At 42.7% G+C, this 144179-nt stretch overlaps 1 protein-coding gene across 1 annotated transcript; it reads left to right on the top strand.

Annotated features, from left to right (window-relative positions):
- The first annotated feature begins 73122 nt into the window (after nucleotides 1-73122).
- LOC126328307 (protein takeout-like) lies at nucleotides 73123-139707 on the top strand. Its single transcript, XM_049996015.1, has 6 exons — nucleotides 73123-73261; nucleotides 95512-95604; nucleotides 107301-107439; nucleotides 116680-116813; nucleotides 116910-117062; nucleotides 139475-139707. The coding sequence occupies exons 1-6, from the start codon at nucleotides 73168-73170 to the stop codon at nucleotides 139627-139629; spliced, it is 768 nt and encodes a 255-aa protein (XP_049851972.1). The 5' UTR covers nucleotides 73123-73167; the 3' UTR covers nucleotides 139630-139707.
- Nucleotides 139708-144179: the final 4472 nt, after the last annotated feature.

Raw genomic sequence — 144179 nt, 5'->3', positions numbered from 1 at the left:
AATGATTGTGATGACCAGTCTGTTAAGAAATTTGACATAGCAGTATCAAAGTTTTATGATGCTTCAGTAGACTATTTATCCTCATGGTTACAGGGAATAACGGAGTTTTCTGTATTCTCATGGATGATGCTCACAGAACCACCAGAATGGTCAGTAGTTGAAAATACTTTAATGTGGCTAAATGAAAAGGGCATTCTAGTAAATCACAGCCTCTTATTTGGTGCAATAGTTCATATACAGTGATTTGTAAAACAACAAGTGGAAACAGACAGTGAACATTGGAATCAGTTGATGTCACATGAAAAATGGTGTAGGTTTTTCAGATCTTGCCAGTGTGATGAACAGTTCAGAGAATCGCTTAATGTAGCGCAGTACTTCTTTTCACTCCCTGCCCGCAATGCAAATGTTGAAAGAGTTTTCGGCTTACTATCGTCACAGTGGACAGATGAGAAGAATAGATTTACGATGAGGAGTGTTAAGTGTATTTTACTGACCTGTTTAAACTTCAGTAAATACAGTTGCATTGACTTCTATTCATACCTATTAGGCAAACCTGAGTTGCTGAATGAGATTTCATCTTCGAAGAAATATGACAGCAGTGTGGAATCCACAAAACCATAAATTCCTTGTGTTTCACTAAGAACTTTTTTTGTAGTGATTGTTACTGTATGTCTTTCTGCATTCTGTGTTATAAATGTTGCATTTCTTAATAAGTAAATTTCTGAAAACTTGAAAAGTACTTCCTTCCAGTCTTTCCGTTCTTTGTTTGGTTTTGCACACACACACACACACACACACACACACACACACACACACACACACACACACACAAATATCAGTGAAGGCTGTATTTGCAGGGGAAGAAGAAATATTAGCATTAAAAATGATATTTAACGAGAAATAAAAATTGTCCCAATTTTTGCCCAATAAAATGTATGAAAGTCCCACTTTTGTCCGAAGAAAATGTGGTCACCCTACGTGGAAGGGACGGTTCTAAATGATATGTCTTGCAAATGGTAAAACGGTAACTAACGATTACTGCCCCAGTCTTCTGGACCTGCTACATCAAAAATTACTTGCCCGGTCAAAAAGGAACACTGCAAGGAATTTTACCAGTTGGAAAACTGGGATATCTTTAATACGAATTGTTGGAATAAGGATATTATTCGTCAAATTTGGAACCTTCCAACTGCCATCTACAGATGCTTCTAAATAAATCTGTGATTAGAAAACGTTTTACGGTTACATTATACGTGCGAGGCCGGAGCCTCTTGCTGATAAGTGTCTGAGACCTCGCCGGCTGTAGCGCTGGCCTCCGGGATAAGACAGCGGGCAAGTCATTAGCGCACAGCGAGCGCCAGTTAACGGATAAACACAGCACGCGGCCGGCGAGTGATTCTTAACGCGCGTTGATGACTCTGCGAGTCTACAGCTGGCGTCGAAGCAGATCTGTGACGGTGTTTCCATGAAGCGTTTGTTTTGTAAATGCTGCTGCGTTAACATAATAGCTGTACGAGTGCAGCTGTCTTATACACAGTAAAACACGATTTCTTATCGTCGTGATGTCAGTGCTCGGCAGTGATTCCAGTACAACAAAACCCTTTATTTATAATCGCAGAACTCATATTATAATGAGTTTGCAACAAGTTAGATCACACACATCAACATTACGTCAAGTAAAAGATACAAGCGTCTTTGTCTATATCAATCATGGAGGTATTATAAGGGGAGGTGGCGCTAGGAACTTCGGCTGTATTTGCTTTGAAGCCGGCGCCGCCGTGTTAGTAGCCGCTACACATGAAGTGGCTACTGTTCACAGTTGCTTCTTGTTCTTAATATCTGTTGTGTCCACGCAACAGTTGTTTAACTAGTAAATATTACAGTGCTTTGTGAATAACATGGCGTGAGGAAGGCATTTTTAGACGTTTTAAAGGCATATTTGATCCATTAATAAGATGAAATTGGCCTCGTTAATGTAACTTTCATTCTGTTACACGTTTCGAATTACGAGAAAGTGAAATATGTGATGTGCACTCATAATCCAGCAGTTTCCTTAGTATGAATGACTAAACTGATGTTCTATCACCTCTTTGCAAAAATACTGAGAACATATTTTGCTATGTCTGGACGGTTTGCAATATTTCCTTCTCATAGCGTTCAACCCGAGCGCTCTTCGGGCTGTACTGACGGCAAATCTAAAGTCAAATTACAGAAATAAAATCACTACAGTAAAAGTAATTAGCACAACTAAAATTTATGTATAGAAAAGAAAATATCGCTTGAACGAGTCTACCTAGGAATGAAATGTGGTTCCTCCATACTTTAGACTACAATCAGAACGCCTAGTACACCTGTTAATAAAGCAAGCTGGCAATTTTTATCAAAACACTTCCACTGGAAGCTAATATTTGGAGCTACTAACATAGCGGACGTCGGCTTCAATTTTGTGACGTCGTGACAATTCCCCATATTATACCTCCATGGTATTAATTCCCAAGACTTATTGTCTTTTCACACGTAAGTGTCTAGATACTAACCAAAATCAAAAAGTGAGAACTCTCATCCTGATCAAAACTTTGGGAGTTTTGCGAAACCGGAAAAAGCTAAACCACAAGACAATTCTTCCCTCTTACGGTCACCACTACTACATACACTGACGAGCCAAAACATTACGGCCACCTGAATAATAATTTGTTGGTCCATCTTTAGAACGCAATACGTCGCCGATTCTGCTTATCACGGGTTCGAAGTTTGTTGGTAGGTTTGTGGAGGTATGTCGCACCAGACGTCCACTCACAACTCGTGTAATTTCCCTAAACAGTTGGCAGCTGATTTTTGTACGCGGTGATGGTGCTTGACAGCGACCCCAACGAGTTCCATTGGATTCACATCAAGCGAATTCCGTGGCCAAGACATCAACGTGAGCACGCTATCATGCTCCTCAAACCACTGTAGCACGGTTCTTGCTTTGAGACACAGACAATTATCCAACTGGAAGATGACATCGCCGGAGGGGAAGACATCAAGCGTAAATGGGTGCAGATGGTTCACAGCTGTCAGCGTATCTTCGATTGCTACCACAGGTCTCATGATGCGAGCGCAGCGGAATGTCTCCCATAGCATAATACTGCCCCAACCAGCCTACGTCCTTGGCGCGGTGCACGTTTCGCACCGCGGTGTACATGGATGACAGCATTTGTGGAGACAGCCGTAGACCTGATGTAGCATAACGTGATTTGTCCGACGAGACGACACGTATCCATTGATCCACGGTCCAATTTTTAAGATCCCAGAGCCAGTCGTAATTGACGATGTCGTTGGGTCAACACGTGAGCACGTATGTGACATCTGCTGCGGAGGCCCACGTTCAACAATGTACCATGAAATGTGTGCCCCGAAACATTTATACGTACACCAGCTTTGTGCTCTTTTGGCAGAGATGCCACAGATTGCCACTTATCCTGCTTTACAGAGCAGACAAGCCTCCAAATCCCACTTTCCGTGAAGAGTCGTGGACGTCCAACCACTTGTCGTCCAGTGGTACTTTCACTGTCATTCTACCACTTTCCATAAATGCTCACTACAGAAGTGCGTGAGCATTCGACCAACAACCCCGTATTCGAGATGTCCGTTCACAGGCTCTGAGTAATAATAATCTGCCCTATGTCAAAGTCGTTTGTGTCAGTAAATTTCCCCATTTGCGGCCCACGTTGTCGCTAGAATCAATCTATCTTTAATCCACTTATAAACTTTCCTTACCGTGTCACGTTCCCGCAAGCGCCACAAGGGCCACAGCGGCCACTATGTTTTGGCTTATCAGTGTTAGGTAACTAATGATTCGGTGCAGTTAACTATTGGGTCTAGTACTGGCTTCGGAGATAAATATAATTTTTTAAAAATCTGAAACGATGCAGAGTAGATTAGTTGGCTCCTGCGCAGGATGAGACGTAGAACCGTAAAGGATCCCCTTCAAAGAAAAAAACGTTTTTTTATATATAAAAAAAAAGAAAAATACGTCAAATCCACAGGTCTGTGTTTCAATCCTTCTTCGGTCCTATGTTTATGACTTCCTTCACCTCTGAGAGTCATTTGGTAGTGAGACTGTAGATGCCCTTGCAACTGACTCTCTAAGACATATCTATGACATGGAAACTCACCTCCAATACGAGTATGCCTTGTAAAGCACTGCTGTGCTCAAACCAGCCTTCTCGTAGCCAATAGTCTTACCTCTTTTTAGTTGCAATCACGTGGATAATTTACAACTAATAAGGAATTTCATTTACAATTTAACTGTTCCACTATAATAATTACGCTTATAAGAGGCACCCCTTGATAGGAGAATACAGGAGTATACTACCGAAATCTACCAGTGCCATTGCGGGAGCTTGTCAAGACGAAGCGTAGTGGAAAACTGTCCAAGGTAGTGTTTATGCTCCATGACAACGCCCCAGTGTTCTCCTGCTATGACACTTCCTTCACTTTCCTCATATGCATAAATAATCGTGCGGCAGGCACTTCCAGAATGACGACGAGGTGATTTCTGAGGTCGTCCGTTTCCTGAACAGCGAAAGTAAGGACTTCTACTACTGCTGCCTGCACTAAGTCCTCCATTGTAGGAGAAAAAGTAACGCGTTGAAAGATGAATATGTAGAGAAGCACCCACACCATCACCACGTTTCATGGTTGGGGCCTCACTTTTTCGGTGTGATAATTAAAACTTTATGACTACTCTTCGTATTTAACGAGAGTTATGCCGCCCGGAAAAATACGGTAACGACAGACTGAATAATAGAGACCGAGCCCTCGACCAAATCCATTTCTTAAGTGACGTAATTTTAAAAAACCTCGCTACAGAACCTCTGGCTTTAGTTCAAACATATCACTTCCAATCTACCCAGGTGCTGTAGATCTACACTACTGGCCATTAAAATTGCTACACTACGAAGACGACGTCCTACAGACGCGAAATTTAACCGACAGGAAGAGATACTGTGATATGCAAATGATTAGCTTTTCAGAGCATTGGCATACGGTTGGCGCCGCCGGTGGTGACACCTACAACGTGCTGACATGAGGAAAGTTTCCAACCGATTTCTCATACACAAACAGCAGTTGACCGGCGTTGCCTGGTGAAACGTTGTTGTGATGCCTCGTGTAAGGAGGAGAAAAGCGTACCATCACGTTTCCGACTTCGATTGTAGCCTATCGCGATTGCGGTTCATCGTATCGCGACATTGCTGCTCGCGTTGGTCGAGATCAAATGACTGTTAGGAGAATATGGAATCGGTGGGTTCAGGAGGGTAATACGGAACGCCGTGCTGGATCCCAACGGCCTCGTATCGCTAGCAGTCGAGATGACAGGCATCTTATACACATGGCTGTAACGGATCGTTCAGCCACGTCTCGATCCCTGAGTCAACAGATGGGGACGTTTTCAAGACAATAACCATCTGCACGAACAGTTCGACGACGTTTGCAGCAGCATGGACTATCAGCTCGGATACCATGGCTGCGGTTACTGTTGATGATGCATCACAGACAGGAGCGCCTGCGATGGTGTACTCAATGACGAACCTGTGTGCACGAATGGCAAAACGTCATTTTTTCGGATGAATCCAGGTTCTGTGTACACCATCATGATGGTCGCATCCGTGTTTGGCGACATCGCGGTGAACGCACATTGGAAGCGTGTATTCGTCATCGCCATACTGGCGTATCACCTGGCGTGACGGTATGGGGTGCCATTGGTCACCTCTTGTTCGCACTGACGGCACTTTGAAAAGTGAACGTTACATTTCAGATGTGTTACGACCCGGGGCTCTACCCTTCATTCGATCCCTGCGAAACCCTACATTTCAGCAGGATAATGCACGACCGCACGTTGCAGTTCCTCTACGGGGCTTTCTGGAAACAGAAAATGTTCGACTGCTGCCCTGGCCAGCATATTCTCCGGATCTCTCACCACTTGAAAACGTCTGGTCAATGGTGGCTCGTCACAATACGCCAGTCACTACTCTTGATGAACTGTGATATCGTGATGAAGCTGCATGGGGCAGCTGTACCTGTACACGCCATCCAAGCTCTGTTTGACTCAATGCCCCGGCGTATCAAGGGCGTTATTACGGCTAAAGGTGGCTGTTCTGGGTACTGATTTCTCAGGATCTATGCACCCAAATTGCGTGAAAATGTAATCACATGTCAGTTCTAGTATAATATATTTGTCCAACGAATACCCGTTTATCATCTGCATTTCTTCTTGGTGTAGCAATTTTAATGGCCAGTAGTGATAATAATCATTCGACCACGCCAGGACTAACACTTCATTTTCTTGGGAAGGTGTCATTTCCAAGAGCAACATACCACTGTGAAGATTCTACACACTCAAATTCTATACTGAATTTTAATGCCCTAATCATTTGTAGATAGCACCACCATTTGCCCATTCATTATCACCTATATTCTACATTCTGCTTTCTTCTCTTTTTACTTTTCAAAATTCTCAACCTTCGTATCAGCAGTCCCCTAATTAATTGCGCAGGCTGGAGCACCCAATGTCGGGTCGCGCTGTGGAGGTCCGGTCAGACCACTGTGCTGCGCGTGTGTACTCCTTCTGGGACCTGTCGCCTCCGTGGGTGATGGACCAGGGTGCAGATACAGGGGACGACGTCGGCCGGACGGAGCCTGCGCCCGAGGGACACTTCTACAAGGAGGCAAGTGGAACATTGTTCGTAACACATATGCGAAAACAGCACCTAGTGAAATTTGTACCCGTACGAAAATCTGTGAAATTTACACCCTGTACTCCTGGAGACTACCTGCTCATTAAAGGTCGCCATACACCGGTCCGCCGACCAGCACGCCAGTGGGTGCACGATGGGCACATGTTTGAATTCGCGGTTCACGTTTGTCGTTTCTACCAGTGAGCCCCCTTCTTGTACTGTGACTGCTTTCTGCCAGACCACACTACGTCAGTACGGCCACGTATCGCACGCCAAGTGGTCGGCGACTTCTACACCCACGATGTCGAATGGCTTGCGTCTATGACTGGCAAGGGGTTCACCCGACCTGTCGGGCTATAAATGTGTACTTTTCGTCTCGACCTACCTGCTCTCAGCCCTCGTCCTGTACTTTTCGTAATTTTCAGCTTGTGCGCCTTGTGTATTTTTATGCTTATAGGTTCAATATAAAAGTGTCAAGAACCATCTGTAATAAGCCATGTTGCCACTGTAAAAGTTGTTCGCATATCATGAACAGAACCAAAATAGACGGGACTGGAATGATTCCACCTCGTATGCACATGGAGTGCACATTGGCTTTCTTCCCCTCCCTGGCAGCCATGTCCCTAAGGGGCCCCATAACAGGCCTAACAGTGGAACTCCCAAATACCAATAACCCCATCTTCTGCAACTTCAGATCTTGCACGCTGAAAGGTTTCCTCTGAAACAGGACAAACGACAGCATCTGGCTGAGGGACAGTGTCAGCCATAGAAAGCAACTGGAACCTGTTTGTCGGACTAACTGGTTACGCCTTAAGTTCAGCCCCCTGGGAAGTCTCCACCACCTGCGATGCCCTGAGACGACCTGCCACTCTACCACGGGTGATGTGTCAGCCTCAGTACGTTGGCCACTGATGTGGACCAATCAGCGAACTCTTGGGTCGTGCTGGACATCCATTGAATCCCTGTGGTCAGCACAGAGCAGTAATGCCCATCCACTGTGTCCTCAACCCGTGTAACCGAAGCCATCACAGCCTGGAGCTGAGAGCGAAGTGTAACGAACTAAGCTTGCATCTGTGCACAGCAATCACAGACACTATCCATACTAAAGACCATGGGGAATTACACTACACAGACAAACAAAGGACTATCGACAGGTACTGTGGAAATCTGCTATACTCACTGACAAAAAGACAAGAACTGTGCCTAATAAATTACATTAACATGCAGAGATCTAAAACTTAACTACAAAAGCACTCAGGCAAGACTAAATAATTCGCTTCTGATTAAGAACCTGTAATATGTCATAAAATCGGTTTACTTTCCGATAGAAACGAAAACATCAGAAATGTGAGTATTAAATATTAATTTAACTTGCAGAAATTCAAGAAACTACACTACAAAGCACACGCATGAAATTATATTGGTCAGGAACTTGTAAAATGTCACAAAATCGATTATTTCCGTCTTGCTGCTTGTGTTTTGGCCACCTGCTGCTGCTGCCTGACTGATGTCAACATGCAATAATTACTCACAGACGGCAGGTGGCAGCACTGGCAGTGGATGGTATATAAAACACTTCGGGGGGAGCTATTTACCTGACATCCAAAAGAGTAATATCAATGGCTTTCAAGCCAAGGGTTACGTACTTAAACCGTTTGTATGCAGCAGTGGTTAAGGTATATCACGCATAGCAAAATGGCGATATCCAAAATACGGCCCCAAGACAACTACGGTCCTCTACAGACGATAGATGACAGGACGAACGATGGCTGTGAAGATGTGTATGAGCCAATAGACGTGCAATGATTGAGAAACCGAATGCCCAGATGAACCAAGGAGTTACCAAAAGTGTCTCTTCAATGACTGTTGAATGAACAATGCTGCACTTCGACTTCCACAGCTGGCAACTTGTTCAAGCAGCCATGTCGACGGCTGTTCATGGGCGACACTGCAATTGGACATCCACTGCTTGGCAGCTGGTGGGCTTTTCAGATAAACCACGTTTTATGCTCCATCAGACAGATGACTGTTGGCGTGGAACAGGCCAAAGAAAACATGTCAAAGAAAACATCCTGCAACAGTGGTCGAAATGGTCCTGGCTGGAGGAGGGAGCGTTATCGTCTGCGGGATGTTTTTCTGACGTTCCCCGGGTGGCCTCGCCATGCTGGGAGGCACAATGGATGAACAGAAGTATGCATCTATCCTTGGGGACTATGTGCAACCAGCCTGGAGCTTCAGTCTGGAACCGCGCAACTGCTACGGTCACATGTTAGAATCCTGATTCGGGCATAGATCAGTAGTTCTAAGTTCTAGAGGACTGATGACCTCCGAAGTTAAGTCCCATAGTTCTCAGAGCCATTTGAACAATATGTGCAACCCTGCATGCAGCTTGTTTTTCCTCGGCACGAAGGCATCAGGACAATGCAACGTGTCACACATCTTACAGTGTGTGTGAGTGGTTAGAAGAGCACCAGGATGAGTTTACCATACTCCATGGCCACGAAACTTCCCGGATTTAAACCCAATCGGGAACACGTGGATCCACCTCGATCGGGCTGTTCACACCATGGATCCTCAACCGTGAAACCTAGCACAGTTGGCCACGACAATGGACTCGAAATGGCTCCACATCCCTGTCAGTACATTCTAAAACCTTTGCATGTCTCACGCTGCAAAAGGTGGTTATTCAGGCTTCTGACAGGTGGTCGTATTAATGTGAGTGGACAGAGAATTGGGAATGAGTAGCAACAGTGGAGCAATTTGTCTTGTTACTTATCCTGTATGCGTTACCCTGAAAGTTACCTAAATAAATAAAAATTATACTGAAATTATGTTTCTGATTGTAAGAACTGAGTTGTAATAATAAATGAACTGTCGTAATGAAACTTGTACTGTCGTAATGTGTAGGCAGAGCTGCACTGTAATAATAATTAATTGTCGTAATGTAAAGGAAAGTCTTTCATATTGTAAAAGTTAGCAGTCTGACTGAAATAATTTTGAACAGTATAAACTGCCTGAATAATGAACTTTGGCATAAAAGCTACGACAATCACTCTTGCAATACTCATCACAGATCCCAGAACTAAAACTGATGCACAACACAGAAAAGTCTAACTGTCTCCGAATGACATAAGTTGGCCCTGATTGAATAAAATATACATCAAAATATGTGGTCCTTACCTCTATTCTGCGCATATCTGGTCAACGCGTTGCAGTACTGCTTTGTCTTGTGCGCCGTTATGCTAAAGCTGCAAATTACTACATCTACACAGAGACACTTGTGAGGTGCAATGATTTCTCTGTTACTTGCAAATCGAAATATTTTCGGAACACACTTGGTTCCTTTTCTGCTTTTGAAAAAACCATGATCAATTAAAATTTGTGAGAGAAACGTTGGTAAAGAATGGCGCTGCAATAATAACAGAGTGACTTCAAAAAATTTCATTATAATTCCTCTTCACGTAAATAAGAGATTCCATTACACTTCCTCCTTCTCAGATCAGTTATGATTACATAATCATGTTAATTAAACACACATCGATAAACTGAGATTTCACATTTGAAACATAACAACTGCTTCCTCACTTAAACACCGCTAACCACTATCTTCCACTACCCTTCGCGCACACCAAAGACAGTAACCTAACTTCTGCGATACAGCTTTACAACATCGCTGCTCGCTCACAATCGATTCAGATACCATAATTATACAGGACAACTATCATTACCCCGCGGTCCAAATTTCACAGGCGAGGTGATGTCAGTGACATTGCTGAGACTGGGAAATTGTTTCTTTACAAAGACAGTATTCTGATAAAAAATATGTAGAAATGTATAAATGTTTAAAGATACAATACGAGTACACAGGTAATAATAAAAATATGCGTGACAGGAAATAAGTACAAATTATTGTTGGACATAAACAGTTGCACAAGTGAAATAACCACAAATCATTGCTGGACATAAACATACTGTAACAAGTATAGTATCCGTTAAATATTAGGGTACACTCACAGTCGTGCACACTGCATTACATGAGTAGACTGTTAGTACAGAGAGAAAAATAGAAGCGATACAATACAAATATGTACTGCACATAGTAGTGTCCTAAGTACGAAGAAAATGTTTATCACCAAGATAGGTTGCAACAAACACTTGAACTAAATACACTCCTGGAAATTGAAATAAGAACACCGTGAATTCATTGTCCCAGGAAGGGGAAACTTTATTGACACATTACTGGGGTCAGATACATCACATGATCACACTGACAGAACCACAGGCACATAGACACAGGCAACAGAGCATGCACAATGTCGGCACTAGTACAGTGTATATCCACCTTTCGCAGCAATGCAGGCTGCTATTCTCCCATGGAGACGATCGTAGAGATGCTGGATGTAGTCCTGTGGAACGGCTTGCCATGCCATTTCCACCTGGCGCCTCAGTTGGACCAGCGTTCGTGCTGGACGTGCAGACCGCGTGAGGCGACGCTTCATCCAGTCCCAAACATGCTCAATGGGGGACAGATCCGGAGATCTTGCTGGCCAGGGTAGTTGACTTACACCTTCTAGAGCACGTTGATTGGCACGGGATACATGCGGACGTGCATTGTCCTGTTGGAACAGCAAGTTCCCTTGCCGGTCTAGGAATGGTAGAACGATGGGTTCGATGACGGTTTGGACGTACCGTGCACTATTCAGTGTCCCCTCGACGATCACCAGAGGTGTACGGCCAGTGTAGGAAATCGCTCCCCACACCATGATGCCGGGTGTTGGCCCTGTGTGCCTCGGTCGTATGCAGTCCTGATTGTGGAGCTCACCTGCACGGCGCCAAACACGCATACGACCATCATTGGCACCAAGGCAGAAGCGACTCTCATCGCTGAAGACGACACGTCTCCATTCGTCCCTCCATTCACGCCTGTCGTGACACCACTGGAGGCGGGCTGCACGATGTTGGGGCGTGAGCGGAAGACGGCCTAACGGTGTGCGGGACCGTAGCCCAGCTTCATGGAGACGGTTGCGAATGGTCCTCACCGATACCCCAGGAGCAACAGTGTCCCTAATTTTCTGGGAAGTGGCGGTGCGGTCCCCTACGGCACTGCGTAGGATCCTACGGTCTTGGCGTGCATCCGTGCGTCGCTGCGGTCCGGTCCCAGGTCGACGGGCACGTGCACCTTCCGCCGACCACTGGCGAAAACATCGATGTACTGTGGAGACCTCTCGCCCCACGTGTTGAGCAATTCGGCGGTACGTCCACCCGGCCTCCCGCATGCCCACTATACGCCCTCGCTCAAAGTCCGTCAACTGCACATACGGTTCACGTCCACGCTGTCGCGGCATGCTACCAGTGTTAAAGACTGCGATGGAGCTCCGTATGCCACGGCAAACTGGCTGACACTGACGGCGGCGGTGCACAAATGCTGCGCAGCTAGCGCCATTCGACGGCCAACACCGCGGTTCCTGGTGTGTCCGCTGTGCCGTGCGTGTGATCATTGCTTGTACAGCCCTCTCGCAGTGTCCTGAGCAAGTATGGTGGGTCTGACACACCGGTGTCAATGTGTTCTTTTTTCCATTTCCAGGAGTGTAGCACAAAGTGTCCTCAGAGCAGTAAAACTTCTAATTAACTGCCAACCATAAGTGCGTAGACAAAGTATATGACACATCGAGGGAAAATCGTGCAGTCCTACAGATAATGACAGTGTAAATATTATTAGAAAAGCACAGTGAGACAATCTTGCAGACCCACTGGAACTGTCATCAGAAATATTTTGTATAACTGACCAGTGCAGAACAATCTTGCAGTCCTACCGGCACCGCCATCAAAAAAATTTGGTGGTGTCAGTAATGAGGAAGTTGCTCAGAATAAACTAAAAAAAAAAAAGTAGTCCATCCATACCGTAGCAAGAACCTTACCACTCATTACAAACATGGCTCCACGAGAACATCACAGTATGTATACCCTTACTCTACGTCTACATGGATACTCTGCAAATCACATTTGAGTGCCTGGCAGAGGGTTCATCGAACCACCTTCACAATTCTCTGTTATTCCAATCTCGTACAGCGCGCGGAAAAAATGAATACCTATATCTTTCCGCAAGAGCTCTGATTTCCCTTATTTTATCGTGGTGATCATTCCTCCCTATGTAGGTTGGTGAAACAAAATATTTTCACTATCGGAGGAGAAAGTTAGTGGTTGGAATTTCGCGAGATGATTCTGTCGCAACGAAAAACTCCTTTCTTTTAATGATGTCCAGCCCAAATCCTGTATCATTTCTATGACACTCCCTCCCATATTTCGCAATAATACAAAATGTGCTGCCCTTCTTTGAACTTTTTCGATGTACTCCGCCAGTCTTATATGTTAAAGATCCCATGCTGCGCAGCAGTATTCTAAAAGAGGACGGACAAGCGTACTGTAGGCGGTCTCCTTAGTAGGTCTGTTACATTTTCTAAGTGTCCCGCCAATAAAACGCAGTCTTTGGTTAGCCTTCCCCACAACATTTTCTTCGTATTCCTTCCAATTTAAGTTCTTCGTAATTGTAATTGCTAGGTATTTAATTGAATTTACGGCCTTTATGTTGACTCTTTTATCGTGTAACCGAAGTTTAACAGATTCGTTTTAGCACTCATGTAGATGATTTCACACTTTTCGTTATTCAGGGTCAACTGCCACTTTACGCACCATTCAGATATCTATTCTAAAGTGTTTTGCAGTTTGTTTTGATCTTCTGATGACTTTATTAGTAGATAAACGACAACGTCATCTGCAAAAACTGAAGACGGTTGCTCGGATTGTCTCCAAAATCGTTTAAATAGATAAGAAACAGCAAAGGGCCTATAACACTACCTTGGGGAACGCCAGAAATCACTTCTGTTTAATCCGATGACTTTTCGTCAATTACTACGAACTATGACCTCTGTGACAGGAAATCACAAATCCAGTCACATAACTGAGACGATATTCCATAAGCACGCTATTTCACTACGAGCCGCTTGTGTGGTACAGTGTCAAAAGCCTTCCGGCAATCCGGAAATACGGAATCGATCTGAAATCCCTTGTCACTAGCACTCAGCACTTCATGTGAATAAAGAGTTAGTTGTGTTTCAAAGGAACGACGTTTTCTAAACCCATGTTGACTGTGCGTCAATAGACCGTTTTCTTCGAGGTAATTCATAATGTTCGAACGCAATATATGTTGCTATCGCGCAGAGAAGGCATTAATTGTTTCTTGCCGCTAACATACTTCATATACGACTAGAATCTCTTTGGATTTTCCGAAAGGTTTCGAGACAAAGTTATAAGCATCTCGCATTGAAGTCTGTTTACATTTGGCATGTTTGTTTCGTTGTTTCTGCGATAGTGTTCTAACCCGTTTTGTGTAACAAGGAGGATAAGCTCCGTTGTTTGTTAACATATTTGGTATAAATCTGTCAATTGTTGCCGATACCATTTCTTTGAATTTAAGCCACATCTGGTCTATACTTATATTATTAATTTGGAATGAGTGGAGATTGTCTCTCAGGAAGGCGGCAAGTGAACTTTTGTTTGCTTTTTTGAATAGGTATGTTTTTCGTTTATTTTTCGAGGACGCTTCGACAACCCTGTGTTCACTAATCCCTGAGTCGGTTTTGATGCTCATTACTAACTCAGGACTATTTGTTGCTAAGAAGTCAAGTGCAGTACAGGTTAATCACAAGCCAGGGTATAAGAGTCTACAGTCTCTGATAAAGTAAAATATGAGAGCTAACAGCTGCTCCCAATGAAAATATTTCAGTATCTATGTAGAGTGCAAGTAAAGTAGAAAACTTTGTATAAAACAAGAGGGTACATCCAGGCAGTGAAATACAAAGGTGAAACAAGCATACATGTTATATCGGGAAACAAAATGAGAAAGACATTACCTTAAGGCACAAAAAGTACCAGAATACAGTACATCTCAACACTAATGAAATGGCTTAAAAATAATCAGTTTTGCGAAGTCTAACATGTCATGGTACATACAAATGATATGGGAACATTCCATTTCATTCAGTGTAATATCAAGGGCAAAGTATGACCAATTCCGCAACATGACAAACACAGATCTTCAAAATAGTATATATGTTTGCGAGGACATCTCTACGTTAACATAAGAAATATTTATGTTAATATCTAGGCTAACTACCACAGCAGAGTGAACGCAGAAGGGAAAAATAGGAGATCCAGTAACTGCGGGAACAAATAGGACACGAGGAGTAAAAGGAAAGTTTATATAGTGCCTTATGCCTAAAACACGTGAAAAGAAATAATTTAAAGTCATTCGTCGTGCACCAGTCAATCCCGCAACAAGGAAAGTTTGGCCACAAGAATGAGTAAACTTACACAAGAAGTAAATCGAAAATGTGAATCTGTGGGGAAGAAAACACGTACAACATACAATAAACATCATACACTTTGTTGACGAAGGCAGTGCCTGACCTGGGAGAACATGTTAAAAATCGATTAGTACAAACTTTGAAAATTCGTCATGTGCAAAACCACGATTCGTGGTTTGCCAAGGTGTCAGCCACATTACCATTATCTGAACCCTTCCCATTTACTTCTGTATTTACCAAGCTGACTGTACTAAGCTGCTAAAGTATGTAGGTCTGCCACTCCTTAACAAAATTATGGTAAGACGATGGCAAAAAAGGAAACATTTACAAGCAGGAGGTGGGTCTGTAACAGTTAAGTAAATGGGATAGGCTTAAAATGTGCTAATGGTAAAAAAAAATGCAAGGTTAAGGTTCACCATAAACATCAAAGAAAAATAAGCCTTACTCTATAATACTCTACAATCTATCCCTAAATATAAGACAAACAAAGTGTAGTATGATACAACAAGACAGAGCATTAGTATGAAAAATGATAAGACACAAAAATAAAAGATTGCATTACAGTAACATCAGAAATTGAGTCCGCCTGATACAAGACACCTTGTTATTCGTTTATATCTTTATTTTTCCAAATTATTCCAAACTAGTTACGGCGACTAAAATCAGCATCATCAGTGTTTTTTTTTAGTCTAATACATGTAGAAAATAGCATGATTAGACAAACACAGTAAAACATTATTACATTTATACTATTCTTCTTTTGAAATATATAATTCTATGGATACTTTCATACTACCTTATTTATTGTATGTTACAGCATGTTTTAAGCAATTATTGGCACTGTTTGCGACATATTTTCTGTGCTCTTTTCTTCTGTTGCCGTTTTTTACTTAGCGATCATCATGTCATCTGAAACCATATGAGCGGCTGTTAGTAAACAAAATGTTAAAAGGTGAACTTCGTATGTCAGCAATATATACTTGGGGTTGTGGTAGTGTTGTGGAAACCAGTTATTTGGTGTGCACTGTGCTGTTACATAGCTATTTGTGTACTCACGTTCGTCGGATGGTATGTGGCTGCTTTTATACACAGAAAAACAAAACTTTTGCGCTTTGTTTCTGATCCAGAATATTACGTCACCTTACTGTTTGCGTGTGTCGCGAGAGGTATATCGCATGTGGCGAGAAAGGCTTTGAAAACTGTAGCGCGAATTACGACGACTTCTGTTCATTATTTATGTCTATGTGTGTGATGGGGAAGAGGTTCTTTTGCATGTGAATGCTTTCTGTTCTGTGTCCTTGGTCAGTTCTCTCAAAACGGTAAAGAGTGTGTTGTTGCAAAGTGTTGTGTTTTTATTTATTACATTTTTCCCTTCGAGTATAGCCATTGTATGTAGTAATTTTCTTCTATTGTTAGTTGTCGGTATAGACTGTTGCTGTTTCTCGGAATGTGTAGATCGTTTGCGATATTAGTGGGGTTATGGTTTTGTTAGTTAGATGTTCTGCAAAAGTTGAATGTGTGCTGTCATTTTTTAGAGCTCTCATGTGCTCCGTGTATCTCGTTCGGAAATTTCTGCTTGTTTGTCCTATGTATTGGGCGTGACAGAAGTTGCAAGTGAGTTGATATATTCCAGCGTTGCTGAATTTGTCTGAGGTTTTTCTGACTGGTCTTAGCCTTTTCTGAAGTGTATTGTTTGTTCTGAATGTTATTGAGATCCCTTGCTTTTTCAAGATGTTTCCTATTCTGTGTGATATTTTGTTATTGTAGGTTAGTGTGTATCATCTCTCTCTTTTTTCTGAAGTGGTGTTGTCTGCTGTGTTGTCTGTATGTACTTCATGTTTCCATTTTACCTTGTTGTTGAGTTTGTTTATGATGTCTGTTTTGTAGTCGTTTTCAACAGCAATTTATTTGATTATATTTAGTTCCTGTGTGTAGTTTTCTGGTTTAGGAGGTGTTCTGTTCATCCTGAGGAGCATGTGTGTGAAACTGGCATATTTATGCACTGTTTGGTGGTTGTATGAGCTGTGGATAACAGTGCTTGTGGATGTGGATTTTCTGTAGATGGAGAATTCATGTTGGTGATTGTTTCTTGTGATAGTAAGATCGAAGAAATTTAGTTTCTTGTTGTTTTCTATTTCCATTATGAATAAATAAAGGAATAACAAGGTGTCTTGCATCAAAGTGGACTCAATTTCTGATATTACTGTTTTTCTATGCAAACACGGACCATATGGAAGAATTCCAAGATAAAATCATTGTTTCTACGCCATGCCAGGCATTTACAGTAAAGCTCTTCGACAAACTTAAAAAAACCACAGCACGCTGTGCTGCAGGTGAGATGTCGTTTACATTAATTTTAATATAATTAGGAATGATGTTGTTGGCTGAACCGATTTTGTTGTACTTAAGGTTGAAGTTTGATTGATGTAGTTTCACTGTCGTTTCACTACACACAGGAACTAAATATAACCAAATAAATTGCTGTTGAAAACGACTACAAAACAGACATCATAAACAAACTCAACAACATGCAGTACATACAGACAACACAGCAGGCCACACCACTTCAGAAAAAAAGAGAGAGATGGCACACGCTAACTTACAATAACAAAATATCACATAGAATAGGAAACATCTTGAAAAATCAAAAGCAGTAACAAGGTGTCCTCCATCAAGGTGGACTCAATTTCTGATGTTACTGTTTTTCTATGCAAGCACGCACCAAATGGAAGAGTTCGAAGATAAAATCACAGATTGCATTACACTTCCTCCTTCTCAGATCAGTTAAGCTTACATAATCATCTTAATTAAACACATCGATAAATTGGGCCTTTACATTTGAAACATAACATTACAACTGCTTCCCTACTTTAACACCGCTAACCACTATCTTCTACTGCCCTTCGCGCACATCAAAGACAGTAACCTAACTTCTGCGCTACACCTTTACAACATCGCTGCTCGGTCACCATCGATTCAGATACCAAAATTATGCATGACATCTATCAACCATCTCGCCGTGTTGTTCACACAGCGGCCGACGGTTTCTTCCGGTCGCGTGAATCGCATGGATCATCGTAAACAGTAAACTTCAAACTCTGTTACCAAAGTCTCTCACTACTTCTATAAGTGTATGAGACCTTATACCCAGACTTACGCCAGCATGATGCCTATCACGAGATCCTCTGTAATGAGCACTGCCTATGCGGTCTCTATATGTTGACTGCTGCAGAACATCGACAAAAGCAAGGCTGAATCACCTTCCTGAATCCTATTTAAAAACTCGATTCCAGCAAGAAAAAAAAAGACTGTCAGGGTTGGCACTGTTTTCTATTGTCACCCTAAACGGTTGTTTCTATAAATAGTTATGTTCGTTTCACAAGCAAACTCTGAGGAGAGCCGCCAGATCTGTTAGGCTGCAGTTACACGGCTGGTGCTAACCGCCAGCTACCCCCCAGTAAGGTATCCCAGCACTTCTGGCATCTTGATTCGAACCAAGGAGCCTCTCTAGAGATCGCCGCCAACTTGATGACCACCAGTAATTACAGTCAATACTCGTTTCGATTGTTACCTCTCCCACCAGATTCACATATACGTTACATTCATCTTCGTCTCAAAATACACTAGCCGCAGCGACAGCTGCTGCTAGGAAAGCAGACATCTTTATCACTGGAATAGCCTGACTGGTTCTATCTCGATGTGAATGGAATTACACATGCGCAGATGTCGAGAAAGATACCTGGACCTAGACGCATGATTCTTCTTGCGTTTGGGGCAGAGAAGGCGCACGGCGTCTAGACACAAGGCGCACAGGTCTGAACTCACCTCCAATATTATTATTATTATTATTATTATTATTATTGTTATTCTCTCAAGTATTTGGATACGTTAACCTACGTGCAGGTGCGCCTTTTTTCCTTTTCTTCCTCTTTTTTTGCACGAGTAGGTGCATCGGGTATTCAGCACACCACTTTCTATGATAGGTTATAATTTCTTCAGGTGTCAGTGAAATACTTACATTTATACAACGCATTACAAGTAGAAATCTTTTATAGCTTATTGGTGTCCTCGGGATATCGATACCTGCACCGTCTGACTTGCAAACTTCTTTTCCATTTACATAGCGACCTTTCTTTAAACCTATCGAAAACAAAACGCCGAATAGTTCCATAATTTCACATCTACCTGTAAGTTTACAATCCCTTGTATGTTTGTAGGTTGTTACATGGTTGTCAGTATATTTTTTAGTATGAGATACTACCATATCTATCATATAAGGTCGAAAAATGCATTAATTTTATTAGAATAATTGTTTGAATAGCTTGTGAGCCCACGCAAAACTTTTATAATGCTTTTTTGCTCAGTTTTTTTTTAATTTTAGAGGTCGGTACTTACTACATTTTAAAAGTTTGCCTTTTCCTAAAAAAAGTCAATCTCTGAACTTCTGTTTTCCTCACTTCCACTTTCATTTTCCTGTTCGATGTTAGTAGATAAAGTGAAAATGGCACACGCGTTCAAAAGTGTTGGAAAGAAACAAGTGTAGCACGAATGGGTGCGCGGTGTACGAAGTGCCCTACTATCATTTTCCAACGAAACAACGCAAAACTTAGGGACCTGAGACGAGGAGTGAGGCCAGAGGGATGGAGACCAGGGGTGGGGGTCAGGGGTAAATTGACAGCTTCCACGTCGCAGGGCTATGCGTTATGCTACGGCACTACGAAATTCCGCGGTGGGGTACTCATGTCCCAGCGCGCCCGCTCGAAGGTTAAAGTAGGATGACAATAAGGGAGGGAGCAGGATGGGAACACAGTACCTGAGGGTATCGTGAATCATACTAACAATAAGAAAAAGTAGAGGGAATACAGCTCTCATGCTCACTACCTTCCCTCGAATAGCGACGTCGATGATTAAATATGTTTTGCAAAATTAAATGAAATTATCGTGTGACATTGTTGGACGAGAGACCCCACCCAGGGAAATTCGGCGTCCGCATTGCAAGCCTTATTTCAGATGACGCGTCAGTGATGATGAGATGATGATGAGGACAACACAACATGCAGTCCCGGCGGAGGTTAGAGTCCTCCCTCGGGCATGGGTGTGTGTATTTGTCCTTAGGATAATTTAGGTTAACTAGTGTGTCAGCTTAGGGAGTGTTGACCTTAGCAGTTAAGTCCCATAAGATTTCACACACATTTTTTGAACACAACATGGAATCCACGGGCGCAGAAAATCTCCAACCCGGTCGGGAATCGAACACGGGCCCGTTGCATGGTAGGAAACGCCTTACCACTCTGCTACGCAGGCGGACTATGTTTCGCAAATCTCCCTAAATCACGAACAAACAGTAAATCACCCCACAACCGAATCCTAGGTCGGCACCTGTATGTGACCATCGCATTTGTAGATGTGCTGAGTTCAACCGGTTCTTCATCTACGTCTAGTCCGTAAGCCACCCTTTAGTGTCTGGCGGAGATTGCAGCACTGCATTGACACCAGTGGTCATCACTTCGATCACCTTCTGTAAATGGAAGTTCATGGCGCCTTTGAGACCTTCGATGACGTTCAAAGACATTACTGTTACACATCATTGGATTCGTCTCGATAGCTTCTATCAGAAAATAAGTACCAAACAATAGCACCCCATTAAAAAAAAAAAAAACAAAGTCGACCTTCATATCTCTGAAGCGACCCCAACTAGCAACAAAAAGCCAATGTCACATTATAGCCGCCGCTGTATCATGCGACGTATGTCCCATAAACTTTTCAGGTCCTATCATACTTTTGAAGTTATTCTAGGTGGCAATAGTTAGTGACTCACCCTGTATAGATCACGCGAAAGGAATTTATGTAGTAGTACACACTGTCCGTCCTATCTGGTGTTAATCGTATTTATAAAATCTGAATTTCTATGACAATCAAAGGAATCTTGGATATCGGACTTGTATAAAAGATGCTGGTTGTAACTAGTGTTGCTAAGCAATCAGAGAATTAAAAACGCCAGATAAGATTGCAATGCATGACATACATTACCGACGATAACTAGTTTGGACAAGAAGAGAATAGAAGCTTTCGAAATGTGGTGCTACAGAAGAATACTGAAGATAAGGTGGATAGATCACGTAACTAATGAGGAGGTATTGAATAGGATTGGGGAGAAGAGAAGTTTGTGGCACAACTTGACTAGAAGAAGGGATCGGTTGGTAGGACATGTTTTGAGGCATCAAGGGATCACAAATTTAGCATTGGAGGGCAGCGTGGAGGGTAAAAATCGTAGAGGGAGACCGAGAGATGAGTACACTAAGCAGATTCAGAAGGATGTAGGTTGCAGTAGGTACTGGGAGATGAAGCAGCTTGCACAGGATAGAGAAGCATGGAGAGCTGCATCAAACCAGTCTCAGGACTGAAGACAACAACAACAACAACAAATAGCATAGCGCAAAGAATAAGAAATGTAAGCCTACGTATTTCTGATCATCTTTTAATAGATCATTTGGGGATAGTTTGATTATGATCTTCAACTTTTGGTCTCACGTTTTCTTCTGAATTTTACTTTTTATTACAAGTTAAATAAAGCGTGTTAATTATTATGTACAGCATGTGTACACATATCTCGAAATAAAAGCAATGTAGAAGCATGATTTTTTCTAAAAGTTCTTTACACTATTATGTTTAAAGCAGACTATCGTAAATTACGGCTCAAAATTTTTTTAGTGATGATTATCAAAATTTTCAGTAATTAATTGTTTTTCTTTAAAAAAGTCTTTAATTTTCTAATTTAAGTCATAAGAATAGTCTACTTTTTAGTTAACTATGTCTGAAGACATTATGCAAAATTTCAGTCCTCTGTCTTCATTAGTTTTTAACCAATGTGCACCGGAACTGGGAAATTCAGGTTAAAGTTAAAGCTCGTTTCTCTACCTACCCTGCTTAGCGCATACGTATCCCAGGTCCATATTCATTTTGTTTCTAATATTATTCTCCCTCCCTTTTCTTTTTCCGACTTCTTCTTCTTGTTCCTGCTTCTTGGTAGCTTCCAACACTGATTTCTCTACATTGAAGAGTCTCCTACTAGCAATGGCAATAAAGCTCTTAGAATATCTAATGCACCAGGCACTCCCATCAGTTCCATTACCTTGTACCTTGACGCCGTACCATCATTGAAACGTAGCATAGCATACAGCGCACCTATTTTCAAAATATTTAGACCTACCAGAACAGTTTCTCTTATCCGTTTCCATACACCGTTTTTTAAACCTCTCATTTGGGATTTGAGTCCTACCATGTAACTACTTCTCTAATAATTTTGCGTCTCTACGGCATTACAGATTAAAAAGTGACAAAGAAAACAAACAAAGTGAGTGTTCTGTTTTTAACAGAGCTGTCCGCGTGGCATCGGGGCGTCTTCATGTGTACAGACACTTTTAAATTCCTTCAATTTTGGGTCTTTCTTCGGTTCCATTTATAGAAGTAAAATTTTCCTTGTTCAGAATACTACAAAGAATTTTTAAGACAAAAATTTTAAAAAAATCGATTTGTGACACTTACTCACGTAGTAATCCCCTTAAGTAACTTTGTACATTACTTAACGTACTATATTTTTCATAATATTATAGATCAAGGTTTTACTGTAATATGTTTAAAGATGATAACTGCATTAAACGACTGCTTTTGTTAAATCGTAATTAATATGCAGCGTAGCTGTTATTCTATCTACTTCCGTACAACATCTTCGACAGAAATTGGTTTAGAACAGTAGGCTTTATTAGGTTTTATTTTGTTAATCAGCGATTGGAGGTAATCAGCAGCAAGGAACCCCTACAATGACAGTATAATAAAGCTTCTGTGGATGGCTGAGTGTTCATGCAGAGATATAACTGCCGCCCTCAGCTTAGCACTGACAACAGGAATCTGTAGCATATGAGGAGCTGCTCGAACACTGTACCTCGTTTTTAGTTCCCTATACACATTCATGCTGTTAGGTGGACTGCTGGTAGCACTCTGGAACTCAAGTGACTCCTTTCCCTGATTTCATGCAGTTTTTTACTATCATCCTCCGCAATGCTTGACGGTTCATGTCTATCAGTACATGAGGTCTGCCGGATCTCTGTGGTTGTTGAAATATAAGATGTTGAAGTTTCGACTTGTGTAACTTTATAAGAATTGAAATATCGCTGAAATATTTGTTGCTTATGTGGCATCCAACGACTGGTCCTGGTTAGAAGTCACCAATCTCTCCTGACTCACCCATTCAGCTGTTATTGCTTCTCCACTGAAAATATAATACTCCCGCCTGCTGTGAACTGTCAGCTCCGCCTATGGCATCCAGAGCTCAGTTCCGCCTTGTATGGGGGTGTCCGGATATTTTTGATCGGTTAGTTTATATTACAGACTAAACTATGTAAACTATGTAAACTGGTCCAATTCAATTAAAAGTTTTGCTGGTTATGGAGACTCCAACGTAATTACATTACGTGGTACACTCACTACCTGTAGAGGCCATAGTTTCTTTGCATTAAGACCGATATCGTTATAAGTTTGTACTCGTATCTTGCATCTTGGAGAACTCTTGTGGCTGATCGGTATCACAATACGATCTCGATATATTATTAACGAACTGTACTTATTATCAACTTGCCTTTCTCCACAGCTTCGCTCGCGTACATCTTCGTCATATAGAACTGCATACGTCTCCTCCTCCTCCTTCTCCCTCTCTGTATTCACCGCTTCCTCTCTCTCATATCTCTGCCTTGCTAATCCTCCTAGCTCTATGTGTCTATCTCCTCCTATTACATCTCCTTGGCCCTCCCTCTACAGATATCCTCCTGTCGTCCCTTTGCCCATGTCATCCTGCCCCTCTTCCTTTTCCCCCTGCCCACTACCCCTCCACACCTTCCACCTATCTCCTGCCTCTCACCCCTCTCAATGTATATCTGCTCTTCGTCGGCCCTCTGTCTGTCCCCACATCACCCAACTCTCTGTCCACCTCCTTTCCCGCTCTCTCTGTCCATCTCCACCTCTCCCATTTTTCTGTCCACCTCATTCTCCCCCTCTTTCACTGATCAGCAGTGCCCAATTGCATGTGTAGCCCCTGCAAAGGAGGTCGATAAAGCTGGTTTATAGTACTCCCATATGACACATCAGTCGTGCAAGGCAACCAAAATGTTGAGGGTTGGAAAATCGTTTCTTGACTGTGATGTGTAGGTTTCACTGCAAGGCAGGGTGGTAAGGTAGACCGATACTATCCCCACACAATCCTCCTGTTGCGCAGAGCAGCCTATATGGCAGAGACTGGAAAAAACATGCTTTTGCCAATATCTCTGCTCCTATTGGAGCTAGGAGGTTACAAGCCCCATGAAGCCTGCTATTTCTGTGCTATATATTGGTTGAAATCGATCCAGGGGTTTGAGAGGAGATCCAAGATATTCATACATATAGTCTGCTTTATATGAAAGAAGCTTTCTACATCACTGTGGAGTCTTTCTTATGATTGCTGAGGCTTTCCCTGAGTTTCGTGTTTCTAAATTGTGAACGTTTCTGAACATGATTACATTCATGCCATTAGCTGTTTGGAGGATGAATTTTTTGCGCATATTATAATAAGCACTTGCTTCTCACAACATACATTCCCATGTGGCCCATCTGTTATGCCAGCCACTGCTGTCTACTGCTCAACTAGCATCAGTAGCTCACCCCATGCATGGCTTTCAAATGACAGCCTTCTGAAGGCGACCTGACCTTTACCAGTAGACCACTATTTCTGACACCTGACCCAGTGCCTTAACTTTCGAGATGTTACAATGAGAGTTATGTTTGGAAAGATAATTTTTGTGGTGGGTGGAGGAGGACACAGCTGCTTCCTATGCCGCCTCATCCTCCACCTTCCATCCTCAGCCCTCACCCTTCACTATGCTGGATACACAGTTTTTGGCAGGTCCTCATGTGAGTTCGAATCTTCCTAACCTCAACTTCATCATGTATCCCATCCCGTTTTGCGAGCAGAATCGGGCGTCGGCGGACGAGCTGTTCCCGGACTACGTGGACTTGTATGCGGGTGCAGAGGAGGAGGAGGAGGAGGAGGAGGAGGAGGAGGAGGGCGCGGGCGACGCGGCCGAGGCCGGAGAACAGCCGGAGTGCCTGGAGGAGGGTGAACGACCGCCGACCCAGAAGTCTGACGTCAGCTGCCACGTCAGCGCCACCACGCTGCCCGGCCTGGCTGGCAAGGGTGGCAGTTCCTACTACAAGAACGGCGCCATCATGATCACGCCCCAGGGGTACCCCAACGCCGTCAACAAGGTTGCTAACACACTGCCTTTTTCTATTCTTAAGCTATTATTATTATGTTCGTATCCAGGAGAGTGAAGTTTTAACAGATTCTGAGTGTGCCATCACAGATGATCAGGCGTACCCTGGGCAACGCTAGGAGCTATCGTAGCGGCAAAACTTTCCACCACCAGGACAACAACAATAGAGGGTCTAAAAGACTTTCGTCAGTGCCATCTCTGATAGGAATTTCAATTAATACTGAAGGGGTTCTGATGCTAAGCAAGTGAGACAAAAGAATTCGTCTCTGTCTCCTCCACAAATGAAACTTCTTGGTAAGCGATTCACAAGGGGACGTTATGGACTAACCCTTTTCGAATTACTTCATACTTGCAGAGGTTAAAGGTCATTTCACGGACGTGAATTTCCTAAAGCAGTGCGACGTGCTTCTCAAGGAAACCTGAAAAAAGCCTTTGATTACAAGCGCTCTTAGGTATAAAAATCTTGCAGCATACTAAATGAATCGGTAGCTGCTGAACGGGTAACGTTCATGAGGTCCTTACTTCGATTTTACAAAGTAGCATTTTTCTACTTCTACTTACTTCATCCAGCACAAGGAAAAAGATAGTTGCAGATCAAACTTATCCCTGGCGAACTCCTAACGTAACTAGGAGGGAACTCTGTAACTTTACCCTCGTAGACGATTTGGTATGTGTAATTATTGTAAGTCTCCCTGACGACCTTTACTATCTTCTCTGGTATCGCGTACTTTTCAAAAGATTTCCATTAACAACTTCTCTAAATGGAGTCGATGGCCTTTCCAAAGCCTACAAAAAGTATGCAAGGCTAGTGATGAATTCATTTGATTGTTCAATAATGACTCTAAGCGTGTTTATTTGAACTGTACAATAACAGTTACTTCTAAACCCAGCTTTCTCCTTTCTTATCGGCAGTGTAACTTGCCCCTAGATTCTATTAAGGGTTATCCACGCCACCGCTTTGTTTGTAATCGTCAGTTAGGTGATTCCCCTCCAATCATGGCAATTGGTGATGTCTCCTTTTTTGGGAAATTCGACGAGAAGTCCTTGCCTCCAATCATATAGCAATTTTTCCATTTCCAGAGAAGATCAGTGCCTGTCAGTGGTCAGAAGCTCTGTTGCAACGTTATCTGCCCTTGGGGTCTTTCCATTCTTTAGCTGCTTCGTTCGTCTCTTGATCTATTCCTTTGAAGGTGACGCCAAACTAGTCGTATTTTCTGCCATTTCAGTGTCACCATCCTCTTCGGGTTTCTTGTTCAGAATCTCCTTCATCATCTCTATTCAGCACCTCCATAAAGCGCTCAAGTCGCCTTGATACTTGACATTGTCGTTGGCGAGAAGATTTCCTTGTTTGCACCTTATAGGTGGACTGTTGTTGACTTTAGTTTTAGCGAGAATCCGTGTGACATCACAGAGCTCCTTCATGTTGCCAACACCTACTGCCGTCTCTGCCTTCTCAGCCAAGTCTGAGGTCCACTTCCCCGATCACGTTTAGCACAGTTTTCCATCTCCATGTCTTTAGCTTTATATTCGTCCTGTAGTTTAGTCTTCCAGAGCCGTGTCTAGCTACTGTTCAGTTTTAGTTATACTTCTCTTCGTTATTCGATACAATTCCAGGATGTTTTTGACATCCGTTCCTTTCTTCTTAGATTCCTGAAGCCAATACCTTTTCCACCTGTGCCTGGAAAGGCTATTTCCACCTTTTCCTAGCGTTCATCGGTGCCCTTTTCTTCATCCGAACAAAAGCCTCAGGCCAGTTTCTCAGTACTAGTTTGAACTCTTGGTTGCTACTTTCATTTTTCAAATTTTCACATCAAATCTCTTCTTTTGAGTGCGGAAACATTTTCTCGTAGCAACTATCGTGGCGTGAAGGTATGCAGTCAGTTTCTTCCGTCTACGAAGGACTTCCTCCTTTTTCTGCTGAAAGCTAGATGGTCAGCTTCATTCTGAGTGTGAGATTTGGAGATACCCACGATATTTTATAACACTCTTTATGAGGTAAAATTGTATCACCAGTAATTAGATCATTATTGGCATAAAAATTCACAAAAAACCTCTGCATATTATTCATGTTGCCAGCTCCATGTCGTCCCATTACTTGCGCCAATCAAGATTGTCTGCACCCACTTTTGCATTAACATATCCAATGTCATTAGAACATCTTTCCTGCTGGTGCTCTGAACTACTTTCCGGAGATCCCCACAGAAGTTGGCCTTAAACTCTTAACTAGCTTTTTCAGTTGCTGCATAACATTGCATACAGAGATGTTTCTCACTCTTCCTCTAGAAGTAACAGCTTCCGTCGTTTCTGTTTCCTAAGGAACGAATTTGGCTTCAAGGGAGGGGGTGGGAGGTGGGGAAGGGCGGTGGAATTAAAATGGCTGTTTGACTTCCGATTCCCAGTTAACAGATTTATTTGACCTTACCTGCTAATCTTCTGTTGCCTTGACCGCGGTCAGCATCGAACCTCATCTCTTCTAGCAGAGGTTTCTGATTATTAATTAAACGGTTGTAGGAGGCAATAGGGGAGTTCTAAAGACTACAAGTCGGACAGATCTGGTAAAAACCTGTATCTATTTCCAACAACACACACACACATTGAAATGCGAGACAGCCTGTTTCAATTAAAGTATCGGATACTACACACATAGGAATAGCACAAACCTCACATAGTAAGCTTCTTGCTGCAAAACAAGACAAAGGGGACTATTTGCAATACAAACGAGCGCTCTGTTAACTGGTCCAGCCCTTGATCTGAGAGAGAGATGATCAGAGTGAGAGAGTGTGTACACTGGGAGATAAATTATATTGATTATTATTATTCATGCGAAAGAATATACTGAAGCCCAAGTTGCAGTACATAGTACTATCGAGCAAGCGTGGTTAGCTTTGTCGCGCCTACCAATTTGTATGCATTTGTGATAGTTCACGACCGAAATAATTGCGGTTGCGTTGTCTTTAGTGCGAACCAGTTGGAACCGTAGTTGTAAGGTTTATCGCTGCTACTGAGAACAACAGGTAAACACAAAGACATACAAGTGGCAGCAACTTTCATGCTACAGTACTCCACGCACCTGCTCCAACTAACCACGGCAACCAAATGAGGAGAGAGGTCCTCTCCCTTCAGTTTTGTAACGGAGGCCGGCAGAAAGAGGAGCTCGTAGCCAACCCAACCAGAGTGACGGTTATGTTTTGTTCTGGCGTGCAAGGCCAGGTCTCACGATTCCGAAGTTCGGTTCTCTGGAGTGGCAGCAACTCGTCGAAACAGGAGGAACAGACTGGGGTTCCTCTACCATGAAAAGCCGTGGTCTGGAATTCAAAATAGCAGCTCGTACAGCATTTGTGGTTGTTCTCCATATTGCAAATTATTCGGAGTATTTACATCAAGGGACGGAAAATTAGGCAAAAGTCCTCTGGTTAGGCAAGCCAACAGTGATATCTGATTGCCGCAGAGAATTAGTATGATATGGTTTAACTGAAGATCAATTCAATCGTCTTTCTGAATATTAATCGGCTCGACCTTCTTGCTATATCAAATGATTCGTAAATTTGCGTGTAGTTTGCATCTATTGTGAGAAAAGTAAAATGTACTTCGTTATGACACACTCTCTTTGTCAGATAGGATGGACAGGGTGGCAGCTGTATACCTTGTGGTATGTTAGAGAAAAATCTCTGCTCTACATTCCCTTGAATCTTTTGAAGAAAATTCTTAAAGACATGGAATTCCAATTCATGAAGCTGTTCTCCATTGCTTAGTTAGGAGCAATCCCACTCCCTCCACGTGTGAATCATCACCATTTGCCTTTCCAGTATACAGTAATGTATGCCCACTCAAGGTCTTTATCTCTCTATCACTTCACTTGCTCTTAGTATCTCGAGCCTATATATCTCTGCTATTGCTCTGAGTTTCAGATAACGGCCTTCCGGCAGTTGTAACGGCGGCTCCCGTCAGATCACCGGAGTTAAGCGCTGTCGGGCTGGGCTAGCACTTGGATGGGTGACCATCCGGTGTGCCGAGCGCTATTGGCAAGCGGGGTACATCCAGCACTTGTGAGGCAAACTGAGGAGCTACTTGATTGAGAAGTAGCGGCTCCGGTCTCCTAAACTGACATACTACCGGGAGAGCGGTGTGCTGATCTCATGCCCTTCCATATCCGCATTCAGTGACGCCTGTGGGCTGAGGATGACACGGTGGCCGGTCGGTACTATTGAGCCTTCATAGCCTGTTCGGGTGGAATTTAGTTTTAGTTTTTTTACTGTTCTAAGTTTGATAGTTTCCTAGTTTGGAGTGAGGTTCAAACATTCCAGAGTCCGATAATCGTATCCTTCTTCATGCGAAATGTCATTGTTGGTCCATCTGGCAGCTCCACTTGGTTTCTTCAATACATTGATTTTAAGCATTTGCGGGTTTTAGCCTACAACAGCCGATTGCCATGGTGGGGTTGCCACCTCTGAGCCTTGGCACTTGCTCTCAACCAAGGTGTTACAGGTGGGGAAGGAATGTCACTTCGTACAATTTCCCTTGCCTGATTTGGTTATACCATAATTAGTCGGTCGTCATAGAATGGTATGTGGGAACGGGATGCATCACTGGAATGTGAGGTTGAAATTTACACAGGAGATGCGATCTGAGCTGCGTCACTGTATCTTACATCTGCCGCTTCTTATCAAGGTCGGAGAGATGGGTAGGCACGAGGTACTCTCAGTATCAAGGGCAGCTGCATCGCTCCATCCTCGGCCGACGGGAGACTCCCATGGCGACACACTAGCTCAGCGGGCTGGGTCGATAGCGTCCTCGCTATGGGCACATCAGCACCCTCTAACATCACCTTCTCCATTGGTTGGCCCACTGGCGAATGTGTGTGTTTATTTACGAGTCTACCAGGGGCAGTCTAATAGTGATATCTCACACTAAAAACATAGGGCACCTATATTTTGTTGTGTTGTAGAATATAGTTTAATGGTGTATTTTGTTGAAATACCTCTCTGTGCTAGTTGTTAAGCCTTACATTCACTTATATCAGGCTGTGCTATTTGTTTAAGAGAAGGTTTGTTTTTAAGTAATGTTCTGTGCTAGTTGTTTAATAATCATATATTCACGTACACCATAGAATCGAAGTTTGCATATTTTGGGAACATCATAGCACTGAGTGACATTTGTGCTTACAGTAAATGTCGTGACGACTTTATTTTATAATAAGTCAGCAACACACTGTAATGTCAACATGTCTTACATCGCAAATTATATCACCTTCTGCAGAATAAGGCATGGCGTCATTTCATTACAGTAATTCTGCCACCTGCCGTACTGCCGTACTGACCAAGTGCCCCCCCCCCCCCTCTCGCTCGATCTCTCTCTCTCTCTTTCTCTCTCTCTCTCTGTCTCTGTCTCTCAACAGCGATCCGTGGCTACATAAGACGTTTTAATGACAGATTGTCGAGATATTATAACAATTTTGTAGGTGTCATTATCATTTTTTGTACTTTATCACATATTTAGAATCATTCTGAACATTACATGTCTTTCATTGTTCAACAAGTTCCATTCCACTCATTGCCATCATACGGGAAATTTCGCACGTGGAATTTACGGCGTCCGCAGCTCGTGGTCGTGCGGTAGCGTTCTCGCTTCCCGCGACCGGGTTCCCGTGTTCGATTCTCAGCGGGATCAGGGATTTTCTCTGCCTCGTGATGACTGGGTGCTGTGCTGTCCTTAGGCTAGTTAGGTTTAAGTAGTTCTAAGTTCTAGGGGACTGATGACCATAGATGTTGAGTCCCATAGTGCTCAGAGCCATTTGAACCATTTTTTGAATTTACGCCACCATTGTCCCAACACTGTCACATTCAACTCTCCAGTCGCTGCTTTTTGTTTGATGCCGTGTAGTTTCGGTCGCAATGCAGGAAGAGAGAGACACCCCGTGTCCTCCGTATTTGCAGTTCATATTCCGGCAAGAAGTCTTTCATCCACTTGTCTACCTCAAACCCCTTCACATACATAAAGGACTCCGGTGAAATAACTGCATGTATACCATTCAGTCCAGTCTCCAATGGCACTCTGTCTGAGCCCATGCTGTGATAGTGGTGGTTTTTCATTAACAATTATGTAAAAGTTACATACAATTCGTAGTAGGACATTGTGCACTGAAGACTGAAATTACCAGACACAACAATACGAATTCGACTACAACCGTACATCCGAAATGTGGGCTCCTTCGGAACACATCGGTTGTTTATGGTTTGGAATCTTTGACAGTCAAGGCGGACATCGTACATGCTTCTCGAAAACACAGCAATAAACATTCTTACACAATATCAAACTCTCTTCCTGTTCATGAGAGATGTGTTTTACCCTGTACCTTGAGTAAGATGTCTGCCTCCTGTACACTCAAACACAGACTGATTAGCTACTTCAAGATACGTCCAGAACAGTCTTCTTCTATTTTTGGCCAATGTCTGTAGCTGTTGGCACTTACAAGGGTGTGATGACGCACGTACAATTGTATTTATATTAACAAGGGGGAGGGGAGGGGAACTTGAATTCTGTTAACCCAGGATGGCATGTGGTTGTCGGTTCCATTACTCTCACTGAGGCGTGGGGACTTTGCCACGTGCCCAGTGAGGGGGTGGGAGCAGGGTAGAAGCGGGGCTGCCTTTGTCCCAGTATTGGTACTGGGTACGTGAGGGGGGGGGGGGGAGAAGTGGGTTTTATTTATGACCCTGAGATACGGCGAACAATTAGAGGCATCAAGGTTACACTGCTGTTGAAGTAATGGGAAATAACATTTTTTCGTTTTGTGAAGTGCACAGTTTCACAAGTTGTCAATCTTTAAGCCACTTTGAAATCTTACTAAGATCTGAATAAATATTTGGATAGCTTTCTCAGATAGCAAAAAGTCTGAGATTCCTATTAATACTGCCTGTCAGATCATTAACATACAACGTGAACGGCAAGGGTCCCGATACACTTCCTAAGGCATACCCTCTACGATTGTACTTTCAGTAATAAATGTAGGTACAGTGCTGCGCCAAATGCTTTTCAGAAGTCAAGAAAGACATTATCCAGCTGCCTAGAAGTGCTTATGTCATCTGCTCCCATTCTCTGAGCGCAATCCAGAGCCTCAGTGATCCGTATCCGGTTCACCCTTTCGTGCACCGGATCCAACGCTCTCTTCAGCAGCTGGTGGACGACGGGTCTCCAATTAGCTTTATGTGGGTTCCTGGCCATGTCGGTATCCCTGGGAACGAAGCTGCAGATGCCGCGGCCAAGGCTGCGGTCCTCCAGCCTCGGACGGCTTCTTGTTGTGTCCCTTCATCAGATTGTAGCAGGGTCATTTGTCGGTGCATTTTATCGCTGTGGCATGCCGATTGGGCTGCACTTGCGGACAACAAGCTTCGTGCCTTGAAACCTCTTCCCGCGGCTTGGACGTCCTCCTCACGTCCTTCTTGGCGGGAGGAGGTCGTTTTGGCCCGGCTACGAATTGGACACTGCCGGTTCAGCCATCGCCATCTGCTGACGGCTGCGCCGGCGCCGTTCGGTCCATGTGGGCAATTGCTGACGGTCCGCCACATTTTAACGTCCTGTCCGGATTTTACTACACTGTGTCTTGATCTTGGCCTGCCATGTACTCTGGATGCCATTTTAGCGGATGACCCAGAAGCTGCTGCTCGCGTTCTTCGTTTTATCAACTTGACACACTTGTCTAAGGACGTTTGATTATGATGTTGTTTTTTTTTAATCCTATGCCTGTTAATACGTCTTTTATAGTGTTGTACCTTTTAGTTGCTGTTTTGACCTTGTGCCTCGCGGTGCATTCCTAACTTAGTCAGGGCGCTAATGACCATTGTAGTTGTGCGCCATAAAACCACAACAAAAAAAAATGATTTTCAGGATGTCATGTGAGACATTGGGTTCCACATGACAGATGTTCATGCTGGTTGGCACGGAGGAGGTTATTCTGTTCGAGGTACGTCCGTAAATTTGAGCTTAGATTATTTTCTGAGGGACTAGAATCGACTGTCATCAATGATATTAGACTGTAGTTTTGTAGATCACTTCTGCTGTCGTTCTTGTAGGCGGGTTTGATGAGTGCTCTCTTGCAAGCACTAGGCACAACGTTTGGATCGATGGATCTTTTTATGTTCTGGTTATAAGACGGGTTAAATCAGCAGGAAATTAGGTATAGAAACTTAATCGAGCCTTGGAGCTTTGTTTGATTTTAGCGATTTCAACTGTTCCTTAGAACTTCTGTCGCTAATATCTATGTCATTCATCTTTGAAATGGTGTGAGAATAAAACTGAGCAACATTCCTGAATTTTCCTTTCGGAGGAACATTTCGAAACGGAGTTTGGCATTTCTGCTTTTTCTACTTTGCCCTCAATTTCAGTTTCTGTGTCATCTGTGAGTGTCTGGACATAAACCTTGATACCACTAACAGCCATTACATACGACCAGAATTTCTCTTAGCTTTTTGAAAGATATTTCTATAATATTTTGCTACAGAAGTCGTTGAGAGCGTTACGCATTGCCCCCTTGACAGCCAAACGTGTTTCATTTACCGTCTATCTATAACCCCATTCTTTGTTTTACAACTGTTATCCAATAATCTCGGTTTCTTCAGAAGTTTCTTTACAGTTAATCAATGGAGGGTCCTTCCCATCAAGACCTGTTCTGCTAGGTACATCTGTCTATCCAATGCATTGTCAACTAGTCTTTTAAACTTGAGACACCATTCTTCTACATGTTCCTGTCCATAGCTAAACGTTTCGAATTCCTAACAGAGATACGACACTACTACCTCTTTATCTATCTTGTTGAACTTATAAATCTTTCCAGTTGTTTCAGTTGCCACTTGCAAACGTTGTTGCTACAATTGACTGATACTCATTGATACGAGTTTCAAGTTGACAACCTAATACAAGTCTGTCTGTTGACAGCAGATCTAATACATCTCCATCGCTCACAGCTGCAATCGGCGCTGACTTCGGTCGCGCAGCTTGAGGCTGTTGCCAATGGGCACCACTATGGGGAGCCGGACTCGGGTATCACGGGGATGTCAACCTCGTCCCGTCTGTCCCCAGATCGGTCTGCCACTGTGGTTGCCCCGGTTGCTGCCCGCAGTGGGACTGAGCCCTCGCCTGTGGTTGATTGGGAGGTCGTTCCAAGGCGTGGCAGGCAGCGAAAGGCGTCCCCGGAGGCTGATCAGAAAGCCTCCCCGATGCGTCTGACAAACCGGTTTCAGGCACTGTCTCTGGCTGAGCCAGATGCAGTTGCCTGCCCTGTTTCGGAGGATCATTCTCAGCCTTCAAGGTCCGCGCAATCGCAGAGGGTGGGCTTACTGGTAGTTGGGAGCTCCAATGTTAGGCGCGTAATGGGGCCCCTTAGGCATACGGCGGCTAAGGAGGGGAAGAAATCCAGTGTGCACTCCGTGTGCATTCCGGGAGGAGTCATTCCTGATGTGGAAAGGGTCCTTCCGGATGCCATGAAGAGCACAGGGTGCAGCCAGCTGCAGGTGGTGGCACATGTCGGCACTAATGACGTGTGTCGCTTTGGATCTGAGGAAATTCTCTCTGGATTCCAGCGGCTATCTGATTTGGTGAAGGCTGCCGGTCTTGCTTACGAGATGAAGGCAGAGCTCACCATCTGCAGCATCGTTGACAGAACCGACTGCGGACCTTTGGTGCAGAGCCGGGTGGAGGGTCTGAATCAGAGGCTCAGACGGTTTTGCGACCGTATTGGCTGCAGATTCCTTGACTTGCGCCATAGGGTGGTGGGTTTTCGGGTTCCGCTGAATAGGTCAGGAGTTCACTACACTCAGCTGGCGGCTACACGGGTAGCGGAGGCTGTGTGGCGTGGACTGGGCCGTTTTTTAGGTTAGAAGGCCTCGGGAAAGTGCGGGATGGGCTGCAATGTCAAAGGGTGCTTGGCAATTACAGGACGTGCTTGGATCAAGGAACAGTCGGAATTATAGTTGTAAATTGTTGTAGTTGCGCTGGAAAAGTCCCTGAGCTTCAAGCGCTAATAGAAAGCACAGAAGCTGACATCGTTATAGGTACAGAAAGCTGTCTAAAGCCTGAAATAAGTTCTGCAGAAATTTTTACGAAGTCTCAGACGGTGTTCAGGAAAGATAGATTAGGCAGAATTGGTGGTGGAGTGTTAGTGTCTGTCAGTAGTGGTTTATCTTGTAGTGAAGTCGAAGTAGATACTCCGTGCGAATTGGTGTGGGTGGAGGTTATACTTAACAGCCGAATTAAGTTAATAATTGGCTCCTTCTACCGACCCCCAGACTCCGATGATACAGTTGCGGAACAGTTCAGAGAAAGTTTGAGTCTCGTAACAAATAAATACCCCACTCATACGGTTATAGTTGGTGGGGACTTCAACCTACCCTCGGTATGTTGGCAAAAATACTTGTTCAAAACCGGTGGTAGGCAGAAAACGTCTTCCGAGATTGTCCTAAATGCATTCTCCGAAAATTATTTAGAGCAGTTAGTCCACGAACCCACGCGAATTGTACATGGTTGCGAAAACACACTTGACCTCTTGGCCACAAACAATCCAGAGCTGATAGAGAGCATCATGACTGATACAGGGATTAGTGATCACAAGGTCATTGTAGCTAGGCTCAATACCATTTCTTCCAAATCCACCAGAAACAAACGCAAAATAATTTTATTTAAAAAAGCGGATAAAGTGCCACTAGAAGCCTTCCTAAAAGACAATTTCCATTCCTTCCGAACTGACTATGCGAATGTAGACGAGATGTGGCTCAAATTCAAAGATATAGTAGCAACAGCAATTGAGATATTCATACCTCATAAATGGGTAAGAGATGGAACAGATCCCCGTGGTACACAAAAAAGGTCCGAACGCTGTTGCAGAGGCAACGGAAAAAGCATGCGAAGTTCAGAAGAACGCGAAATCCTGAAGATGGGCTAAAATTTACAGACGCGCGAAATTTGGCACGTACTTCGATGCGAGATGCCTTTAATAGGTTCCACAACGAAGCATTGTCTCGAAACTTGGTAGAAAATCCGAAGAAATTCTGGTCGTATGTAAAGTACACAAGCTGCAAGACGCAGTCAATACCTTCGCTGCGCAGTGCCGATGGTACTGTTATCGACGACTGTGCCGCTAAAGCGGAGTTATTGAACGCAGTTTTCCGAAATTCCTTCACCAGGGAAGACGAATGGAATATTCCAGAATTTGAAACACGAACATCTGCTAGCATGCGTTTCTTAGAAGTAGATACCTTAGGGGTTGCGAAGCAACTCAAATCGCTTGATACGGGCAAGTCTTCAGGTCCAGATTGTATACCGATTAGGTTCCTTTCAGATTACGCTGATACTATAGCTCCCTGCATAGCACTCATATACAACCGCTCGCTCACCGATAGATCTGTACCTACAGATTGGAAAATTGCGCAGGTCGCACCAGTGTTCAAGAATGGTAGTAGGAGTAATCCATTTAACTACAGACCTATATCATTGACGTCGGTTTGCAGTAGGGTTTTGGAGCATATACTGTATTCAAACATTATGAATCACCTCGAAGGGAACGATCTATTGACACGTAATCAGCATGGCTTCAGAAAACATCGCTCTTGTGCAACGCAGCTAGCTCTTTATTCGCACGAAGTAATGGCCGCTATCGACAGGGGATCTCAAGTTGATTCCGTATTTCTAGATTTCCGGAAAGCTTTTGACACCGTTCCTCACAAGCGACTTCTAATCAAGCTGCGGACCTATGGGGTATCGTCTCAGTTGTGCGACTGGATTCGTGATTTCCTGTCAGGAAGGTCGCAGTTCGTAGTAATAGACGGCAAATCATCGAGTAAAACTGAAGTGATATCAGGTGTTCCCCAGGGAAGCGTCCTGGGACCTCTACTGTTCCTGATCTATATAAATGACCTGGGTGACAATCTGAGCAGTTCTCTTAGACTGTTCGCAGATGATGCTGTAACTTACCGTCTAGTAAGGTCATCCGAAGACCAGTATCAGCTGCAAAGCGATTTAGAAAAGATTGCTGTATGGTGTGTCAGGTGGCAGTTGACGCTAAATAACGAAAAGTGTGAGATGATCCACATGAGTTCCAAAAGAAATCCGTTGGAATTCGATTACTCGATAAATAGTACAATTCTCAAGACTGTCAATTCAACTAAGTACCTGGGTGTTAAAATTACGAACAACTTCAGTTGGAAGGACCACATAGATAATATTGTCGGGAAGGCGAGCCAAAGGTTGCGTTTCATTGGCAGGACACTTAGAAGATGCAACAAGTCCACTAAAGAGAGAGCTTACACTACACTCGTTCGTCCTCTGTTAGAATATTGCTGCGCGGTGTGGGATCCTTACCAGGTGGGATTGACGGAGGACATCGAAAGGGTGCAAAAAAGGGCAGCTCGTTTTGTATTATCGCGTTATAGGGGAGAGAGTGTGGCAGATATGATACGCGAGTTGGGATGGAAGTCATTACAGCATAGACGTTTTTCGTCGCGGCGAGACCTTTTTACGAAATTTCAGTCACCAACTTTCTCTTCCGAATGCGAAAATATTTTGTTGAGCCCAACCTACATAGGTAGGAATGATCATCAAAATAAAATAAGAGAAATCAGAACTCGAACAGAAAGGTTTAGGTGTTCGTTTTTCCCGCTCGCTGTTCGGGAGTGGAATAGTAGAGAGATGGTATGATTGTGGTTCGATGAACCCTCTGCCAAGCACTTAAATGTGAATTGCAGAGTAGTCATGTAGATGTAGAAGTAGATGTAGATCACTATTTGACATTCTGCTCCAGGCAGTTTTCAGTGAACATATTTGGGATTGTTACACAGGTTGTCTTGTCACATCTATTATTTGCGACACTGTCATTTCCCAACTGATTTTCGGACTATTAATGCCTCTACAATGATGACAGTATGATTGGGGAAGACACATACTAGGGAACTGAGGTATTCCCCAAATTATTAGTCTATATCTGGGGGTAAGTTTGGTAGCTGGAAGAAGGATCTAATTATACATTTCTGTTCTTCTTCGGTACTGAATATTTGCCCAAACAGTCTCATATGGTGCTTCAATCACTATCTCGTTTGATTTGAGTTCTTTGCCTATTAATATAATTACACTACTGGCCATTGACGTTGCTACACCAAGAAGAAATGCAGATGATAAACGGGTATTCGTTGGACAAATATATTATACTAGAACTGACACGTGATTACATTTTCACGCATTTTGCGTGCATAGATCCTGAGAAATCAGTACCCAGAATAACCACCTCTGGCCGTAATAACGGCCTTGATACGACTGGGCATTGAGTCAAACAGAGCTTGGATTGCGTGTACAGGCACAGTTGCCCATGCAGCTTCAACACGATACCACAGTACATCAAGAGTAGTGACTGGCGTATTGTGACGAGCCAGTTGCTTGGCCACCATTGACCAGACGTTTTCAATTGGTGAGAGGTCTGGAGAATGTGCTGGCCAGGGCAGCAGTCGAACATTTTCTGTATCCAGAAAGGCCCGTACAGGGCGTTCAACATGCGCTCGTGCATTATCCTGCTCAAATGTAGGGTTTCACAGGGATCGAATGAAGGGTACATCCACGGGTCGGAACATATCTGAAATGTAACGTCCACTGTTCAAAGTGCCGTCAATGCGAACAAGAGGTGACCGAGACGTGTAACCAGTGGCACCCCATACCGTGACGCCAGGTGATACGCCAGTATGGCGATGACGAATACAATCTTCCAATGTGCGTTCACCGCGATGTTGCCAAACACGGGTGCGACGATCATGATGATGTAAACAGGACCTGGATTCATCCGAAAAAATGACGTTTTGCCATTCGTGCACTCATGTTCGTCGTTGAATACACCATCGCATGCGCTCCTGTCTGTGATGCAGCGTCAAGGGTAACCGCAGCCATTGTCTCCGAACAGATAGTCTATGCTGGTGCAAACGTCGTCGAACTGTTCGTGCAGATGGTTGTTGTCTTGTAAACGTCCCCATCTGTTGACTCAGGGATCGAGACGTGGCTGCACGATCCTTGACAGCCTTGCGGATAAGATGCCTGTCATCTCGACTGCTAGTGATACGAGGCCGTTGGGATCCAGCACGGCGTTCTGTATTACTCTCCTGAACCCATCGATTCCATACATTGCTAACGGTCATTGGATCTCGACGAACGCGAGCAGCAATGTCGCGATGAGATGAACCGCAATCGCAATAGGCTACAATCCGACCTTTATCAAAGTCGGAAACGTGATGGTGCGCATTTCTCCTCCTTACACGAGGCAACGTTTCACCAGGCGACACCCGTCAACTGCTGTTTGTGTGACGAGGAGAGACAGAGTGAAAAATGAAGATGTTAGGAAGGAAATTGGAGTGGAGAAGTTGACTGAGAAAATTGACAAGAATAGATTAAAATGGTTTGGGCATGGGATGAGGATGGGAGAGGGAAGAATACCAAGAAGAATCATGGAGTTCAAGAGTGAGGGCAAGAGGGCAAGAGGAAGACCGAGAACAAGATGGATTGATACAATAAAGATGAGTTGAAGGAGGAGAAACCTGTTATGGAACCAAATTGTGGAAGAAGAATGGTGGAAAGACGGAGTAAAGTGGTGAAGTACCATTGATACCGACCAGATCGTCGGTAAAGCAGATGCCAGACTGAGATTCATTGGAAGAATCTTAAGGAAATGCAATCCGACAACAAAGGAAGTAGGTTACAGTACGCTTGTTCGTCCAATGCTTGAATACTGCTCAGCAGTGTGGGATCCGCACCAGGTAGGGTTGATAGAAGAGATAGAGAAGATCCAACGGAGAGCAGCGCGCTTCGTTACAGGATCATTTAGTAATTGCGAAAGCGTTACGGAGATGATAGATAAACTCCAGTGGAAGACTCTGCAGGAGAGACGCTCAGTAGCTCGGTACGGGCTTTTGTTAAAGTTTCGAGAACATACCTTCACCGAAGAGTCAAGCAGTATATTGCTCCCTCCTACGTATATCTCGCGAAGAGACCATGAGGATAAAATCAGAGAGATTAGAGCCCACACAGAAGCATACCGACAATCCTTCTTTCCACGTACAATACGAGACTGGAATAGAAGGGAGAACCGATAGAGGTACTCAGGGTACCCTCCGCCACACACCGTCAGGTGGCTTGCGGAGTATGGATGTAGATGTAGATGTAGATGTAGATGTAGAGGGGAAACGAAGATGATGAGTGTAGTTATGGCGATTTCCAGCTGCTTATAAACAGCAAGCAACTCGTCCCAGGCCCGAGATCAGCATTAACAGTGAGGTTGCATTTTGGCTGGTACTGTGTTTTGCTGAACAGTAAAAATAACTCTAAAACAGGTTCTCTGAATCTCTTTTAATTTCTGCGTCTATTATTGTACAAGAATTTCAATCTGTCCCTTTCGAACTGACGCCATTTACACTCAGCAAAACTATCTATATTATGAAAACAGAAAAACTAGGCATATAAGTTATTTGGAGCTCTTTTTTATTTCTGCGCCACTATAAAATGCACATTATAAATCTCGAAAATAGCGGAAATTTGTGATAAATACTGATAGTGTACACTCATGTTGAAAAGAAAAAGTAAATGTGCGCCGATATGGCACATACGACTGTACAGTAACCGTAACTCACAAATGTCCATTTATTACGCATTTCGTTACACACGACACTCGTGATTTCTGTAGCTCATAGAAAAGGGGTACACTTATTCAGGTACATATACACCAAAAATAGGATTGAATGATTTTTCAACATAGAGACTGGCTGTCAAAATTCCATAAAAATGAAAGCAGATTTGCTTTTGGATGTTAATGGGCTACCGGTGTTCAGCCACCATAAATTATGTGAGACACTGCCGGCACCAGTTTGTCTTTGAATTTTTTCCTCGACACAGCTGTTTAAGCACACTGAGTGCATACTTGTATCTCACAGCTGGTTTCAGAGAAAAGCATATTCAGTACCACGGCGGCAAACATTGCAACTTATGTACACGGACGGTTAACGCTGGTTGTGGATGACGCTGAAGTTGTCCGACGGTGACCCATATGAGCTTGATAGGAGATAGAGTTGGAGATCGAGCACGCCGACCCAACATGTCGACACTCTGTAGAGCATATTGGGTGACAACAGCAGCATGTGGGAGGGAGCTATCCTGCCCCCTAAACTCCTGTTCGTGAATGGCAGCACAACAGGTCGAGTTATCAGACTGTCGCACAAATTTGCAGTCGGCGTGCGTGGGGTAACAAGTAGAGTGCTCCTGCTGTCGTACGTAATCGCACTCCAGACGTAGTTCCAGTGTGTCCAGCACATAAACAGGCCCACAGCTGCCCTCCTAGCGACATACGCCCGTCAGTGCCACCGAAGCTGAACCAGCTTTCAACAGGCCTCCACCCTCTCAGTGACCTCTCGCACGACATACCTGAAGTCCCAAATGGCAGTGGTTTGGTGTCAGTGCAATGCACGCAGCAGGACGTCTGGCTCTGAGCTGTCCTTGAAGTAACTGATTTGTGTAGTTCGTTGTTTACTGTGGCGCCAACTGCTGCTCAAATTGATGCTGCAGATGCGGTACGATACCCCAGATCCATACTCAGAGCACGATGGTCTTCCCTCTCGGTAGTGACACTTGCTCGTCCGGACCCCGGCCCTCTTGCGACCGTACATTCTCGTGACCACCGCTGCCAGAAGCCATGTGCAGTGCTACATTCCTGCCAAGTCTTTCTGCGTTACCGCAGAACAAACATCCAGCTTCTCGTAGCTCTGTTACACTAGTAGCGCCGCTCTTATGCGACTGGCGAGAAATTTGAATAGATTGATATAGAACCACGTCTACTAACTTTCGTTCATGTCGAAGTAACAGCCGTAAATGAAAATCAATTGTTAAACGACTTTTGGGTAACAAAAATAAATGTCATATACTTTTTGAGCTGTGTACCGAGCTCTATTAAAAAATCCGATAATCGCATTAGAGATGCAGTACTTGCTCGAGTGACACTATTGATACTTGACATCTGGTGATTACGTGTCATCTCTCGAATATTTATACCACATTCTCAAAACTACAATTCCATTGTTCTTGTGCAACGTCTTGGATCCTATTAAAAACATTCTAAAGATTCAGCTGAAAGCTAATATTTTTTACGTATGCCCTACGGCAATTAAATACGACAAAATATTAAAGCTGTTCAATAAAAGTGAAGGTACAGTTCCGCTTTCCGGCGTTAGACAGACTATTCAGGCCTGATGGACCACTGTGTCGTCGTCCACCAATGACATCATGCCGTATGTAGTGACATGTAGTCAACAGACCGCCCTCCCGGTCGTTGTCGGGTTTCTTGATTTTGTAACCCCTACTATTTCGACAAGTAGCTCTTCAGTTGTCCTCACGAGGTTGAGTGCACCTTGTTCTAGTCCTACAACCCCTGAAAAATTCCTGGCACTATCGGGAAACGAATCTGGGTCTTCCACATGGCAGTCAGCCATGCTGAACCCTCAGGTACATAAGCGAAAAAAGTTATTCTATATTTTTACTGAATTCTAGTATTACCCTTTGTACAAGTGTACTAGAAGGCCCTGTAATATAGTTGATTTGTTTTACTGAAATCCTAACTCAGAGTCAAATTATACCAGAAACTTTTGTACTTTTCTCAAATCCACTGGGAAAGTGTGTAAGAGCATTGAAGTTACCAGTACCTATATTAGAATCTGAATATGCTGCCAGTATTGCATCCATTTTCACCATTTGCTGACTTAAGTGAAATGCTGTGAAACTGTAAATCGTCTTTCCCTTATTACTCAGTAATGATTCCTCACACCCAACTCTTATCCATACATCATAAAACAGGAACAGCATATTCTTTCACCCTCCAAATTAACCATTACGTTCTCATAAAGCTTTTATATACCGAAGTCGCACTTCCTGTCACTTTAAAACAACAAACTGCAATAAAAACGATGCATTTATGAGAGATCATTAATGTAATCTTTGTTTGAAACTTCTATTTTCTAATACGCAGTTATACGCACATCAAAAAAAGTGTTGCATCTCCTCGGTTCCGAGAGTTACGGAACCTATATAGAAAATTGGAATAGAGATCAACATAAACACCATTTCCGCCGTTTTTATTGCTCATGAAAATCACACTTTGCATGTTGTTCCACCATACAGCGAGACCAGAGGTGGTGGTCCAGATTGCTGTACACACCGGTACCTCTAATACCCAGTTGCACGTCCTCTTGCATTGATGCATGCCTGTATTCGTCGTGGCATACTATCAACAAGTTCATCAAGGCACTATTGGTCCAGATTGTCCCACTCCTCAACGGCAATTCGGCGTAGATCCCTCAGAGTGGTTGGTGGGTCACGTCGTACATAAACAGCCCTTTGGAATCAATCCCAGGCATGTTCGATAGGGTTCATATCTAGAGAACATGCTAGCCACTCTAGTCGAGCCATGTCGTTATTCTGAAGGAAGTCATTCACGAGATGTGCACGATGGGGGCACGAATTATCGTCCATGAATACGAACGTCTGGCCAATATGCTGTCGATATGGTTGCACTATCGGTCGGAGGATGGCATTCACGTTCGTGCAACCGTTACGGCGCCTTCCATGGCCACCAGCGGCGTACATCGGCCTCACATAATTCCACCTCAAAACAGCAAGGAACGTCCACGTTGCTGCACTTGCTGAACAGCGTGTCTAAGGCGTTCGGCGTGACCGGGTTGCCACCAAACACGTCTCCGACGATTGTCTGGTTGAAGGCATATGCGACACATCGGTGAAGAGAACGTGATCCCTGTCCTGAGCGATCGAACAGCGGTATTGACCGTCTAGACATGGTTGAACTACAGACAAGACGGGCCGTTTACCTCCTTCCTGGTGGAGTGACTGGGACTGGTCGGCTGTCGGACCCCCTCCTTGTAACAGGGGCTGCTCATGCACGGTTGCTTACATCTTTGGGCGGGTTTAGCCATAGGAACTGTGTCTCCGATACAGTATCCACAGTCAACATCTATCTTCAGAAGTTCTCGAAACCGGGGTGATGCAAAGCTTTTTTTGATGTGTGTAAATACGAAAACTACCAAATACACATGTTACCTACAGAAAACTGAAATTAAGATGGTTGCTGCTAATTGACGCTAATTGGTGGTGGGTGTAGGAAGCTGATTGATGGTGGGGTAGGAAAGCTGCTTTATAAAGTCGTCTTTAACTTTCGTGGCATGGCGGGGCGTCAGTCGAGTGGCGCCACAGGAATTTGGGCGTTTCCACGCGCAGCTTCGGTGATGCCACTCGAGTCACCGCCAAATAACCTCACTTTTGCTGCATATGGAAACCCAGCTCTGCGCTTTCCTGAGGCCACGATGATTACATTAACCCTAGGAAAGCACTTCTAATCAACTATCTTTTTGTTAGCCATTTACTGATTTTCTTCTTTTGCAGAAAAATTTTCCGAGTTGCATCCTGATGCCTGGAGAAACATATCGGCGAACAATTACCTACAGATTCTTCACTGGTGCAGAGGGAAGGTGCACGTGTCCAGAATTATATTAATTGGCAAAAATAAAAGTAAAAAAAACATTTCAAAACAAAATTTTAAAAAATACGTATGTGGTCATGTGAAATGAGTAACATATTTAGAATCAGACAAAGAAAATATTTTCAGTTCATATGACTCATATAACATTAGCGACATTACTGATCTACTGAACTCTCTTGTCTGACTTCCCATTATTTCCGACAGCAAAAATAATACCTCCAAATTGTAAACAATCATACAGCTGACTACTTAGACATCGGGTGTAACTTACTCTTAGAAAGTGTTCGAGATCAAATAGACCAGAACGATACCCAACAGTAACTAAAGACACACAAAGACAAATGGGGAGTCTATGCACACACACACTGCCGATTCATGAAAGATCGAAGAGCCAAAACGCGTCGTCCGGTAGGACGACCGACCGACGATCCACCAAGACCGTGGCCCGGCTCAAGTGATGCGTGGCGGTAGTGGTCGGGCGAGCCATGTCGACGCAGACCCCACTGCTGCTGGCCAGAGTGGCCGAGCGGTTCTAGGCGCTACAGTCTGGAACCGAGCGACCGCTACGGTCGCAGATTCGAATCCTACTTCGGGCATGGATGTGTGTGATGTCCTTAGATTAGCTTGGTTTAAGTAGTTCTAAGTTCTAGGGGACTGATGACCTCAGATGTTAACACCCATAGTGCTCAGAGCCATTTGAACCATTTTGAAGCTCACTGCTGCTTCAACCCGACTGCACTAGTGCCGCATTGCAACTCCCGACTGGCAGGTGCGGACGGCTCTACAGACACGTTCCAACTGGCTGCCAGACGAGCTCCTGACCCGAACTGGTTTAAGACAGACAACGGCCGGGAAGTAACAGCAGTTGAGCAAAGATACTACGAGAGGGGAAATGTCGACACGCGCTGCTAGCGCTGCTCGTGGTCAGGTAAAGCAGCACCTCAGTCACAGTAGTAATTTAAAGCAACGTAGTGAGGTGGAAGTACGTTAGAAACAGGGTGTAAAATACATGATGGCGGGTACACGAGCCATGCACGGCTCACTACCTGCATCTATTGCTACAGTAGAAAGTTTTTCAACAAAGATATGGATGGAGGAGGATCGACTTATTGGCTTGGCTCTGTTGAACACTCGCCCTCACATTGATTGTCCTATTGACGATGCAATTAACCAATTTGCAGGAAGAATAGGTGCATGGAATTCATCATTTAAGGAAGAGAACCACAACTGTAAATTTTTATATCATAAGATGGCGTTGTCTTGTATATGTGTACAATCAGTTTGAATAAAACTTTCTTATACTTTGCATGTGATTTGATTATTTTTTATTATGGTAAAAGTAAAGATAGCTCAAGATATCTTTAGCGCCCCTTCTTGAGGTTTTTCTGTATCCGCCTCTGATTTGTATAGATAGTAAATGAAGCTGGAATTCCGAAATCAGTGCTTGTTTGCTTACTGATACTACTTCTTGTTAGTCACATTTACAGCTTTCAACTCGTATGCAAAACGTTTTTAATGTTCATGTTTGCAAAAAACTTTGTTAGCCTATAAATGCGCGCAATGAGGAAAGAAGCAAGGCATGCTGTTGTATCTTGTGTCTGTCAACAACGTGAACGATTATTGAAATGGCAAACAAACAGAACTGCATAGAAGTATACCTCCGCGCCTAAGAGAGATCTTGTTTTATTAGATTGCCAGTGCATTAGTCTCATTGCAGTTTACACATCTTCTTACCTTGAATGTGTCGTTCAGTGTGTGGCCAATAATTGAAATTTAAACGAAATAATTTTTTAAACATCTTCTGGTATTATGAAATGCTATACACGTGACTAAGGGAATGGTCTCAGAAACTTAAGACTTCAAAACTGGATAATTTGCTTTAAGATGTATGTATTGTATTGTATGTTAACCGGGGGCCTAAAAACGACGGAGAGGCTCCGTCCCCGCCGCAGACGTAGTGGTCCATAACCACATGACGATTACCGCAGGCCACTTCACCCCTCTGCCGCCCCACATCGAACCACTCTTTCAGGGTTATTGTGCGGCGCGGCCCCCCGGTGGAACACCCCCCCCCCCATTCCCCCTCCCCCTGCCGAACCCTCCCCACCAGGGAACGTCTCACACCAGACAAGTGTAACCCCTATGTATGCGTGGTAGAGTAATGGTGGTGTATGCGTGCATAGAGAACTTGTTTGCACAGCAAACACCTACATAGTGTAGCTGAGGCGGAATAAGGGGAATCGTCCCGCATTCGCCGAGGCAGATGGAAAACCGCCTAAAAACCATCCACAGACTGGGCTCACCGGACCTCGACACAAGCCCGCCGGGCGGATTCGTGCCGGCGACCAGGTGCTCCCTCCCAATCCGGAAAGCCGTGCATTAGACCGCATGGTTAACCAGGCGGGCTTAACATGTACCTAAGGAATTTTTTTGGGTAATGATTGTCATCCTATGTAAGAAGTAGGACTGCCTTCCCGACAGTAGCCTATTTGCTTCTTTTCCCCGAATATTTCTCGCCAGTAACACTGTCAGTTTTCAGGAATAACCAAACATGACATAATTGGAATGTATATCTACTATGACCATCTGCTTAGTTTTACTTTTAAGATTAACTCTAAGGTTTCAAAGTATATAAAACTATACCAAGCTTTGTGATGTACCAATAGTTAGTTAGTTACTTAATTAGTTAGTTTTATGTTCCATGTATCATTTGCTCGACAAATCGTAATGATGTGTACCAAGTCATTATATATTGACATCAACTGTTTTTGGTAATATCTATCTGTGTTGGTCAACTATTAGTTTTCTTCGGTTTTTAACTAAAGGCAGACTGATTTTAGTAATTCCTACCCATCACCAGTTATACATTACAGTAATAGATAATCCTGTTTGGAATAGGAGGAGCCGTCAAAGAGAAAAGTTTTCAGTTTAGCTTCAAATTTCACTTCACTGTCTGTCAGACATTTTATATCAATAGGTAATTGATCATGTTGTTGTTGTTGTCTTCTGTGCTGAGACTGGTTTGATGCAGCTCTCCATGCTACTCTATCCTGTGCAAGCTTCGTCATCTCCCAGTACCTACTGCAACCTACATCCTTCTGAATCTGCTTAGTGTACTCATTTCTCGGTCTCCCTCTACGATTTTTACCCTCCACGCTGCCCTCCAATGCTAAATTTGTGATCCCTTGATGCCTCAAAACATGTCCTACCAACCGATCCCTTCTTCTAGTCAAGTTGTGCCACAAACTTCTCTTCTCCCCAATCCTATTCAATACCTCCTCATTAGTTACGTGATCTATCCACCTTATCTTCAGTATTCTTCTGTAGCACCACATTTCGAAAGCTTCTATTCTCTTCTTGTCCAAACTAGTTATCGTCCATGTTTCACTTCCATACATGGCTACACTGTAAACAAATACTTTCAGAAACGACTTCCTGATACATAAATCTATATTCGATGTTAACATTTTTCTCTTCTCCAGAAACGCTTTCCTTGCCATTGCCAGTCTACATTTTATATCCTCTCTACTTCGACCATCATCAGTTATTTTACTTCCTAAATAGCAAAACTCCTTTACTATTATAAGTGTCTCATTTCCTAATCTAATTCCCTCAGCATCACCCGATTTAATTTGACTACATTCCATTATCCTCGTTTTGCTTTTGTTGATGTTCATCTGATATCCTCCTTTCAAGACACTGTCCATTCCGTTCAACTGCTCTTCCAAGTCCTTTGCCGTCTCTGACAGAATTACAATGTCATCGGCGAACCTCAAAGTTTTTACTTCTTCTCCATGAATTTTAATACCTACTCCAAATTTTTCTTTTGTTTCCTTTACTGCTTGCTCAATATACAGATTGAATAACATCGGGGACAGGCTACAACCCTGTCTCACTCCTTTCCCAACCACTGCTTCCCTTTCATGCCCCTCGACTCATATGACCGCCATCTGGTTTCTGTACAAATTGTAAATAGCCTTTCGCTCCCTGTAGTTTACCCCTGCCACCTTTAGAATTTGAAGAAGTGTATTCCAGTTGAAATTGTCAAAAGCTTTCTCTAAGTCTACAAAGGCTAGAAACGTAGATTTGCCTTTTCTTAATCTTTCTTCTAAGATAAGTCGTAAGGTCAGTATTGCCTCACGTGTTCCAACATTTCTACGGAATCCAAACTGATCCTCCCCGAGCTCCGCTTCTACCAGTTTTTCCATTCGTCCGCAAAGAATTCACGTCAGTATTTTGCAGCTGTGACTTATTAAACTGATAGTACGGTAATTTTCACATCTGTCAGCACCTGCTTTCCTTGGGATTTGAATTATTATATTCTTCTTGAAGTCTGAGGGTATTTCACCTGTCTCATACATCTTGCTCACCAGCTGGTAGAGTTTTGTCATGACTGGCTCTCCCAAGGTTATCAGTAGTTCTAATAGAATGTTGTCTACTCCGGGGGCCTTGTTTCGACTCAGGTCTTTCAGTGCTCTGTCAAACTCTTCACGCAGTATCGTATCTCTCATTTCGTCTTCATCTACATCCTCTTCCATTTCCATAATATTGTCCTCAAGTACATCGCCCTTGTATAAACCTTCTATATACTCCTTCCACCTTTCTTCCTTCCCTTCTTTGCTTAGAACTGGATTGCCATCTGAGCTCTTGATATTCATACACGTGGTTCTCTTCCCTCCAAAGGTCTCTTTAATTTTCCTGTAGGCAGTATCTATCTTACCCCTAGTGAGATAAGCTTCTACATCCTTACATTTGTCCTCTAGCCATCCCTGCTTATCCATTTTACACTTCTTGTCGATCTCATTTTTGAGACGTTTGTATTCCTTTTTGCCTGCTTCATTTACTGCATTTTTATATTTTCTCCTTTCGTCAATTAAATTCAATATTTCTTCTGTTACCCAAGGATTTCTAGCAGCCCTCGTCTTTTTACCTACTTTATCCTCTGCTGCCTTCACTACTTCATCCCTCAGAGCTACCCATTCTTCTTCTACTGTATTTCTTTCCCCTATTCCTGTCAATTGTTCCCTTATGCTCTCCCTGAAACTCTGTACAACCTCTGGTTCTTTCAGTTTATCCAGGTCCCATCTCCTTAATTTCCCACATTTTTGCAGTTTCTTCAGTTTTAATCTACAGGTCATAACCAATAGATTGTGGTCAGAGTCCACATCTGCCCCTGGAAATGTCTTGCAACTTAAAACCTGGTTCCTAAATCTCTGTCTTACCATTATATAATCTATCTGATACCTTTTAGTATCTCCAGGGTTCTTCCATGTATACAACCTTCTTTCATGATTCTTAAACCAAGTGTTAGCTATGATTAAGTTGTGCTCTGTGCAAAATTCTACTAGGCGGGTTCCTCTTTCATTTCTTAGCCTCAATCCATATTCACCTAATATGTTTCCTTCTCTCCCTTTTCCTACACTCGAATTCCAGTCACCCATGACTTAAATTTTCGTCTCCCTTCACTATCTGAATAATTTCTTTTAGTTCATCGTACATTTCTTCAATTTCTTCGTCATCTGCAGAGCTAGTTGGCATATAAACTTGTACTACTGTAGTAGGTGTGGGCTTCGTATCTATCTTGGCCACAATAATGCGTTCACTATGCTGTTTGTAGTAGCTTACCCGCATTCCTATTTTTTTATTAATTATCAAACCTACTCCTGCATTACCCCTATTTGATTTTGTGTTTATAACCCTGTAGTCACCTGACCAGAAGTCTTGTTCCTCCTGCCACCGAACTTAACTAATTCCCACTATATCTAACTTTAACCTATCCATTTCCTTTTTTTAAATTTTCTAGCCTACCTGCCCGATTAAGGGATCTGACATTCCACTCTCCGATCCGTAGAACGTCAGTTTTCTTTCTCCTGATAACGACATCCTCTTGAGTAATCCCCGCCCGGAGATCCGAATGGGGGACTATTTTACCTCCGGAATATTTTACCCAAGAGGACGCCATCATCATTTAATCATACAGTAAAGCTGCATGTACTCGGGAAAAATTATGGCTGTAGTCTCCCCTTGCTTTCAGCCGTTCGCAGTACCAGCACAGCAAGGCCGTTTTGGTTAATGTTGCAAGGCCAGATCAGTCAATCATCCAGACTGTTGCCCTTGCAACTACTGAAAAGGCTGCTGCCCCTCTTCAGGAACCACATGTTTGTCTGGCCTCTCAACAGATACCCCTCCGTTGTGGTTGCAACCTACGGTACGGCCATCTGTATCGCTGAAGCACGCAAGCCTCCCCACCAACGGCAGGGTCCATGGTTCATGGGGCGTCTTTGCTGTAGGCAAGTCTAATTAAAACGCGAGGCCCACAGTCCATTCCGGATGTTCTAATTTCGTTCCCTCACTCCTTTTTCCTTCCTAAATTCAACAATAGAGTTTTAAATAGAAAAGTTGTTCCAGGCATGCCCCTTGACTTAACGAACATACTTCTCAGTAATACGTATATAAAGTCTCCATACTCCTCGTTCAGTTCAATCGAAAATTGTTGCAACGGACAGTGGAATAATCCGTGAGACTTCAGAAATTTTACTATTCGTACCACCAATTTCTTCATGTGCCCCATGCCTACAAATTTAGTACAAAGTGCTTCTTGACGTTTAGAACAATGACTACCGTCTGTCGATCGTTGTAATTTTTTGTTCCTTCGCCGTCAACTAAATCTTTTAATTCTTTCTGTCGTGTTGTAAGTAGGCTGTTTAGGTTTTCTTATTGGTAACGCCACGTAGCGCTCCGTATGAAAATCACTGGCTGTGCTGTGTGCAGTCAGTGGCTGGTTGGCATTGTTGTAATACTCGCCATTGTAGTGTTGGGCAGCTGGACGTTAACAGCGCGTAGCGTTGCGCAGTTAGAGGTGAGCCGCCAGCAGTGGTGGACGTGGGGAGAGAAATGGCGGAGTTTTGAAATTTGTAAGACCGGATGTCATGAACTGATATATATATTATGACTATTAAGGTAAATACATTGTTTGTTCTCTATTAAAATCTTTCATTTGCTAACTATCCCTATCAGTAGTTAGTGCCTTCCTAGTTTGAATCTTTTATTTAGCTGGCAGTAGTGGCGCTCGCTGTATTGCAGTAGTTCGAGTAACCAAGATTTTTGGGAAGTAAGTGATTTGTGAAACGTGTAGGTTAATGTTAGTCAGGGCCATTCTTTCGTAGGGATTTTTAAAAGTCAGATTGAGTTGCGCTAAAAATATTGTGGGTCAGTTTAAGCACAGTCATGTATAATTGTTCAAAGGGGACGTTTCATATGTCGACCCTTACCCGAGGATACCTCACTGGAATCTTCTGATTTTTTCTTGTAGTTTGTGTAGTTAGTGTAGCCTTTGTTTATTGCTAGCGCGTAATTGTAGAGAGAATCTCCTTTGTAGTTGCAGTCTTTCATTGTTGTACAGTAAAACAGTTGTGGCATGCATGTAGTTTTGCACCAAGTATTTCGCAGCTGCGCTTGCAATTAACTAGATATTATTTTCAGTGCAATGTTAATGTGTTCTCTTATTTTTGCTCTTCAAATTGTGGTTTTCTGTGTTATCGTGTGAAATATTGTGACAATAATGACGTGTGAAAAACGTAACACTAGGCTCCAAAGTAAACTGAGAAATAATAGTGACGACGAGCGTAGCTTACCAGCACCACTGTGTAATGAATTAACAGACAAACAAAGTAGTAATTTGGTAACTATGCATAGGGAAATGTAGCGGGCGTCAAATAATGGTGTAGACAGTGAAACGAGTAGTGAACAGGGAAGCATTATCGATCGATCGGTTGGTAACAGCTCGCCTCAGGAATCCGAAATAACAGATCACAATATTGCAAATACTGTAGACTTAGGTTTTGGGTCCTCACCGTTTTCTCAAATGAGTCAAGACACATTTTCTGCCTGTCAAAATGTGAATGTTGCCGGTGAAAATGCACTGCCAAAAAGCATAGAGAAACAGATTCCAGACACTAATACATTATTAATGCAATTAATGCAACAAATGGAACAGAATCAGAAACAAATGGGACAAAATCTTCAAAAGTTAGACACAATGGAACAAAATCAGAGACAAACACAGCAAAAGTTAGACGCAATGGAACAAAAGCTTCAAAAGTTAGACTCAGTGGAACATATGCTTGAACCAACACGTGAAGATTTAACTACTGAGTTGCATAAAATCGAATCGAAATGTCAAAAATCTGTAATGACGTAAAAACACAAATTTGTGAGCATTTTCAACCTATTTTTTTCGCGGCATGAAAATGCATTACAGAATCACGAATCGGCCATAAAAGAACTGCAAACTACTGTTCATGAAAATCATGAGACCTTGCAAGCCAAAATTGACTCAATTGCATCTACCGATTCGGTTACACATCTTGCAGAAACTCAAAAAAACTTGAAGGACACAGTAGATACTCTGAAAATTGGTTCAGAAAGACACATGGAGGAAATCAGTTCATTATCAGAGAAAGTAGTTGAACTTTCGGATCAGCTAAATAATTTATCTACGAAGGTAGATGATAATCTGAATGACACAAAACCGGTAGTCTTTAATGACACAGAAGAGTGCGAACAAATTAGGAAATTCAAACAAAATCAGAATCAAATTAATACGCAACACCAAAGAGAAATCCGAGAAGTACAAGATCAGCTGACACAGGTAATACAAGAATTACGTATTTCAGAGGACACTCGCGCTCCAATACGGGAAGAGGGACATAGAAATATGGAACAGCCACAAAATAATAACACAGGGCACTTCGGAAATTATGAAAGAAATTGGCAAGGTACACTGAATTTTGAGATGGAACCGCCGAAACGACGTAACAGTGACCACCATGCGACTCGCCGACATGATGATTTTGACTATAAGCTGTTCATTACTACACGTAAATTCAAAACATTTAAGAATTCGGGCAACGACATTCATCCACAAGCGTGGCTTCATCAATTCTCTCATTGTTTTCCTCCCAACTGGTCATTAGAACACAGATTAGAATTTATGTGTGGCTACTTAGAGAATGAACCAGCTGTAAGAATGCCATCGGTCATTCACGATTGCCACAGTGAAGGAGAATTTTATCATGCCTTCCTCTCAGCATATTCGTCTCGAGCCACACAAGACCGAGTAAAACATAGCATTATAATGATGAAACATTTCGAACAATCTGAATTTTCCAGTCTTGTGAAATATTTTGAAGAGATGTTACATAAGAATCAGTATCTTTCAAACCCATATAGCCCATCAGAACTCATCCGCATTTGATTAATCAAATTCCCTGAACATTTACGACATATTATTTTGGCAGGACGTTGCAAAGAGGACATTAAAGCTTTACAGGGACTGTTACAAGAATTGGAAATTGACACTGACAATCACGGAACGCGAAAAGAGGAACACAACAATTACAGGCCACATCCTTCGCAATTCCGCGATGAAAAAAATAATAACTGGACACGACAAGGCTATTCTCACAACACAAATCGTGACAAAAACAGACACCACCCAAATGACAACCACTGGCAGAGTAATAATAGTTACAGAGAAAGATCGCATTTCCGTAGTAATGAATATGACAGAGATAACCATAGAAACAGACAATATGGGAACAAAAACAATTATCATCAAGGGAGACAGAATAACTTCAGACGCAACGGTCCAGCGCGCAGTTACGATTCAGGGAGAAATTCTCCACCACATGACCGACAAACAAGAAACTATCTAAACTACAGACAAAACGACAGACCTGAATTCCATCAGAACTGGCGAGCTTCATACAGGGCAGGGCCTCCTCGTCAAGGTGAAATTTTAGAAGTTAGGTCTCCTAATCCCAATAACGGCGCGCGCCAACGAAGGTCAGCCAATGACTCGCACCGCAGGCAGCCGCGTGCGCTTACTGGCTCAGAGAAAAATAACATAGACGCTAACCTTGAGAAAAATTCCAGTATTATTTACCGACGTATACCGCGTGATAATTGCGTTCAAGTTAACTCTGAGCACTAGGAAGAGTAAAGGATTGTACTACATTTCACATGTAAAACCGTTTATTGAAAGATAATCTGCTTTTTAACTTTGTCTTTGCCATATAACTTTTCACTTTACATTACTAGTATTGTTAACATGCAACAATGTTTGCAGTTAAATATCCAGTCAAGAACCTAGGGAACATTTTTAAACAGAAATTACGAATGTATTGTTATAGTGAACAGACGACACAGTGTTGGTATTTGTACATTCTTGCTTGCTAGTTGCACGATTACGTAACGACTATAAGGCTTACATACTTAGAACATATACTGTTAATGAGATTTTAATGCAACATTTTGGTTTAGTTGAAAAGACATTCTTTATTTGAAGTACTTTTCTATGAGATTAAAGATGACTTAGCATTTGGTTTCTTTGATAGCTACATGATTATATCACGACGTTACTAATGTGTGACACAATTTACATTGTGCTTTTGCAGTGTATCTGTTTTATATCTGCACAGTTTTTCTGAATTATTCTGGAAAGTGAAACATGTTTTACTAGTAACTTTTGTGGTATAACAACAATGAGACAGCCTTTTCCGTAGCACAACAATATGTTACATTATAGTACTTTCTTGATCACGATAAGGTACGTAATAACTACGATATCTATACGCATAGCATTTCACTTTTGTTTATCATGAGGTAAGTATATTGACTTCTGTAGAACTTTGCTTACAGAGGACGATAACTACGACACTTCCACCGAGATTATCTTACAACAAGGCGCACAGTTTAGCGATACAGTACACGTATTTGAGTGATTAGTTTTGTACTTAAAACATTTATTTTTAAAGATATTTGAAGTACAATGACACAAAGGTTTTCCGTGATACATTTCATTCCATTGCTGTAATCTGTAACACCTGAGGGTATAATTACATTAATCCTCAGGGGGGTACACGCTTACTTTGTGTACAATGTGTGTGGCAAGCACAAGGAGCCCTACCTAATATGGTATTTGCTTATACAACTTTACACATTGGTACCATATTTCTCTAACACAGAATTACACAGCCATGTGATCATTTAACTGAGAGACAAACATATTTTTTTTATTACGTCAGTGACACATGTTTACGCAATTACGCAGTTGGATAATTTCACACATGAAATTGTATTTTGTCTGTACTTTGTAAAATGTTCATATGTTTTCGGAACCATTGTGATACTATGAGAGCTTTGAATGATGTATTTGATATGGGATGATGATTTTTAAAGTACGTTTGAGGTAGATGACACTATTGAAATGAGCAGAGAATACTTTTTAGGTTTTGAAGTTATTGCAGAAAGCTACGATGATTTTGAGATTTGGCTGAGATTATGATGACGATGTGTATTACGCTGTTGCGGTATGTTTATGATCAATAGGCTGACGCTATATGAGGAATTTGATTATGCTACGTATTTACTATGATGAAATATTGAAGAAGTGTCTACGAATATGTATATGTATAATAAGGTAAGGAATAATGAGTAGTGGTTAGGGACTCTGATTTGTGGAAAAGGATGTTGGAAACCAAGAATCGTACTTTAAGAATTATGAAATGTGCGTACATGCGTAAATGTATTACAATGCTGTCGAAAATTTTTTGGGCACTATTATATTTATAGGATTTTATTTTCTACACGTTTGTAACGCAAATTCTCAACCTGTGAAAATATTTTTACATGAGACTGTCACTGTAACGGAAACTGCTGTCGTAAATATTTCAGTAAGAAAGGTAAGTGACCTTGACATAATGCGTTTTGGGCACCCAGCTGAGAGGTAGTCGTCTGACAAAAGAAAGCCATTAGGTGAAAAAAAAAGAGGGCATTATCCTCGCTATTGACATTCCTTTGTAGAAAGCATCGCAAATACCACACGCTCAAACTTGAAAACATATGATTATACTGTGGAGCTCTTAATTTATGATATTTACTGAAATGAAATGATGAGAAACATTTCACGTCTATTGTCTTGCTAGCTGAAAGATTGTTTAGTGCATTTTTTTTTTTGGTCATCAGCCTACTGACTGGTTTGATGCGGCCTGCCACGAACTCCTTTCCTGTGCTAACCTCTTCTTCTCAGAGTAGCACTTGCAACCTACGTCCTCAATTATTTGCTTGACATATTCCAATCTCTCTCTTCCTCTACAGTTTTTGCCCTCTACAGCTCCCTCTAGTACCATGGAAGTCATTCCCTCATGTCTTAGCAGATGTCCTATCATCCTGTCCCTTCTCCTTATCAGTGTTTTCCACATATTCCTTTTCTCTCCGATTCTGCGTAGAACCTCCTCATTCCTTACCTTATCAGTCCACCTAATTTTCAACATTCGTCTATAGCACCACATCTCAAATGCTTCGATTCTCTGCTGTTGCGGTTTTCCCGCAGTCCATGTTTCACTACCATACAATGCTGTACTCCAGACGTACATCCTCAGCAATTTCTTCCTCAAATTAAGGCCGGTATTTGATATTAGAAGACTTCTCTTGGCTAGAAATGCCTTTTTTTCCATAGCGAGTCTGCTTTTGATGTCCTCCTTGCTCCATCCGTCATTGGTTATTTTACTGCCTAGGTAGCAGAATTCCTTAACTTCATTGACTTCGTGACCATCAATCCTTATGTTAAGTTCCTCGTTTTTCTCATTTCTACTACTTCTCATTACCTACGTCTTTCTCCGATTTACTCTCAAACCATACTGTGTACTCATTAGACTGTTCATTCCATTCAGCAGATCATTTAATTCTTCTTCACTTTCACTCAGGATAGCAATGTCATCAGCGAATCGTATCATTGATATCCTTTCACCTTGTATTTTAATTCCACTCCTGAACCTTTCTTTTATTTCCATCATTGCTTCCTCGATGTACAGATTGAAGAGTAGGGGCGAAAGGCTACAGCCTTGTCTTACACCCTTCTTAATACGAGCACTTCGTTCTTGATCGTCCACTCTTATATTCCCTCTTGGTTGTTGTACATATTGTATATGACCTGTCTCTCCCTATAGCTTACCCCTGCGTTTTTCAGAATCTCGAACAGCTTGCACCATTTTATATTGTTGAACGCTTTTTCCAGATCGATGTGTCTTGATTTTTCTTTAGCCTTGCTTCCATTATTAGCCGTAACGTCAGAATTGCCTCTCCATGCCTTTACTTTTCCTAAAGCCAAACTGATCGTCACCTAGTGCATTCTCTATTTTCTTTTCCATTCTTCTTTATATTATTCTTGTAAGCAGCTTCGATGCATGAGCTGTTAAGCTGATTGTGCGATAATTCTCGCACTTGTCAGCTCTTGCCATCTTCGGAATTGTGTGGATGATGCTTTTCCGAAAGTCAGATGGTATGTCGCCAGACTCATATATTCTACACACCAACGTGAACAGTCGTTTTGTTGCCACTTCCCCTAATGATTTTAGAAATTCTGATGGAATGTTATCTATTCCTTCTGCCTTATTTGACCGTAAGTCCTCCGAAGCTCTTTTAAATTCCGATTCTAGTACGGGATCCCCTATTTCTTCTAAATCGACTCCTGTTTCTTCTTCTATCACATCAGACAAATCTTCACACTCATAGAGGCTTTCAGTGTATTCTTTCCACCTATCTGCTCTCTCCTCTGCATTTAACAGTGGAATTCCCATTGCACTCTTAATGTTACCACAGTTGCTTTTAATGTCACCAATGGTTGTTTTGACTTTCTTGTATGCTGAGTCTGTCCTTCCGACAATCATATCTTTTTCGATGTCTTCACATTTTTCCTGCAGCCATTTCGTCTTAGCTTCCCTGCACTTCCTATTTATTTCATTCTTCAGCGATTTGTATTTCTGTATTCCTGATTTTCCTGGAACATGTTTGTACTTCCTCCTTTCATCAATCAACTGAAGTATTTCTTCTGTTACCCATGGTTTCTTCACAGCTACCTTCTTTGTACCTATGTTTTCCTTCCCAACTTCTGTGATGGCCCTTTTTAGAGATGTCCATTCCTCTTCAACTGTGCTGCCTACTGCGATATTCCTTATTGCTGTATCTATAGCGTTAGAGAACTTCAAACGTATCTCGTCATTCCTTAGAACTTCTGTATCCCACTTCTTCCTGACTAATGTCTTGAACTTCAGCCTACTCTTCATCACTACTATATTGTGATCTGAGTCTATATCTGCTCCTGGGTACGCCTTACAATCTAGTATCTGATTTCGGAATCTCTGTCTGACCATGATGTAATCTAATTGAAATTTTCCCGTATCTCCTGGCCTTTTCCAAGTATACCTTCTCCTCTTGTGATTCTTGAACAGGGTATTCGCTATTACTAGCTGAAACGTGTTACAGAACTCAATTAGTCTTTCTCCTCTTTCATTCCTTGTCGCAAGCCCATATTCTCCTGTAACCTTTTCTTCTACTCCTTCCCCTACAACTGCATTCCAGTCGCCCTTGACTATTAAATTTTCGTCCCCCTTTACATACTGCATTACCCTTTCAATATCCTCATACACTTTCTCTATCTGTTCTTCAGCTTGCGACATCGGCATGTATACCTGCATTATGAAACGTCATATTGCTAGCGAATGACGTTTCACGCCTTGCTTTGCCTATTTTGTTTAATATCTAGTTTCTTGCTGCACTGCAGCATTGGTTAAAATAAAATTTAATACATGTACTAATATAACTGTTTTCTGTCTACAGACCCAGTAAAGAATAACTTTATGATGTACTTAAAAAAAACGAAGGAGCACAAAAAGACTTCCCTTCACAGGAACTGCATACATAATTTTCTTTTCAAGTATTTGGTAATTTTTATGGTAGAATAACTTCTTGTGGTGCACCGCTTTAATTACATAGACATTAAGATGTGAATATACATTTCCCTTATCTGCGTTGTTGTCTTTAGTGTACTATTTTTTCTGCTTGTGGGTTTGTCATGTTTCTATATAAGTTATTACATTTATTGCTGCCTGCTTTGCTTACTTGCACTTTTTTGTCATTGTTGTTTGTGTTAATTGTTTTGTGCTGCTGCATTGCGTCGTCCCTTAGTTAAGCATCTGTGCTCAGTAGGTTTAAGTTAGCTTAAGAGGGGGTAGACTATATAAGAAACTATGATGAATTGGAAGAAAAGCATTGAGAAGCTATAAGAAAATGGTTTGGCCAAAAAAAGTAGTCTACAGTGGAGAAAACTATTTTTGAAAGAGGATGTGAACAGAATACAGAAAGCATGCTTGGACAGTAATTTTTTTTTTTTTTTTTTTTTTTTTTTTTTTTTTTTTTTTTTTTTTTGGCTGGAGCAAATGTTGAAATAAGAGGGACGATCTATGGAATGAAGTTTTGGGTTGGACTGCAGTACCAAATGTTACCCTGAAAACAAACCCTGTCCTTTCCTTGTGTTATCCCACTATATGTTTGTGTACCCTTGTGTATTTATGTTCTTCTGGTCTTTATATGTTTATCTGATAAGACTTATGTTGCAGAATTTTTCTAATACTCAGCTACATGAACTATGATGAGGAATACTGTTATCCTCAAATATAATTTGCATTAATAATATGTTATTTACTTCATAAAGATGTTTAGATATTATTAGTTCTGTTTTGTTTTAATGCTCATGTGTGAAATTGATGTTTCTAAAGTTATTCTGATCTTTTATGTATTTACTTATGTCATAATTTTTGTAACACTGATGTGGATGTTTATTTCTATTCTTTTGTAAAGCCCCTATTACTACAAATGTTATCTGTATTATTATGTTTTAATGATGAATTTGTACCTTTGCTATTGTATTCTTATGTTATAAAATTGTAATTGACACCAGTTCATCAAATTAAGTAACTTGTAAGTTACATTTCACTGCACACATTTCTGTTGGTCATAGTATATGGACAATATGTGAGAAGTAGGGACTGTTAGTGTTTGCACATGTGTTGATAATTCAGCAAGGGACTGGTTAACAGCATTGCTGGTTCTAAGGACAATTCCAATAACTTTGTGAGTGCATAATTGGGGTTTATGGACTTGCTATATTCTCTGCAAGACTCTTTGATATTGATTGTGCACCTGCACAGTCGCAACTGATGGCTGCTGGCAGTCTCTACAAGGATTACAGTGGGTCAGCACCTTTGATGACCCACCAATACCATTATTTCTGCAGTGGGTCTGCACCTTTGATGACCAACCAATACCATTATTTCTACAAGGACTGCAGTGGGTCTGCACCTGTGATGACCCACCACTACCATACTCTCTACCAGGACTACAGTGGGTCTACTCTGTGGCGACCTACCTACCAATATTCTTCAAAACTTCGACTGACTCTGCTGTGGGTTTGCTCTGTTGTGGCTCATTACCTGTCATCATGTCTAGAGTCAGCACTGTATTTCCGCTGGAAGGACAATACTACTTCTTCAAGACTGCATGGAAATCCACTACTTCCGTGTGCATTTTCTTTTACTGCTCAGACATTGAGCAAAAACACTGCTATTTTATTGTGATGAACGATCAGGACTGTCTTTATGGCCTGTGAGAAAATTTTAGCTTTTGACCAACATTGTATCAATAAGTGTTTGCATTTCATATCTTTGTTATTGTAATTATGAAAAATTTTTTCAAATCTGTATTGGCCACTGCCTAAAACAATTTGTAAAATTTTTTGTGGGAAGCGTGGGGGCTATGTAAGTAGGCTGTTTAGGTTTTCTTATTGGTAACGCCACGTAGCGCTCCGTATGAAAATCACTGGCTGTGCTGTGTGCAGTCAGTGGCTGGTTGGCATTGTTGTAATACTCGCCATTGTAGTGTTGGGCAGCTGGACGTTAACAGCGCGTAGCGTTGCGCAGTTGGAGGTGAGCCGCCAGCAGTGGTGGACGTGGGGAGAGAGATGGCGGAGTTTTGAAATTTGTAAGATTGGATGTCATGAACTGATATATATATTATGACTATTAAGGTAAATACATTGTTTGTTCTCTATTAAAATCTTTCATTTGCTAACTATCCATATCAGTAGTTAGTGCCTTCCGTAGTTTGAATCTTTTATTTAGCTGGCAGTAGTGGCGCTCGCTGTATTGCAGTAGTTCGAGTAACCAAGATTTATGGGAGGTAAGTGATTTGTGAAACGTATAGGTTAATGTTAGTCAGGGCCATTCTTTTGTAGGGATTTTTAAAAGTCAGACTGCGTTGCGCTAAAAATATTGTGAGTCAGTTTAAGCACAGTCATGTATAATTGTTCAAAGGGGAATTTCAGTGTCACAGCATATTTACCGCACATGCCGATAAAGCGACTGCGTAAAAGATATTGAGAGTTCTCATCCCTCTCTTCTGTCATTGTCATTCACTTTAAAAAAGTTTGTGGTGATGGATCACTAGACTGATTCTTTTTGTAGAAACATCCACTGGACCTATGAATGTGCTTAATACCACTGGGAAATAGACAAGGGAGCGCTGACACCATGATTATGCTGAACAGAAGAGAGCTGTGCCGAACGCGACGCACTGCTGTACTAACTGGAATGTCGCCGTGTACCGAAATCTCCGGGAAGGAAAGAGAAAAGCCGAGACAGGCCGAGCCTTCGCCCGGACGCGGCCCACACACTCGGCTCACAGCACACATAAATAATCTCGTGGATAACGTCGGAACTACATACTAGGTGTGTCAAATGAAAACCTTAAATTTGTAATAACAAATCTAAATTTCTCGCCTTTATCCTGTAAGTTGGTAAGCGTGCTACAAACAGCGTGTGGAATGGCCTGTAGGTAGCAGCGTAGTGCAGATGCACACATACCGTCGCAGGGTATCAGTGCAAAGATGGCCGCCCCACTTACGAATTGCACCAAGGAGAACAGCGTTCTGTTATTCGGTTTTTGCGTAGTGAAGGTGTGAAACCTATTGAAATTCATCGACGAATGAAGGTTCAGTACGGTGATGCATGTCAGTCACAGAAGCAAGTCGACGAATGGAGCAAGAAGTTCGCAAATGGTGTGACTTCAGTGGAAGGTGCTCCTCGTCCAGGTCAGGCACAACGAGTTGTGACTCCATAGAACATTGCAGCAGTTGAAGCCATAGAGAAGGAAAACCGCCGAGTGACACTGAATGACATTGCAGCATGTTTACAGATTAGTCATGTGTCAGCACACCACATTGTGCATGATGTGCTCCAGTTTCACAAAGTGTCTGCAAGATGGGTGCCACGGCAGCTGACTCCTGAAATGAGAGAACGACGTGTCGATGCTTGTGAAGAACTTCTTCGGCGCTTTGAACGAGAAGGTGATGGCTTCCTTGCAAGAATCGTTACTGAAACCTTATTCTCTGACCAGAAGGTGGTGGTCTCTTTGCCACCGGATTTTCCCTCTATTTTGCAAGACGACGCAACGACTGTGGTTAAGGTCTTACGGTTTTGTGTCCTGTCCAATTTGTTGCCTCGGATTTTAGGGAGAGGGTTTTAATGTGCTGCTGGGTGACTGGCTCACCCAGGTTTTAGGTAAAATGTCCGCCAGTCACGATTACCTCCCTGTTTACCTTCAGTTTCTGTTCTCTTTTCCTTGTGTTTCTTTTCCTTTTTTAGTGTGTTCCTTCTCCTCTTGTTTTGCCTCTGTATGTGGGGATTTGGAACTGCGTCAGGTCTGCATCTTTTAGCCATTCTCCTTGATCGCTGTTCGTCTTAGTCCCTTCACTGCATGTGTTCCTGTTTTTATATACTTGGGCGCTGATGACCACGCTGTTTAGCGCCCGTAAACCTCAAACACACACACACACACACACACACACACACACACACACACCTGGGTTCACTTCCACCAACCGGAAACGAAGAGAGCGAGCAAGGAATGGCGCCATTCCTCATCACCAAAACCAAAGAAGTTTCGAACAGAACCATCAGCTGGGAAGGTTATGCTGACTCTCTTGTGGACGAAAAAGGCGTCATTTTGGAGCATTAAATGCTTAAAGGGACCACTGTCACCAGTGCATCATACACAGATGTCCCAAAAAATCATCTGCGGCGTGCAGTCAAATCGAAACGACGTGGATTGCTGTCAGCAGATGTCTTTTTGCAACATGACAATGCAAGGCCCCACACCGCCCGTACAACAGTTGCAACAATCAGAGACCTGCATTTTGAGTGTCTTCCTTATCCACCTTACTCACCAGACCTTGCCCCAAGTGATTTCCATATGTTTGGACCACTCAAAGACGTAATGGGAGCAGAGAAGTTCCATTCTGATGAAGAGGTACGCCACGCGGTGCCTGAGTGGTTGTGCAGACTATCAAAAGAATTGTTTTCTAAAGAAATTAATGCACTTTGTGAGCGCTGGAGGACTTGCATTGAGCGTGGGGGAGATTACGTTGAAAAGTGATACAGCTTTGTACCACTTCTGCACAATAAATAGTATTTTAAAAAATATGTAAGGTTTTCATTTGACTCACCCTCATACATACACTCCTGGAAATTGAAATAAGAACACCGTGAATTCATTGTCCCAGGAAGGGGAAACTTTATTGACACATTCCTGGGGTCAGATACATCACATGATCACACTGACAGAACCACAGGCACATAGACACAGGCAACAGAGCATGCACAATGTCGGCACTAGTACAGTGTATATCCACCTTTCGCAGCAATGCAGGCTGCTATTCTCCCATGGAGACGATCGTAGAGATGCTGGATGTAGTCCTGTGGAACGGCTTGCCATGCCATTTCCACCTGGCGCCTCAGTTGGACCAGCGTTCGTGCTGGACTTTCAGACCGCGTGAGACGACGCTTCATCCAGTCCCAAACATGCTCAAGGGGGGACAGATCCGGAGATCTTGCTGGCCAGGGTAGTTGACTTACACCTTCTAGAGCACGTTGGGTGGCACGGGATACATGCGGACGTGCATTGTCCTGTTGGAACAGCAAGTTCCCTTGCCGGTCTAGGAATGGTAGAACGATGGGTTCGATGACGGTTTGGATGTACCGTGCACTATTCAGTGTCCCCTCGACGATCACCAGAGGTGTACGGCCAGTGTAGGAGATCGCTCCGCACACCATGATGCCGGGTGTTGGCCCTGTGTGCCTCGGTCGTATGCAGTCCTGATTGTGGCGCTCACCTGCACGTCGCCAAACACGCATACGACCATCATTGGCACCAAGGCAGAAGCGACTCTCATCGCTGAAGACGACACGTCTCCATTCGTCCCTCCATTCACGCCTGTCGCGACACCACTGGAGGCGGGCTGCACGATGTTGGGGCGTGAGCGGAAGACGGCCTAACGGTGTGCGGGTCCGTAGCCCAGCTTCATGGAGACGGTTGCGAATGGTCCTCGCCGATACCCCAGGAGCAACAGTGTCCCTAATTTGCTGGGAAGTGGCGGTGCGGTCCCCTACGGCACTGCGTAGGATCGTACGGTCTTGGAGTGCATCTGTGCGTCGCTGCGGTCCGGTCCCAGGTCGACGGGCACGTGCACCTTCCGCCGATCACTGGCGACAACATCGATGTACTGTGGAGACCTCACGCCCCACGTGTTGAGCAATTCGGCGGTACGTCCACCCGGCCTCCCGCATGCCCACTATACGCCCTCGCTCAAAGTCCGTCAACTGCACATACGGTTCACGTCCACGCTGTCGCGGCATTCTACCAGTGTTAAAGACTGCGATGGAGCTCCGTATGCCACGGCAAACTGGCTGACACTGACGGCGGCGGTGCACAAATGCTGCGCAGCTAGCGCCATTCGACGGCCAACACCGCGGTTCGTGGTGTGTCCGCTGTGCCGTGCGTGTGATCATTGCTTGTACAGCCCTCTCGCAGTGTGCGGAGCAAGTGTGGTGGGTCTGACACACCGGTGTCAATGTGTTCTTTTTTCCATTTCCAGGAGTGTATATTCGCAGATGATGTAAGGTAACAATCCCAGAGCACAGTAGCGAACTACAGGAAGACAGAGAAGATTGATGATTGGTGCAGAGTCTGACAGTTGGACTGAACATAAATAAATGTAACCTATTGCAATAATAGGCAAAGAAATTCACTAATGTACGTTTGTACTATTGCTTAAAAAAAAGACTGGAAACAGTTATTACCGCAGATACCTAGGTGTAAATACCTGGAGTGGCCTCAAATGCATTAATCATGTAAAACAAATAGTAGAAAAAGCAGATGCCAAGCTGAGATTCATAGGAAGAACCTTAAGAAAATGTACGTCATTCACCATAAAAGTGCCTTGCATACCACGTGCTCGACCGATTCTTGGGTACTGCTCAATAGCCTTTGACGATTACGAGAATAGGTAAATAAGCAACGTAGACAAGATCCAACAACGGGTGTCTTGTTTAGTCTTGGGATCGTTTAGTCGACGAGAGAGAGTTAAGGAGATGCTAGACAATCTGCAGTGGCAGACGGTACAAGAGATGCGTTGAGCATCAGCCAGAGGTTTGCCGTCGGACTTCCGAGAGAGTACGTTCCGGGAAGAGTCGGTGAACATATTACGTCTGCTCAAAAGACTCCAGAACTCTGTCGAGGAATTTTTTTCTCCCCTTACCTTTTACTGATTGTGCATGGTCTCCTGCGAAATACTCTCCTCCACAACTGATACGCCGCTCCCATCGCCGTTTAAACTTCCGGAAGTAGTCTTAGTACGCCTCTTGCTGGATCGCGCGAAGAACCATCCGCGAATGTTCTCTTATCTCTTCTATCGTTGCAAATATTCGTCCTTCCAACGGGGTTTTCAACTTTGAAAATAAAAAAAAGTCCGCAGGGGCCAGGTTTGTGGAGTACGGAGGTTGAGGCAGCAGAGTGATTTCGATTTTTGTGCAAGTCACTCACCAACAGGATGAATGTGCGAATGCATTATCGTGATACAAGAGCCATGAATTGTCTCGTCACATTTTAGGGCGTAGCCTTCTCACATTTTCTCGCAGTCGTCGCAACACGTGCCAATCAATGAACAGTTTGTCCCCGTGGAACCAATTCAAGATGAACTAATCCTTCAAAATCAAAGAAAACTATCAGCTTGGCTCTGACATTTGGTATGATATGACGAGCTTCTTTTGGTCTAGAAGAACCTTTCCCGACCTATTGTGAAGATTGAACCTTGGTCTCAGCATGATAACGGTAGACCCACGTCTCATCACCAGTTATGATTCTCTTAAGAAACATCTGGTTCTGATTTGCCCGATCAAAAGCTCTTCACAGACTGCGAAGCGAAGGGCTTTCTGGTCTTGACTCGTAAGCCGTGGGACGTACTTGGCGGCAACACTATGCATTCCAAGAAGCTGTGTCAGCATTTCATGACATGATCCAACTGAAATGTTACATTCTTGTGTAATATCTCCGGCAGTCAGTCTTCGATTTGCACGCACAATTTCGTTGACATTTCTGACATGAACGTCGTCGGTAGACATCGAAGGGTGTCCTGAACGACGGTCATCTTTAACTTCCGTCCGTCCATTTTTAAACCGTGTGAACCATTCGTAACTCCGAGTATTGCTTAAGCACTCATCACCGTAGGCCTCCTGCATCGTTTGGTGTGTCTCTGTATAGATTTCCTGAGCTTCACGCAAAATTTAATGGAGACGCGTTGCTCCTCTAACTCTTGTCATCTCGAAATTTGCAAACTGTGCGACGCTACGTTCTTCTCAATACAGCACTCAACAATAACTAATAGACAAACAATAACGAAATTTCTGGCAGTTGCACATTAAACACAGCCGTGTGCAGGGGTGCTAACCGCATTTCGCTCCAGTGAATTATTGGCGCAAAATTACGGATGTTCCGGAATTTTTGGAACATACGTTGTCGTGAGTTGACTGCAAACGACAAATCCGAGAAATATGTACCACTAAACAGCTATGGCGGTGCAAAGTGCACTGTCCCAGTTGCAGAATGTCTACGTGACAGCCCCTAGGGTAAACAATTTTTTTCTATTTTTCGCCAGCCGCTGTGGTCGAGCGGTTCTAAGCGCTCCAGTTCGGAATCTCGCTGCTGCTACGGTTGCAGATTCGAGTCCTGCCTCGGGCATTGATATGTGTGATGTCCTTAGGTTAGTTAGGTTTAAGTGGTTCTAAGTCTAGGGGACTGATGACCTCAGATGTTAAGTCCCATAGCGCTTAGAGCCATTTGAACCATTTTCTATTTTTCATATAATTATTGGCCGAACTTAATAATTTAAAATCTGTGATCTAAGAGGTATAAACTTATGTTAAAGTTTTAACACAATACGTGAAGCACCAAACTTCGAAACTGTCTATATGTCACAAGATTTGGTACGTAGGACATCCGTATCTGATAGGCATGATAATTAAGTTAAATCGGCTTCAGTTGTATTAATATTTATTTTAACCAAGACCGGTTTCGCAGTTTTAAAATCCTATCTTCAGGTGTATGGAATTATAATATCTGGTAATATATAACATGCGTTCTATATGTGCTGATGCAACGTTACCGCACGGGGTGCATGTTACCCAGACTATATTCAGCCAGTATTTGAGAAAGACGGCACTTAGCTTTTTCCAACAAACTCAACACGTAATTTTAAACTTTTCAGAAGGTTTTTCTCGCCGACAGCCCCCTCCGTCCACCACAAAAGCATAAAAGTAACGGATTATGATAAACAGAAGGCCGAAATTTTAAACCTAGCTTTCAAAAACTCGTTTACGATAGAGGACTGCAGCACCATTCCCCCTTACAATTAACGAACAAACGCAAGGATGGCTGACATAGTGGTTAGTGTATCTGGGATTGTAAAATAGTTGAGATCCGTAGACGCTAGGAAGGCATCTGCCCCATACGGTATCCCGGTAAGATTATATGTTGACTATGCTACGAATATAGCACCATTCTTATCCATCATCTATCAGAGATCATTGGAACAGTGGAAAGTTTCAGGGGACTGGAAGAAGGCCCAGGTCATAGCAATCTATAAAAAGGGTAGAAAATCGGATGCACATAATTACCGACCAATTTCACTGACATCGATTTGTTGTAGAATCATGGAACATATTTTGTGTTCAGACATGATGACCTTTCTAGAGTCTGAGAAGCTCATCTGCAGAAACCAGCACAATTTTAGGAAACAGTGGTCATGCGAGACACAGCTGGCCCTCTTTGTGCATGATATACAACACGCTCTAGATACCGGCTCCCAGGTTGATGCCATATTTCTCGACTTTCGAAAGACGTTCGACTCAGTTCCGCACTGTCGCTTGCTCCAAAAAGTGCGCGCTTGCTGTCTATCCGATGACATATGCGGTTGGATAGAAAGTTTTCTAACAGACAGAGAGCAGTATGTCGCCCTGAATGGGGTGACTTCAACAGACACAAGCGCAACTTCAGGTGTGCCCCAGGGCAGCGTAATAAGTCTGCTGCTTTTTACGATTTACATAAACGATCTGGTTGATGGTATTGACAGCGGCATTAGACTGTTTGCCGATGATGCCGTAGTCTACAGGAAAGTAGTATCAGACGAAAGTTGTGAACAAATCAATGAGGATTTGCGAAAAATAAGTGCGTGGTGTAATGACTAGTAGTTATCTCTCAATATTAGTAAGTGTAACCTACAGCGTATAACAAGGCGAAAATCCTCATTAAGAGTACAAAATAAATGCCCACTCTTTGGAATCGGTAACAGCCGTCAAGTATCTCGGTGTGACTATTCGAAATGATCTCAAATGGAATGATCAGAATGAATTATACAAGTAACGGGCAAGGCGAACTATAGATAGCGGTTTATTGGTAGAATCCTGAAGCGATGCCGTCCTTCAACAAAGGAAATTGCTTAAAATACGTTAGTTCGTCCAGTCGTAGAGTATTGTTCGTCTGTATGGGACCCTTACCAGTTGGGTCTCATTCGAGAGATTCAGAAGGTCCGAAGAAGAGCAGCAAGATTCGTGATTGGTACATTTAGCCATCGCGAGAGCGTTACAAATCTCATAGAAAGATTGAAGTGGGACACACTTGCAGATAGACGACGCGCTAAACGGAAGGGGCTGCTCACTAAATTCCGAAATCCGATCTTCGCCGAGGATGTAGAGCATATATTATTACCCACCAACTTTCAAATTGCGCATTGATCACCATTCAAAGATAAAGGAAATTAGAGCTCGTACTGAGGCGTTCCGACAGTCGTTTTTCCCTCGTGCGATCCGCGAGTGGAACAGAGGGGGGTAAATATGACTGGCGCGAATTGTGCCCTCCGCCGCACGCCGCTTGGTGGCTAGCGGAGTATATGTGTAGATGTAGAAAGGAAAAAACATTATTGATTATTGCTGTTCGTGCAATAAAACTTCAGCCTGAGGTATGGCGTGTTTAATTTATTACTTCTTTACTACCAAATCTATCCGCTACAGGTTTTGCGGACGGTATCCATACACGCCACTGAATGAACCTGCAAAATCATATTACTGTACGACAAGTAGTTCAGGAGATATGACTTCATAAACACTGAAATACTTCAGATGTTTTACAACGTAGGAGTTGGGTTCTTTAAGGAATTGGGGGCCGGAGGGATTACTGATTAGAGCTAATACGGAAGTTTACCGACGGTAGTTCTTCTCAAATGGAACAGGAAAGGCGACAACCGCTAGTGGTTTCAGAAACACCCGCAACGACACACCAGTGTGGTGGCTTCCGGAGTTGTAGATAAAACTTCACACACCATTCGACTGTGCTGGAAACGATTGTAAGGTATTCTGCCCATTCGTCCACTCCCAGAATCCCCCGCGCGAAGTGCCAAGTTACGTCGCGCGTACTGTACATTCAGCCGTGGGCCCACGACGCTCACACGCATCGTGGCGACACCACAGACTTACTACATAAAAACTAGACCGCGCATTGGCGCTACTGTCGCGTCGCCACATTGAACGTGGCAGAAGCCGCCATTTGCAGGGAAACAGTGCGTAAACATGGTTAGTTCGTGGGCTGCTTTTAATCGTAACAGTAAGAATGGAAGCAAAAACGAAGACGGAAACAATGTTACATTTCACAGGTCCACCATTTCTGGTTATTTGTTACTTTCTATTACTTGTAAATAGTATTTTCATGAAGAAATAATACATCATGAGCGTTTGTTTTTGTTTAGGTTTCCCCCTACAAATGATTTTCTAAATCGGAAATGGATAGTTGCTACTCGGAGAGAGAATTTCCAACCGATAGCAAATCAATTGCAGTGCTCTCTTCGTTTTGAAGAGAATTATTACATGAAAAATTATGTAAACAGACGTCAATTGAAGGACGATGCTATACCGACAGTATTTGGATTTCCAACTGATTTGCAAAAGGTATATTGTCTTGGAAATCGTGCAATATAAATAGCTATGATTCAAATGGCTCTGAGCACTATGGGACTTAACATCTATGGTCATCAGTCCCCTAGAACTTAGAACTACTTAAACCTAACTAACCTACAGACATCACACAACACCCAGTCATGACGAGGCAGAGAAAATCCCTGACCCCGCCGGGAATCGAACCCGGGAACAACGGCGCGGGAAGCGAGAACGCTACCGCACGACCACGAGCTGCGGACTTGTGCAATATAGGCCTAGGTTAAACAGTGTGGAAATACTGTCAGTGTGCATAATTTTGAACATTCCTTTTCCAGGTTACTAAGGTCATCCTAAGACCAGTATCAGTTGCAAAGCAATTTAGAAAAGATTGCTGTATGTTGTGGCAGTTGACGCTAAATAACGAAAAGTGTGAGGTGATCCACATGAGTTCCAAAAGAAATCCGTTGGAATTCGATTACTCGATAAATAGTACAATTCTCAAGGCTGTCAATTCAACTAAGTACCTGGGTGTTAAGATTACGAACAACTTCAGTTGGAAAGACCACATAGATAATATTGTGGAAAAGGCGAGCCAATGGTTGCGTTTCATTGGCAGGACACTTAGAAGATGCAACAAGTCCACTGAAGGGACAGCTTACACTACACTCGTTCGTCCTCTGTTAGAATATTGCTGCGCGGTGTGGGATCCTTACCAGGTGGGATTGACAGAGGACATCGAAAGGGTGCAAAAAAGGGCAGCCCGTTTTGTATTATCACGTAATAGGGGAGAGAGTGTGGCAGATGTGATACGCGAGTTGGGATGGAAATCATTAAAGCAAAGACGTTTTTCGTCGCGGCGAGATCTATTTACGAAATTTCAGTCACCAACTTTCTCTTCCGAATGCGAGAATATTTTGTTGAGCCCAACCTACATAGGTAGGAATGATCATCAAAATAAAATAAGAGAAATCAGAGCTCGAACAGAAAGATTTAGGTGTTCGTTTTTCCCGCGCACTGTTCGGGAGCGGAATGGTAGAGAGATAGTATGATTGTGGTTCGATGAACCCTCTGCCAAGCACTTAAATGTGAATTGCAGAGTAATCATGTAGATGTAGATGTAAGGAATCCTCCAAAGCCAAAGTCAAGAAATACTGAGACAGCAGAAAACGTGTGTTTGGACGTGTACGTTTCTTTCTTCACTGGAGATCACAATTATTCATTTCCATCAAGTCTAAGGAAGCTGAAGGAAAAGTTCGAAAAAATTGAAGAAAGGAAGGAAGCAAAAATCGTGCAATATAAGACTAAGTTAAATACAGTGAACAAAAAGTGCAAAAGACAGACGCATAATATTTGCAAATTAGCAAATATTTTAGAACAACTGAAAGCTAAAAACTTAGTAAACGATAAAGTAATTTCGCTTATTAACGCTACTCACAGTGACATGTTATTGGAGATGGCCATTACAATGTTGTACAGTGTGTTAGTTGTTACTTGTGATGGACTTTCCACTAATATTGCAATGGCAAATGAGTAAGGGGCATATATAATCGTACTGTCTGCTACTTTAAAAGCTTCATCTAATTATCTAATGCAAATAACTCGATGTAAACTCGCTCCATCCTGTCAGGAAAGATCCTTACATTCTTAAATTTCGCGTCTCTATACAGACGTATTTCGGAAATTAGGAAACTTCATTCGTTTAAGCATACTTTTAAAATAGACTCGAATACTCAGTATTTTTTTTAAACAAACATGTGTTTAATTTGTGCCTCAATTTGCTCTTGTTGCGTCTTATATACTTCAAATCACAACCCCAGTACTAGGATTCATCGCTGCAAATGGCGGCGATCAGTTGCTTCAATTGGGGGACAGTTGCCTCACTTCTCCGCTACGGCGTGGTAGGGACTTGGGCGACACCGCCAGTAGGTGGACGAATGCGACAGACGCAGACGGGGTGGGAGGCGTCCGGCGCTGGCGGTATATTGGGGGTCGGCCTGCAGCGCGGCGTCAGTCGCCGCCATGACACCCCAGATGCGGCGCGCGGCGCTGTGCACCCTGGCCGCCGTAGCGGCGCTGTCCGCCGTTCCCGTCGCCCTCGCGTCACGGAAACTGCGTGAGTAGTCTACCGGCAGCTGAGCGTCTGCGGACAAGCACTGCGATCTCCTACTGACCGCGGAATGTTAGTGTCCGGGCTCCAAGTGAGGCTCAGCGCGTAGATTTCAGCATGCTGAGATCAGCGACTTTGTAACAATAGGTCAGGGCGAGGCTGAGAAACATTACAAGGTGTACAACTTTGCTTCCGCCGTTTTTTCCCCAACATATGAGGGTTTAATGAAACGAATTGGTTACACACATATCATCCAAAGTATTTTCCACCGCTGGCCACTACTTTCTCCCGCGCCGAAAAAATTGTGCATCTTTTGAAACGACCGACGAATCGATCCAATTTGTGACTTCTTCATGAGATCGTAAGTGTTGGTCAGCCATGCGTCTTTGATCTATGTTTCAAATGGCTCTGAGCGCTATGAGACTTAACTGATGTGGTCATCAGTCCCCTAGAACTTAGAACTACTTAAACCTAACTAACCTAAGGACATCACACACATCCATGCCCGAGGCAGGATACCAAACTGCGACCGTAGTGTAGCGCCTAGAACCGCTCGACCACTCCGGCCGGCCCTTTGATCTAAACAGGTGATAGTCAGAGGGAGCAATGTCTGTAGAATACGGCGGCTGGGGTAGGACTTCCCATTTTAACGTTTTCAAGTAAGTGTTGACCTCTTTTGCAACGTGGGGTCTAGCGCTGTCGTGCTGCAAAATCACTTTATCGTGCCTCTCGCTGTATTGCGGCCGTTTGCCTTTTAATGCTGTGCTCAAACGCATTAATTGCGTTCGATAAAGAACACCTGCGATTGTTCTACTTGCTTTTAACGCCTTATACTACACGACGCCGAGATGGTCCGACCATACGCAGGGCATGATCTTGGAACCGTGAATATTCGATTTGGCCGTCGACGTGGAAGCATGGCCTGGGATATCCCTATGATATTTTGCGTTTAGGGTTTATCGTAATAAACACATTTTTCGTTCCCGGTCACAATGCGATGCAGAAATCCCTTCCGTTTTTGCCACTGAAGCAACTGTTAACAAAAACACAAACGCCGTTCAACGTCTCTTGGTTTCAGCTCACACGGGACCCAAGTTCCTTCTTTCTGAATCATGCCCATAGCCTTGAGACGTTTTGTAGTGGCTTGCTGTGTCACTCCCACTAATCGTGCCAATTCATCGTGAGTTTGACGCGAGTCTTCACTCAGCAATGTCTCCAATTCCGCATCTTCGAAAACATTCTCTCTTCCACCACAATGCTAGTATACGACGTTAAAATCATCGTTCTTGAAGCGTTGAAACCACTCACGACACGTTGTTTCACTAACACCGTCCTTACCATACGTGCCTTAGACCATTCGATGAGGCTCAGGCGCTGTTTTCTTCATACTGAAACAAAACAGTAACACCTCCCGTAAATTACGAGAATTAGGCTCGTAAACTGACATTTTCAATCAAGAACAACTTTATTCTGCAGACACGAATCGACTAATGTTTGAATGATGATTTGTTGACCGAGGTCCAAGCTAACTGCCTGACGTCTGCGATCTGTTTCTTTCCACCGCTACTTACCGTTGTCACCAGCTACCGGCAAACGGCGGAAGCAAAGTTGTACACCTTGTAGTAAAATTTGAAAATATGTTGCCAGAAAATGTATTTCATTACTTCTGCGGCGCATGTGCAATAGAACTTCAATAGACGGATGAATCATTGTCTAATGAAACATCGAAAATTGGCCCAATCACATAAAATTCGTGATTAAATCGCAAGTCACGCGACACGTTTCGAGACCAGTCTCTCATTTTCAGGTAAAATACACCGGAATCGTAAAAAAAGAGACTAAGAATGAATTTATTTCAGATTGCAATTAAATTAACTTCAGTTGCATTTTAACATGGTCGATTTAGAGGCTTCTAGCTTCAGAAGTACCTGCTTACGTAAAAGAATTATTGTAAGTCAGTGCCTATACAATACAATTGCATTAGGTATTGATCATATGTTAACAGTTTTCTTAAATTCTTCTGATCGTCTCATATTCGCGTACAAAATCTACATACAATCACAGTTTCATATAGTCGTAGGGGAGAAATATTTATACAATGATATTGTCCAATTTACGTATGTTGAATATAATTTAAGGTACTGACTTAGTTTATACTACAAATTAACAAACATTTACAATGTGAGTCTATGTCTCACACTCCAGTGTCATAGCACGTTTTTGAGACCTAAAAAAAAGTCAAAACCAGATTAACATCTTACCATAAAGGGCATAGAAATGTAGAAGTCATACCAAATCAGTTTCTAAAATATGACGGCAGAGTCTTGCATTTAAATTGTTCTCGAAATATGTCTAGTAGCTACACGTTATACGATGCAGGCACACTACTCACAGCATCATGCTATATCTCTATTCGTGGAATGTTCCATCTGTGACATAAAAGTTTATAATATTTTATACGACATGAGTCACACCGTGAGGACGTAAGAGGGTAAACAACAGTCACTAAAACCAATCAGTCTAATGACTTCGGTGTTAAACCCAATTTTCCTTCCTTCCTTCCAATACGCTCCTCGCCGAAGGCAGCCACCTATGCTTTCCAGCCAATTCTCTACGCCGGTCTATAGCTCGTTGTCTGCTCCAAAATGCTGTCCTCACATCCAGCGTTTCATGTGAGCAAAGAGATGAAAATCAGAAGGAGCCAAATCTGGGCTGTATGGTGGATGATCAAACACTTTCCATCGAAAACGCTGCAGGAGCGTCTTCCTGCGACATGCTGTGTGTGGCCGCGAATTGTCATTAAGAAGGAAACACGTGACAGTTACATTATGTGGGCTGCATGAAATCAGGCAAAACTCTTTTCACAGGTAATTCAAACCTGGCGGGAAACATCTTTATTCGCTCACTGTGAACTCAGAACTGAAAAGTGCGACTCGACGCAGTAGACGGGCATACTAGCGACACTGTGCAACATATCTGCGCGAAGGTTCACCGGGTTTTCACTGTGGTCAAAAAATTACCCTCGTGTGTTTAATACACGATATATTATCCTACTTTGATATGTATTTAGACTAAAGTCCTTAAAAGTATTGTGCTCATATACGATATAACCGCAAGTCAGAGCAAATCTGTCGCGTAAAATGATGTAGTACTATTACAAACACTTGCTGCCCACTGTAAATAAGTGCCTACCGTATTTTACAGGTCATCCTCCATGCTAAAACGGTGTGAAAAAAACCGTCTGTCCTCCAGATAAACATGCAAAACGATATAACAGTAAATTAACATTAAAAAATTCATGTTCTATATCGCTATTTAAGATCCAGACTCCTATCGCCTTGTGAACCGTGCATCTGAAATGGGAACAGATACAAAGTAAAGAGACGAAGTAAAGTATATATTATTGAAATTGTGCTGTTCGTAGGAGGAAGGTACCATAATTACCAGCCATATGCCGGCTCCGACCATCGGAGAGAAATGCACACAGAATAGCACGAAACAGAGCCGTATTTGGTATCCTAATTAGAAACTATGATATCCAAATTAATCGATGATAGCAGAATTAAGAAAAGTTGCTTCAATCAATCAACTTAACTAGCAAGTTAATTTAGTGAATCTGAATTGGGCAAGTAGCTTCGAGCATGTAGCTTGGATATCATAATTTATAATCGGGATATCAAATACTTACACTGTGTGATAAAAATGGTTCAAATGGCTCTGAGCACTATGGGACTTAACATCTGAGGTCATCAGTCCTCTAGAACTTAGAAGTACTTAAACCTAACTAAGGACATTAAACACATCCACGCCCGAGGCAGGATTCGAACCTGCGACCGTAGCAGTTGCGCGGTTCCGGACTGAAGGGCCTAGAACCGCTCGGCCTCCGCAGCCGGCCACTGTGTGATCAAAAGTATACGGACACCACGAGAATCATACATGTTTCATATAAGGTGCATTGTGCTGCCAGCTACTGCCAGGTACTCCATATCAGCGACCTTGGTAGTCATTAGACATCGTGAGAGAGCAGAATGGGGCGCTCCGTGGAACTCACGGACTTCGAATGTGGTCAGGTAATTGGGTGACACTTGTGTCATACGTCTGTAAGTGAGATTTCCACATTCCTTAACATCCCTAGGTCCACTGTTTCCGATGTGACAGTGAAGTGGAAACGTGAAGGGACATGTACAGCACAAAAGTGTACAGGCCCACCTCGTCTGTTATCTGACGGAGACCGCCGACAGTTAAAGACGGTCGTAATGCGTAATAGGCGGACATCTATCCGAACCATCACATAGGAATTCCAAACTGCATCAGAATCCACTATAAGTACTATGACAGTTAGGTGGGAAGTGAGAAAACTTAGAATTCGTGGTCGAGCGGCTGCTCATAAGCCACACGTCACGCCGGTAAATGCCAAACGACGCCTCGCTTGGTGTAAGGAGAGTAAACACTGGACGATTGAACAGTGGAAAAACGTTGCGTGGAGTGACGAATCACGGCAGGCAGGGTGTGGATATGGCGAACGCCCGGTGAACGTCATCTACCAGCGTGTGTAGTGCCAACAGCAAAATTCGGAGGCGGTGGTGTTATGGTGTGGTCGTGTTTTTCATGAAATGTGCTTGCACGCCTTGTTGTTTCGCGTAGCACCATCACAGCACAGGCCTACATTGAGTGGTTACACGACAATAACATCCCTGTAATGGACTGGCCTGCACAGAGTTCTGACCTGAATTCCACAGAACATCTTTGGGATGTTTTGGAACGCCAACTTCGTGCCAGGCCTCACCGACAGAAATCGATACCTCTCCTCAGTGCAGCACTCCGCGAAGAATGGGCTGCCATTCCCCAAGAAACCTTCCAGCACGTGATTGAATGTATGTATGCGAGAGTGAAGCTATCATCAAGGCAAAGGGTGGGTCAACACCATATTGAATTCCAGCATTACCGATGGAGGGCGCCACGAACTTGCAAGTCATTTTCAGGCAGGTTTCCGGATACTTTTGGTCACATAGTGTACCTGTTTCCTGAGTTTCAGTGTGAAAGTATCTTACGACTATCTAAGCTGGCAGATGGCTGGTAATTATAGCATATTTCCGCTATAGATTCCGCTATTTCAGTAACTCGTACGAGTACTTCCTCTATTGACGGTGTATCTACACTGCGAACATAATTTAAGTATTACTTCTTTGAAACCCATTAACTGTCTTCCATTACGAAGTAGAAGTTTGCAACTTGGCTCGAAGGTGCCTACAACCTTCCTGTGTAGAGATACAAAAGCTTGACATCCTGCGACGTCATGCTCAAGCTCGACGACGTTTCAAACAGCAAGGTGTCGATACGTAAGAGAATAAGGCCAGATCTCAGTTCACCTGAGATGCAAGTTGGGTTAATGATGTCACACGTAGGTACCAAATTCCTCCTCAACTGAGCCCATCGCCGCTGTGGACGTGACTTAAGCCTGGAAGGTCATCACAGACCCTCTTACCCACATTTCACCCATTCTTTTGATGCCTCTACGATGGAGGTCAGAGCCGCGACGCCCGGCGCTGAAATCATGCGGTTTCATTACGGGTGGCGGAGAAAAGCATTTCAGACACCGCCGCTCAGAATCTACACGAAAATCTCTAATGAGAGGGTATATGAGATGTCAACAAAGCCATCTCTCCCCTTGGATCTTTTATTATCATACATTTTGCAGTCGGAAACAACAGTTTGTAGTGTAATGGGCGACAAGGTGGCGTTCTTGACAAACTTTCATATTCCTGAACCTTATCTAAGGATTTGTAGGGCTACAACCACACTGAACGTCATCTGACTCCTTTGGATATAGTGCAACCCTCGTATACAGAGTGGAACACCCAGGACCGTTCAGAATTTCACCGAAATTTGAACATGACCCAAAACAGCAAAAGGTGTTAATACTTTTGCTTTTTCAAGATTCGTGTTTCGCGCCCTCCTGTGGAGTGATCACGGGAATGTGCAATATTGACAAATGCATGGATAAAATGGCAAAGGGTCCCTCTAAGATCCCATAGAACGCAACACCCTCAGTGCCACCCACGCACCTTTGTTGGGCATTATAAAAATGCGCCTATACAGAGACTTCGACACCCATTCAGCTAATTGGCGTTCCACTACCCCTCTAACGCCTGCTTATGGACACGTGAAATCTACAGTAATTGATGTAAATCCATGTTACCGACATTGATGTGAATTTTCCACAAGGTGGCGTGCCTGCTGGTGAAAGTAAACCTATATGTGTAAGGAAGTGTGTGGGCTCAACGGTGCAGCAGCGTAGAGTACTGAGTGTAAAGGAGAATCTTTTTAAGGTTTCTTGGATATTCTACCTGAAGATGAAAGGTACTATCAAAATATGTCGTGTGATTTATGACCTCCAAACGAATTTTATGTAGACGAGCCGAATTTCAATATTTCACTAAGCAATCACTCATCTGTCTATTGAAGTCCAATTACTCATCGCCACAATAGCAATGGGATACATTTTGGCTCACCATAGTGACTCGGTAATATGTCTGGAAAGTGCATAACACGAACATTGTTGAAAGTTTTCATTTTTTCTCTTGATTCCTAAGGAAGAATTGATCCACAGGAAAGTAGAAAACAGAGTAATCATACCACGTCAAAAAACGAAAATAAGACTTCATAACGACTTAACTGTGGCAGTCGAATAGTAAATAGGGGCTACACTTCACAAAAGCGAATTGGACAAAGTCATCTAAAACAAAAAACGCGCCATAACCCCATTTGAAACACGGTTTCGGAAAACACTCAAATAATTCCGCGTATCCTGTAAGATATTACAATTTCGCTTGTGATGAAAATTTATGATGGCGTGGACTTGGTGATATAAATTAGAACCCATATTGGGTTTGCAGAGAAGGCTACTATAGATACTGCGACATTGCACCTTTTTGTCTATCGTTATTGAGATAAGAATTAATTAACTACTACACGGTCGTAAAGTTGAAAGGCTCCTTACCCTGGATTGTCCACGCTTTACATCGACTGATGCTCGCCTTTCTACTACTTGTCGTTTTTGATTATTATTAATAGCTTCCTTACAAATATGACCAGAGGAAAGAAACGTTGTTAGTCCGCACCTAATCCCCAAAACCGTCAGATCCGTTTACTTCAAGTAAAATATTGTAACGTTGCCTTTCCACACACTATGAAATAAGCATTCGCTTATAAATATGGGTACTGGAGTTTCGAAGTGATTCCTGCTAAAACTGTGAATTAGTCGGACGGAAATTTTCAACTCAAGGAACAAATTAGAATCCGTTTCTTGCACATATTTTTTTTTGTTTTATAGGTAATTGCATTAAACTTTATTTTGCTATAAGGAGCTTATTTGAAGTAGAACCATGCTTGGTTGTGCTCCAACTGACGGCAAGGATCCAAGGTCTTTAATCTTTTGTTCTATAAGAACTCGATGAAATAATTTTACAAGATGCTCTTTAGTCATTTTAACACTCTACCTTTCTTAAACCTACATACTTGGAAGTAGAGCCTCTGTGAGTTATCACTTAATGTGTGGTCAACATGTACCATTTTTCTCCTGGGAGCAGCGAGTAGAGCTCTTTCCTACTTGTCTTGATTTTAAGAAATATTTTTTTTGTAAATTTACAGCTGTACATTCTACCGTGGACAGACATTTATTTTGTGAGCAACTTTGTTTAGAGGCAGACGAAGCTTTCTAATGTGATTTTCATTGGTCCATCTTGGTCACGAGGTTGACATTCATAGAGGAATGAATAGTCTGTAATTCATGGATTGGGGCACATTTCAATTATGAAAATACGCTATATGATAAAAAATATCCGAACATCACCATGTAATGCGAAACTGACCACTACATGTCACGAGAGGCAGACGCGCCAGTATAAAAAGAGGCGGGGAGAATTGTGTTGTCAGCAGAGAAGGAGTAACAGCAGAGTGTGTCAGTCAGGACAGATCAGCAACTTTCGACGTAGATTAGGCATTGAATGTCACCTGAGTAACCAGTCCATTAGCGACATTGCAACCCTTCTAAAGCTGCCCAGGTCGACTGGTGGTGATGTAACTGTGAAGTGGAAACGAAAAGGAACAACCGCAGCTAATCCAAGAGCAGGAAGATCTTATGTACTGACGGACAGGGGCCATCGAACATAGCGTAGTGTGGCTGTAAAAAAAATAGGATGGAACTCAGTGGGAGGAATCACTCGTGAGTTACAAAGTTAAAAAATTGTGGGCTAGAGTGGTTTAGCAGTTCCTCATAAGGCACACATTTATGTAGTCAATGATAAGAGAAAGTTGAGGTGGTCTAAAGAGCACCGCACGACCGTGGGTGACTGGAAACGAGCGATTTGGACTGACGAGTCACACTATATCCTGGGACGATCCGATGGTAGGGTTTGGGTTTGGTGAATGCAGGCCCAGGTGCGTGTGCGGCGTACACGTAGAGGAATAGATTACAATTAAACTGCCTCATCATTCTGTTACTCACAGTTCAGCCCAAACTTTACGATCTGGCCACAGTCCGGTAGCGAATGTGGTAATATTGATGCTTATTTATACAAGCAGGTTCTGATTTATCATCTCGAATGTCGATGTTTTGTTCGTGACCATCCAGCCCAGAAAAATCGAGCTGGGTTTTCCGTCCATCGAATCTAAAACTTTGGCGAGATACAGTTTTGAGACTGAATATTAGCGCCACGGTAGTGAACAAATGCCCTACTATGCTTGTGACATTCTGACATGGCTGTGAATTATTCGAAGGATCTCGTTGTATGTTCTAAATGCACAGGCGTATCGATCGGTCAACAACTGATATTACGGTTGCGTCCCTTGAGTTTGAAGTAAATGGATCTCACTCTTTATTTAAGTGAAATCTTTTCTTTTCCCCGCCATGCACTGTGCTCGCACAGTGTCTTGCAAAGTATGTACGTAGATGCAAAAGTACTAGTGACAACGCCTCCTTGTGGTAGGATTTCGGTCGCCTCTTCAAGATCGATTCACAGAGGCTTAAAGCCTCACTACCGTTACGCTCTATTCAACACTGTACCTCTGTCAGCCATAGAGCAAGATCGCAGAATTCCTTCCAAGACATCCATTGCACGTAAAATCTGGTAATGAGATCGATATGGGGGATACGCTGAGGCGTGTTCTGGTAAGAAAGTATTTGACTCTCGCGTCACTCGCTTTATAATTCTCATATTTATTGTTGTTTTTCTCATTTTCTCCTTAATTTACTGGAATCTCTACATCACACAACTTACACGTAACACAGTTTTCATCCTTTCTCGTTACGTAATGGAGTCATTTATTCTGGTATTCATCAATATTTGTCTTATCGAACAGATACCTAACGTTTGGTGCGATCATTTCTTATATGACTTCTTTTGGGCCAACCCTTTTCTGTACATAGGAACCTCATTTCTGCTGATTTGATCTAGCATTTATCTCTTAGTTTTAGTATCCCTGTTTCGCTCGCAGAAAGAAATTGAACAACTGTTGCTTTCGTAAAATTTTACTTGAGTTTCAGTACAGTATTTTGCTCCCAATGGTGTTTCAGAAAGACGTAAAGTTGTCATCATGTATTTGATGTCTCGGTAATAAGCGTCAGTCATCATCTAGGCTTCGAGAACAAGATGTCAATTTTCTCCGTACTCACAGCAAAGGTGTTTAAAGTGTTCTAATACCACACAGTCGATGATCTTTGCGATCCAGTATAGTCTTTGTCTTGACATCTCGAGTTAATCTTGCAGCCAGCCCCATCAAGGCTCCGTGTTATATCTGAGGCTGTGAATTCTAATGGATCTGGAGCCGGATGCGTATCAGACAAATTCCGTCGCCTCTCAGAACTGGTGCCTGCTGCGCAATTCCTCGTTAATGACAGCGGTTGGCGGTTATCAGTCGCAGTGGATCATAACAAGCGACCTGTCCACTAACGACAATCCACTTCCGTGACGCTACATGCCCCTGTTACCCCTGAGACAAGGATGTGCTTAATGCCCAGATCAAACCTGCAGAGGAAAGTTGTGGGAAACAAGTGAACCGTGACGTCTGACACAGCGTTCATTACGCCTTTATATTATTAGCTGAGGCAACACGAGTTGAGGAGGCAGGACGGGACCGGGGGGGGGGGGGGGGGGGGTGTATTTGCCGCAGTAGATAAGAAACTCAAATCTACAGAGACAGAGACTGAAGCTGGATGCGACATTGTTGGGTCAAGACGCAGTATCAAGGATGGGCATAATTTTATAACCAGATCCTTGTATTGAACACCAGATTCACCTCTGTATATAACTGATATCTTTAGAGAAAATCTTAGTTGACTGGTACATAAGTTATCCAGTCACACTGTCATCATCGGAGGAGACGTAAATCATCTAATAATGAATTGGAAAAATTACAGTTTTGAAAGTCGTGTTGGTGACAAGACGTCCTGCGAAATATTACTAAATGCCTAATGTCAAAACCACCTGGAACAGATAGTTCACAAATCAATACGTGATGGAAATACACTGGATCTAATGGCAACAAATTTACGTGATCCCTTTGAGGGTGTCCGCACTGAAACTGGTATCAGTCACCATCAGGCAGGAGGGCCAAGGGGTTCAAGGGCCGTGTCGTGGCACAAGTGTCACATGGTACACTTCCTCCACCACCACCCCGTGCTGTCCGAGGGTGAGAAGTGGGAAACAGCGAACACAATGTATTTAAATGCCAATGTAGTCGCACTGCATATGACTTGGTTTTATATTTCACATTTCTTAACAACATAGACCGCAAACAAAAGAAATTTCAATTATTATTTAATTATTTTTGGTGTGCTGAAGGCGTAATATAGTTTTTATTCGGTACAAATTATCAGCATACAGACAGACGCGGACAGTTTCACTGATTTTTGCACTAAGGTTGTTACAAAATCGTGCCTTATTCAGTTTGATAGTCGAAAAAACGTCTTTCGCACATACGACGGGCGTTTGAAAAGTCATTGCAAAAATAAAAACTACTTACGTGTTCAGGGTAAACCTTTTTTATTTTTCGACACAGTCTCCTTTTAGACTTAGAAACTTTGTCCAACGCTGTTCTAATTTGTTGATCCCTTCTGAATAATAGGAATTGTCCAAGTCTGCAAAATAGCTATTAGTTGCTGCAATCACCTCTTCGTTTGAATAAAATCTATGTCCCGCCAGCCATTTCTTCAAATTGGGGAACAAATAGTAGACCAGGTGAGCCAAGTCTGGAGAATAGGGGGGATGTGAAACGAGCTGGAATCCCATTTCCATTAATTTTGCGACCACAACTGCTGAGGTGTGTGCTGGTGCATTGACGTTATGGGAAAGGACTTTTTTGCGGTCCAATCGCCGGAGTTTTTCTTGTAGCTCGGTTTTCAAACGATCCAATAACAATGAATAATATTCACCTGTAATAGTTTTACCCTTTTCCAGATAGTCGATGAGGATTATCCCTTGCGAATCCCATAAGACAGTCGCCATAACCTTTCCGGCCGAAGAAATGGTCTTCGCCTTTTTTGGTGCAGATTCTCCTTTGGTAACACATTGTTTAGATTCTTGTTTGGCCTGAGAAGTATAGAAATGTATCCATGTTTCATCCAGAGTGAGAAAACGACGCTTAAAGTCCTGCGGATTCTTCCAGAACAGCTGCAAACCATCCTTGCAATACTTCACACGATTCCGTTTTTGGTCAAGCGTGAGCAATCGCGGAACCCATCATGCGGATAGCCTTCTCATGTCCAAATGTTTATGTAAAATATTATGTACCCATTCATTCGAGATACCCACAGCACTAGCAATCTCACGCACCTTATCTCTTTTGTCATCCATCACCATATCATGGATTTTATCAGTGATTACTGGAGTCGTAACCTCCAAAGGGCATCACTTGTGCCCATATGGCCACTCCAAAAATTTTGAAACCACTTATGAACTGTTCTAAGTGAAGGTGTAGAGTCACCGTAATGTTTATCAAGCTTCTCTTTAGTCTCCTGAGGCGTTTTGCCTTTCATAAAGTAATGTTTAATCACCACACGAAATTCTTTTTCGTCAATTTTTTGACAATCAATCGACTTCCTTGATTCACACGAATGCCAAACACAAAGAAATCGACCATTATGGCTGAAACTTGGTGTGCGTTCTTTCGAAAGATGCTACTAACTAAACATGAGCTCGATACTAGCCGGTGGTGCCATCTCTCGGACTTCGCACGGATTTTTCAAACGCCCCTCGTATATGTTGATTGAAATATTGTAGCATTTTTGCAGCGTCATTATGGAAACGTGGAAACTCTACCTGAGGATAGCAATGCGTACGTCCTGGACAGTTTTAAAGTTAAAGGGATTTGTCTGTAGAACGGGAATTATCTTGAACATCAGTCAGTTACACCTGCACATGCAGATGCACCCTTTCAACTGAAACAGCAAACGGTCTCGAAAACAGATGTAAGATTGGCATGTCCTCAAAACATCTAGAAAATTACCCTTGTAATTTTTTCAAGGTCACAATGAATTCTTCACACCTCCCGTTTTATTTAACGGCAGTGAGCTTAGCGAAATGGACTGTGTTTGTCACAATGTCTCCCTTCTGTAGAGCGTTTTTTTTTTTTTTTAAATGCATCTCTATCAAATCAGAAAGAACTTGTTTCTCACCTGGCGTCTTATTGTGAGCAATGTGCAGTCTAGTTCATTTAAAATGCGAGAACTGCAATCCAGTCCGGATATTCTATTTTTCGTTTCGGCACTCCTTTTTCCTTAAAAAATTCAACAGCAGCGAGTTTTAAGTCGAAAAATCGTTCCAGGCATGCTGCTTGATTTAAACAATTTATCTCAGTTATATACAAAGTCTCTATACTCTTCGCTCAGTTTCATCAAAGACTATTACAACTGACAGTGGAATAATGCCCCCGCGTTGACTATTTTTTCTATTCATACACCAATATCTTCACATGCTGTCTGTCTGTGAATGTCGCACAGACTGCTTCCCGACGTACAGAAAGATGAATATCCTCTGTCGATCGTTGTAATTTTTTGCTCTATCATTGTCAACTAAATATTTAAATTCTTTCTGCATGGTTCTGTAATGTCTTTTCATAGCAGATTTGTAGTACCCATTGTTTATGCGTTTGCGAAATATATGTTGAGAGCTCCCATCCCTTTCTTCTGTCATTCCTATTCATTTTTAAAGCCTTATGACGATAGATCACTAGACTGTCTCTTTTTGTGCAAACAACACTGGACCCGCGAATGTACTCCATATGTACTCTTGTAGAGAAAGGTATGCTGTATACTGCTGCATCCATTTTCACTAAGCTACTACAAGAATTCAAAAACCTTAGCAGTAATCCACGCGCTTTCAAATCGAAACAGAAGAGTTTCTTCATGGGTCACTCCTTCTATTCTGTTGAGGAGTTCCTTGAAAAATTAAGCTGATTCTTATGTTATATTGTTGAGCGCGTTTAATTAAATTTATGTCTGCAGCTCGTCGTCGTGCGGTAGCGTTCCCGCGCCCGGGTTCCCGGGTTCGATTCCCGGCGGAGTCAGGGATTTTCTCTGCCTCGTGATAACTGAGTGTTGAGTGATGTCCTTAGGTTAGTTAGGTTTAAGTAGTTCTAAGTTCTAGGGGACTGATGACCATAGGTGTTAAGTCCCATAGTGCTCAGAGCCATTTGAACCATTTTTTAATTAAATTGATGGCTTGACTTTTTTGGGTTCTCAAAGATCTTATTTTTATCTGTTATTACTTTTATATTGTAAATCCATGCACTGACACGTTGCACGATCTTGGAGATTTCCTGCTCAGTTTGATCCTACGGAACCAGACATGTGAATGAATAAATAAATAATTAAACCACGAACAAATAGCAACTGGTATACATTGCCGACACCACGATTCTGCCGAATTGAAGAGAGTTGTGCCGACCGAAAAATGCCACAGCCCAATACTCAATACAATGTCGCGCTGTTCCCAGTACTTCCGAGCAGGACCGAGCAGAGCCGAGACACGCTATGCTTTGGCCCGCCCGCGGTCGGTACACGCTGCACGCGTGAAATCTAGCACGACTTGGCAAGCCCTGCCATACGCAATTGCAGCAACGATGATTAGTGAAATACAAAGGGCAATTAAAACAACGGAACATTTTTCTTGCGTCCGTAAACTACATAAAGAGGCACTAGCGTCGTATCTCAATAAGGAACACGAGACATTTAGCTATGCAGAAGGGCATGTAGAAGAACTGTGGCTCACTTTTAAAAGCATAATTCCCCACGCACTTGATAGATATGTTCGTAGTAGAAAAGTTCATGGTAGCAGGGATACTCGGTGGCATCCAATGAGTGAAAGGAAACATCTAAAGAAACGGAGACTAATGCATAGCAGGTCTAAAACTAAATAACATAGAGCTATAGATGAAGAGATGTAGAAAGACACGCGTTTGGGTGTCCAGGAGGGAAACACGTGAAGTCTTCTACGTCTACCGTGGCAGGATATTGTCGAAAGATCTCTCAAGGTCAGAGGTAGTGCCCAGGCACTCATGAACGAGAATGGAACTGAAATTTTGGGTGATAAAGCAAGAGCAGAATAGCTTAACTCCGTTTCAAATGATCCTCTACAAAGGAAAATCCAGGCGTATTGCTCCAGTTCAGTTCTCCCGCCACTGTGAATATGAGTGATGTAGATATTAGTGTTAATGGTCTTGAGAAACAACTGAAATGCTTCAATGAAACGAAACTAGGTCCCTTCGAAAGTCGGAATGTTTTCCGGAGATTCAATTTAGGCTTTCGTTAGTTTCAAAGTCTTAGGCTATCTGCTGTAGAAATCTTACTGTAGTAGACACAGAAAAAGCTGCAAATACTTGCAGGCCAATACTGGCGTAGAGGATGTGGGTGTGCCCTGGTCGAGGTTGGTGGGCCTAAGTGAGGCAAAAACCACTCGGTGACAGCAGAATCTCTGTAATACTTTCCAACAATTGGTATTAGCAGATCAAGCCCACATCTGGCGGGTATATATAGGTGTAAAAACTGGTTCGATGGGTCAATAGAAGATATTTGCAAGTCGATTACCTTGCACCCCTTTTACCAGCTACAGCTTTCTCAGGGAAAATTCCCCTATCTGCAGTGTCAATCTCGGGTTTTCGGATAAACTGCAGTCTCAGTTGCCACTCAGATATTTTGATGGATGTTTTAGTTATATAAGCTAATTAAAATGTTTTTTACAAATACGCCACTTGTATAATTTCTTGAGCCAAAACGACAGTGTCCATCTATTTACTGAAGTTCTTTTAAACCTGCGATGAATACAAAATGAAAATGAGCGTAATATTAACACTTATTTACTTGATAAAACTTTTCTCAGAGCCAGCTTACAAAATTGCATGCTCATTTTGACCACTTCCTTTGACAGAAAACTGCAGAAACAAACTATACTTTTAGCTTCTTTTTACATGTTTCGAGTAGATATATGCTTGAATTTTTTTATTAAATTAGCAGTATCTCAGAATGAGATTTTCTCTCTGCAGCGGGGTGTGCGCTGATACGAAAGGCAAAGGTCCCGAGTTCGAGTCTCGATCCGGCACACAGTTTTAATCTGGCAGAAAGTGTCAGCAGTATCTGTTTAAAAGCTGGAAAAATTACACAATGTAAGACGAACAGTCTAGCAATAGCAGCACAGCAATTTACATTTCATTACACCAGTAGAAACTGAAACATACCAAAAATAAGTCGCAAAATTGCGCGTCCCACGTGTAATAGCGCTGTTCCCGAGGCAGACTCTGTTCCTTAGTGATGTCACACCGCCAGGCAGCGAGGCCCATGAATCTTTTATCGTAGCCAGTAGCATCTTGTTCTTCTACGGGCCTTGGTCAGGCCGAGTGCGGATACTGTGACAGATACCGACTCGAAAACTCCACGATCAGATTACCTGCCTGGTTCTACGGTAAGTGTTTACACTGTTTGACAACTGCTATGGAACAGCTGCCAATTGCTATCGAATAAACGACAACTGCTACAGAACACCCGAACAGTGATATGAAAAGGAAATGTAGGGGGTAGGACGTGTTAACTGCAGCGAAGCTTGTGTACGAAGGCTCTGTATGCGTTCGATAGTTCGGGCAGTACGGCATTTCACGAAGGTCGTTGTGGAACCGATTAGTGCGACATTCCGTGTGCTATGGCAAAATGTCTGCAATACATCATCGGAGTGATTACAATTGTGGACGAGAAGATGGACTGCTCGCAGCTGATCACAGTGAGCGTAGTCTCATGATAAAAAAAAAAAAAAAAAAAAAAAAAGCGCCGCCGAAGGTGGCTGAAAGTGGAAAGCTATGCGAAAGCATGCCGATGGTCGTAAGTGGACTATCACACTGCAAGAGTATCGATAGATAACCCTAGTGGCGAAAAAGAACAGACATCTCACTCCTAGGCAAATCACTGCAGACGTGTACAAGTGTTGCTGCCAGAACCATCATGCGGCAATTAAATAAGGCTGTTTTCTATGCTCGGAAGCCTGTTAAATGCGCCAAGTTTCCACCACGCCATCGTCGAGAGAGAGTTCGTTGGTGTAAGCAGCATATTGGTTGGGGTCAGCTACAATGTTCCAGAGTGATGTTCTCCGACGATCCCACTTCACTGTGGCAAGCGACTCTGGACATCAGTTAACATGGAGAGAGATGGAAACACGTCACACGGCACAGACTCTTCACGAACAACATCGGCACGGTCTAGACATTATGGCGTGGACAGGCATTAAAAACAATGGCCTAACATCGTTGCATATCTTTGCGCGAGGTATCAATACAGCACAGCAGTTTTGCAGGAAGTCGGTAACTCCGTCTGCTAAGTGGTGCGGTAGCTCGACTTTCTTTTCATGAACGACAATGCCGGCCCACACAGGACCACCGAGTCGCCAGACACATTGCAAAATGAAGATATGCAACATATGGAATGGTCTGCATACTCCCCAGACCTAAACCTTCTAGAGCATGCCTGGGGGTGCTCTTGGTAGACGTGTTTCTCGACGAGCACCTCCTCCTAGAACCGTGCAAGAACTGAAAACTGCCTTGAGAGAGGAATGGGCTAATATCCCCCGAGTACTCCGCAACAGTTTGGTAACCAGCATGAATAACAGGTGAAAAATGTTCACTATTTCCTGAGGAGGGTATATTCCATACTGAGAGTCCAACATTAAAGTTATTTATGTCTGTTATCCTCCTCTCCCACGTAGTGAAATCTGTACCATTTTTCGTTACAGGATTAATTATACCACTCCATACTCTATTGTATATATTCTAAAATACATGTCATCCTTCATTGCCTGCAGTTAATCCCGTCTAACAATATGTCTGTTCCTCAGCAATTGTCAAGCTGTGTATATGCGCCAAAGCGGATTTGTTGTGGTGTTGCTGTTGTGAATCTCACATGCGCCACGTACCGAGGGCCCACTGTTTCATTAACTAGCCGGGCCTTGACCCGCAGCCGGATGGCGACTCAAGCGGGTTCAAATGGTTCATATGACTCTGAATAATATGGGACTTAACATCTGAGGTCATCAGTCCCCTAGAACTTGTTGTTGTTGTTGTTGTTGTTGTTGTTATTGTGGTCTTCAGGCAAAAAATGTTCAAATGTGTGTGTAATCTTTTGGGACTTAAGCTTAGACACTAGTTAATCTAAATTATCCTAAGGACAAACACCCATGCCCGAGGGAGGACTCGAGCCTCCGCCGGGATCAAAAAAATGGTTCAAATGGCTCTGAGCACTATGGGACTTAACATCTGTGGTCATCAGTCCCCTAGAACTTAGAACTACTTAAACCTAACTAACCTAAGGACATCACACACATCCATGCCCGAGGCAGGATTCTAACCTGCGACCGTAGCAGTCGCGCGGTTCCGGACTGAGCGCCTAGAACCGCTAGACCACCGCGGCCCCGCCGGGATCAGCCGCACGGTCCATCACTGCAGCGCCTTAGACCGCTCGGCTAATCACGCGCGGCGGTCTACAGTCCTGAGACTGGTTTGATGCAGCTCTCCATGCTACTCTGTCCTGTGCAAGCTTCTTCATCTCCCTGCACCTACTGCAACGTACACCCTTCTGAATCTGCTTAGTATATTCAACTCTTGGTCTCCCTCTACATTTTTTACCCTCCAGGCTGCCCTCAAATACTAAATTGGTGATCCCTTGAAGCCTTAGAACATGTCCTGCCAACCTATCCCTTCTTCTTGTCAAGTTGTGCCACAAACTCCTCTTCTCCCCAGTTCTATTCAATACCTCCCTAGAGCTTAGAACTACTAAAACCTAACTAACCTAAGGACATCACACACACCCATTTCCGAGGCAGGATTCGAACCTGCGACCGTAGCGGTCACGCGGTTCCAGACTGAAGCGCCGAGAATCGCTCGGCCAGCACAGCGGGTGTCGTGGCGGAATGCAGCACCAGCGTACAGTGGCAATGACATCAAACCCTCTTGCCTAGTGCCGGGTCGTAACAAAGAAAAAAAAAAGGTTAAAATGGTTCTGAGCACAATGGGACTCAACTGCTTAGGTCATCAGTCCCCTAGAACTTAGAACTACTTAAACCTAACTAACCTAAGGACATCACACACATCCATGCCCGAGGCAGGATTCGAACCTGCGACCGTAGCAGTCGCGCGGTACCGGACTGCGCGCCTAGAACCGCGAGACCACCGCGGCCGGCCCGCGTCGTAACACATAGATCTTTAGCGTCAAGTAAGCTGTTTTCATAGCAATACTTCGTTGACACTGAGGGCAATTTAATGGCATTATTTTATAGTTGCAACGTGCTGTTTTAAATTTCTGATGCTGCAAAATAACAAAAATTTAGTGGTAAACTGCTGTAACAAAGCAAAAACACACTCTGAGGCAAAAACAACGACGTAGCAAGAAGGAATTATCCAAATGGGACATGACCAAACAAATTGTTACAGTTTCAGGAAAATTGGATGATTTATTCAAGAGAAAGAACTTTACAGATTGAGGAAGCAGTTATTCGACTTGGCTTAGAATGACAGAGTTAATGGATGTTCTCCACAGGAATATCGTGCCAAATTTTGTCCAAATGGCGCATTAGATCGTCAAAATCACGAGCTGGTTGTAAGGCTCTGCCCATAATGCTCCAAAAATTCTCAATTGGGGTGAAATGCAGTGACTTTGTTAGCCAAGGTAGGGTTTGGCAGGCAAGGAACCAAGCAACAGAAATTTGCTGTGTGTGAACTGGCATTATCTTGCTGAAATGTAAGTCCGGGGTGGCTTCCCATGAAGGTCAATAGGAATGGCGTAGAATATTGTCGACGTATTGTTGTGCTGTAGGGGTGCCGCAGATGATAACCAAAGAGGTCCTGCTATGAAAAGAAATGACACGCCACACCATCATTCCTAGCAGTCGGGCTGTGTGGCGGGCGACAGTCATTTTGGTGTCCCACCCACGTCCAGGGCGTCGTCAGACACGTCCTCAGCCTGGAACCTCATTGACTGGAGTAGAACTGTCTTTAGTGATGAGTCCCGCTTCGAACTGAGCCACGATGACCAGTGACGACGTGTGTGGAGAGGCCCCAGACAGGAGTAGGATACTACTATGTCTGTCGCCCGCCAACCAGGACTGATGATCGGGAGTGCCATTTCTTTTCGTACCAGGACAACTTTGGTTGTCATCCGCGGCATCCTTAGGGCACAGTGGTACGTCGGCGATATTGTACACCCCGTTTTGTTGCCCTTCATGGTAGTACACCCTGGGCTTACATTTGAACAAGATAATGCCTGCCCGCACAGGGCGAGATTTTACAGCTTGTCTCCGTACTTACTAAACCCTACCTTGGACAGAAAGTTCGCCGGTCCGCTCCCCAGTGGAGCATTACAGGCAGTGGCCCCCAACCAGCTCGGAATTTTGACGATCTAACGGATCAATTGGACATAATTTGACGCAATTTCATCCATGAGGACTCCAGCGTCTCTATCAACCAAAGCCATGCCGAAAAACTGCTTGCATAAGCGCCAAATGTGAACGAACGCGTTATTGACTTTCTCAATTTATGAAGTTCTTTCTCTTGAATAAATCATCCAATTTTTCTGGAATTGTGATCTCTTGTTCGCCTTTACATGCACATTACATGTACCGATTTCAGTCCCTTTCGGACAATTCCTTCTTGGTGCGACGCTTGTCTCAGAGTGTATATACTGAAGAGTTATTTGAAAAACTCTTAGCTACACCTATCAAAAAATGGAAAATCCAGGATGAAATGTAACAATATTATGAGAAGGAAAGTTGCTACTCACCTTGTAGCGGAGATGCTGAGTCGCAGACAGGCACAACAAAAAGACTCTCACAGTGGCAGTGTGGTTTCAGTTGCCTGAGACTGCAGTCGTGTGTGTGAGTCGCATTTGCGTAGTGTGTGTGTGTGTGTGTGTGTTGTGTGTGCGCGCGAATGTGTGTCAATTGTTGACGAAGGCCAATGGCCGAAAGCTTTAATTGTGAGAGTCTTTTTGTTGTGCCTATCTGCCGCTCTCCATGCTACACTATGCTGTGCAAGTTTCTTCATCTCCAAGTACCTACTGCATCCTACATCCTTCTGAATCTGTTTAGTGTATTCATCTCTTGGTCTCCCTCTACTATTTTTACCCTCCACACTGCCCTCCAATGCTAAATTTGTGATCCCTTGATGCCTCAGAACAAGTCCTACTAACCGGTCCCTTCTTCTCGTCAGGTTGTGCCACAAACTCCTCTTCTCCCCAATTCTGTTCAATACCTCCTCATTAGTTATGTGATCTACCCATCTAATCTTCAGCATTCTTCTGTAGCACCGCATTTCGAAAGCTTCTATTCTCTTCCTGTCCAAACTATTTATCGTCCATGTTTCACTTCCATACATGGCTACACTCCGTACAAATACTTTCAGAAACGACTTCCTGACACTTAAATCTATACTCGATGTTAACAAATTTCTCTTCTTCAGAAACGCTTTACTTGCCATTGCCAGCCTACATTTTATATCGTCTCTACTTCGACCATCGTCAGTTATTTTGCTCCCCAAATAGCAAAACTCCTTTACTACTTTAAATGTCTCATTTCCTAATCTAATTCCCTCAGCATCACCCGACTTAGTTCGACTCCAGCCGGCCGCGGTGGTCTCGCGGTTAAGGCGCTCAGTCCGGAACCGCGCGACTGCTACGGTCGCAGGTTCGAATCCTGCCTCGGGCGTGGATGTGTGTGATGTCCTTAGGTTAGTTAGGTTTAAGTAGTTCTAAGTTCTAGGGGACTGATGACCACAGATGTTAAGTCCCATAGTGCTCAGAGCCATTTGAACCATTTTTTAGTTCGACTACATTACATTATCCTCGATTTGCTTTTGTTGATGTTCATCTTATATCCTCCTTTCAAGACACTGTCCATTCCGTTCAACTGCTGTTACAAGTCCTTTGCCGTCTCTGACAGAATTACAACGTCATCGGCGATACTCAAAAGTTTTTATTTCTTCTCCATGGGTTTTAACACCTACTCCGAATTGTTCTTTTGTTTCCTTTACTGCTTGCTCAATATACAGATTCAATAACATTGGAGAGAGGCTACAACCCTCTTATAACTACCATCTGGTTTCTGTACAAATTGTAAATAGCGTTTCGCTCCCTGTATTTTACCCCTGCAACTCTCAGAATTTGAGAGAGTATTCCAGTCAACATTGTCAAAAGCTTTCTCTAAGTCTACAAATGGTAATGACGTCATATCATCATTTAATTTCAATTTCCAAATTTTGTAAGAATGTTCGGTACCTTTACAGTATTCTTATACCCAGTTTCCGTAACATTTGTCTTACATGACAGGTATTGTTGATATTATTGAATGTTGAATGTACACATTGAACGAGATGCTGTAAAGTAGCAGTAAAGTGTAACTGCAAGAGATTAAATTCAACATACAAAATTCGAGCTTTTTCGAAAAGTAAGAGAATCGACATAAGTGGTTAAACGGTCTCTTTAAACAGGTAACACGAGTGTAATTACTTCTGTGAAAAATGCTCCAATATGGGATGACAAGTGCTCAACTGGTAAGTAATCAGATTTGATTGTTTTAATCCTTCTGATAAAAGTTAAAGAACCTGGGTATTTCTGAGATAATGTTGCCAATAATCTTTTTTTAATAATTTATTTTTGTTGCTTGCCTCGTGCATGTATGTCAGTAGATGTAACATTGTTAGCCTAGCCTGCCAACTGGTCCTGCGTTGTGTTACAGCGCCGTACATAAAGCCGTGCTCCAGGAACGACATCCATCTGGACGAGTGTGCCCTAGACAGTGCTCGGACTGCGCTGCCAGACATCATCAAAGGTGAGAGCCGACAAGCTAATAACCACCTAATTGTTCGTAGTCGAACCCAAGTTTTTCAAAAGTGTAACAACTATATTCCACTTGAGGATGTTGCAAGGCGCCACTAGTATTAAGGATCTAGCCCATCTAATTTTCCACTGACATGCACTCAGTATCCCCGCTCTTGGTCAAGTCCACGCACTACGGTCCAGGTGTATGAAAAGGTATTGTGCACTAGGAAATAGAAGAAAAGGGTTGGCCCTAACACGTGGATCGTAGCTGTATGCCATAATTAAACATTAATAATTAAAAAGTAGTGATAGCAATTATCAGCTACTGTAATGAAAGAAGGGCCACAAATCATTTACATTTATTCGTTGGAAATTCAATTATTGCTCAGAACAAACAAGGATAAAATATTCATCACGGGAGAATGTGATAATTGTGGATCTAAAGCGGGAAAAGACCGGAAGAGCTCTCATAGAACAGGCCGAAAGGACAAGGAATCGTATTAACTGACTATTGATTGCAAAATTAGATGAGCGGTGATGACTGCTTTTGATGGTTAGTGAATAAAGACAAAGAAAATCCCAAAGAGTAAAATCATGGCCGAGAGTTAATCCCACTGATTAGTGTCTGTGGGAATTTCGTAGGCCTTTATGCAGTAAAACGTACATTGTACTGGGCGGGAAGAAGTCACAAGCGGAGACAGGCGCTGGGATGGCGGGGTCCATCTGCTCGCAAATCGACTGCTCCTCTCCAAGTTCGTCCGTCTCTCCATTGCTAGCGACGAAGAAGTCCTCTCCGCCCATGCCGGTGAAGAAGTGCTCTCTGTATGCGACACACGGTGAGGAAGCGTCTGATAATTCATTCTTCTGCTGCTGCGAGAAGTGAGCCCGCCAAACTTGCCATTTTGGCCAATACAAGATTGCGGACTATATTTCTCCAGTCCGGAAACTCGTAATAGGTTTTGTTCTGGAACACTCAAAGTCACTTTTCGGAAGACTGCTGTCGCCGACCTATCACCACTCATCTTGATGCCAAAGATTGTAAACGCAGACCTACCAAAAAGTATCCCTACAAAACTTTCTGTAACTTTGCCTTCTCCATATTTTTGCTGTAGCCGCCAGCGACCCGTCGGGACGAGACAAAAAACTTACCTGTGGAGGCACCCTCTGGCTAAGAGCAAGGCGAAATGAATGGAAACTGCAAAGGCCATGCTTTCACTCCCCGTTAACTACCAGAACAATGAATTCGACATGCATTTTGACACCACACATTTCATAATTAAAATAAAATTAAAGAAAATCCTCTTCAATCATCACGAATACCTCTCTTACATCTGAATTTATCGTTCAGCTTCGAGGTTAGTTGAGTGAAACCACAGAGAAAAGTTAAGATGGTGGTTCTAATGCTTCAGCTACACTACGCAGTCTCCCTCTCCTCCCCCCATCCCTCCCCCCCCCCCCTCCCCCTCATCGCCACACTTGAGTACGACACACAGGACGTTCATAAAACCATTCACTCGATTGTCACATTGGATTCAGTGTCGGTGTTGTCTCGTAGTGTTGACCATTCATTTGAATTTCTGAAATTGGTTAAAGTACAGTTATTCAGAATAATAATTAATAATTTAAGTCAGGTGTTCAATCAGTTTAAGGACTTTAAAATACTCTTACCAACTATAGTAATAATTTGTAAATGTAAATTTCTTGTGACCATGGCCTCCCGTCGGGTAGAAAATGGTTCAAATGGCTCTGAGCACTATGGGACTTAACATCTGTGGTCATCAGTCCCCTAGAACTTAGAACTACTTAAACCTAACTAACCTAAGGACATCACACAAATCCATGCCCGAGGCAGGATTCGAACCTGCGACTGTAGCACGTCGGGTAGACCGTTCGCCGGGTGCAAGTCTTTAGATTTAACGCCACTTCGCCGACTTGCGCTTCGATGAGGATGAAATGATAATGATTAGGACAACTCAACACCCAGTCCCTGAGCCGAAAACATCTCCGACCCAGCCGGGAACCGAACCCGTGCCCTTAGGATTGACATTCTGTGGCGCTGATCACTTTTTTTTCACATGAAAGTGCTCTACCATTTTTTTTCTCTGCCAACCTTTTTTTTATATATGGGAAAAGGCGTCTTTCAGTTACGACAAACAAAATTAGAATGTACATCCGTAGCAACAACAGAACAAGAGTTCCTTCTAAACTATGAAATAGAATTTGAAACTAATAGTGTGATGATAGATAATAAAGAAAGAAAAATGTAACCAAATCCCGCACGCCATTCCATGCGCATGGCCCATCTGCGTACAGATTTCATGTTCCAAATTGGTACAACATTTCGCAGCGCGTGGAGCCCCATGAAGGCGGTCATTCTCTATCCGGTACTCCCCAACTGTGAGGGGGGTTATCGAAGACACTGTGCAAATAGTTCGCAAATAGTTGTCGGTATGGGGGGGGGGGGGAGGGGGGTGCACTCAAGTGTGCTATGACTGTCCTGGAGAAGGGGGGGAGGGTGTGCACTCAAGTGTGCTATGACTGTCCTGGAGAAATAGCGTCGATTTTCTGTATTGGTGCGCCATAGTGATCTAAATGCTGATTACGGCACGAGCGAAACAGCCGAGTACGATGTAAATAACACGAGCGCTCGTTCAGCGGCAGGAGCACGAACTGCGCGCCCTCACCGCAGCACAGCCAAAGGCCAACTGCCCACTCAGCTATTGGGGGCAGACAGTAGTAATAGTGCCAGATAACTTCCTTTTTGCAGGAGAACATGATAATTACAATTCTAAATAAATTAATTAACTCTTTGATATTTTCCTATCGCTGTTAATAATAAATGAATGAATAAATAAATAATGAAATAATAATAATAATCGTTCGCTAGTTGATTTGCTGGCACTTTAAATGAGTTTACAAATATTTATAAATAGATATGTCAAAACCTCCGTCCAAACCAGACAATATGGGCTGTACACTTTCTTTGGTTTTGTTTAAATTTTGCTGCTAAATTCGTCCCACAATGTAGAATAGATTAAAAGAACAGCCGTCAGATCTTCTTAAATACTTCCCTTGGGCAGTAGTCCACGTTTTGTGCAGCCTGTACCATCAAAATGTTTGTTTTGCAGTAACTTGAGTACATCATAAGGTCTTATTAATTTTAGTACTGCTACATGAGATATCAAATAAAAGTTCTAACTGGATTGACCATTTCTTGGCTGAGAGGGGACTTCATGTTATTTTTGACGGAAAAATCATCGCCAGATGTAGTAGTGCCTCTGCAAGTACCTTAGGATCCTTGCTGTTCTTGTCTTATATTAATGACTTGGTACACAATATTGGTGCTCAGTAATCGACGGAATAAGTATTTCACAAGCCAGTTCTTTCGTGGATAAATTACGTTCTGATTCAACCGCCTGTCCCTGTCCCAATGGTCGACTCTCAGCAGGTCTCACTGCATTTTTCTGCAGTCTTTATATAAACAGTAATACAGACTGCGAATAGCTAGACGGAGCCTCCAAACTTAACCGAAAGATCATTAACGCATGCTGTGAATCAATACAGGAAACTACAGAGGGCGCAACGTGGACTGATCAGAACGTGTTTAGTAACATCTGGATGCAGCTACGAATTTGCGGAGTGTCTTTAAAGGAAGTTGTCAATAATTGGGCAGTATTTGTCCAAGAAACTGATGTTTCTTAGTGTGCACTGTTCGTTGAGGGTCTTTTTCCTATAGTTTTCGGGGCGGGTAAATTTCTATTTCTTCATATATAACCTTTAATACAGAAAAAGGACGCTTTACAAGATGTGTACACAAAGAAACACCAGTTTTTTGGACACCAGCCGCCCCATTATCAACAACTTGCTATACAGATACTCCATAAGTTCATAGCCGCATCTACATGTTAACACTGCCCGAGTAAATGTAACACCCTCACGGACATGTTCATTTTATTGATAAGTGAGGTGGCAGGCAGTTCCTCATTGTACTAGTATATGATAAGAATGCAGATCAGATAAAACACGCATTAGCAGTAAAGGCTGCCACGACAGTTGTGCCAGTACACCGTGTCCCTCCTCTGGCGGCAACGCAGGTGCGTATTCTCTCGTGCAAATGATCGAAAAGGTGCTGAATGGCATCCTGACATTGGTTGTGCCAAGCACCTTGCACCTTTCGTTCCACTACAGCAACGGCTCTTGCAGGCACTGAAGAACGAGTTTAAGTTCCCGCTTCATCATGTCATATCCGTGTTCAGTTGGGGAAAGATCTGGTGATCTTACTCACCAAGACTGCTGTTGTACACCAGGAAGAGCACGTTTGGTCTCAGCAGCTGTATGTGGGCGTGCATTGTCGTCCTGAAAAAGCACATAGTCCTCCTGTCGTAAAAATGGCAATAGCATGGAGTAACACCCTATGCGACCACGGGGTAACACCCTATGTGACGTAGCTGTCCTTGGTTACTTTACTCTACGGAAATACCAAATGTGACCCGACCCCACACCAACAAGCGTGGAACGATGCCTATGTGGCGTGAACCAATTCACTCTGGAATAGCCAGCTAACCACATTTACACCATATACGTGTACGTCCACAACCCGCACACAGAAAGAACCTTCTCTCATCATTAAAGAGAACAGAGCCCCATTACATTATCCAGTCAACCCTTGCACGACGCCAAAGTAGCCATGCTCGGTGGCGTCATGGTGTCAGTAGTAGGCTGGCCAGAGGCACACGTGATCTTCATCCCGCTGCTAGCAGAAGGTCCCTGATGACCGAGCAGATGCAACATGTGCTCGGATATATTCTCTGGATAATGTTCGGTCGGCCGCCACTGCTCGCACAGTATGTCGACCTTCTACATCTACATCTACATCAATATCGATACTCTGCAAATCACATTCAAGTGCCTGGCAGAGGGTTCATCGAACCACCTCCACAATTCTCTATCATTCCAATCTCGTATAGCGTGCGGAAAGAATGAACACCTGTATCTTTCCGTACGAGCTCTGATTTCCCTTATTTTATCGTGGTGATCGTTCCTCACTATGTAGTTGGTGTCAACAAAATATTTTCGCATTCGGAGGAGAAAGTTGGTGATTGGAATTTCGTGAGACGATTCTTTCGCAACGAAAAACTCCTTTTTTTTAATGATGTCCAGCCCAAATTCTGTATCATTTCTGTGACACTCTCTGCCATATTTCGCGATAATACAAAACGTGCTGCCTTTCTCTGAACTTTTTCGATGTACTCCGTCAGTCCTATCTGGTAAGGATCCCACACCGTGCAGCAGTATTCTAAAAGAGGACTGACAAGCTTAGTGTAGGCAGTCTCTTTAGTAGGCCTGTTGCATTTTCTAAGTGTTCTGCCAATAAAACGCAGTCTTTGGTTAGCCTTCCCTACAAAATTTTCTGTATGTTCCTTCCAATTAAAGTTGTTCGTAATTGTAATACCTAGGTATTTAGTTGAATTTACGGCTTTTAGATTAGACTTATTTATCGTGTAACGGAAGTTTAACGAGTTCCTTTTACCACTCATATGGATGACCGCACACTTTTCGTTATTTAGGGTCAACTTCCACTTTTCACACCATTCCGATATTTCTTGTAAATCGTTTTGCAGTTTGTTTTGATCTTCTGGTGTCTTTATTAGTCTATAAACAATACCGTCATCTGCAAACAACCGAAGACGGCTGCTCAGATTGTTTCCCAAAACGTTTGTATGGATAAGGAACAGCAAAGGGCCTGTAACATTACCTTGGGGAACGCCAGAAATCACTTCTGTTGTACTCGATGACTTTCCGTCAGTTACTACGAACTGTGACCTCTCTGATAGGAAATGACATATCCCTTCACATAACTGAGACGATATTCCATTAGCACGTAATTTCACTACGAACCGCTTGTGTGGAACAGTGTCATAAGCCTTCCGGAAATCCAGAAATATGGAATCGATCTGAAATCCCTTGTCAAGAGCACTCAACAAACATCTTGACGTGTGTCTGCACCATGCCGATGTCCGGAACTTGGTGTGAGTATATTCCACAGATCACTGTTGAAAGCAGTGACATATCACACGTACTCTGTGCCCAACATGTGCATCAAACTGTCTATACATTCATCCAGCTTCCCGCAGGTCCACTGTGTGACGCCCTCTCAAATGGCTGAAGCTCTTCGCCAGGAATACGTATTCGTCGGTGGGGCATGGTTGTACCCTATAATGAGTGTTGTAAACATTGTTCACCACTAAACTCAGCAGAGTTACTGCCTGCAGATTGAAAACGAAGGATGCACAGACAGGCCTCCTTAGCACCATCTGATGCCCGATGGCCGTGACAAGCGAATCACTAACATACAACTCCTCACCATGCACATAGGCTATTATATTCTGGTGCCACTGACCACAGTCCTTCAGGCAAATGTATTGTTTTTTCCGGCAGTGTATATTCTTGTAAGCTGTTCACGTTGCGCCCAACACACGCTGGCGTCTCTATAGTTCCGTATATTCTCTAGTCTCCGCTCACACAAGAGGACGTACTGTACACTCGACCTGGACGCGCCGTCCACTGCAACTATTTAGACTTTTTTTTACTAAATCTCCATATTTGCAATGTATCGAATCGTGCAACTTTTATAACCATGCAGCCCCCAAATTTTTTCGCAACAGCACTGGGCACCTAACTTTCACGTGCACCAGACTTTTATTTTTTTATCATTTCACTTTGCTTCTCAACAGCACAACGTAAGTTATATATTACTTTTTTTCCACATACTTCACACAGATAAGCTTCGTTTTCCATCTCCTGATATGTAAAACTTTTTCTGTATCCATCACCCAATGCATTTACAGTGGCGGTTTCAGATTTCCTTGAAAATGGCCTGAATGTGAGGACCAAAAGCGGTTGTGGTCTTAAATAAAGTACAACGGGTGACCAAAAAGTTTCCTTTCGAAGGCCATACGGAGTCGTGTGCCAGTCAGGTAAAATTGCCGTGACATTGAGACAGCGAAGGACCACGTGAAGATATCCCTTTGGAAAAACACAGTGTCCTGCTGCGTGAAGAGAGCTGTAACTGAATGATGCACATCCTCGCCCGACAGTAACTGTCGACCCTTCAACGCCTTTTTAAAGGACCGAAGGCGTGATAATTGCATGGTGACTATAGGGCGGGTGCTCGAGTGTCACCCGCATGAGTTGGCGTAACTTTTCTGGCCTCCCACATCGAGTAGCGTCTTGTGTCGAATCGCGACCAGCACGAAATTTGGTGCACGATTCCACAACGCTGGTTTTCGACAAACATGGTGCCCCACTCACAATCTTCATTCTTCGATGGATGTCTACCAGTGTCTGTTCTTCGGCGGCCAAGAAAAAGACGACTGCAAGTTGGGCCTGTTTGGACGCATTTGGTAATATAGTTCCTATTTTATATACGCAGACCAAAGTGGCGAATTAAAACTTTTTCCAAGCCCAGGGTAAGAACCTGGGGCTCCTTATCACTAGGAGGATGCGCTAATCACTACTCAACCTTGGCCCAGTTGTTCTGCACGAGTACACTAGCACACCTCCCTCCTCAGTCCAAATTCCCATTCACGCTTCAACCCACTTGGTACTACCCTAAGCTCAAACAGCGTTGAGGAAGCTCTCCTTGTGCATTTGAATAGACACCCCACCATCAAATGAAATGGGGCATCTTGCCTGAAACCCAGGCATAGGTGTTTTAATCAAAGACAACTACTGAATCTTCTTAATTTATTTAATTCTGAAACTGCTGAGTGAAATTTAATGCAAGTGAACCTGCTTAAACTGCTGACTGAAACTTAACGTACTCACACTTTGCTTGTCTTTATCGTTTCATTTCTGACCTACAGAATTATTCCTGACAAATACTACTCAAACTCAATCTGACTGCTCAAAATTGATAACCTGACTTCAAATAATTAATACAAAAGAATGGCCCTGAATTAGAAGAAATCCTGACAATAATCCATACATTTCATAAATCACTTACCTCACAGAAAATCTTCATTACATGAGCTACAGCCATGCAGAAAACATCAATAAAGCCAGCTAAATAAAAGATTCTACTTACTGTAGGCTCTAACTACTAATAGACATGTGGTTAGCAAAGGAAAGATTTTGTTGCAGAGCAAACAATTTATTTAGCAAATTTTACCTTAACAATGTGACATCCAGTTCAAAAAATTATATAATCGTCTGTGACATCCAGTTCCAAAAAATTATATAATCGTCAATAATTTTAAATCTCTATGACGGATACGCATTCAGACCGTCCGCTCGCGCGAATACTGCAAACCTCCAACACTGCTAATTATTAACTTCTAACCTCCATCACTGCTGACTACTCACTCCCAACATCCATTACGGCTGGCTGTTCACGTCAAACTGCTAGTTCGACCAGCCACAGAGTCTCCTATAGAGTGGGCACAGTGCTGTTAAAGTTATTAAAGCAGAGCGCTACATAACGCTGCCAACATACAAACACATAAACAGCCTACTTACACTATATAGCGTCAGAGTTGTTTACAAATCTCAAATATCTATTATGTATGGATGCAGACTGAAGCAAGAAATGAAAATTCGTACCAAGGGCAAGATTAGAACCTGGGTCTTGTGCTCAGCAAGCAAATGTACTAACCACTATGTCACAGTGACACAGTAGTTTTGCAACATCGCAACAGACTACCCTAGCAACTCAAATGGTGTTGCAGAGTATCTCCAATGTTGCATGATCTCCCATTTCTTCGATGCTGAGGTGCTATTTCTGTACAGCTAGAGAGGCTCTGCAACGCTGTTTGAGTTTAGGGGGAATACCTAGTGGGCTGAAACGTGAATGAGAATTTGGACTGAGGAGGGAGGATATCTAGGGTAGTCCATGCAATTATGCAACGCCACTGTGCCAGGAAGGTGTAGCGGTTTGTATGTTTGCCTAGTGAGCTGGAAATCTGGGTTCGAATCCCGGCCTTAGAACAAATTTTGCACTCGTAGGTTCAGTCTGAATAGGTAGATGATGGATGTTTGAGACTGAAAAGATCTCTGGAACCATACAGTTTCATTTGATAGTTCACTTTTCTGCATTTACAGCACGCACGTTGGAAAGACGCGAAAGCCATACTAATCCCTTTCCTACATGTCAGTGGTTATAGACACGCATCGGAGTCGCGCTACGTTTCACATACGCTGCAGCAAAGCTCTCAGACAGGAACCTCCTTATCACCCCTTATATGTGTCACCAACTGGAGCGGCTTTTCATTCACTGAATATACAGATGAGGTACAAAAGCACCTTCTGAAATTCAGAAATTGATGTATTAGTGTGTTCCTTAGCACAAGTGGAATAGTTGTATTTACTGCTGGAAATAGTCCCAAAGTTGGCACTCTTCGACCATAGAGTGCTATGGACGTGATGATTTTGTGAAATGTAACGTAATATCATCCGGTGAATGTTCTCGAAATTGCTTGCACGATCTGCGTCTCGATTTAAGTCTCATCCGACCTGCCTCACTCCCTGCAGCTCCTCGATGTTCATCTCAGTGATTCCCCAGCCTCTTTTCGCCACTGGCTGGACGCAGCCGTGAAGTCTAACAGTCTTCTGCGCCCTATGTGAACCGACCACTTGTTAAATAGCATTCAGACTTTTTCTCTGCGACGGACACACAGCTTACATCATGAAGAAAGAAGGGAAGAAATGATGGCATCGTTTGCTATGAAACCATGAGGGTTTATTCAGCCGCATAATCGGGAAGTGCTTCTCTACTTCCATACACAATGGCCCCTTTCCATGCTGTATGTGAGACTTGTGTCTTAAGTGAACAAAAATATGGAAACACAAAAACCACAACACATTCCGAAGCCTAATACGATGAAGGAAAGCCGTTGCCATTCAAACCAGCTTCCAGTCGTCACGGAATGGTTAATTACAGGTCGAATGTGGTTTTCAAGGGAATCTTATACCATTCTTCCTGCAGAATAGTGGCACGTTGAGGTATTGACGGTGGAAGTTGATATCGATCACGTACTCTTCTCTCCAAAGTAGACCACAGAAGGCTCCATGATATTGAGTTCTAGTGCCTGTTGTGGCCTGGGAAAATGCGCCATTTCATCCCCGTCCACACAAAACCAGTTTTGGACGATACTAGCTGTGCGAACAGGGGCCCCTGTCGTCTTGGAACTCGGTGTCACTATTGGGGAATAAACTTTGTACTATGGTGTGGATCTGAACAGCCAAAGTGCTCGCATAATCCTTGGCAGTAATGTAACCTTGCAGGATAACCAAGGTGCCCATGAAATACCATGACATGGCTGCCTTTATCATCGCCGAACTTCCGATATGTTTCACTCTTGGGGCTTCTACTCGACCAGAAGTTGAAAAAGTGTTGACCAAGACTCATCCGACGAAATACTTTCTTCTATTGCACCATAGCCCAGGTTTTATGAGTTCGGCACCTGTTTCCCGTTATGGGCATTTGCATTACTGATAAGGTTCAAATGGCTCTAAGCACTACGGTACAACATCTGAGGTCATCAGTCCCCTAGACTTAGAACTACCTGAACCTGACTAACCTAAGGACATCACACACATCCATGCCCGAGGCAGAATTCGAACCTGCGACCGTAGCAGCAGCGCGGTTCCAGACGGAAGCTCCAAGAACCGCTCGGTCACAGCGGCCGGCTACTGTTGGGGTTGTGAAACTACAGCTCACCCTAAAGTTCGCCGCTTGTGGAGCTACCTTAGTATTATTTTGGTGCTGTCAGGGTTCGCAAGTGCGACGTTCACTTCTGCAGTGACTTTTGCAGCCATATTCCTCTGTTTTTAGTCACAATCCTCTTCAATGACCGTCTGTTACTATCACTGAACTCACACTTTCGTCCACATTACGTCTTAGCGCAAACATTTTTACCAATTCTCTGTATGCCGTATAAATCTTCCATTCAGTGCCTCTTGAAATACCGAACACTTCGGCTACCTTTGCTACAAAAGCCCCCATCATACGAGCACCAAAAATTCGCCCACGTTCGAATTCACTTAGCTACGACATAATGCACCCCCAACTACAGAGAACCCTGTTCTGACCACAGCTGACAACTCCACTGTCCATTCGTGGTCAAATACAGCGCGGAACCTGCACGCTCGGTTAGCACCTGCATTTATGTTCAAGCATGTAGTTCTCCGGGTGTTTCCATATTTTTGTCCAGCCCCTTCATTTGTGTTGAGCAGATGATGCTACTGGATGTGTGTATAGAGTAGTGTCATGTTTGTTTGATGATGAGAGACGAGAGTGGTTAAATTCAGTGCGGGTTTAGCCTATTCCCTTGAATATCACCAAAGGGGTCACCAGGTTTAATGTCCCTATACGATGGACGGTTCAACATCAACTGTATCATATATTCTCACTTCCTGAGACACTGTGGAGAGGTCTGGAATTTAATATGGACATTGGCGCAAAGGCTGGATATCAAGAACTTAAACTCCACCACTACTCCGCCCTGTAGTCCAAATGCTTGAAGTGAAAATTTTTTCCACATCCCAGATTCGAACTGGCTACCTGTGAGCTGAGCTTCACCGAGCTTGCGCACATTTGCAGCCTCTGCTACAGAGGCTCACGTCGTAATTGCCACACTTATAACATGCGGTGATCACCTTGATGTGTTACTGGGACTGCCACGTGAGCGACGGGCCGGTTGTTGGTAGGTGACCGCAGGTACGGGCTGCAGCCGCTGGACCCTCTGCGGCTGACGGAGGTTCTGCTGGAGCAGGGCCGCGGGCTCAGCCTCGCTCTCCGAGACGTCGACGTCATCGGCCTACACGCCACCGACATCAACAGCGTCCGGTCAGTACCCGCACACATGTCTGTCCCGGTCACTCTCGGGGATTACATTCGTTTTTACATCTTTTCTTTATCTCATCTTAACAGCTGATGCATCCAAGTTTCTGAGAAGAATAGTATACAGAAGAATGGAAAAGAAAACTGATTATGTGTTATATGACGATCAATTTGGCTTTAGGAAAAGAGAAGGTGCCAGAAAGGCAGTTCTGACGTTTCGGTTGATAATGGAAGCAAAACTAAAGAAAAATCGTGCGACGTTCATAGGGTTTGTCGACCTGGTAAAGGCGTTCGACAATGTCAAATGGTGTAAGATGTTCGAAATTCTGAGAAAATTTGGGGTAAGCTATCGAGAAAGTGAGTATTCATTATGTACAACAGCTAAGAGAGAACGATAAGAGTGGAAGACCAAGAACGAAGTGTTGAATTAAAAAGGGTGTAAGACAGCGATGTAGACTTTCGCCATTACTTTCAGACCTACATATCGAGGAAGCAATGACGGAAATAAAATAAAGATATAAGAGCGGGATTAAAATTCAAGGTGAAAGGGTATCTATGACATGATTCGCTGATGACATGAGCGAAAGTGAAAATAATTACAGGATCTGCTGAAGGACATGAACAGTCTAATGAGTACACAGTGTGGACTGAGAGTAAACCGAAGAAAGACAAGGTAATGAGAAGTAGCAGAAATGAGAACAGCAAGAAACTTAACATCAGGGTAGGGGATAACGATGTAGACTAAGTTAAAGAATTCTGCTACCGACGCAGCAAACTAGCCCATGACGGAGCAAGAAGGAAATAAAGAGCAGATTTGTTGTTGTTCTTATGGTCTTCAGTCCTGAGACTGGTTTGATGCAGCTCTCCATGCTACACTATCCTGTGCAAGCTTCTTCATCTCCCAGTACCTACTGCAACCTACATCCTTCTGAATCTGCTTAGTGTACTCATCTCTCGGTCTCCCTCTACGATTTTTACCCTCCACGCTGCCCTCCAATGCTAAATTTGTGATCCCTTGATGCCTCAAAACATGTCCTACCAACCGATCCCTTCTTCTAGTCAAGTTGTGCCACAAACTTCTCTTCTCCCCAATCCTATTCAATACCTCCTCATTAGTTACGTGCTCTATCCACCTTATCTTCAGTATTCTTCTGTAGCACCACATTTCGAAAGCTTCTATTCTCTTCTTGTCTAAACTATTTATCGTCCATGTTTCACTTCCATACATGGCTACACTCCAGATTAGCACTCGTAAAAAGGACATTCCTGGCCAAGAGAAGTCCACTAGTATCAAACGTAGGCCTTAAACTGAGGAATAAATTTCTGGGAATGTACGTTTGGAGAATGGCATTACATGGTAGTGAAATATGGACTGTGGGAAAACAGGAACAGAACAGAATCGAAGCATTTAAGATGTAGTGCTACAGAAGAATGTTGAAAATTAGGTGGACGGATAAGGTAAAAAATGAGGAGGTTCTCCAGAGAACCGGCAAGTAAAGAAATACATGGGAAACACTGACAAGAAAAAGGACCAGGGTGGTAGGGTATCTGTTTAGACATCACGGAATAACTTCCATGGTATTAGAGGAAGCTGTAGAGGGTAAAAACTGTAGAGGGAAACAGGGATTAGGGTACATCGAGTAAATAATTGAAGATGTAGGGTGCAATGCTGCTCTGAGATGACGAGGTTGGCATAGGAGAGGAATTCGTGGCGGGCCACATCAAACCAGTCAGAAGACTGATGACTCAAAAATTTAAAAAAAAATATGGGTTTTACCTGGTAACCATTTCTCCAATGTCTGTCTTGTATGGTCCAATTACTGTTGTTGTATCGGCCAGAGTGCCACTTTTACCATCACCGCAGGGGCAGTTTTGTACAAAGACTTTCGCCTGTATTGTCACACATAAAATACAGTATGTAACTAATCATACATCGCATAAAACGAAATAACCATGAAAAACGTCCGCCGCCGGTAGCTGAGTGGTCAGCGCGAAAGAATGTCAATCCTATGGGTCCGGGTTCGATTCCCGGCTGGGCCGGAGATTTTCTCCGCTCAGGGACTGGGTGTTGTGTTGTCTTAATCATCATCATTTCATCCCCATCGACGCGCAAGTCGCCGAAGCGGCGTCAAATCGAAACACTTGCTCCCGGTGACCGGTCTATCCGACGGGAGGCCCTAGTCACACGGCATTTATTTACAATGAAAAATCTGTATATCTCACGTATATATTAGTTTAATGTAATTGTATTGCAAATATGTATGCCTTGTTTGCATAAAACTGTCAGGCCAACTGTGATTTTATTTGTAAGATTGTCTGAAAATGGACAAAGATGTCCAAAAATAGTCACCACCAAGAAATAAAAAATCAGCTTATAATGAAATTACAGCCATTTACTTCAATAAATTATATCGCTATTAAGTGTGATATTAATTGTCATTCATATTTTAACTAAGACTTACTTAAAGCTTATTCAGTTAATTTTATAGAGCGTTGTTGAGTGAGTGAAGGTGCGGGGTCGAATAATGAGAAAGATATGTTGAGGTTGTTTGAATATACAGAGGATGAAGGAAGGCATATAAAATAAATAACTTCTCGTTTTGCGGCCACACACTTCATATTGTTATGGGTAATAAATATGTGTATATTAATTATGTTTAATGGTAGTTATAAACATTATGAAGTGTATGGGAGAGTTGGAAGGGGTTGGCCTCAGCGAATGTATCTCAGTCAAAATGAAAACTTTTTAGCAAACGCCAGTTCAGAAGTACCTAAATTCAGTTAATAACAATGTGCTATCTTTGAGTGAAAAAATAAAAATTTGGCTCTCAAAAGAAATTTCTGTAATTGTATTGCTGATACTTGTCTCTCCTGACTAATGAATTTGCCGACCTTTGGGCTAATGTTTCTGACTTGGTTGTGTTCCCGCTCACTAAGTTATAACAGGTCTGACCTGCCAGTTGTAGCTATTGAGATATCATTACATCATATCTTTCCCAGTAGATCAGCGCCTCCAGAAGCGCTTTCAGTGTTGTAATGTGTCATAACTTCTCTTTTCAAAAATATTGGGATCGTGTGTTCCGCAATGTCAGATTACTGAGCACATGTTCTTGGCTACTAAAGAACTCCTTTTTCTTTGGGGTACCTAGTTATTGAGATGCCTGGAGTTACCCTCCTCATGATGTCGGTTTACTGGGTCCATTGCAAGAGTAATTTTACCAGGTGGAACTGTGGCGGAACACCCCAGGAAAGAAACCCATGTGCAGAGGACAGTTTTTCAGCTTGAGGGGGACACCATTTCTCTTCGGTACCTGAAAAAAGCTGGTTTTGCTGCCTACAGCTTATAGTCCCTCGCTTTCAGTGATTCTTACTCTCACTGGCACATAATTTGGAATATGAACAGCAAGGTGTTGGCATGCAAACTGATGACACATTTTATCAAAGTCACTCTTACAGGTACTTTAATTGAACAGAAGCTAACTCATCCTCCTAAATTTCCATGTTCCTAAATTCCAGGGTGAATGATACTTCCTCTCAATGTTTTTGTGGGCAGATAAGGATATTGCACACCTTATGGGCTTGTTTTTTTGTTAGATAGATACACTGAATAGCTTAAAGAGAATCGCCACAACGAAGCATTTCTGAGTGTGGTGAGTTCTCATATGGTCAAGTGCCCTCGTGATACCATTGTGCATTATACACTACTGGCCATTAAAATTGCTACAGCACGAAGATGACGTGCTACAAACGCGAAATTTAACCGACAGGAAGAAGATGCAAATGATTAGTTTTTCAGAGCATTCACACAAGGCTGGCGCCGGTGGCGACACGTACAACATGCTGACATGAGGAAAGTTTCCAACCGATTTCTCATACACAAACAGCAGTTGACCGACGTTGCCTGGTGAAACGTTGTTGTGATGCCTCGTGTAAGGAGGAGAAATGCGTACCATCACGTTTCCGACTTTGATAAAGGTCGAATTGAAGCCTATCGTGGTTGCGGTTTATCGTATCGCGACATTGCTGCTCACGTTGGTCGAGATCCAATGACTGTTAGCAGAATATGGAATCGGTGGGTTCGGGAGGGTAAAACGAAACGCCGTGCTGGATCCCAACGGCCTCGTATCACTAGCAGTCGAGATGACAGGCATCTTATCCGCATGGCTGGAACGGAACGGAGCTATAGTTCAATTCTTTTATCTTGTTGGTTCGCGCATGCCCGCTCAGACGCGGGAGATTGGTGCGTTACCAGTTGTACGCGCCAAGCAACCTTAAGTTTAGGGGGGAGCGCGCAGTTTATGAAGTAAAGCCACCACGGCCGCATTAACCCTTTCGGTGCTGCAGACACGTGCTCCCCGCATTCCGCGCTGTGCGCGAATTTGTCAGCACTGCACTGCTCGCCAGTGCAGACGCATGGTGTTCCGACTGCTTTGACACACTTATCATTCGATTTCACAAAAACTATTTGGTCCAAAAATTTGATTTTTACACGTCTTCTTGACTGATACCTTCCCCCCATAATGACTTAATTTTGTTTCGATGTTCAACGCAGTTACTGTGCAGCATTAAATGTAGTAAACCATTGCACGAAATTCTGAAGAGTTTGTAGAGGTAAAAGTCCATAGCGTATACTTTCCGTATGGTAGATTTTAGTTGCCACTAGAAATTTCAAAAAATTACATTCAAACGAATAAAATTCATGAAGTAAGACACTTTGATATTTTTTTTAAATAAAGAAAATCAAGCATCGAACATGGTTTGAACTCAGAATCTTTTGCTTATCAGCTGAACACTGTAACCATTACGCTAAGAGAGCGCAGCATGCACTAGGCTTTCTGGAGTATTTCAAAATATGACGAAAAATACCGACAAACACTGTTGGTTTGACTATGAATTACTCATGTTTCATCGAAGTACAATAGGAAATAAACAATTACCGCTGTTCTTTATTGCGATTAGTTAGTGAGTTAGTGACAATGATACAGACACCTTTCCTTGCTATCGCCTGAATTAGGAGGCTTATTGCTTGTTTGGTTTAATTAATTAATAGAATATGAAGCAGTTGGTTTAAGGAATGCTTTTTCCAACCTTTCTATAAAAGAAACTCTGCTATCAAGACATTGCTTTTGTTCAATTGCTTTATTTATGACTGAACGTTTCTAAATCTGAAGACATTCGTCCGTGCTCTGCACTGCAGCTCTGGCAACGTCGTTCTCTCTTCATTGGCTGACTGTGTTTTGTGACGTCAGATGCGCAGAACGAACCTAAACTCGGCCGCCGTCGTAAATGACGCGCACTTTAGTGTTCGAGCAGGTCCCTCACATCTTCTTTCAAAGACAGCTCTGAGGATCTTGCTGGCCGTGGGAATACATCAACTTCACACATCCAATATACAGAGACACGTACCATGGGTGGGCAAGCATTGTCCTGTTGAAGAAAGGCATCAACATACTGTCAGTCGAGGAATGATACACTAGGATGCAGGGTATCTGTGACATACAATTGTGCTGTCAAAGTTCCTGGAATCATTTCCCGCTCCTCACACTATGACGCCAAGAGTGACACTGCTGTGCCTCTCCAAAACTTTAACAGAATGGGTTCTTCAGGTTGCCACCATACTCGCTGACGGTGGTCTCTGGGATAGTGCAGAGCCATGACTCATTGCTGAATACAGTACGATGTGACTCATCAGCAGCCCTTGCTTCCCAATCATTGCACCACTTCAAAGGCAACTGTTTGTGTTGTGGCGCTGATGGTAGCCCACATATGGGACGGTAGTTGCCTGGCCTGGGTGCTGCTGGTTTCCGATCAATGGAACAGGGGGACACATGTTACAGGGAGTCCATTACTTGCTCTCAGATATGAAGATTATAACATCCACGATATATATTTTTTTTCATTACGAGTGGAATATGAACTTGTGGATAATATTCATTCAATTATGTAATTATTTCTTAAAAATATGATAATTATGTAAAACAGAGACAATATTTGTCTCACATTCTTTGTTAATCTATGTCATTCTTTTCTTTTGTTTTGTACCCTTTTGTCGTCTTCTTCTGATGTACATCGCAAGACGCGAATCGATTTGAGGTCTGTTAAATGAAAAACATTTAATGTAAAATTATTGTACTTTTATGTTCATTTGCTGATAAAAACAAGTAGAGCCAAATACGTCAAAACTATTTATGATTAATTATTGAAAATTCACTTCCTGTTTTAATTATAATTTTGTATTATTTGTTTTATCATAGCTGCAAGAAGCGCAGCCATTGTTAGTTGCGATTGTATAGCAACTTCGTCTGTACTTCTACACTCCTGGAAATTGAAATAAGAACACCGTGAATTCATTGTCCCAGGAAGGGGAAACTTTATTGACACATTCCTGGGGTCAGATACATCACATGATCACACTGACAGAACCATAGGCACATAGACACAGGCAACAGAGCATGCACAATGTCGGCACTATTACAGTGTATATCCACCTTTGGCAGCAATGCAGGCTGCTATTCTCCCATGGAGACGATCGTAGAGATGCTGGATGTAGTCCTGTGGAACGGCTTGCCATGCCATTTCCACCTGGCGCCTCAGTTGGACCAGCGTTCGTGCTGGACGTGCAGACCGCGTGAGACGACGCTTCATCCAGTCCCAAACATGCTCAATGGGGGACAGATCCGGAGATCTTGCTGGCCAGGGTAGTTGACTTACACCTTCTAGAGCACGTTGGGTGGCACGGGATACGTGCATTGTCCTGTTGGAACAGCAAGCTCCCTTGCCGGTCTAGGAATGGTAGAACGATGGGTTCGATGACGGTTTGGATGTACCGTGCACTATTCAGTGTACCCTCGACGATCACCAGAGGTGTACGGCCAGTGTAGGAGATCGCTCCCCACACCATGATGCCGGGTGTTGGCCCTGTGTGCCTCGGTCGTATGCAGTCCTGATTGTGGCGCTCACCTGCACGGCGCCAAACACGCATACGACCCTCATTGGCACCAAGGCAGAAGCGGCTCTCATCGCTGAAGACGACACGTCTCCATTCGTCCCTCCATTCACGCCTGTCGCGACACCACTGGAGGCGGGCTGAACGATGTTGGGGCGTGAGCGGAAGACGGCCTAACGGTGTGTAGGACCGTAGCCCAACTTCATGGAGACGGTTGCGAATGGTCCTCGCCGATACCCACAGGAGCAACAGTGTCCCTAATTTGCTCGGAAGTGGTGGAGCAGTCCCCTACGGCACTGCGTAGGATCCTACGGTCTTGGCGTGCATACGTGCGTCGCTGCGGTCCGGTCCCAGGTCGACGGGCACGTGCACCTTCCGCCGACCACTGGCGACAACATCGATGTACTGTGGAGACCTCACGCCCCACGTGTTGAGCAATTCGGCGGTACGTCCACCCGGCCTCCCGCATGCCCACTATACGCCCTCGCTCAAAGTCCGTCAACTGCACATACGGTTCACGTCCACGCTGTCGCGGCATGCTACCAGTGTTAAAGACTGCGATGGAGCTCCGTATGCCACGTCAAACTGGCTGACACTGACGGCGGCGGTGCACAAATGATGCGCAGCTAGCGCCATTCGACGGCCAACACTGCGGTTCCTGGTGTGTCCGATATGCCGTGCGTATGATCATTGCTTGTACAGCCCTCTCGCAGTGTCCGGAGCAAGTATGGTGGGTCTGACACACCGGTGTCAATGTGTTCTTTTTTCCATTTCCAGGAGTGTAGTTTAAAATAGCATGGGTTTGTGATAAATTAATTTGAAAAACAATTTAATCATTTTTCTTATTGGTTGCATCAATTTAAATGATTTATTGGGAAAAGGAAAATCTTAATTAAAAAAGTAATCCTCTATCTTTTTGTTGGCCGCCATCTTAACTTTTATTACAGCGGCAAATTTAAATTACTTGAAACTGAAAACTTTCAATATTCCCATGTGTAAGAAATAAATGTGCACCGGTGGTACTGAAGTCTATTTATAAAAGAAAAAAATAATCGAATCAGACTGCATTTTCTAAGAACAGTGCTGATGGTATTTATTGTTGAACAAGATTTCATTGCTGATGTTTGTGGCCAAAATTAAACTACACACGAATCACAGAGAAAAGTATTTTTGGTAGCATACGTCAGTGTTGTGTGCGGGTGGTATTATGTGGTTCCCTTTCATGATCCATTTGCTAAGAATAATTAAATCCAACGAAGACAAAAATTATAAAAGCTCTGATGTACGATATGTAATTTTAGTGATGTGAACACAGCTTACAGTCAACATTATTACACTACGTCAGGTGGAATTCTTGTGCAATTTGAACTAAATAATTATCCGGGAGAAGTTGTAGTTTGAATAATGCATTATACATGTGTATAATATTGTCAGTATCATTTACAAAAACAAATCAAGGCAACTGCTAAAAAAATAGAGTGATTTCAAACCGAAGAATACCATAGAGTATCGTATCATCCATGTTCATTGCACTTGCCGATGTTGACGATACACAAAAACCGCCAAAAGATATTATAGTGTGCTTAGTGCATAATGAAACGATCGTCTCTCGTGATGGTCAGATGGAACCTTGACAATAAATATGCCTGCCCTCATGTTCCAATGCAGTCCAATATTTGGCCACTGTCACACACAGCAGCCCTAAAAATTTGGTTATTGTTCGATTTGATCAGCCATCTAAATGGAGACACGCAGTCAGGCCCTTTCAAACTCAGTCAGATGCTGATAATGCTGTCTCAAACGAGTATGCTGCATCCCTTGCCCTTCACCGTGAACACTTAACATCTGGCGCTATTCATGCCTCTTACATAAGATAACAAGTCCGATAACAACACTTAACACGAATATCACTAACACACACTGCTGGCCGTTACACAGAATGGCAACTGTAATCGTTTACAAATCCGCCCATGGGTGTGTACGTGTATGAGTCTACCTTGACATCTGACCATGTCTCGTGGGTGCCTTTTTTTTGTCAGGCAGTGTAGATTCTCTAGCATGGTACTGTCTGTGTTTGTGAAGGTCTATAAGGAGGTTGGAGCTTTTTAACAACCAGAATGGCGAACAACGTCAGTCACGATACTTGTATTTTGCTTGAAAGAAACTGCTGCAACAGCAGCTTTTCTCACAGTTAAGGTCATCTTCTGTAATATATGCTGAACTTTTATGATGAATTCGAAAATTTTCCTCCCTACCCTCTGAGAGTATAAGTAGCAATTCTTCCCTGTTTAACTTTCCAGATTGGAGATACCAACGCACACTCTGAAAATCAACCTGTCTGTACCACATGTTGAAATTGTTGGAAACTATGAGATCCAGGGAAAGGTGTTGGTGGTACCGATTACGGGAAAAGGGAAAGCAAATATCACTCTTGGTAAGCAAGTTTACAGTTCACTGTTAAATAAGGATGGAAAAAAAATCAAAGAGTTCTGCAACAGCTTGTCTCTTCAGAGGGCACTGTGTGTTTCAGACGGTGTGCACGCGTTTTACACGTTCAAACACGACCTATTCAGGAAGTCTGACGGCAAGCAGTACATCAGAGACAAGGAGCACACGTTAAGGGTTACTGCAGCTAATGGTGGTGCGCACTTCGAAAACCTCTTCAACGGCGACAAGAAACTAGGTATGTTGCAACGGCACTTTCTGTAATGTCCATATTTTCAGCTTAAATAGCCACGATTTTAATAACGTTTCAGTAATTTCAGAGGGTCAGATTTTCCCACAGTTTTTGTCACTTTCTTCTACTCTTATTTTCAAAAATATTTCTCATTTTCACGTCACTACGTAGTTGAGGCGTCCTAAATGTCCGATGCATATGTCCCTTTTAGACGTTTTGCAAATGTTGACACTCCAGTCTACCTATCTAATTTTCGGCATTGTCCTGTAGCTCTAAATTCATTTCAAAAGCTTCTTGTCTGAATTGTTTATCGTCCATGTTTCACTTCTGTCCAAGGCTACACTCCGGACAAATACCTCAAGAAAAGACTTCCTAACGTTTCAATTGATATTTTGTCAATCTGCGTTTTATATTCTCTTTACTTCGGCCATACTCATTTATTTTGGTGCTCAAAGAACACAACTCATATACTACTTGTTGTGTCTCATTTTCTGACCTAATACCCCCAGAATTGCAAGTCTTAATTTGGCTACAGTGCATTGCCCTAGTTTTACCTTTGTTCGTGTTCATCTAATAATCTCCTTTCAAGACATTATCTACTCCGTTCAATTGATCTTCCTGGTCGTTTTCCGTCTCTGACAGAATTTCGATGTTATCGGCAATCCATGAAGTTTTATTTCTACTCCCTGAACTTAAATTTCCTTTCCAAGCTTGTCTTTGGTTTCTTTACTTTTTACTCAAAATGTAGATTGAATAACGTCAGGGATAGGCTACAACAAACCTGTCTCAGTCCCTCCTCAGCTACTGTTTCCCTTTGCAGAATGAGATTTTCACTCTGCGGAGTGTGCGCTGATATGAAACTTGGAAGGTAGGGGACGAGATACTGGCAGAAGTAAAGCTGTGAGGACCGGGCGTGAGTCGTGCTTCGGTAGCTCAGATGGTAGAGTACTTGCCGGCGAAAGGCAAAGGTCCCGAGTTCGAGTCTCGGTCGGGCACACAGTTTTAATCTGCCAGGAAGTTTAACTGTTTCCCTTTAATGTTCTACGTCCCTGTATCTTCATCAAGGTGAGTTTCTACCAGTTTTTACATTTTCCAGTAAGTAACTCTCGTTGATATCTTGCAACGATGACTTATTAAAGGTACAGCTGGATAATATTTAGACCCGTCAGGGCTTGGCTATTTTGGAATTGGAATTATTATAATATTCTAGAAGTCAGAGTATTTCGTTTGGCTCCTATATCTTGGATACCAGGTGGAACAGTTTTGTTATATCTCACTGAAGAAACTCAATAATTCTGGGGAAACGTCTTCGCCACGGGCCTTTTTTCGACTTAGGTCTTTCAGTGCTCTGTCTAATTTCTCTCAACACATCATATCTCCCATCTCATCTTCTTCTACTTCCTATTCCCCTGGTATAATGTTGTATTCATGAACCTACCATTAGGATACATATTACAAGTCAAGTACTCCAAGCCGCCCGCGTTGGTCTAGCGGTTCTAGGCGCGCAGTCCGGAACCGTGCGACTGCTACGGTCGCAGGTTCGTATCCTGCCTCGGGCATGGATGTGTGTGATGTCCTTAGGTTACTTAGGTTTAAGTAGTTCTAAGTTCTAGGGGACTGATGACCACAGATGTTAAGTCCCATAGTGCTCAGAGCCATTTGAACCATTTTTGAAGTACTCCAAGTGAAAAATCCCTACGAAGAATCCGTTCTGATAAAAGGGATAAGAGACAATTCGCATTACTAAGGAGTTATTTGTCGTACAGTATTAGTACCCGTCTGTTTTCCCGTCCAAACAAAATCTAACATGTTTGAGTAGCTCAGCGACAATGAATGATACATACAGCAACAGAAGAAATGGTAATCAGTCTCCTTAACAGTATCATTGACTGGTTTTCTGCGAATGGTCTCACTTTCAATTTTAAAAGGCACAACATTTTCCGTTCTGCACAGCTATAGGTACTACACTAATGATAAGCGTAACACACGGCGAGAAAATTATAAAGAGGGAGGAAAATTCAGAAATTTTAGGTGTCCATATTGACGAGAATTTAAACTGGGAAAAGCACATTTTAGAACTCCTAAAAGAACTCAGTTCAGAACGTTTGCACTTAGAATCTTTGTAAATCCTGGGAAGAGACAGATCGCTAAGTTGACATATTTCCATTCAGTAATGTCATATGGAATTATGTTCTGGGGTAACTCGTCTTCAAGATAGAAAGTCTTCATTGCTCAAAGACGTGCTGTAAGAATAATATGTGGTGCTCACCCATAAACATCGTGCGGACGTCTGATTGCGAAGTTGAGCATTCTGACTGGTTCAAATGGCTCTGAGCACTATGGGACTTAACGTCTGAAGTCACCAGTCCCCTAGAACTTAGAATTACTTAAACCTAACTAACCTAAGGACATCACACACATCCATGCCCAAGGAAGGATTCGAACCTGCGACAGTAGCGGTCGCGCGGTTCCATACTGAAGCGTCTAGATCCTCTCGGCCACACCAGTAGGCAATATTCTAACTACTGCATCACAATGTATTTATTCCCTCGTGAAGTTTATTGTAAAAAACTGTAGTTACGAGGAACAATGATGTACATAATAACAATTCCTACTAGAAGGAAAAATGACATTCATTATTCCACTTTAAGGTTCTCTTTAGCACAAAAAGGGATGCACAATGCTGCAACTGGAATTTTTGATCACTTACCCAGTGATATAAAATGACTGACAGACAGCAAAATACAATTTGAAAACAAACTAAAATAGTTTCTCCTTGACAACACTTGCATTCTCTAGAATAATTCGTGTTATCATAACGTATAAAAGGTGGTGGCTAGGAATTATTAATTCACATCTGTGTATTTCATGATAATAATAATAATAAATTATAAATATTCAGAATTTGGCTATATTCACAAATTAATTTGCGATGTGAATGAAAAATGACTTCTTCCATATTACTATTTTTTATCGTGCAAATGATCTATTGAACATTAAACTAACTAATGTTATCTATTGAACATTAAACTAACTAATGATCGGTTTACTATGAATGTGTTATATGTGTTATAGCACTCTCCCGGAAAAAAAAAACACAGCGGCGCCTTTGAAACTGTCATTCAGAAATGTTGTAAGCAGTGTAAGGAGACGTGTGTAGACTCAAACAAGTTTTATTTTCAAAGTGAACACCAATAACAAAAATATCTGCTAATAGCCAAAATTAAACCATCAGTCTCAATTCATCACTGTTAGAAATCGAACTATAAATGTATTTTTTCTTCTTTGTTGTTGTCCTCCCACTGTTGATCTTTACTTTTACGTAAAATTCAGGTCACAACGTATATAAAATTCTTTCGAATACATAACACTGGGTGCTAGAAAATTCGTAACACTACAGGTTATTGATGAGTTTACTGCTGGTTATTAAAAAAGATTGTCGCTTTAGTGACAGCCAACAACAAGGTTGTGTGTTGTTCTTTGGCTCTGAATCTATTGGCCTTCCATAAAACGTGGATTTTTTTATTTTTTTTTATTTTTTTTAGTGTACGCTTTGTATTCTCTACTCCAGAGAGTAGAGAGGGATGTTTGAGATCCGTCTTATTATAATGTCACGGTTCTTTACAGCATTACGTCCCAGTGCGCTTGGGAGCGGGGTAGATTGGTTCACATTTGGAAAAAATGGGAGGAGATTACATGTTCCGGCATTCGCCTGACAATTGGACTGAGGGAGTGGAACTATATCAGTCTATTTCTGGGACAATATCATCCATCGTGCCAGTCAGTGTGTGTGTGTGTGTGAATTGATGTTTGCACAGTTTATTTTGCTCGCAATTCTGATTACTGTCAATATTTTTCGGTGCCCAAAGACGTACGCAAGGAAACTGTTTCTATCAGATGTATGTAGTGGCGAATGATGCTACGATCTCTAGTCCACTGGCTGTCTATAGCCAGTATAGCGATTCCTCAAATTTGAACATAATGATATTCACAGTTAAAATAATCGATAAAGTTCAATGAGTGATGCATTGCTGTAATATAGTAGTTCCCAGGAATCAAACATCCATCGAACGTTTTGTGACAGGATGTATATTAATAGCTCCCGGACACCGGTTTCATTCGTAACTGAACACATGATCGATCGATCGCTTACTAAATCCGATGTGCAAGTATGTTCTCCTATAATTTAACCACACGCTCTTATTCTTCCATTCACAATATTGTTTGTATAAATGACCCATCCAATAACGTTCTTTCTTATAAACGTAGGCTTCTGCGGCCATTGTCACAGTCAATAAAATTTTTCTGGGTTTTTGATCGTATTGTCAATATATAGTTATACGTATTGAAAATGCGGTCAAAAACCCAGAAAATTTTTATTGACAATGTTCTTTCTTATTTAATTAGAGCACGGCGAATAAACATGTTCTTTAGCAATTCCTCTTATACTTAGCCCTTCAAAATCCAACAGTCTGAAGTCATCTTAAACTGCTTTCCACAAGAATGATAAACTTTTTGTGTCTTTTACAAATGTCTCTCAGGCATCACGTCACCAAACAATTTAGCAGAATGCCATTTCTCTTGCCCTGATTTTACCGATCTCGACTTTAAACATCATTCTACACAAATAATTAGTTCTTAGTATCATTTCGTGTAACTTTTTGGACCTCTCGCGCATCGTGCCACCGACCAAACCAGCAAACGCCATATTTCTCTATCGACTCCACTACTCCCTGTTCCTCTGGTTGTATATGGATTTCAATAGGCACAGTTCTTAAATTACAAAATATATACAAGTACAATGTATAAAATATACGAATTTCAGATAACGGAAAAAATTTAACTAAAGTAAACAATAAACACGCAGAGAAAATTCCGTCTTAATACAACATATTCTTTTTAGTCATGTGAACAGCCTCGTCTTTTTCATTCAATTTTTTTATTTATTGTCTTTTTCGTCAGGCGTTGTGTAGAGGATGTCGATACAGTATACCCCATAAACACTCAACAGGTAATAATTTTAAAAATTGTTCTCGAAATTATATTACCCTCAAAAATTCGAAAATGGCATTACGTATGACAAAAATTAATCCGTGCGTAGACTTCTGAAGCTAGGATAAGCAAATTGAAACAGCCGTTTTCCTCCAGTATCACCATTGCGCTTTACTCAGAAAATACGAGAGCGGTTCTGAATGTAAGGTTTTGTTCGAGATACCAAAGACACACACAACACTGGTACTTATTACTTTTCCCAATGTCACCATGGTCATCTACGTATTTGTACCAGCGGTAAATCGATCTGTTGAAACCGGCACAAAGGAAAACAGGCTCCAGGTCTGAGTCACAGTACAACAGCCATCTGAAAGTCGACGTTCATTCTCCAGTAGGGACCGGTCAGATGCTTCTCTAACAATTCCGAGAGATGAAACCTGGTTGTGAGACAACACACTCCCATCACTGGCACCGAGGCAGGGCCAGCTCTCGTTAGAAAACGCAACTGACTTCCACCCTGCCCTCGAGTGAACTCTCGCATGACGCCATTGAAGTCGCAAATGTCTTTCTCTTGGGGGGTCAATGGCATGCACGCTACAAGGCGCCTGGCTCGGAGCTGCCCACCATGTAACCGATCTGTAACCGTCCGTTGTGTCACTTTGGTACCAACTGCTGCTCAAATCGCGGCCGCAGATGGAGTACGATGCGCCAGAGCCATACACCGAAGACGATGGTCTTTCCTCTCGATAGTGCCACGTGGCCGTCACGAGTCCCGTCTTCTTGCTACTTTACATCCTCCTGACCAATGCAGTCATGTACAGTAGCTACATTCTAGATCTACAGATCTACTAGATCTACATCCATACTCCGCAAGCCACCCGACGGTGAGGTACCTTGAGTACCTCTATCGGTTCTCCCTTCTATTCCAGTCTCGTATTGTTCGTGGAAAGAAGGATTGTCGCTATGCTTCTGTGTGGGCTCTAATCTCTCTGATTTTATCCTCTTGGTCTCTTCGCGAGATATACTGCTTGACTCTTCGGTGAAGGTATGTTCTCGAAACTTCAACAAAAGTCCGTACCGAGCTACTGAGCGTCTCGTTTGTAAAATGTCCACACCTGACATAGGGAAACTGGAGTTTGTCATATTACACCTACCTCAGCTGAAACATAGTATCAAGATGACTGTATGATTCGGCTGCAGAGCCGCAAGAAAATAATGTTTGTAGTTTTTCATGTTTCGCTATCGATTAGTCTCTTCGCCTGACTATATCTATCTCTGCTACTACATTAGTTTCATTTATTATCAAAGAGCCAGAAGGCGACATGTGAAAGATTTTAAAAAAATTAAATTCCACTTTCGGGTTGGCGTCCATACTGGCAAGAAGTCCTACGATTTTCTGAGCAGTGTAACGCACACGACATCGTTGCGCAGAAGGCAATAGGAAAGTGAATTAAGATTAATTTTTGGACTTGCCTACATTACTTCAAGAATATATTTGATGCTCTCACTCTAGTTTTGTTAGATCCAGGTTTACATTGCAACAATACAGGTTTATTCGTCACTATGTCAAAAATGAATCCGTAACAAATCGCAAAAGAAAGCAAAAAACATTTTTATAAGAGAAAAGGCAGAGAAAGTAATTCTAACAAAAGTAAACAGTATGGTGTACCCTCATTTCTTATTTTATTATAGTCTCTCAGTGCATATTTTGCCGAGAGTCAGAGACTTGGCTGAAACGAGCTAATTTTTTTCGTATGTGTAACGCCATTTAAAATTTGGATATGGCACATTATGCTTCTTCGACTTCCAAAGCCATCTTCTTTTCCGCTATGGGGCAGACGTAATTTGGAATGTGACAACTGAATATTAGTGTCGAACTGAGATTGTTGTTGCGAACATTCATTTAACTAGTCAACACCTCCGGCCTGACCCTTCTCACTGGTGTTTAGCTATCAGTATAATTCGATAGGTGCATAATACCACGGTACGGTCATTATATTAGCGATCTAATTATTGATTCAGTGTCTCTATGGCTACTAACGTTCCAGGGTTCGTGACACAGAGCTCTCCCTTCACGAGATCCGTTCTATCAGCGGTGTTGTTCCCACGTACCACCTAGGAGGACTTCTGGTTGTGATGTTCGGAAGTAATATGAGACAGACTACAGTGGCACTGAACTATTAATTGATCCTGGGAGCGTGCTCTGACGACCTGATCGGTTAAGTCGTCTGCCCGCTTTAAACAGGAAATCCAGATCTGTCAAATCTTGTCAGCTGTTACGATAGACGACGGAGTTAATGAAGAGATTCTTTGATCGCAACATTTGTATCATCTCCGTAACGCTTTGGCGATTACTAAATGATCCTGTTACGAAGCGCGCTGATCTCCGTTGGATCTTCTCTATCTCTTCTATCAACCCTACCTGGTACGGATCCCACGCTGCTGAGCAGTATTCAAGCAGTGGGCGAACAAGCGTACTGTCCCCTACCTCCTTTGTTTTCGGATTGCATTTCCTTAGGATTCTTCCAATGAATCTCAGTCTGGCATCTGCTTTACCAACGATCAACTTTATATATCATTCCATTTTAAATCACTCCTAATGCGTACTCCCAGATAATTTATGAAATTAACTGCTTCCAGTTGCTGACCTGCTATATTGTAGCTAAACGATAAGGGATCTATCTTTCTATGTATTCGCAGTACATTACACTTGTCTACATTGAGATTCAATTGCCATTCCCTGCACCATGCGTCAATTCGCTGCAGATCCTCCTGCATTTCAGTACAATTTTCCAATGTTACAACCTCTCGATATACCACACCATCATCCGCAAAAAGCCTCAATGAACTTCCGATGTCATCCACAAGGTCATTTATGTATATTGTGAATAGCAACGGTCCTACGACACTCCCCTGCGGCACACCTGAAATCACTCTTACTTCGGAAGACTTCTCTCCATTGAGAATGACATGCTGCGTTCTGTTATCTAGGAGCTCTTCAATCCAATCACACAATTGGTCTGATAGTCCAGATGCTCTTACTTTGTTCATTAAACGACTTTGGGCATCTGTATCAAACGCCTTGCAGAAGTCAAGATACACGGCATCTACCTGGGAACCCGCGTCTATAGCCCACTAAGTCTCGTGGATGAATACCGCGAGCTGGGTTTAACACGATCGTCTTTTTCGAAACTAATGCTGATACCTACAGAGTATATTTCTAGTCTCCAGAAAAGTAATTATATTCGAACATAAAACGTGTTCCATAGTTCTACATGATGATGAAGACAACACAACACCCAGTCCCTGAGTGAGTGGAGAAAATCCCCGACCCAGCCGGGAATTGAACCCGGGCTGTTAGTACGGTAACCCGTCACGCTGACCACTCAGCTATGGGGGCGGACATTCTAAAAGGTAACTAACGTTCACGAAAGTTACAGCTTGTATTTATAGCAAACCTGATTTGCATTCTCATAGTGGCGCTACTAATCCACTCTTACGCGACTGGCTCGAAATCTCAAAAACATCGCCTTTCAGCTGTAGAACACGCCTACCATTTTTTGTTTATGTTACCCAACTCTTTCTTGGTGCTGTGATTTTTTTTGCCGTCGGTGTATTTCCGTGGCATTACACTGGTCAGTATGAGGGGTCATTAAGTTTAAACTGACACTTCAAAAAATGAAACTGCGACCATAAAACCTGAAACATTAATCTTTATTTATTCAGTTGAGTACTTCACTAGACATGAGTCTTTCATAAGTGGATTGTTTGTTTTAATTACATCATAAGATTGACATCAAGAATGCCCTGAATTAATTTTAACGTTTGGCAAATGTTTAACGTAGATACCGAAACTTTATCCCTTTCTGCAGACCAAATGTTCCTCATAATCGAAAAAAAAATTTCTCAACTGGAAAAGATACCTTTAATATCAACCTTTTCCTTTCTCTGCAACAGAAAATTCTGAAGTACGTAGAGTGCAATGAATACATTCATTGCTACCATCATTACAAAATTTCAAAAATTTGTATTCCTATTGTAGGTTAACATTAAACACACGCTTTCTTTCACCCATCGCTAAACAATGAGACGAAGAAGGAAAAGAGATTAAAAAGATCAAAAACATGTGGAAGTTACTTCACACACGAGTATAACATACACTATGTGATCAAAAGTATCCGGACACTTGGTGGGAAACGACTTACAGGTTTCTTTCCAGATAGCAAGTTATACACTATGTTATCAAATATCCACGGACACCTGGCTGAAAAAGACTTACAAGTTCGTAGTGCCCTCCGTCGGTAATACCGCAATTCAATATGGTGTTGGCCCGCCCTTAGCCTTTATGGTAGCTTCCACTGTCGCAGGCATACGTTCAGTCAGTTACTGTAATGTTTCTTGGGGAATGGCAGCCCATTCTTCTCGGAGAGCTGCACTGAGGAGAGGTATCCATGTCGGTCGGTGAGCCTGGCACGAATTGGCGTTCCAAAACATCCCAAAGCTGTCCTATAGAATTGTGGTCAGGACTCTGTGCAGGCTAGTCCATTACAGGGATGTTATTGTCGTGTGACCACTCCGCCACGGGCCGTGCATAATGAACAGGTGCTCGATTCTGTTGAAAGATGCAACTGTCATCACCGAATTGCTCTTCAACAGTGGGAATCAAGAAAGTGCTTAAAACATCAATGTAGGCCTGTGCTGCGATAGTGCCACGCTGAACAACAAGGGATGCAAGCCCCCTTCACGAAGAACACGACCACACGATAACATCACCGCCTCCAAATTTTACTGTTGGCACTACACATGCTGGCAGAAGACATTAACTGGGCATTCGCCATTCCCACACCCTGCCATCGGATCGCCACATTGTCTATCGTGATTCGTCACTCCACACAACGTTTTTCCACTGTTCAATCAACCAATGTTTACGCTCCTTACACCAAGCGAGGCGTCGTTTGGCATTTACCGGCGCGATGTGCGGCTTATGGGCAACCGATCGACCACGAAATCCAAGTTTTAATGCCTATGTGATGGTTTGGATAGATGTCAGCCTATTAGACATTACGACCCTCTTCAACTGTCGTGCGCTCTGTCAGTCAACAGACGAGGTCGGCCTGTACACTTTTGTGCTCTCCCTTGACATTTCCACTTCACTATCATATCGGAAACAGTGGACCTAGGAATATTTAGGAGTGTGGGAATCTCGAGTATAGACATATGACACAAGTGATACCCAAACACCTGACCACGGTCGAAGTCCGTGAGTTCCGCGGAGCGCCCGATTCTGCCCTCTCATGATGTCTAATGACTTTTGAGGTCGCTGATATGGAATACCTGGCAGAGGTGGCAGCACAATGCAACTAATATTAAAAACGTATGTTTTTGGAGTGTCCGGATGGTTTTGATCCCATAATGTGGACATGTTGCCCCCCGTTGTGTTGCCAAATGAGTAAGTGAAAAGCCACGACTCTCCATCGATGTCCGTGCCTGCGAAAAGGTCGGCTGAGCGAGGGACGCCAGGAAGAGAATGTTTAAAAACACCATGTTGAACATGAATGTCTAAGATTTAAAAAAATTCTCACCAGTCATAAAATTCTCAAACCCTGGACATTTCTGCAATACTCGACATTACCCCACACTGCAGTAAAGAACCAGGACTGCCCAGGCTAATCCCGTATGGTAAGCATAACTCAATGCACAATCGTATAGGTACTCCACCTGCATATATACAATCATATTTCCTCTGTTTCCCGACTTCAGTTGATTTTATATCCTGCAGCCAGTTATTTCGATATGTCTTTTAGATGCTCTTGCAATGATTTAAAGGAGGAACTGTAGTATGATTTTCCTTGGTGAGACAGTTTTTGGAAAATAAATTTAGTACTTCAATATACCCTCTGACATTGTAATTCTGTCAGAGACAGCAAAGGACTTGGAAGAGCAGTCGAATGTAATGGACAGTGTCTTGAAACGAGGATATAAGCTGAACATCTACAAAAGCAAAACGAGGATCATGGAACGTAGTCGAATTAATTCGGGTGATGCTGAGGGAGTTAGATTAGGAAATGAGACACTTAAAGTAGTAAAGGAGTTTTGCTATTTGGGGAGAAAAACAACTGATGATGGTCGAAGTAGGGAGGATATAAAATGTAGACTGGCAATGGCAAGGAAAGCGTTTCTGAAGAAGAGAAATTTGTTAACATCGAGTATAGGTTTAAGTGTCAGGAAGTCGTTTCTGAAAGTATTTGTATGGAGTGTAGCCATGTATGGAAGTGAAACATGGACGATAAATAGTTTAGACAAGAATAGAAGCTTTTGAAATGTGGTGCTACAGAAGAATGCTGAAGATTAGATGGGTAGATCAAGTAATTAATGAGGAGGTATTGAATAGAATTGGGGAGAAGAGTTTGTGGCACAACTTGACAAGAAGAAGGGATCGGTTGGTAAAACATGTTCTGAGGCATCAAGGGATCACAAATTTAGCATTAGAGGGCAGCGTGGAGGGTAAAAATCGTAGAGGGAGACCAAGAGATGAATACACTAAGCATATTCAGAAGGATGTAGGTTGCAGTAAGTACTGGGAGATGAAGAAACTTGCACAGGATAGAGTAGCATAGAGAGCTGCATCAAACCAGTCTCAGGACTGAAGACGACGACAACAACAACAACAACAACAACAACAACAACTCTGTCATCTCCTGCATCGCAGCGCTTGTGGTCACAGAGTGCCTGGACATCTGCTTTGATTTGTTTAATAACTATATAGACCAAATGGTCTCAGTATTTTCTTTCAGATCGGTAGATATAATTTTGCTTTGAGGTTCACTGAATGCATCACACAAGGCTCTTCTTATGTTTATTTTGGCTTTGTTTCGGTTTTATTTGTCTATGAAACTTTCGCTACGTTTAAAAATGATTCAAATGGCCCTGAGCATTATGGGACTCAACGGCTGACATCATCAGTCCCCTAGAACTTAGAAATACTTAAACTTAACTAACCTAAGGACATGACACACATCCATGCTCGAGGCAGGATTCGAACCTGCGACCGTAGCGGTCGCGCGGTTCCAGACTGAAGCGCCTAGAACGGCTCGGCCACCACGTCTGGCTGTTACGTTTAAAGCTGCAGTGAAACATTCTTTGCTTTCATAGCAGCTTCCTATTATTGCTGTCGAACCACAATGGGTCTTTCCTATCTTGCACAAATACACGCGATACCAGAGCTGCACCGCGCTAATCCTGTCCCCTTGGCAGCACTGCCAAAGCGGTTCTCCCCTCCCACACCCCTCGGTAAAAACTACCTTTGTGCGATTTTTTTTTCTACACAGATTTTGGAAATTTAGTAATCTGTAAAGAAAATTTAATAAAAATGATCGTATTTTCGCTGGAAAACGCTCAGCATACAAGGCAACAGCATCTTCGACGTTTCCCCTACACTCTTCCTAAATCAGGATCATTTGAAATTTTCTTTTGTGGTTATCGACCATTTGCACGTCTGTTCTCCAAATGTTAGGTAGGTGTGCAGGCAATAAACACTGCGCAAGTATTGTAATGTTTAGAGCCGCTATCCGTTCTACGTCTGCACGATAAATGTGCTCCGGTCGCTATGTGCTGCCTTTTGTGATACGTCGTAGTTCGCCGTATGGCCATTGTGGCGCGTCTAGTACTACCGGTTCGACGTGTCGGAAAATACAATTAGAAGTTATCAAATACTAGCCTGTCCTAGCTTGGATGGGGTTGGGTTGGGTTGTTTTGGGGGAAGAGACCAAACTGCGAGGTCATCGGTCTTATCGGTTTAGGCAAGGACGGGGAAGGAAGTCGGCCGTGCCCTTTCAAAGGAACCATCCTGGCATTTGCCTGGAGCGATTTAGGGAAATCACCGAAAACCTAAATCGGGATGGTCGGACGCAAGATTGAACCGTCGTCCCCCCGAATGCGAGTCCAGTGTGCTAGCCACTGCGCCACCTCGCTCAGTCCTAGCTTGGAGATGGGATCCCACGTGCCACTGAATATTGAAGGGCCATCGAGTAGTATGTCGTAAATTATGATTGTGTACCGATTTCTATTCCTCCGATTACAGCACGATCTGTGGGGAAAAAAGAAAATTGCGTTGGACAAAACGTATGTACATTTTGCCATAGAATCGTAATCTGCAATAAAAAAACGGGTGTTCCAATTGAAGGTTTCAAAGTTGTCCCACCGCCACACCAACACCACCGATGCACGGGAAAGGATAGAGGGTCGGTTGTGGCATCGTTAGATGTCCTCCTCCAAGGTATACAAATTGGAATTATATTTTTTGTTTTTTTTATCCGATGTGTAGTTTTCGAGATATTTCAGGGTCTTCAGTCAAAATGAACACCCTGTGTAATACAAGCATCTGCACCACAGTTCATTTTGTCCTTTTGTCCAAATTCTCCACAAATAACGCAGATTTCAAAATTTTCATAAAAAATATTGAAGATTAGACCGTGGTTTGAGGTACTCTGATGAACACTCGCCAGTCGATATGCAGCAAGAGAAGTCACGCCGCGTTCAGAGTAAAGACACTTCGACTATCAAAATTTTATCAGTAAATTGCCGAAGTATTCGTAACAAGGTCCCGAATTTACTTCCCTTCAGGAAAGTTCTCGCGCTCAAATTATTCTTGGGACCGAAAGCTGGCTAACACCCGAAGTGGAAAACTGTGAGACATTTAGCGACTCGTGGTACGAATATCGGATAGACAGTTTGGAGGCCATAGGAGGGGGTGTGTTCTTTGCAGTCGACAAAAATACTGTCTTTATTGAGGTCGAATTGACGTTGTTGTTGTTGTGGTCTTCAGTCCTGGGACTGGTTGGATGCAGCTCTCCATGCTACTCTATCCTGTGCAAGCTTCTTCATCTCCCAGTACCTACTGCAGCCTGCATCCTTCTGAATCTGCTTAGTGTATTCATCTCTTGGTCTCCCTCTTCGATTTTTACCCTCCACGCTGCCCTCCAATACTAACAATACTGAACTGGTGATTCCTTGATGCCTCAGAACATGTCCAACTAACCGATCCCTTCTTCTAGTCAAATTGTGCCACAAGCCCCTCTTCTCCCCAATTCTATTCAATACCTCCTTATTAGTTATGTGATCTACCCATCTAATCTTCAGCATTCTTCTGTAGCACCACATTTCAAAAGCTTCTATTCTCTTCTTGTCTAAATTATTTATCGTCCACGTTTCAATTCCATACATGGCTACACTCCATACAAATACTTTTAGAAACGACTTCCTGACACTTAAATCAACACTCGATGTTAACAAATTTCTCTTCTTCAGAAACGCTTTCCTTGCCATTGCCAGTCTACATTTTATATCCTCTCTACTTCGACCATCGTCAGTTATTTTGCTCCCCAAACAGCAAAACTCCTTTACTACTTTAAGTGTCTCATTTCCTAATCTAATTCCCTCAACATCACCGGACTTAATTCGACTACATTCTATTATCCTAGTTTTGCTTTTGTTGATGTTCATCTTATACCCTCCTTTCAAGACACTTTCCATTCCGTTCAACTGCTCTTCTAGGTCCTTTGCTGTCTATGACAGAATTACAATGTCATCGGCGAAAATCAAAGTTTTTATTTTTTACTCTTGATAATGATGTCCTCTTGGGTAGTCCCCGCCCGGAGACCCGAATTGGGAACTATTTTACCTCCGGAATATTTTACCCAAGTTGACGCCATCATCATTTAATCATACAGTAAATCTGCATGGCCTTCTGCATGCCCTCAGGAAAAATTACGGCTGTGGTTTCCCCTTGCTTTCAGCCGTTCGCAGTACCAAAACAGCAAGGCCGTTTTGGTTAGTGCTACAGGCCAGATCAGTCAATCATCCAGACTGTTGCCTCTGCAACTACTGAAAACGGTGCTGCCCCTCTTCAGGAACCACATGTTTGTCTGGCCTCTCAACAGATACCCCTCCGTTGTGGTTGCACCTACGGTACGGCTATCTGTAGTATGACGTTGAAATTATCTGGACGTGTGTAACTGGTCTTAGTGAATCCAAGTTAATTGTTGAATTTTTTACCGGTATCCGATTCTCCTGTGACAGTTCTAGAATCATTCAAAGAAAGTCTACGGTCAGTGGCGAGCAAATACGCAGATCATGCAGTACCAGTTGGAGGCGAATTTAACCTACCGAATATAGTCTGGGATGTCTGTGGATTCATTGCGAGGGGTACTGACAGACAGTCGTGCCAAAGACTTTTGAACGCTTTTTCTGTAAACTATCTTGAGAAGCTAGCTCGCCAGCCCACACGCAGTGGAAATATCTTAGACCTTGTAGCTACATATAGGCCGGATCTTATGACAATGTCAGTATAGAAACAGGGATTAGCGATCATGATGTCACTAAAGCAACTATGGTTACCAAAGTTAATAAATCAGTCAAGAAGACTATGAGAGTGCTTCTCCTACATAGAGCAGATAAGCAGTTGTTAGCAAATCACTTAGTTCAAGTAATACTGATGTAGAGGACTTATGAGCGAAGTTCAAGCAGACTTTAACTCGTGATCTGGAGAATTATGTGCCTAGTAAATGGATTAAGGACGGGAAAGATCCGCCATGGTTTATTAACGAGATTCAGAAAATACTGAAAAAGCAGAGACTGTTGCACTCTCGGTTCGAGAGAGAACATGCAAATGACGACAATCAACGGTTAGTAGAGATATGTGCGTCTGTGAAAAGATCTATGCTTGAAGCGTTCAACAACTATCACCGTCATACCTTATAGCAACAGATCTGGCAGAGAACCTCGCAAAATTCTGGTCGTATGTAAAATCGCTAAGCGGGTCTATCGCTTCTATTCAGTCACTTGTTGACCAGTCTGGTGTGACAGTTGAAGATAGCACAACGAAAGCCGTAGTCTTAAATTTCACATTCAACAAATCGTTCGTCCAGGGCACAAACAAATAGTCGTTCGACTACCGAACAGATTTCCGTATGGACGACACAGTAATAAGCATCCCTAACGTAAAGAAATAATTGGAGGAGGAAAAAAAAGTCACAAGGCCCGGGTGGAATCCCAATTCTGTTTTTCAAAGAGTATTCTGCGGCATTGGCCCTTTACTTAGTTTGCATTTCTCGTGAATTTCTTTTCTTTCGCTTACGCCATAGCCCCGCAACGATCGCAGAGTCGGAGTGGTTACAACGGATTTGGCAGTGTTAGTGTTAGGGATGGCCAGATGCCTTTCCTGCTGAAACCCCGAACCCTCCAGGATGGAATCAGTGTACCCCAACTGTCTGCGTCTGGTGTACATCGTGAGATAGTGCGAATGTGTTTCAGATGTCTGGGGTGCGTGTAACAAAGGTGGGACGTGGAGATTAGCCCGGTATTCACCTAGTGGGATGTGGAAAACCGCCTAAAAACCACATCCAGGCTGGCCGGCACACCAGCCAGCGTCGTTAATCCGCCGGGCGGATTCGATCCGGGGCCGGCGCACTACCTAAGTCGAGGAAGCAGTGCGTTAGCGCGCTCGCCTACCCTGGCGTGTGTATCGTGGTTTTCTCGCCCATTGCAAAGTCCCAGGCGACTGAAAAAAGTGCAGGAGAAGCCTGTGTGTAAGAAAGGTAAAAGAACGGACCCGCAACTACAGATCAATATTCCTAACTTTGGTATGCTACGCAATCCTTGAACATATTCTCAATTCGAATATAATAAATTTTCTTGAGACAGAAGCTTATGTCCACGAATCAGTATGGTTTTAGAAAGCATCGCTCCTGCAAAACTCAGCTTCCCCTTTTCTCACATGATACACTGCGAACTATGGATCAAGGGCAACAGACAGGTACTTTATTTCTAGATTTCCTCAAAGCATTTGATATGATGCCTCTTTACGGGTTGTTAACGAAGCTAGAAACATATGGAGTAAGTTCACAGATATCTGAGTGGCTCTGGTACTTCTAATATAATAGAACCCAATATGTTGTCCTCGATGCCCACTGTTCATCAGAGATGAGGGTATCGTCAGGAATGCCTCAGGGAAGTGTGATAGGACCACTGTTTTTCCCTACATACATAAATGATGTGGTGGACGGTGTGGGCAACAATCTGCGGTTGTTTCCTTATGATGCTGTGGTGTACGATAAAATGTCGAAGGAGTGAATGTAGGAAGACACAAGGTGACTTAGAAAAAATTTCTGGATGGTGTGGTGAATGGCAGCTAACTCTGAAGGTGGGTAACTGTAAATTAATGCGGATGAGTAGGAAAAAAAACCTGTATTGTTCAGATACAGGATTAGTAGTGTACTGCTTAACACAGTCACATCGTTTAAAAATGCACAGCAATATGAAATGGAACGAGCGTGTGAGGACTGCGGTAGGGAAAGCGAATGGTCAACTTCGGTTTACTGGGAAAATTTTAGGAAAGTGTGGTTCATCTGTAAAGGAGACGACATATAGAACGTTGGTGCTACCTATTCCTGAATACTGCGCTACTGTTTGGAATCCGTACCAGATCGGATTGAACGAGGACATCGACGCAATTCAGAGGAAAGCTACCTGTCTTGTTACCAGTAGATCTGAATGAAACGTAAGTGTTACGGAGATGCTTTGGGAACTCAAATGAGGAACCCTTGACGGAAGGTAACGTCCTTTACGAAGAACACTTTTGGGAAAATTTATAGAACCGGCATTTGAAACTGACTGCTGAATGAGTCTACTGCCGCTGACATACATTGCACGTAAGAAGCACAAAGATAAGATACGAGAAATTAGGGCTCATAGGGATGCACATAGTCGTTTTTCCCTCGCTCTATTTGTGAATGGAACACGGAAGGAAATGACTAGTAGTGGTACATGGTACCCTCCGCCACGTACCATACGGTGGCTTACAGAGTATCCATGCAGATGTAGACGTAAATCCTGATAACCAGAATAAATTTCTTTTATTTCCGCTACTGATCACAAAAGTTTTGGTTCTTAGACTACCGGTTTTGGTCAGCTAGTACCATCAACACATTGGAAATTAAATACCATAGCAGACAGTTTACATCCTGAAAACAAACAAAAAACAGTGATGGCACTGATGCAACCACTTTAAATCACATTGTGGAACTGTTTCCGAGACCAGTAACAATTATGCATTGGCATGACTAAAAGTCGTCACATCACTATTCCACTAGTGGCAAAGATGAATAATGACTGGTACTGAGATTATCAACCCATAATGAGAGTGATGAGGAACATTTAAGCTCTCACAGAAAGTCCAAATTGAAAGCCGGTACCACCATACCTTGTTTGAACCCCCTCAATTCTCTTCGTAATTTTGATGATGCTCTTTCCTACCCTGAAGGTAATAAGTGTTGCTGCATTTATAAATACATGTATAACGTGAGACTGCATAATCGTGTGGTATGAGATGAACACACACACACACACACACACAAAGATCAAGCAATCAATCTATCTCTTTATTCATCTGTTAACTATACGCATTGGATGAGTGTAGTCAATTACAATATAGTTTCTTATCTTTAATTTGTTTCAAAAACTTGGATAATAAATACAAATGTTTTATGTCAGTATATACAAATAATATTACTTTTCCATATTCAGATATTCTTCAATGTTATAAAAGCTATGTGTTAGTAAAAATTGTTTAAGATCTACCTTGAATTTATGAAATTCTTTAATTTTCTTTATTGTAGAAGGCAATTCACTAAAAAGTATTTCGGGCTGGTGGTTTACACTTTTCCTGTGAAAATCATCCCTGTTCCTTGTTTCATGGTTATGAACCTGATTATTTAATGTTGAAAATTCCTGGTAAGTTTTCAGAAATCATACACATTCATAGATGTATAAGCTAGGAATAGTCATTATTTTGAAATCTTTAAATATTTCCCTGCATGGCACTCTGCAGGGAACCACTTTCATTATTCTAATAGCCCCTTTTTGAAGTTTGAAAGCTTGTTTTGCCATACCTGTATTTCCCCAGAAGATCACACCATATCTAAGGAAACTGTTCATGTAAGCATAATAGGCACACAGCTGTGATTCAAGTTGCAACATTCCCAAAGCATTCTTAGCACATAACATTTACTTAATTTTTTACTCAAAACTTATAGATGCTTTTCCCATCTCATGTGCTCATCCACCCATGTACCGAGGAATTTTGTGTATGGAGCTTGTGCAATAACATAGTTTGCTAACTCAGCTTGTACTCTTCTTCTAGCTTTACTTTTAATATTACTGAAATTCATCAATACCATTTTACCCTTTTTTATGATCAAAGCAGTATAGCTAAACCATTTTCCTGTCTCATTTGTTGTCCTAGAGACACTCTGTTGTAGATTATCCTCAGTGTATCCTTTTATAAAAATGCTAGTGTCATCAGCGAACATCACCGTTTCTGCAACTGTCAGATGTTTGGCAAATTGTTTATGTACATAAAGAACAACAGAGGGCCTAACACAGAACCCTGGCGGACGCAATAGCTTTTTTATTAATCTCAAAGATACTCTTTGCCTTCATGACATATTTGTACTGTCTGTTGTCTATCAGAGATATAAGACTTGAACCATTTGAAGGCAAGTTCCCGGGCCCCATAAAATTCTAGTTTCATAAGCAATAAGTCATGGCTGATTAAATCAAATGCTTTAGATAAATCTAAGAATATCCAACTGCTTAATTCGTTCTTGTCCAAGGCATTTAGAAACATGTTCATGAATTGGAAGACTGCCGTTTTTGTGGATCTCTTCTTTCTAAACCTATTTCAAGCACTAGTCAGTATTTTATTTTTATTCAGGAAGTCGGCTAGCCTTTCATACATTACTCTTTCAATTACTTTAGAGAAACTTGACAATAATGAAACTGGCCTATAATTATTTATGTCAGCTATGCTAATCTTTTTGTGAATTAGCTTTATTATGGAGAGTTTTAGTTTTGATGGGAACACCCCTGTCCTGAAAGATGTATTAATAATGTCAGATAGGTGAGTATCTATACTGGTAGAACTATGTTTGATTACCTTGTCTGGAATTCCGTCAATACCACAAGACTTTTATTTTATAGTTTATTAATAGTATTTGTAACTTCACATTCTGTTGCTGGGTACAGAAACTTTGTCTTTTCACAAGTTGGTACTTTTTGTTGTTTGAATTGCACAGACTTTTAATTAGGTTTGGTACTATGTTCACATAATATTCATTGTATATATTGGCTACCTGTTGAGCGTCTTCTATAACTTTGCCCTCACTTTTAATTTTGACATTATGGGTCTTGGTTTTACATCTTTCTATGCTATTGACGAGCCAAAAACCTGCTTAATAGCATACTGTCACACCTTTAGAAAGCAATACATCAGCAATTATGCAGGAAATATATTTGGTAAGTCCTTGGTAGGTTTCCAGAGGTATGCAGCACCATGTGTCAATGCACTTGTTATGCAGTTCCCATAAATTATGAGTTGTTTATTTGTGAGCCTGAAGCTGGCGCCCAATAGCATCCCATAAGTGCTCCGTTGGGTTTAGAACAGGATAATTTTGTGGCCCAGACGTCAACATGATTTCTATGGTGGGCTCCCAAAATGACTACAGCATGATTCTGGCCTTGTTATTGTCACCTATCTGGAAAATGCTATCACCTCAGCGAAGATATCAAGTATGAAGAGATGCAGGCAGTGCACAATGATGTTCAGATAGTTATACCTCTCGTGGTGCCCTGAATTACTGCTGTAAGTCCCACAGCAGCCCTGGTGAATGTCTCCCATAGCACAGCACTAACCCTACTCGTCTGTGTCTCTGAAACACTGAATGTTTCAAGCATCTGTTTTCTGGATGACAGTGCTCCTAGATACGCTCATTGAACTTGTGTAACATGAAATGTTATTTATCCAACTAGGACACATGTTTCAATTGATCCATAGTCTAATCATGATAATCGCATGCATACCACAATCATAATTGATGAAGTTATTGGGCCAACATAGAAATATGTAAGGTTTGTCTGTGCAGAGCACAGCGTTCGACAATTTTCACTGAACAGTGGACTCTGAAACACTTGTTTTTGCACCAGCATTGTACGCAGTCATTAGACCTGTTGCAGATCACCATACATCCTGCTTTACAGAGCAAGGAAGAATCTGACCTTCACCTTCAGAGACAAGTTGTGAACACAAAGACGATCTCATCTACTTCTGGCTTCACTATCGCTCAACCATTTCCATAGATTCTCATGGTAGTAGCATGCAAACAGATAGCCAGCTCCACCATTTCCAAGATGCTCATTTCTAGACACTGGGCCACAAATAGTCGCTTGTGTCAGTGGATTTCGCAATTTGTGGCCCATGTCATCATTGGAAAATTTCTCAATTCATCTCTGGTCTACTTACTGTTTCCCCCCAGTTCCCTGAACCCGCCTCTGAGGATGTTTTTGAGTTCACACCACAAATAATTCATATAAAATACTTTGGGGCTCAGAGAACTTTAGCTTGGCTTTATGAGCTACCCAAGAAATTATTCGGCATAACATTATGGACTGAAAGTAAGCAAATTACGCTAGCTTTTTTTATTTTTGTAATGCCTGTGACTGGAAATATACTTATGTCGCATATTTTTTGTACATGTTTCAGCGATTCTGTGGTGTGCTCTTCTAAGATCAATCTGTTATGAAATTGTAATCCCATGAGTGTCAACTCCTTCTTTCTGCTTGTTGTCAAAGGTTAGACATGTACTGGGAGGAAACATCTTACAATTTCTGAACTGCCTGTAGTGTGTTGTTATTAAGTATAGTACAAAATAATTGACTAGGAAATGTTTTTGATGTCCATGGAAATTTCATTAATCAATATTTCTAAAACTTTAATTGAATTGTGATTAATTACAAAGTTGGTATCATCCGCAAACAAAACAAACTTAACATCTAGTGATGTTACTGATGAAAAGTCAGTAACACACACATAGGAAAAGTAAGGGGTCTAAGTTGGAACCCTATGGGGCGCCACAAGTAATTAATTCCCAGTTGGGTGATAACTGATAGCTTCAAACAGGGCTCTCTCCTATTGATACTCTTTGTTTCCTATTCAAGAGACACAATTTGAAACATTCTGTGACACTTGCTGCTACACCACAATATCCTAGTGATATTGCATAGAAGAACATCTTTGACAGCTTACGGAATCTGCTAGTAGTCTAAAATTTATTGTTTCATGAATTAAGTATATTTGATAAACAATTTGTTACACAAATAACTAAATGTCTTACTAAACTCAGAGGGACGCTCTTGAAATAAAAAATATAACTAACACAAGTTAAAAGATCAGTAGAGGAGGATCATGGGACAAGTCACTCACACTTATTCTTGTCTTGGCAATCTAGTTGCAGCACCAGAATGTTTCTTTCATTCCCAACCTAAAAGCCTGCCAATTTGATGTGTTAGTTAATACTATTACTTTCCCTTTTTAGGAGATTCTGTCAACAAATTCATCAATGAAAACTGGAGAGATGTGATGCAAGAAATCCGTGCTCCCATTGAGGAGACAATCATACAAGTTGTGAAGAGAATCCTAACCAGCTTTGCCAATGTTGTACCCTATGATGAAATCCTGCTCCCAAAATAATGAAATATGAAGAAAACAGCCCCTGTATATCACTGTGTATCACAGTCAATAAAAGTATTGTCCTGTCTAAGCAATATATATGTTTGTTTTTCATTATTTCAGGAATTCTTTCCGCCAGCACATTAAGTAACCATTCATCACAATCTAAAACAATTAACTCCTTCTGTTCTGAAATCTGGGCTTGATATCACTAACTGGCTTTATTTATATAATGAAAGAAGTAAAAACAACAAGACACTGTACAGTAGAGGAATGTATTGTTAATAGAACATAAACAAGAGTGAAAATGTTGCTAAGCCTTCAGATACTCTCCTTTTTCAGAGCTAACTAGCACACAACACTTTTTTCTTTCAGAGATAGCTACTACAGAAGCAACTTTCCCTATTTATAATCTCTGAAGAAGGACGTTGTCTGGAAGCTTATCAATGTTTTCCCTCTTATCTCATGCCAACAGCTACTCAGTGTGACAACTGCATGATGAGTTGTTACCTCTACTCCTTTCACTATTTATATTCTGTCAAGGACTTTCCATTACCAGGTTTATTTAAAAAGACAGGCAAGTTATGGAGAAAAGAGAATGATCACATCCAATCATTTTCTGTGGTCATTAAAATATTTCCTTGTGGGACCACAGAAACATATGGTAGTTGTACCATCAAAATATTAACATAGAAAGAAACTGATCGTGAAACTGAATATTTTAAAATTAGTCATGATGTAAATACCATAACTGCCCTGCCAATGTTATTTCCAATATAATGGGTAAGATCAGAGAGAATCTGTGTTTGTAGCAGTAGTGAATAGTGGCTGGATATTATAATCAGAAAATCATAAGTGGTTTCCCAAAGTAGCAGACTAATTTGTAGTCTTGTGTAAGCTTGGAACAAAAACGGTAAATTCATTTAATCAATAAAATACGTCACCTATCTTTCATAACTGATATTTAATGACATACATTTTCAATTTGTTCTCTCTTCGTGGAACATGTCTGATTATTCATGTCTGTATACATGACTTAGAGTTTTGTTGCACAAGAGACATCCAGAAGCTAAAGGACATTTGCAAATACAGTGCACAAATTTGTCTTGTGACACCTGCTCCATGGTGTGTAGTGTTGAGTGAGATGCAGACAGCTGCAGCATGAAGTTGTAAGTTGGACCTCATGACATGATAACTGCAGAGATATCTGTGACTATGGCTTGCAAATCCCCCTGACAATGAGGTGCCAGGTTTATTCGTTTTCTATAGGACAAAAAGTTGTACTATCTGACGTTCACCACAGTCTTGTTACCATTTAAATCAAAGCTGTAATGAATGCAGCCAGTGTCCATAAGTGGTGCATAATATTTAAGAATGGAAGAAAAGATGTTCATGACAAAGAGAGATCAGGGGCACCATCCAGGATCACAGATGAGCTGAAACAAAATTTGAATCACTATCAGCAACATCCACGAACAATGTCAGATAAAGTTTCGTTCAATTTTGCATGTAAGTATCACTCAGCACGTAGCATGCCACGAAATCTGTGCATGGATCATGCCCTGCATGCTCACAGGTGACCAGAAAACTATGAGAATGGGTGCTGCATTCGCATTACTATGGTATGGCAACATATTCATGACCAGCTTGTTACAGGAGATGAAACATAGGTTTCTCACAACACGTCAACAATGAAATGACAGTCTACCGAATGAGGTCATCCTGAGTTGTCACAAAACCATGCAAGTTCAAACTAACTGCATCAACTCGAAAACTAGCTTCAGTACCCTGGGAAAGTGAAGTGGTCCCACTCATTGATATCATGCCCCACAAGGCAGCAATCAATAGAATACAAAAAACACAAATACAACTAGCAGATTGTCTATAGCTTAAAAGAACAAAACACACTGTAATGAAAAGTATTAGTAACATACATGTGAAAGTTATGTGCGTTAACTATGACGAGACATACCTGTTTCAAAAACAAGTCATAATATAATGGAGCCATAGTGGCATCATCAAAAGATAAACACAAAATCAGCGCAGCATCATCAGACATAAATGAAATATCCTATATACTAAGAGTCACTTCGTTAACAGCGCTACTGTTCAAGACAAACTGCCATACAGTAGCCACAAAATGTTTGTGTCACAAGTTTGCCAGATGACACTAGCTGTAGGTATAGACATATTCTGTAGTTATATACTTGAGTGATATGGAACAAAAAGAAGAATGCAATTGGTAAAGTCTACAGTAGGCTTACCAGTTATGTAAGACATTACAGTAATAAAATGCAATACATAAAACATAACCAAAGTTAGACTGTTAAAAAGGAAATAGTTAAGTGACAATTATTCTTATACACTCTTGTGGCTAAGTTTAGTACAAATGTAATGACATACACAAGCAAAAGGTTACAGAGTTCAAAGAATAATACACAAATGACAAAAAAAAAAAAAAAATACTGAAAGAAGCCAAATGAATGAAAAGAGACCATAGTAAGTTATCAGGCTTTCTATTGGCATGAGTGCCAGAATGCCACATAGGTTAGAAGTGATCAGGGTAACTTAACTGTCAGAGTGCCCCTTGCACTCTGCAACATACTGTTCCTAGAAAAGAATGATACAACACCATACCAGTCAATTAACAACATTATCTAGTTAAAGAAACTTATTGTATACTCAGAGAAAGGACAAGAAAAGGTGATACCAAATATGCTCAACGTGAGAAAATGAAGTAAACGTGTAAAGTTCTCTATACTAGACAAAGACAAGATATACAAAAGAGGCATGCCAAGTGAAATGAACACATCTCAAGGGTTGGATCCCCTCACTTCCTAATCAGAAGATTTCCCTGCCTGGGCTACTCTCAGGGTACAATCAACGTTTATGGAAAAACCTCCCTCACCCCCCCCCCCCCCTCCCTGTTGTCTAGCGCTGCCACTGCTGGTGTTCGCCGCTGCTGCTGCCACCACTGGTGCTCACTGCTGCCGCCATTGCTGCCCGGTGGTCATCGCTATCCATTCGTCCATTCATCACCATCCATCACTGTCCTTCTGTCATGTCCATCGCTGTCCATCTGTCACCACCTTCGCCATGAGCCCTCTCACGTCCACTGTCATCTACATCCACTTCCACTACTACTTTCCGAAGTGCCGCCCCTGGCCTTCCCCTTTACACCTCTCCTCCCCTCCCCGCACTCACCCATTTCCCCATCTCCTCCCCTGCTGTCTATCCCCATCTTCATCTACATCTACATCTACATGACTACTCTGCAATTCACATTTAAGTGCTTGGCAGAGGGTTCATCGAACCACAATCATACTATCTCTCTACTATTCCACTCCCGAACAGCGCGCGGGAAAAACGAACACCTAAACCTTTCTGTTCGAGCTCTGATTTCTCTTATTTTATTTTGATGATCATTCCTACCTATGTAGGTTGGGCTCAACAAAATATTTTCGCATTCGGAAGAGAAAGTTGGTGACTGAAATTTCGTAAAAAGGTCTCGCAGCGACGAAAAACGTCTTTGCTGTAATGACTTCCATCCCAGCTCGCGTATCATATCTGCCACACTCTCTCCCCTATTACGTGATAATACAAAACGAGCTGCCCTTTTTGCACCCTTTCGATGTCCTCCATCAATCCCACCTGGTAAGGATCCCACACCACGCAGCATTATTCTAACAGAGGACAAACGAACGTAGTGTAAGCTGTCTCTTTAGTGGACCTGTTGCATCTTCTAAGTGTACTGGCAATGAAACGCAACCTTTGGCTCGCCTTCCCCACAATATTATCTATATGGTCCTTCCAACTGAAGTTGTTCGTAATTTTAACACCCAGGTACTTAGTTGAATTGACAGCCTTGAGAACTGTACTATTTATCGAGTAATCGAATTCCCACGGATATCTTTTGGAACTCATGTGGATTACGTCACACTTTTCGTTATTTAGAGTCAACTGCCACCTGCCACACCATACAGCAATCTTTTCTAAATCGCTTTGCAACTGATAATGGTCTTCGGATGACCTTACTAGACGGTAAATTACAGCATCATCTGCAAACAATCTAAGAGAATTGCTGAGATTGTCACCCAGGTCATTTATATAGAGCAGGAACAGCAGAGGTCCCAGGACACTTCCCTGGGGAACACCTGATATCACTTCAGTTTTACTTGATGATTTGCCGTCTATTACTACGAACTTGAACCTTCCTGACAGGAAATCACGAATCCAGTCGCACAACTGAGACGATACCCCACAGGTCCGCAGCTTCATTAGAAGTCACTTGTGAAGAACGGTGTCAAAAGCTATCCGGAAATCTAGAAATACGGAATCAACTTGAGATCCCCTGTCGATAGCGGCCATTACTTTGTGCAGATAAAGAGCTAGCTGCGTTGCACAAGAGTGATGTTTTCTGAAGCCATGCTGATTACGTGTCAATAGATCGTTCCCTTCAAGGTGATTCATAATGTTTGAATACAGTATATGCTCCAAAACCCTACTGCAAACCGACATCAATGATATAGGTCTGTAGTTAGATGGATTACTCCTACTACCCTTCTTAAACA

Source organism: Schistocerca gregaria, chromosome 2 (genome assembly GCF_023897955.1).
Source record: "Schistocerca gregaria isolate iqSchGreg1 chromosome 2, iqSchGreg1.2, whole genome shotgun sequence".
Lineage (NCBI taxonomy): Eukaryota > Metazoa > Arthropoda > Insecta > Orthoptera > Acrididae > Schistocerca > Schistocerca gregaria.
Note: the sequence above shows the minus strand (reverse complement) of the source record. Positions and strands in the feature narration are given on the sequence as shown.

Excerpts from the sequence above, each read along its gene's own strand:
- LOC126328307 (XM_049996015.1), top strand. The coding sequence starts at position 73,168 with ATGACACCCCAGATGCGGCGCGCGGCGCTGTGCACCCTGGCCGCCGTA. Across the intron at positions 116,814-116,909 it reads GAAAGCAAATATCACTCTTG|ACGGTGTGCACGCGTTTTAC; the intron begins GTAAGCAAGTTT and ends TGTGTGTTTCAG. Across the intron at positions 117,063-139,474 it reads CAACGGCGACAAGAAACTAG|GAGATTCTGTCAACAAATTC; the intron begins GTATGTTGCAAC and ends TTCCCTTTTTAG.